At 29.5% G+C, this 122,563-nt stretch overlaps 7 protein-coding genes across 24 annotated transcripts; all 7 read right to left on the bottom strand.

Annotated features, from left to right (window-relative positions):
- Positions 1-10,782: 10,782 nt before the first annotated feature.
- On the bottom strand, positions 10,783-12,323 carry LOC127242486 (uncharacterized). The gene has a single exon (XM_051262048.1). It carries the CDS (start codon positions 12,146-12,148, stop codon positions 10,934-10,936), a length of 1,215 nt encoding a protein of 404 aa, XP_051118005.1. The 5' UTR covers positions 12,149-12,323; the 3' UTR covers positions 10,783-10,933.
- An 18,029-nt stretch (positions 12,324-30,352) lies between these two features.
- LOC127242187 (B3 domain-containing protein Os01g0234100-like) lies at positions 30,353-34,182 on the bottom strand. 2 transcript variants are annotated; one of them, XM_051261630.1, is made up of 8 exons: positions 33,869-34,182; positions 33,175-33,779; positions 32,989-33,081; positions 32,525-32,556; positions 32,286-32,442; positions 31,993-32,199; positions 31,413-31,500; positions 30,353-31,330 (listed from the first exon to the last, which is right to left on the bottom strand). In XM_051261630.1, exons 2-8 carry the CDS (start codon positions 33,400-33,402, stop codon positions 30,603-30,605), a joined length of 1,533 nt encoding a protein of 510 aa, XP_051117587.1. In that variant the 5' UTR covers positions 33,403-33,779; positions 33,869-34,182; the 3' UTR covers positions 30,353-30,602. The 2 variants fall into 2 exon arrangements, with proteins under 2 accessions (XP_051117587.1, XP_051117586.1); XM_051261629.1 differs by having other exon boundaries at positions 33,916-34,182.
- A 2,741-nt stretch (positions 34,183-36,923) lies between these two features.
- LOC127242188 (cyclin-dependent kinase inhibitor 2-like) lies at positions 36,924-39,581 on the bottom strand. 2 transcript variants are annotated; one of them, XM_051261632.1, is made up of 5 exons: positions 39,108-39,581; positions 38,947-39,017; positions 38,543-38,677; positions 38,344-38,464; positions 36,924-37,629 (listed from the first exon to the last, which is right to left on the bottom strand). In XM_051261632.1, exons 1-4 carry the CDS (start codon positions 39,354-39,356, stop codon positions 38,386-38,388), a joined length of 534 nt encoding a protein of 177 aa, XP_051117589.1. In that variant the 5' UTR covers positions 39,357-39,581; the 3' UTR covers positions 36,924-37,629; positions 38,344-38,385. The 2 variants fall into 2 exon arrangements, with proteins under 2 accessions (XP_051117589.1, XP_051117588.1); XM_051261631.1 differs by lacking the exon at positions 36,924-37,629 and having other exon boundaries at positions 38,181-38,464; positions 39,108-39,580.
- A 9,482-nt stretch (positions 39,582-49,063) lies between these two features.
- LOC127242124 (uncharacterized) lies at positions 49,064-59,801 on the bottom strand. 5 transcript variants are annotated; one of them, XM_051261522.1, is made up of 20 exons: positions 59,516-59,801; positions 58,844-58,903; positions 57,871-57,980; positions 56,947-57,105; positions 56,530-56,595; positions 56,355-56,444; positions 55,065-55,367; positions 54,871-54,968; positions 54,287-54,322; positions 53,583-53,703; positions 53,244-53,480; positions 52,602-52,697; positions 52,424-52,489; positions 52,230-52,268; positions 52,025-52,159; positions 51,302-51,663; positions 50,865-50,958; positions 50,294-50,473; positions 49,656-49,770; positions 49,064-49,552 (listed from the first exon to the last, which is right to left on the bottom strand). In XM_051261522.1, the coding sequence occupies exons 3-19, from the start codon at positions 57,967-57,969 to the stop codon at positions 49,672-49,674; spliced, it is 2,280 nt and encodes a 759-aa protein (XP_051117479.1). In that variant the 5' UTR covers positions 57,970-57,980; positions 58,844-58,903; positions 59,516-59,801; the 3' UTR covers positions 49,064-49,552; positions 49,656-49,671. The 5 variants fall into 5 exon arrangements, with proteins under 5 accessions (XP_051117479.1, XP_051117481.1, XP_051117482.1 ...); XM_051261524.1 differs by lacking the exon at positions 58,844-58,903 and having other exon boundaries at positions 55,065-55,144; positions 55,220-55,367; XM_051261525.1 differs by lacking the exon at positions 58,844-58,903 and having other exon boundaries at positions 55,065-55,144; positions 55,226-55,367.
- Positions 59,802-81,789: 21,988 nt separating this feature from the next.
- LOC127241939 (putative pentatricopeptide repeat-containing protein At2g02150) lies at positions 81,790-89,682 on the bottom strand. Of its 11 annotated transcripts, none has more exons than XM_051261227.1 (13): positions 89,538-89,682; positions 89,179-89,396; positions 88,794-88,934; positions 86,549-88,703; positions 85,943-86,339; positions 85,764-85,868; positions 85,180-85,250; positions 83,923-84,548; positions 83,688-83,822; positions 83,546-83,606; positions 83,186-83,261; positions 82,537-82,638; positions 81,790-82,128 (listed from the first exon to the last, which is right to left on the bottom strand). In XM_051261227.1, the coding sequence occupies exons 3-4, from the start codon at positions 88,888-88,890 to the stop codon at positions 86,665-86,667; spliced, it is 2,136 nt and encodes a 711-aa protein (XP_051117184.1). In that variant the 5' UTR covers positions 88,891-88,934; positions 89,179-89,396; positions 89,538-89,682; the 3' UTR covers positions 81,790-82,128; positions 82,537-82,638; positions 83,186-83,261; positions 83,546-83,606; positions 83,688-83,822; positions 83,923-84,548; positions 85,180-85,250; positions 85,764-85,868; positions 85,943-86,339; positions 86,549-86,664. The 11 variants fall into 11 exon arrangements, with proteins under 11 accessions (XP_051117184.1, XP_051117182.1, XP_051117185.1 ...); XM_051261225.1 differs by having other exon boundaries at positions 83,688-84,075; positions 84,411-84,548; XM_051261228.1 differs by having other exon boundaries at positions 84,411-84,548.
- A 2,043-nt stretch (positions 89,683-91,725) lies between these two features.
- LOC127241941 (CDPK-related kinase 5-like) lies at positions 91,726-95,974 on the bottom strand. 2 transcript variants are annotated; one of them, XM_051261237.1, is made up of 11 exons: positions 95,256-95,974; positions 94,727-94,857; positions 94,591-94,632; positions 94,400-94,508; positions 94,027-94,111; positions 93,661-93,957; positions 93,475-93,587; positions 92,686-92,793; positions 92,542-92,604; positions 92,282-92,449; positions 91,726-92,174 (listed from the first exon to the last, which is right to left on the bottom strand). In XM_051261237.1, the coding sequence occupies exons 1-11, from the start codon at positions 95,796-95,798 to the stop codon at positions 92,031-92,033; spliced, it is 1,803 nt and encodes a 600-aa protein (XP_051117194.1). In that variant the 5' UTR covers positions 95,799-95,974; the 3' UTR covers positions 91,726-92,030. The 2 variants fall into 2 exon arrangements, with proteins under 2 accessions (XP_051117194.1, XP_051117193.1); XM_051261236.1 differs by having other exon boundaries at positions 93,661-94,111.
- A 19,738-nt stretch (positions 95,975-115,712) lies between these two features.
- Positions 115,713-120,441, bottom strand: LOC127242133 (2-hydroxyacyl-CoA lyase). The gene is made up of 2 exons (XM_051261535.1): positions 118,821-120,441; positions 115,713-116,201 (listed from the first exon to the last, which is right to left on the bottom strand). Exons 1-2 carry the CDS (start codon positions 120,222-120,224, stop codon positions 115,887-115,889), a joined length of 1,719 nt encoding a protein of 572 aa, XP_051117492.1. The 5' UTR covers positions 120,225-120,441; the 3' UTR covers positions 115,713-115,886.
- Positions 120,442-122,563: the final 2,122 nt, after the last annotated feature.

Here is a 122,563-nt window from a genome sequence, read left to right as displayed (position 1 = left end):
TTAATACAATCACACTTAATTAGCAGCCAAATACTCCATAGCCCTGGCCCACTTCTTAGATCCGTGACCCGAGTCCACGCCTTGACCCGCACCACTTACCTTAACCCAATCCCTCGAACCGCTGTTCCAACCTGATTCTTGGATCCGCGTCTTTTGAGATGCTCATTTCTTCCATTGGATTTAAGTGTTACATTTAAGCCGTCCATCCTATTAAACCCTACCTATATATTGAGTGAGTGAACGTCGTCCATCCTATTAAATTCTACCTATATATTGAGTGAGTGAACGTCGTCCATCCTATTAAACTCTACATATATATTTAGTGAGAGGGCAGTCATTCAATATATTTATTTCCTCTCTCTAAAATTGTTTCCCTCTCTAGCCTCCTCTCTCCCTCTCTCACTCACGATCTCTTTTGCGGCGATTTTTTCCGGTGGTTCTACGGCAGTGCCTCTTCTGTTTGTGTGGAGTTTCTTGGCATAATACTCCCCCTATTTGTGTTGTTCGTAGCCGAAAGAAGCTTATCCAACGTGTTAAGCGTGTGGTTTTGTTCCTGTTGCCTTGTATATTTTCTGTGTAGGATATTTTTGGTCTGTGTGAGTGGGTCTTGGGCTGGTGTCATTGTGTTCGTCGTTGTTAAGTGTGTTTGTGTCGATTTTTGAGTTTTCGAATTGGTTTTGGAGCTGAACTTACAAAATCAAAACTAGTTAAATATTTTTGTTTGTTTACTCGATTTCGTTAATAAAATTTTAGATCATTTCATATATTTTTCATAACACTTACAATTATAAATAAATAGCGCATATATTTATTACATACAACATATTGTGTATAATAAAAATATGTGTTATTTATACATGTGATTACATGTGGTGATTTGGAAGGTTAACCATTCCCAAACAAAAATACAGTATATGAAATAAAAACATATGATAATAATATAATACTCTCTTCTCTCGGTTAATTTGTCTAGGTTAATTTGTCTCATTTAAATTAGGAACAGACTTTTAGGTATTGTGTAATTAATGAGTAATTAAAAAGTATATTAGTAAAAATAATTATGATTTAATAAAAATATTTTAAATTAAAATTTAAATGACTAAATAGTTTAATTAAATAAAAAAAATATAAATTAAGAAATTTAAAATGTAATTAAAATGTATAATTGTATTTTTTTTTTTTAAAAAAAAGACAAATTATGCTGAACGAATAAAAATAGAAATAATAGATAAATTAAATCGAACCTATGAAGATGGAATAAAACACATGAACTAATATTATATAATTGTTGATGTAATTTTTCAACAAAAATAAAGTAAAATTCAAAGATATAGAAAATATCCTTAAACTTGATTAATTAGTGCCTGAGATTAGGAATCTCTAAACACTGTATGGTACAGAAAATAAACTGGAAAATAAAAGACTGAAATTTAAAGTGGTGATCCCCAAATCTGACTTTGCTTTGTTGAAGTTGATTGAAGATCTCTTGCCAAATGATGATCCAAACCCTTAAATATTCCCTGGGAAACTGTACTGAAAACCGTCGCCCGAACGGTTACAACGTCTCCTTTCCAACCGTCTTCCAACCCTTCTCCTGCTGACACGTGTCCTCAGCGGACCAGAATTGTCGCTATATTTCACTCTTTGAGCCGACCACAGACCGTCCGCCCTTTTGGCCCGACTGCCAATCTACAACCGACTTGCAAACCATCTGACTTGTTTAGTTCAGCTACAAACCTCCCGACTAACAGACCATCCGACTTGTTGGTCCAGCCGCAGAGTCCCGACCTGAGGACCTCCCGACCTGTCCGACCTGAGGACTTTCCGACCTGAGGACCTCCCGACCTGCGGACTTCCCGTCCTGATGACTTTCCGTCTTGAGGACCTCCCGACCTGAGGACCTTCCGACCCGAGGTCTTTCCGTCCTGAGGACCTCCCGACCTGTATTTTCCTTAGAAACAAACTTATTTTCCTTGAGTTCCCCACGGTGTCCTTCAGCCAGTTCAATCAACTCTATTGCCAGGCCCATTTTTCTTTTACCTTGGGCTTTTTAACCTAATTCTAAATTTCATACGTAACAATAATAATAATAATAATAATAATACTCTATCCGTCTCATAACAAATGATCCATTTTTCCATTTTAGTCTGTCCCATAACAAAGTATCCATTTCATTTTTTTTTAGTAACTGTACTATCTACCTAACATTATAAATACCCTTACAACTTACAATATATTACACAAATGTCATTACCTTTATATCGCACGTACTAACAAAATTATTTTAGTCATTTCTACTTTATTTTTACTATATCCCAATATAATACTAATATTTCAAAAACTACGTGAAAAAAACGTAAATTGATAACTTCCTTTTGGAACGAATAGAATAATAATAATAATAGTCTACAAGTTAAGATATAATTGAAAACACATGTTTTAATAGCAACCGTGCATTTTGTATATTTTGAGGGTTGCTAATATAAATAATAATAATAATAATAATATAATAATAATATTATTATTTTATATATTTATATTTTTAAAGTGTAAATTAATTAGTTTAATTGAATCGATATAGATGCCATTTCAAAATTTAAATATTAAATAATTTATCTAAATTTTTTGAATTACAATAAAATTTCAAGTTTTGAGTTGAACATATAACTTTTTTAAAGTAACATAACTCATATAAAATTTATTTTAGTGGAATAAAATCACTGATGACATATAACATCAGTATTCTAAACATGAATCCGTCATTGATCGCTATCGTAATCAATTTCATGGACCACATCGATCCATTCCTCCAATCTCATTGCCCATATTTCATGCCATCTCTCGTCTCCTCCCGTTTTACATGAACGTTGTCGTCGCCATTGCCGGCATAATCAATTTTCCAACCGTCACGGCGGTCATATTATTAGTTCTAAATTGACTTATTCGATATATTTTATTTTAATTTTAGAAACAAATACTAGTAATATATACTTATGGATAGTAGTGATGATTTTTATAATTCAACACAATGCTGACATTATTAATGGACGCTACACAACAAGAATAACATATAATTTATTTAATTTTTAATAGACTAAGAATACATATGAATTGATATTAACTTTATGTAACACTTTATCCGTCCCAATCAAATCCAAATGAAATAAATATTTCTTTAAAAAATTATGGGTATTTTGATATTTAGGTATTATTATTTTTACTATAAATAAAAATAAATATTTTTTAATTAGACAAATAAAATAATAAAAATAATATATTGAGTTGGGACAGAGAAAAAATAAACAATGATTGAGTTAGAATGTAACCTCTTGTGTTATATACCCTTCGTCCTAAATAAAATGACTTTTTTATAATTTTCGATAGCCGAAAAAAATATTTCCTGTAATTTTTTCATTTCATCATGTTTAATCTATTCAAATCAAAGATTTTCATTTCATTTTATAGAAAAAAATAAATCACATAAACATCAAAATACAAATTTTTTTATTTTTCATATTATTTTTATTTTTATATCAATGATAAATGGACATTACACTATTTTAATACAATATATATTTATAAAATATTAACTTACCTTATAGAAACTTACTCTTAGTCGAAGTCGGTATTAATATTTACTATTTTATTAGTATAAGAAAGCAAAAGCATATTGGGATGAAGGATTATGAGTAATATATATAAGGATGTGTCTGTTTGGGAGTTTGAATTTTGAGTTGAAATTTAAATGATAAAAATTTTGAATTTGAATAATTATATAATGTGATATAAATAAATATTAATTTAATATTTTTAATATAAAATTAATTTTTAGTATAATATAAAAATAAAAATAAATATTTAATTTGATAAAGGGATAAAACTTTTTATGAATAATATAAATCTTACAAAATTTGCAAAGAGAAATGCACCCTAACTCAAAATAAGAAAACGAAAAGTGACAGGTGTGGAGGCGCCGCCAACGGTCAGGTCGGTCGGTCTAAGTTGAGTTGGTGGACAAATTGACCGTTGGCATTAATTCATTAGTTTTGTGCCCATCCATATTCATTATTATTATTATTATTACTCCCTTCGTCCCAAATACCATGTTCACGTTGCTGTTTTTATCCGTTCCACATACCATGTCACTTTCCTTTTTTTGGAAAATGATTACACACTTTAATCTCATTTTAAATTTTTTAATTTTATTTTTTTTAATTTTAATTAAACTAATTAGTTATCTTAATCTTAATTTATAATTATTTATATTATAAAATAATTATTTTTACTAATATATTTTTAATTATTTATTAATTACATCCCTCTTAAAATAATATGTCAACAGTGTAGCAGACACGGTATTTGAGACGAAGGGATTATTATTATTATTATTACTGAAAACCGTGGCCCTCAAGTGTGTGGCTGTGTAATGAATTAGACATAGTACTCCATTATTTTAAAAGAATTAACTCGAAATATTTATTTTGTACGTATATATTTTAATATTAGTATTATAATGATTTATAGTAAAAATGATAAAAATATCTTTATTAGATTGTATGGTATAAAAGTAATAATATTTGTATAATATATTAAAAATTGTAAGATTATTAATTATGTTAGGTAGATAATACAATTACTAAATTAAAAAATAATAGTACTATTATTTTGAAACGAACAAAAAACGAATTATATCATTTATATGGAACGGAGAGAGTATAATATTTAAATTATTATTATTAAAAAATTTCAATATGAGGAAACAAAACTTACAAAGAAGCCTTGATAATATTTCCTTCGTCTCAGTACAATAGTCTTATTTACTATTTTTGTCTGTTCTCAAACAATAGTCTTATTTTTATAAATAATCATATCATCGTAAAACTATCTCTACTTTTTTTATTTTTATTTATCACTATTTTTTATTATTATTAATATAATATTAATATTTATTAAATTTTTTATCCAATCCAATTAAAACTATATTTATGGAAGGGTGGGAGTACGTTGTAATCCAGACAGCAGGAAAGCACGTGTGTGTTTGTACGCATGGCCCCTACCTGCTTCTGCTTAACACCTAGATACCTACTTAATAATAATAATAATAATAATAATAATAATGTAGAAACAAATTTATTTTCGACTATAATGAATGTTACATATATAATCTGAAAGAATTCTTTTATTTTAATCAAAACCTAATTTCTATATCCATGATCGCATATAAACCAAAATCTTTAATTATGTTTTGAAAGAATTTTCGAATTTTGAATTGATAATAGTAAAAAATTAAATAAAAAATACAAATATTTAATGTAATTAAAATAAACTGTGTGTTTCTTTAGAGGGTTTGGGGAATTAGGTTTGAGTTTAATTTTTGTTAGAAATTTTGGGGGAAAATAATGAGATGGTCTTGTTAATCATAACAGTAAGGAGCCTATATATAGGCAATACAAAATAGACTCGACAGACTAACGTCTAAGTAATCTAATTTATGAATAAAATCAAATCTATATATAAATCTACTAAATCTAAAATTGAATATCTAAAATATCTCAACAATTTTTATTTGAATTTTTGGATGTGTTTGAATTTTGTTGTTTCTATTGTGTTTGGGTTTGGTTGAGGTTTTGAGAGTTTTGATGGGTATTGATTCGATGGATAATGAATAAAATAATATAAATATGTATTAAATTTAATTGATAAAATTTATATTGTATTACCTGATTATGAATTTATAATGTACCCAATATATATTTAAATTTTTATTTATTTGTATTATAAAAAAATTTATTATCTACGAAATAACATATATATTATATATTTTTTAATTAAATTATAATATAATTAAATATCAAATAATTATAATTATAGGTTCCTATGCACGGCCGTGCACAAGACTCCTGAACTTTTCGAATTTAAATAATAATAAAAAAAATTGTAACATGTCAGCAATTATCGGACAGAAAAAAATTGGGTGAATTCCGCGCCACTTTCCAAAACTACATAATCGACCTCCTGTGAAGAAACATACCCGTGATGTTTTTGTTAGTATATAGTATATCTTATTGCATATTTGTGATACATTGATATTGTCCATATTGTCCTTATTTATAGACACATATATATATATGTTGATTTTTTGAACAAAAATAAAAATAATATGGTATCAGAATAAAAATAAATTATTTTTTTCATTTGCGACCGCCGCCGCCATTGGCGTCGCCTCATCGAGACGAGCCGGAGCCCAAAATTTTCCAATCTTTGGTGGCATATCCGGCGTTATTTCGCCGGAAATCCGATTCGCCTATTTGCCACCGCATCTTCGTTTTTGTTGTTGTTTGGCCGCCGCCGGAGGTCACCGGCCCCACCATTCACTCGCCTCGTCGGGATAAACCGGCACCCTGAATTTCACGGCCGCCCTGGAGCATCAAGCCTCCTCCGGCTGCCATTTTCTGTGCCTGGCATTGTGTTTCTATTTTTGGTATCATCGTGTGGTCAAATTTTAATTTCGAACATATTTTAATATTGTGTTCTTTGTGTGTTATTTTGTTTTGGAATTTTGAATTGATTGCACGTTTTGGGGGTGAATTAATCTTTGTTATCTTTAGAGTTTTATTATGGAGCATACCGTTTTATCTGTTGTAGTTTCCGTCACATATGTCCCGCATTCTGCTATGGCTTCGCCAAGGTTCTTTCAGTCAATTTTAATGCTCATATATATGTAGATAATACCCGTTGGTATATTGATTTTGTCTGTTGTAATCATATGAATTTTAATTTTAAACTTATGTGTTCTCCTTCTCCTATTATTGATTTATCTCCTACACACACTGCTAATGACTCTCGTATGCATATAACCTGCACCGGTGATATTTCAAAATCACTTTTTTTTTTTTTTTTTTTTTTTTTTTATCTCTTGCTGACATTTATCGAATTCCTCAATTAATTGACCATCGCAACGCTAGAATGACTTTCGACATAAGACATCACCACAAATTCCAATAACGAGGTCAATGAGAGCTTTTCACAACCACACCGATCATCGAAGGCTTTCTACACCACATCACCGCAAATTCCAATCACAAGGTCAATGAAGGCTTCCCATAATCAAACCTGTTAACAAGGGCTTCTCATAACCACACCATCGAATATTCCAATCACGAGGTCAATGAGGGCTTCCCACAACTACAACCATCGAAAATTCCAATTACGAGGTCAACAAGGGCTTCTTACAACTACAATCAGTGCTCAATGTTGTCATCCAGTCGACTCCACCAACAAACTTTTTCGAACCAGGCTCTGATTCCAATTGTTAGAACTAGGTCAACTTAACACTAGTATGATATTGTTCTCTTTGAACTAAACTTGTACGGATTTGTTCTTGAATGTCTTTAAAAAAAATTTCATAATAGTGGAGTTCATGTTGTTAGATTTTTCTTCAAATCCTCCGCTCAAACCATGAATCATATAAGCTATGGGCCTCCCCTCCAGTGATATTTCGATCCGCCTATCTTGCATTGTCTTTAACAAAGGGACTGACAGTTTGACCACATTTTTCAGGTTCACCAACCGACTGCAGATTCCACTCACAAGGTTAACAAGGACTTTCCACAACTACAACAAATGTTTGTGCTGTCATCTAGTCAATTCCACCAACAAACTTCTTCAAACTATACTCTAATATCAGTTGTTAGGACTGAACCAACTCAACACTTGTATAATATTGTTCACTTTCAACCGAGCCCATACAAATTTATTTTTTAACTTCCTACAAAAGGCCTCGTACTAGTAAGATTTACGTAAATCTTATAATGTGTAGATATTTTTTCCTTTAAATCTTTCAATGTAGTACTTTGGGTTTTTACACTCTCATTATAGATAACATATAAAGATATAACGGACAATATATGTTGTATAAAATATTAACACGTAAATTTATATATAATGTAATATCCAACATATATTATTGTGACACCAGCATTAGTCAAATACAAATATTTATTCAATATTTACTTTTATTTTGTTAATTTTTTCAAGGCAACCGAAATTTCTAAGAAGTGTGTGTTGGTAATTTTTTTTTTTTTTTTGGATAATGTGGTAAACCCCCGGCCGAACCTAATACCTTACAAACCAGGCCTGACGGGAAAGTCACACTAGGCGAACCATGTGTGGCAAGTGACCTGAGGCGTCGGGGGTTTGAACCCATGACCTCACGGTCACACGTCCAACCCCCGGCCATCCCGTGTGTGTTGGTAATTTTAATTTTATCTAGTTTAGTTGTGTCGTAAGTACCAAGTAAAACCAACAAATATTCTTTTTTGGGAAAAAATTATTTTTAGTCCCAATATAATCAAAATTCAATCAATTTTGGTCATAATATAAAAATTTTATCATTTTTTGTCCCAATATAACCCAAACTCATCATTTTCTGTCCCAATATAAAATTTTTATCAATTTTAATCACAATATAACCAAAACTCATCATTTTTTGTCCTAATATAATTAAACTTTATCTTTTTTTGTCTCACCGTCAACAAACTGACGGAAAATGTTAACGTGAAAACAAATCAAACTTTATATTTATATTCGAAGAAATTGCACAATCTTGCAAGTCTACGTCAGCATTTTCCGTCGATTTGTTGACGGTAGGGCCAAAAAAGATAATGTTTGTTTATATTATGATAAAAAATGATGAGTTTTGGTTATATTAGGACTAAAATTGATAAAAGTTTTATATTGGAACAAAAAATGATGAGTTTTAGTTATATTGAGACCAAAATTGATAAGATTTTTATATTGAAATCAAAATTGATAAATTTTGGTTATATTTGAACCAAAAATAATTTTTTTTTTTTTTTTCTTACACGTAAAGACAAATCTAACTACACTAGCATTCACTCACTCACTCAATACTATCATCATCATCATCTTCATCTTCCCTAACCTCTCGGCCATGGTGGGGTTATGCTTATGCTTATGGTTATGGAGGTAGAGGCAGCTAGCCCCCACCACTAACCACTATGCAGCAACCCATTCATTACTATTACCATTACCCACCCACCCATCACCCAATCCATTTTTTCTAACAGTAATATTTTATCCGTTTGTTTTTTCTTTTATTATTATTATTATTTTTTATTTTATTTTATTATACTATTTTATCAAAAATATATATATCTATAAATTAAAAACTAATACTCCCTCCGTCTTAATTCAATAGTCTTGTTTATCATTTTTCCTTGTCTCAAAACAATAGTCTTATTTCAATAAATAATTATATCACCATCAAACTACTCCTATGTTTTTATTTTTATTACACAATTGTCACTACTTTTTACACTAATACACTCATAAGGATAAAAAAAAGTCTTTTATTCATACTTTTTACCAACTATCATCTCGTGTCCAACCTAAATAAGACTATACTTCTGGGACGGAGGGAGTAATATTTTAAGATTAAAATAATACAATAAAAAATACCCCCTCTGTCCTACTTCTCATATCCACCTTTCAATTTCTGTTCATTTTACTTATTTTGTCACTTTTTTTAAAAAAAGAATTATACTCTTTAATTTTATTTTTTAAAAATTTAATTTATATTTTTAAAATTTTAATTATACTAATCAATTATGTTAATCTTAATTTATAATTATTTTTATTATAGGATTATTATTTTCACTAATACATTATTAATAATATACTAATTATACCCATTCTAAATTTCCGTGTCTACAGTAAACCGGATAAAATATCCGAGACAGAGGGAGTATAAATTAATAATTATTTATTAAAATAAAATTATTAGAATTATAGATAAATAAAATTAATAAATAAATTTAACAGACAAAAGAATTGATATAAATATCCTGATGAAGGAAAAATAAATACTTAGCTTAGACATGGAATTTTAGGTATTATGTAATTAGTAAGTAATTAAGAAGTGTATTAGTGAAAATAATTATGATTTAATAAAAATAATTTTAGATTAAGATTAAAATTAAATTAAGATGACTAAATAATTTAATTAAAAAAATTACTCTCTATGTCCCGGAAGAGATGTTTTGTTGAGGGTTAAAAAAAATATTAAAGAATAATAGTATTTAATTGAAAGTGAATATAGAGTATAATTTAAAAGACTAAAATGCACTTGTTTTTTTTAAGATTTAAAAAAGTATGTTAAAATAATAATTAGGGATAATTTAAAAAAATAAAAATAATTTTATTATAAAATGGGGATTACTATTACTAAATAATAAAACCAAACAATTAATTCGGGATGAATGAAAATAGAAAAACAAGTCAACTGTTTTGGAATAGATGTAATATAAATTATGAATTTAATATGTGGTCAATTGTATAATTGTATTTTCAAAAAATAAAATGAGAAATTAGTGAGACGGACGAAAATAAAAATAATAGAGAAATGAAATGAAATGAAATTAAGAAAGTAATTATTCGACAATATCCCTATCCCGGCACGTGCGCAGCACCCTGCCTCCTTCCATTCCCTTTCCTTCCTGTCCATGGCTGCATCGGATTTAATTATTATTATTATTATTGTAAATTAGATGATATGATAGCAGTGTATGCGTGCGCTTTGCTTTCCATTTTTGGGGAAGCCAACACCAACACACCTCTAGTAATAATTAGTAATCTTCACCAATTATTTACAAAAATAAAATACGATGTACTCCATTTCTATAATACTAACTTTTTCTTCTTCTTCTTTATCGTCTCTGTGTATACAAAATGTGTAATAATAGAATACAGCTGTGTTTAATCTGTGCTCAGATATTGTGTTTGTTTGAAAAAAGAAAAAAGACAAAAGACAAAGCAACCAGACACACTACTGGCTTCGATTGACATTAAAAAGAAGAGAAAAGAGATAGAGAGAATCTTCATTGCCTTTTAGCAGCTGCAGGTTTAACAGCTATTACGAATTTGATGACGAAGCAGACGACGACCGGCTTACCGACTCAGCCAGTTTCCCGATTCTCTCCACCAGCTGAGGCGACAGCTGCTTCACCGGTTTCTTCTCGGTTTCCGGTCGGAAATCAAACCCTAACGCGTCGGATACCTCCTCGGAGCTCCACCCAGCTTTTCGTAGCGTATCCGAAAACCGATCCGCTTTCAGAAGCAACGCGTCGTGCACTGATTGGCTATCCAACATGACCATTTCACCCTCGAAGAATCCTGCGGCTGACACGTGTACGATCTCCGATACGTCGAATTCCGCCCACCCGCTCTCCCTCAGAACCGACCCGATTTGGGTAACGTACTCGTCGACCCATTTAGGCGGTTCGGATCTGGGTATGCCCGGCCGCCTGTCGGGCGAAGACGACGACGATTCCGACGAATTCGAGCTCCTCCGGCGGCGATCGAACGCCGCGTCGCTCCAGAACTCCACCCACCGCGGCGGCGTCCGCCGCCCGCCGTCTAAACTCCTCCTCGAAAAATCCGCCGACGACCCGACCGAATTCGCGCTGATGGACCGCTGGATCCTCGGGTCGGAGCCTCGGTGAAAAAGGGCAAACTGACGATCGAAAAAATCCGACAAATCGTAGCCGCAGCAGAAGATTCTGTTCTCGTCGACGTAGAAAATCGGGTTTCCGGCGAGACAAGGATTGCAAGGAATATAACAATGGTTGAAAACAGGGATTAGCAGCGGGGCCCGTTTAAGAGCATTCCGGGCTATTTTCAGGGCCTTCTCCGGGCTCTCGGGCCTCGGGCCCCACGGCTTAGACCAGAGATCGTTCCGGGCGATGTGGAAGGAAGTCGAAGCCGTGGGGAGATCAATCGCGGCGCGGAGCTGGAGCCGAGCCGAGCCAGCCGAGCGCCAGTCAGGGAAGCCGGCGCCGACGGGCAAACCCGCCGACAATACGGCTTTCAAATCCGGCGGAAAGGCGAAGCCGAACTCCGCCTCGGCTAACGCGAACTCCGATTCCGACAACCCCGGCAGGACTCCGACGCCGGAATTTTTGAGACTTGTAATAACCTTGTCGGCGAGGGAGTTGAAGGACAGGAGACTGGTCCGCGGCGGCGGCGGCGGCGTTAGGGGGAGAGACGAAGCCGCCCTGGCGGAGAGGCGGCGGAGGCCGGCCAGGTGGGCCGGGTTCAGACCGGACATTCTCCGGTCGACGTCGACCATTGTAGGAGTAATGATATTAAAGAAACCTCGGAGGAGTGAAAGAGAGGCGATCGAACAAAATATTTTTGGGAGAATAAGGTTTTGTTTTGTATTGAGCGTGTGGGAAAGGGAAAGGGAAAGGGAAAGTGGAGATGTGGCAGTGAAGGAAACGCAGAAATGAAATTTTTAGTGGAAAACAGAGTATGAATAGGGCAGCGATTTATAGGAGGCAGGAAAGCAAAGGATCGGATTGATTTGGGTCCCACTTTTTTTTAGATTCCAATCTATTTTCAGATTTTTTTTCTTACTTCCAAGAAATGGATGATCGTATCACTTTTAAGACAAATAGCTGGGCGTTAACTTTTATTTAAATTATAAATATATAATTATATATACAATAGTTTTATACATAAAATTAAAATTAAATGACAAAAATATCAAAATAATTTTATATATTTTTATCGAACAGTAAATTAAAAAATAATAGTATTTTATTATCTAGTGAAAATGTATAAAAATTCTTTAATATTTTTGTATATATAAAGTAATTATATATTTAAAATTTAAATAAAAATTAAATACATTTCAATATATTAGTATAATATTATTTTTTTTTTTAAAAAAAAAAAATGATACTTTTAAATGAAAAATAGATAAATGATAACAAATGTGCTAAATGATGGAGTATATTTTTTGCTTTAATAAAAAATATTATTATATTTTACACAATATTATAAATAATGCATTAAAAAGTAAATAAATTTTAAAATAATTTATTTTATTTTATTATTATTATTATTTTTTTATCATTCTATTGTGTACTATTACATATAAAATACTAATATACCAAATTACAAATGGAAAAAAACATATTAAACTATATAAGAGCATATCCGTGATTCTGTCTATGATTAGTAAATTTTTAAGTCATTCAATAAATAAAAGATAAAAGATCAACCGCTTTATATTATAATTCATACATATTTCTAATACTCCATTCATCCCATAACAAAGTATCTATTTTTTTCATTTTAGTCCGTCTCATAACAAAGTATCCATTTTCTTTTTTAATAATTGTACTAACTATTTAATATTACAAATACCCTTACAACTTACAATATATTACACAAATGTCATCACTTTTATATCACACATACTAATAAGATTATTTTAGTCATTTCTATTTTATTTCTACTATATCCCAATATAATACTAATATTTCTAAAACTATATGCAAAAAAGCAAATGAATATTTAATTACTGGAAGGAGAAAGTATAATATTTTTTTAAAAAATAAAATTATTTTATTAAGTTAAAGATTTTAAATATTATATTATATCGTTATTATTTTTTTAAAAAAATGATTAATTATTTAAGTAATGATAGTGCTGTCTTCATCCGCAACACCTCATCGGTTACCTTAAATATGGCAATATCTCAATCTTACATAATTAAATGAATGATTCGAAAATAATAAATGAAGCTAAAAACAAATGTGTGTGTGTTTTTTCTTTTTTTGGTTTTTATTTAATCTTACATTATTACGCATCATTATAATTTTTTATTTTTTATTTTTTATTTATTTTTATGACTTGGCAATCCGCAGTCGTTGTATCCTACAAAAATATTAAATATAAAATGTGAGGAACTCCTTTATATTTCAAAATATTATATATCAATTTAAATTTTACAATACTTTGAAAGATACTATAAAATAAAAATTACTTCATTGTTACTATAATGAAGATAATTATTAAATAGTAGTATAATATTTTAAAGAAATATAAATAATAATAAGTTTGTTCTTTTAATATTTTAAATCAAATCAATATTGTTCCTACACAATTTTTAATAAAAATATATTATTATTTTTACAATATATTATATTAAAATATTATTTAAATAAAAATTAAAATCAACATTTTATTTTAAATCAATTTCGGACCATAATATTTTGAGAGAAACAAAATTAATTAATTATATAATGTAAAACTAAGTGTATAATTGCTAGGAAACAAACCCGCCGGGTTTCGAGGAAAATATTTATACAAAAAAATCATAATTTACCTTAAAATGAATTATAATTTAAAATATTTATGATAAGAAATAATAATCTTATTGATATTCATATTAAGATAAAAAAATAATTTTACAATGTAATAACAGGTTTATTTATTCACTCTGGGATGGAACAATTTCTATAAATATTATTTTAAAAAATAAAGAGAGTATTTGACAAAGAGTTTTTTGAAAATTTTTTAACTTATCAAAGAACTTTTAGTTTATTGAATCGTTTTTAGCTGTTTAACCAGTCAAATAATTAATTTAGGTGTTTGGTAAATTAGTTTTCTGAAATAGCTTTTTGGACCCAAAAAGCTAATTTCTGAAAAACTAACTTACCCAGCGTTTTGAAATAGTTTTTTTAATTTAAATTTTTTTATTCCTCATATGTCCTTAAAAGTTTATTATGCATTTTACACAAATAAATATATTTTGATTATTTATTAATTATATTAGAATATTTTATTATATTATTATATTTACTTTTATAAATTTAAAATAATTAATTTATATATAAAAATTATTTTAATTATAAAATATATAAATTTATTGAAATCAACACAAAATAAAAAATATAAATATTAATAATTTATTTTTATATTAAAATTACATTATATAAATTTTATACGAAAACTAAATTAAATAGATTAAACTTAGTGGAAATTATAAATATAACGAACTAATCGATAATTAACATAATAAATATATATACACAAAAAATTTATTATTTTATATTTTACATCATTTTCAATAGAAAAAACTATTTATATTTTCAATAAAAATATATTATTTTTTAAATCTAACTATAGTAAAAATAAATATTATTTTATAATACTTTTACAATTATATTTTTATAGTAAAAATATAACATTATTTTATAATCTAACTATTTATATAATATTATTTTATAATACTTTTATAGTAAAAATATTATTATATTTTTCAATAAATATTATTTTTTCAATAACTAATAATAAAAAAAAACTGTCAAATATTCTAAACTCAAAAGAATAGAATTGAATATATTAAAAAAAATAATAAAATAGAAATATCCTCAATTGTCATTTTACGTATAAACAACTAATATCAAACAGTTATTTTACCAGACATTTTAATAAAAACAGCTAATCGAATCAGCTAGTTAAACCAGCTAATTGAATCAGTTAATTGCCAAACATGCCCAAAATACATCCAAATTAACATATATAATATATATAATGGAGTACTATATTTTATTCACTTACAAAATTTAATAATTCAAAACAAAACATTAATTTTTTTATACTATCAATATAATTTTTTATATTTAAAATGAAAAATATATCCATAAAACATACAAAGTGAACAAACCCGACATATACTATCATTTTAATCATATAAAAGATATTGTGCGTTCTATTTTAGGAATTGCACTATCTACCTAATATTACATATATCTTTTCAATATAAAATATATTACACAAATGACATTACTTTTTTTTTATATATATACATTTCACTAAAAAATATTTTTTTATATTATAATAACAAAAATTATACACATTAATACTAAAATATTTTTAATTTTTACATAAATTACAAATATATTATTATTTATACATAAAGTGCAAAAGACAAAAATGTTAAAATTATTTTATAAGTTTCTATTAGATAATAAAATATTACCCCTCCGTCCCAGAAAAATTGTCAAGGTTAGTGTAGACACGAAAATTTAGGTAAAATATAATTAGTAAGTAATTAAAAAGTGTATCAGTAAAAAAAATTATTCTATAATAAAATAATTATAAATTAAGAGTTAGATAATCAAATTGTTTAATTAAAATTAAATTTTTTTATAAATTGTGAAATTTAAAATATGATTAAAGTATATAATTATTGTTGAGCACAAAATAATGGATATGTTTTTAGGAAATGGGCCTGCCAAGATTAGGTCATTCGAAACGTCCAATGGGCTTTTTGAAAGTCCAAATATGATTGCAGTAACCGGGTCGGATGAGTTTTGAGTCTGATCAAACCTGGTCGGGTAAATTCCCAAGGTCGGACAGATGAGGAGATTGAACCTGGTCGGGACCAAATAGTTCGGACGTCAAAGTCGGACCTAGTCAGGTCAAAGTCCGAGGGTCGGATTTAAGAAAGTTGGACGGTTGATAAGATTGGACCTGGTCGGGACCAAATAGTTCGGATAGAGAAGTCGGACCTAGTCGGGACAAATTTCAAGGGTCGGACATAATAAAGTTAGGTATTAAAAGTAGTTATCCTATAGGTCGGGTAAAATGCAGTTTTTGGTAGTGGGGGGTAGTTTCGACTGGTGAGCGGTTTTTAAAGTCGGACGTGACATGACGGTTCTCATACGTGTCGATAGAAGAGAATTTTTTGGGGAGTTAACAGCGGTTATGGTAACCGACCGGATAGCGGTTCGAACCTTATCTTCAAGGGGTTATTTAAAGATTTTGTACGGTATAGAGAGGGCATCTTCAATCGACATCAAATTCAAGAAAATCGCTTTTGGGGATCACCACTTTATTTTCCAGTCTTTATTTTATTCTTATTTCATTCTACAGTGTTTAAAAGTTTCTAATTTCAGACATTCATCTATCAAATTCGGGAATATTTCTCTATTTTCGAATTTTACTTTTTATTGTTGAAAAAACGCATCAACAATTATATTTTAAAAAAACAAAAAATGACAAATTATATGGGACAGATGAAAATAGAAAAACTGGACACTTTATGTGGGATGAAGAGAGTATTTTTTTTAATTAAATATACATTCAAATTAATACTTTAGGGGCATATGGAGTATATACGATACTTCCTCTATCCCATAAGAATGATACTATTTTTTTTTATCCGTTCTAAAAAATATATCATTTTCTAATTTACTAATTATACTATCTATGTAACATAATTAATATTCTTACAACTTCTAATATATTATACAAATAACAATTACTATTATATTACACAATCTAATATGAGTATTTTTATCTCTTTTACTATAAACTAATATAATACTAATATTAAAAAAATCTACGTGCAAAAAATAAATAGTACTCCATCCGTCCCAATACAATAGTCTTGTTTACCATTTTTGTCCGTCCCAAAAAAATAGTCTTATTTCCATAAATAACTATATCACCATAAAACTACCCTTACTTTTTTATTTTTATTATACAATTATCACTAATATTTATAGTAATATACTCATAAAGACAAAAAAAAATTTTATCCATATTTTTTACCTATTATTAATATAATATTAATATTTTTTAAATTTCGTATTCAACCTAATTAAGGTTATATTTATGGAAATGAGGAATTATAAAATTTTAAAACAAGATTCTAATTAAACGGTACTTTTATGTATATTAGAAGAAACAGCTTAATTAGATAGAGGGGTGGCAGAAAAGGACAAAAATTAAATGAGAGCCAAATGCATGTATTGTCATTTATTTAATCCACATGCTGTGCAAACTGTGCACCTCTCTTTTCTAAAATAAAATAAAATATTTAATATTCAAACCCTAATCCACATGCAACTTAAGACTTCAATAAATGGGATCTGCAAAGATTTTCACATGCACACCTCTGTCAATATATTATTATTATTATTAAATTTGGCTACAACATTGGATTAAATAAAACTTTGTACGACTTTTGAAATATAGGTAACGGTTACTTGTTCAAATGGAGCATCGAGATACTTAATACACTGACAATTTTATTTTTTAATTAATTTTTATAAAATACCTAAATAACCGACATTATATCAGTTTGAATTGCAATTAGTTTGAATATTATGGGGGCATTCACATCTATCCGTGCCCACAAGTTTTGCTAAATAAATAATTTTTTCGATAAAAATACACTCCCTCCGTCCCAGATATCATGTCCACATTGCCGTTTCTGTCCATTTCACATACCACGTCACTTTCGTTTTTTTAAAAATGATTACACACTTTAATTTCATTTTAAAATTTTAAAATTTATTTTTTTTTTAATTTTAATTAAATTAATTAGTTATTTTAATTTTAATTTATAATTATTTATATTATAGGATAATTATTTTCACTAATACATTCTTAATTATCTATTAATTACACCCTCCTAAAATACCGTGTCTACAGTGTAGCAGACACGGTATCTGGGACGGAGGAAATATTATTTTTTATAAATTATTTTAAAAATAATATAAATAGATATTTTAATACTTTTACAAATTTCGATATTTAACAAAAGTACTAAAAAAAATTAAATATTAAAAGATCACAGTCTATCTCCTTTTCATTTTATTTGCTATTTTTTGCTTTATATATTATTTTGGTGGTGTAATAAAGGTATACTTTTTTAGCCATTTTTATTTACTTTTTTCTTTGAAATGATTGTATAAAATTTTATTTATAATGGTAAAAAAAGAAGAATTATTTATAAAAAAAAAAAATATTGAAAATTAATTTAGAACATGTCAATTTGAAATAATAACAAAATTTTTGAGATTAAATGAATACAATTTATAACAATAATAATAATAATAATTAGGTTGCTGGATATTGAGTTTTGCTATAAATTTATCCAGTCTATACAATTTCTAATTCTTACGTCATTTAAAAAAATTAATTAAAAAATTAATTTTAATCTCTATTTTGTACACAAAATATGCGGATACTTCCTTCATTTAATATGGTACGTACATATAGCCGTTTACTTTTGCTACGTAGAAGAATATTAATATTTTATATATAATATATCCTTCTATCGTCCCAATAGTCTGACTGTGTTGGACACGAGATTTAAGAAACATTGATATTATATTGATAGTTGGTAAAAAGTGAGGATAAATAACTCTTTTGCCCTTATGAGTATATTAGTGTAAAAAATAGTGACAATTGTGTAACAATAATAAAAAAAAATAGGAATAGTTTTATGGTGATATGGTTATTTATGGAAATGAATCTATTATTTTGAGACGAACAAAAATGAAAAACAAGACTATTAGAGAAAGTAATATTTTTATTAGAAACATTATTTATTATTTTTTAAAAAAATATTAAATTTATTTTTATTTTGTGTTTAAAGCTTTACTGTTCTTTAAACACTGCAAAACATATTAAAACAAATCATTTGTTCGTGTTTTGGATATTTTGAATTATTTATATTTATCTTTTACGCTTATTTTATTTAATATTAAAAATATTTTTATATTTATATATTTTTTATACAAATATCATTATATTGATATTATAAGATAATAATAAAAATATTTTTGTTATTTTTTTTAATTTATATTATATTTTAATATAATAATTAATATTTAAATATTAATACGAAAAAAAAATATAAATTTTATAAATGGACAAAAATATTATATTTTTATTGTAAATTATAGCCTATAATATTTTGTGGTATATAATGGTGAGATCATTTGGTCGGCAATCTAATGTCAACCACATATTTATTTATTTATTTATTTTGCATGTTAATTAATTATTTTTGTTGTAATTAATTTGACTAGTCTGCTTTAGCATCTTTAATTTAAGAAATTACCACACATTTATACATATATAATATATATATATATATATGTAATTTTTATAATATTTTGAATGAAAATTGAAATTGAATCTAGTATTATATATATATATATAAATTTTGAATAGTAAAAATATTTAAGAAAAAAAACAGGTATTGAATATGATATTTTTCATGTATACATAAATGAAATTGTTAAAAAATAGAATTAAAATTCTAAAAGAAAAATTGTATGTATATTTGGTGTTCCATTTAGATAGTAGGTGATGACATTTTTTATTTTGTTTTAAATCTGAGAATTAAATATAATAAATTTTAAAAAGAAAGAAAGAAAGAAATATTTGTTTGGAGGATTCTTAAGAATTTTCATTATTCTTTTCAAATTGTTATCTTAAAAATCATCAAATTAAATACTTAATTTTTATTTTATATATTACGTTAAAAATTAATTTTATATTCAAAATATCATACGAAATAACTATTATAATTAAAAAATTCATTATTCAAAATGTTTGGAATAATAAACAATAACTTTGGAGCTATTAAATTTTTAAAAAATATCATATAAAATACTAAATTTTTACTATTTTCAATTTTTCAAACCTCAAAAAAATTTCTTGTCTAAAATAAATAAGAGATACAATGAAGTAAAACAAACGAAAATGATAAAAATAATACTTTGAATTAAGACGTAGGGAGAAATATTCACCAAAATAATTTGAAAATATGTATAAACGTCTTTGTACAAATACTTGTATTTTATTTATTTATTTTTAAAATTTTTACTACTAAACATATAAATCAAATTTACCATTTCAAACAATAGTTCAAAACATGGATTCATACATACACTAAACTCCAAGGAGTCTCGGAGAACGACCCGTCAATTTCTTGTCAAGAAAATCGCGGGACAAGTGGGCCGAAGCCATTTTTGTTGTCGGGAGAGGCACAAACAACGCGGATGGGCGCCATGGCCATATTGTCTTCGTCAAAGGTATAGGCACGGTTGTAATAACACGGACTTATCGACGTATCGAGCTGTCACAACAAACAAAGACAGGGATCACTCATTTCCCATATGTAAATTTCGACATTTAATTGAGTTAGGTGTGTAGTGATCAATTGAAATATATAACTTTGGATTGAGGGAATCTCTTCCTACATAGCTATTTAATCATGCATCATGTGTGTCTCCTACTTAGCTTGTTAGTTCAAACATCTTTATCTATATATATATATATATATATATATAGATATAATATTTTCTTGATGTTATCCTAATTTTTTTCACAATTAATAATTTTTTACAATAGAAATTTGTGATTAGAGATTAGAAATAAGAGTGGAAAAAAAAGGGTCAAAATAATAAAATTTATCACTAGCTCTAATTTATTTAATCTGATTATTTTTAACTTTACAAAATTTTAGAAAAATTATTTCAATATTAGTTGTATTTATGGTGTTGATTGAAATTAATTAGCATTCTAATAATAATAACACAAAATACAATAAACTATACACAAAATGTACATCGACGACATAATATGTATGCTAACATAATATAAATACAACATGTAAATTCACAACGCACAATAATAATCGACACATTACATATTACAGTTAATGTCATTATATATAAAATGTATGTTACTATAACAATATACAAAAAAATAAACTAAATATGATTTATATTTTATAAATATATAATAAATTCATTTAAACACACACACACAAATTGATATTTCACCTACATACATATTATAAGTATCATTAACTTAAGCTTCCACATTAGCCAACCGTTAGGTTTATTAATTCACAACTTATATAGCAAGTCATCTAAATTGAGATTATTAAGAAAAATAAAAAATAAAAATGGAGCCCATGAAAAATATGGCTAAATCACTATTATAAAATTGTATGTATACTTTTAACGCAGAATTTAATAAATAATAATGTTTAATTGTGATGGAGAATTAAAAATAGTGTAAAGATAATTTTATTTTTATTTTTTGGTGTAAAAGTAATGATGTAATGGTAAAATAAAAATATTTAAAAAAAAAAAGTGACCATAGTTACTAAAGAAAATAAAATTATATGTTAATTCAGTGCAATAATCTCATTCTCGCTTGGATTTTCAACTCCCTGGCACCCAACTTTGCATCTACTGTATTCAACATGAAAGACAACAAACCAAATTTGAAAAGTTAGTCACAAACGCTTTTATGTTCTTGGTGACAATCGTATTTGCAAATTGCACGGTGAACCAACCATCTTCAAAATAGTTTTCTATTACAAGCCATGCCTTCTCTGTCACCTATGGGCAGATGCAGTGTTAGGCAAGGTGGGTCAATTGACCCACCATAAAAACTAAAATAAAATAATATTAATTATTATTAAAATTACGAATACACCTCTAAGTATTAGTTTTATTTTTATTTTATAAATCAACGACGGTTGCAGTATTCTATAAAACCCACCGAATGAATTATTGATATATATTTTTTTTCTAATTGATTTTTTTCTTTTAATAAAAAGAGATAACATCTGCTTGCAGAATTGTATCCTACAGAGGTTTCAGAAGCAAAATCGATGCTTTTCAAATTATTATTGAATTATTTTATTATTGATGTTTGAGATATTTTGAGATTTAAAAAATTTAAATAAACTTTATATAAAATTTGTTGGAAAAAAAAAAAATCTTCTACTAAACTTCTTCCTTAACAATTGCAATAGTAGAAAGATTATCTTGGACAACTATCATAAATTACAAATTACAGAATAGCATTAGAGATTAATTATTGAATGATAGTTGTTACTTTCTAAAAATAGATATGTTTATGGAAATTAATATAGACGACACTAAAGACGATACTAAAATATAAGATCTCGTCATGAATACTTATAGTTATTTATAGTTATTTTGATGTATCAGTGATTGTTAATTTGAATTTTCGTATTTTTTTTTTTAATGTAAGTTTTTGTTGATGTAATTACTTATTTTAATTTTAATTTAATTAAATTAATTTGTCGACCCACCAAATTCAAAATCCTAAATCCGCCGCTGCTTTCACCTATACCTCAAGTTGGATTGTAGACATTTGTGCTACAGATCATATAACCAAAAAAATCTTCTTTTCTATCATCTCCGATCAATCACTAGATTCTTTGTCACATTGCCTAATGACACACGACCATGTTGGTTATGTGTCTATCATCTCTACTATTACTCTATCTAATTTGTTGCATATCAGTAAGCTCACTGCTTTACAATAATTTCGTTTCTTGTTTTTTTTTTTTTTTTTCTAATGAATATTGGTTTGAGGCCTCACCATCGTAGATGACAATTGGAGTTTCTAAGCAAGTAAATGGCTTGTACCTCATCAATCAAGATTGCAATAAACCTTTTTCCATTAACCAATCATCTGCCCATTTTGTTTCATCCGTTATATGGTATTTTCGTCTTGGTCATGCCCTTTTAAAGATCTTAGTTTATCTGAAAGATAATAAAATTATACATAAACAACCAGCCATCTGTGATACTTGTCATCGAGCCAAACGATAACGGCTTAAGTTCTCTATTCATGTCAAGATTACTGTAATTCATTTTTATATAATCTATATTGACATTTGGGGACCATATCATCAAGAGTCTTTAGGGGGTCACAAATATTTTTTTACCATTGTCGAGAATTTTTCCGATTCATGTGACTTATTTTATGCATATAAAATGTAAAGTGCTGTTGATTATTAATTTTATTTATTTATTTTTTATCAATTTGTTATAACCCAGTTTGATTCTCATATCAAAATCATTCGTTCAGATTAAAGTGTTGAATTTAATCTTTGAAGAAACGGGCATAATTCACCAATATTCTTGTGTCTCAAATCCTCAGCAAAATGCAATTGTCGAATATAAACTTGGACATCTATTCACTGTAAGTTATTGGACCTGTAATTTTTATTTAAAATATTTTTAAAATTATACTCCCTTACTAGTTCTGGACGAAAGTATACATTTAAGTTTTGTAGTAGATTAATAATAATAATTTTTTATTAGTTAATGAAAATATATATATGATAATTTTGATATTTTTGCCTTTATATTTTATGTATATGCTAATGTTATAATTTATGTAAAAATTAAGTGTATTTTAATATTAATGTATAATTATTTTTACTATAATAAAAAATTAATACTTTTGAGTGAGACTTATAAAAATAGTATGGTACTTTCAGTTGGGATAAAATATATATATATATAAACGTAAATAGTTTGTTTGTTTTGTGAAATGATTTAGATAGATTTTTTTTTTTAATTTGCGATATATAATTGTGTATATAATATAAAAATAATTATGTATGTAATATATTATTTTTTTTGAAAAAAATATATATTGCTTTTTGACAAAACAAAGAAAGTAAAAAATTTGAGCTCTAAAATAAAAAGAATTTTCAATATTCCAAGATATTTTAAATAAAATAATCATAATAAAACAATTGGAACAAAAATATTAATCATCCAATTTTACGTCTCAAATATTTGAGTACAAATTTATAATAAAAATTTATTCACTTTATATTTTTTAGTGACAACATTTATATAGGCAAACTAAAGCAGCCATAATCCATGTGTAAAACATCATATCAATAAATTTGATTAATTTATATATGTGATTTATAGTGTGTTTCTTTCACTAAACTCTTAAAATTCTACTTTTTAAAATCTGTAATTTTTTTTAAAATATATTTTCTCTTTCATAAAAAAATATTTTATTAAATATTATTTTAATATTAAATCAAAATAGACACCCTTTAAACAAAAAGGGACACAATAGATGTTAACTATAAAATGTTATATGGGCTTCATGGGCCTTGTCATTGGGCCGATTTAAGTTTTAATGTTTCCAAAATGTTTCATCATTTTAACGCTGGCGTGTTACTATTTATTTAATAACTGACATTGTTATTTTCAAATAAGACGGCCGAATTTAGTTAACACATTATATAAAACACATAATACACTATATAAAGATATATAATACTTATTTAGTTTTAATTGAAAGTAGTTTTTTCACTATTTTCGTTTGTTCTACTAAAAAATATCTATTTTTTATTATAGTAAAAGTAATCACCGGCTAATAATTTTTATATAAATTATAAATATACCATTACCGATACAATTAATTTACACATACAGTATAAAGGGAAAAAATATCAAAACTATTTTACACTTTCAACTGACTAATAAAATATTATTATTTTACAATCCACTGCTAAATCTCAAATGATTTATATTAGTATAATCTCATATAGCACATGCTATGATTAACTTCAATACATAAAATATATTCACAGTAATAATTTACAAGTTCACATTGATAGCATATACTACATCTGTTCGGCTCTAAAGGTCTCATTTATTTTTTGCGTGTTGATTTTTGAATATTAATTATCATATGAAAACGTAATACAAATTAAGGGAAAAAATATAAAAATATTTCTATTAGTGTCTTCTAATACCATTATAATGACATTTGTGCAAAAAATTATACAAATATAAAGATATTTTTAATATTAAGTATAATAACACAAAAAACAAATAAAATTCTTAGAGTCGGACGAAGAGAATATTTTATTTGACGGTATTGTGTTACATAAAAATATTCACAGTTACATACTAACAATTTTCTCATTGTTGAGCATAAAAAAATGGTAATTAGGGTTTTCGAGAATGGGCCTACCAAATTAGGTTAAGAGTTTTATTCAAGTTTAATGGGCTTTCAAAAGTTCGAATATAGATGTTTTTAAGGAAGAAATTACCTTGGGAAAGAGCAGATTAGGTGAAGAAGCTCCATCGGGAGAAGGCAAGTCGGGTCCGATCAGGTCGGGTACGGAGTTCAAGAGTAACAAGGTCTGGTGCAAAGGTCGGGTACGATCAGGTCGGATACGGAGTTCAGGAGTAATAAGGTCTGGTGCAAAGGTCGGGTATGATCAGGACGGGTACGGAGTTCAGGAGTAACGAGGTCGGGTGTAGGAATGAGACGGAGGCGAGACGGTATGAGGTCGGACCTGGTCGGGCCAAGCTTAAAGGTCGGAGAAAAGATCAGACTTGGTCGGGCCAAGTTTAAAGGTCGGACAATGAGGTTGGACTTGGTCGGGCTAAGCTTAAAGGTCGGGCGTAATAAAGTCGGACACGGAGGTAAGACGGTATGAGGTCGGGACTGAAGGTCGGGTGCGATAAGGTCGGACAATGAGGTCGAACCTAGTTGGGCTAAGCTTAAAGGTCGGGCGCAATCAGGCCGAATTCAAAAGTCGAGTATGGTAAGGTCTGGTATGGAGATGAGGCAGGATAAGGTCGGGCGTAATGAGGCCGAGCAGTGAAGTAGCTAATGTGCAGGTCGGGTGAGAGAGCGGTTTCTGATAATGGAGGGAAGTTTCAACTGGGGAACGGTTTTTGAAGGTTTGACTTGGTGGGTCGGTTGACATACGTGTCAATAGAAGAGAACTTTTGGGGCGGTTGACAGCGGTTATTGTAACCGACTAGATATCGGTTCGAACTGTTTCTTTAAGGGATTTTAAATAAGGTTGTTCTTGACCTAAGAAACCATCTTCAATCGACATCAAATTCAAGATAATTGCTTTTGGGGATCACCACTTTATTTTTCAGTTTTGTATTTTATTTTCCTATTTTATTTATGTATCTACAGTGTTTAGAAATTTCTAATGTCATACACTAATTATATCAAATTCAAAGATATTTTTTATTTTTGAATTTTATTTTTTATTGTTGAAAAAATACATCAACACTCGTTAAATAAAAATACACTTGTACTTTACAAATGCGCGGAAAACATACTTGTACTTTACAAATGCGCCGAAAATGGCATGAGATCCTCCGCTCCTCCTTTCTCAACCGGTCCACACCTTTCACAACAAAATGATATATGTATATATATATATATATTTAAATATCACGTATGCATACATAATATATCATATGGGATCCATAATTAGGGGTGGGGACGGTTCGGTTATTTGTAAATATGTAGGTATTTGATAACCGAACCAAATTGAACAAATACCCGAAATCGCGAACCGTATTTGAACCGAAAATTTCGGTTAATCGAATTTTCGGTTAACCGAAAATATTTGTAGTATTTGCAAATAATTCGAACCGAATCAAAATTAAGAAAAAATATATAAAAAAAATTAAAATTCTAATTAAATAAAAAATATTTGCAAATATTTCAAATATCTGAACCGAAACTGAACCGTATATAATTATTAATATAAATTTTAAAATATAATAATATAAATACATAAATATATTCGGTTCGGTTAACCGAACGGAAAAAAATATGAAAAATCGAAACCGAACCGAACCGAACCAAACAAATATCAAATATGCAGTATTTGTATTCGAACCGAATTTGTTCGGTTAACCGAAAATTCGATTCGATTCAGTTCGGTTCAACGGTTCGACGATTCGGTTCGATTTTTTTGCCCACTCTTATCCATAACATATATACACATTATGTGTGCGGGGATAAATAGATAGAGTCTATTAATGAGATAGATGATCCGATTTGATAATATATTGGGTATATATATATACAATCGATCCCAATCTTACACTACAATTTATCGTATTCTTCTTTAAAATTAATTTACATTTTTTATTATTACCAACTTATCCAATAATTTTCTAAGATATCACCGAATCTCATTTCCCTACTTTACATGAGACAAAAATCAATGGAAGCGGTTATGATACTCATAAAAGCACCGAGGACTTGCACAGCCAGATTCGTAATCCAAAATGCCACGAAGGTGTAGATCTCGTTGGCTCTCGGGGTCCCGGGATCTCTCAATTACTTCACCAACACAAAGAAGCGGAATGAATTGATCACATTTTCTATAGATTTGTTAGGATGTTAAATACGAGTAAAGGTAATTAGTCAACAATTAAAAAATCTATTACTAAAAATAATTATAATTTAATAAATAGTTTACTTAAAATACCAAAGTTTATGAATTATAAATTTTAAAATTTGATTAAAATATATAATTATATTTAAAAAAATAAATAAATTTTGTGAGAGAGATGAAAATAAAAATAGTAAACAAATTAAATTGGATGAGAGAGTATTTCAGTTAACAATGTGTTATTTTGATGTTTTCTAGCAAATAAAAATGATATGAATATTATTTTTTATATAATGCAAATAAATAAAAATGTATTTATTTATTTATAATAAAATTAAAATTAATTTTATAAAAATGAGAAGTTTTAAATATACATAAAAAATATTTATTTATTAAAAAGAGATAAAAAAAAAAAAAAAAAAGTCTAAATGGCCTTTTGTGTAACAAGTTAAAATTTAATTTAATTTAATTTATATTTGTTAAGTATTTTTAAGATGAATAAATTTGCTAAAAATATAAAAAGATTGTCTTTTATGTAATGAACAAAAAGAAAATAGGTTATCTGTAACAAAATAGTAACTAGTATTTTATTAATTAATGTAAAAAAATTTGACAATAAAAATAGATCATCTGTAATAAAACATTAACTAGTATTTTATTAATTAATGTAAAATATTTGATATTTTTTATTGTTACCGTAAGATTGTAAAAAAATAATTATAATAATAAAAAAGATAATATTAATGTATAATTATTTTTATTAAATAAAAAAATTATATTTTCATTAACATATGTGTTCAAAGTATCTATTCTTCTTCAAAAGTAAGAAAACGTATCAAAGTGTGATCCCCGCCGATAAGAAGGAATCCGGCGACAGTGAATCGATGACGTCGGCAGAAAGAGATTCGCTCGAGCTTGGCGTTTAAATTAATCCATCCACACTGCACCGCCGATCAATTTCAGTCTAATCGAATTCGATCCATCAATGGCGATCAGAGAAAACAAGGCTCGCAGCGTCGCCGCCGCCGGAAAAGACCAGATAAGCTCCGACGACTTCAAGAGGTGGCTGATGAGCTTCGATTCCGACAAGGATGGGCGGATCAGCCATTCGGAGCTCCGGCAAGCCATTCGGAGCCGCGGCGTGTGGTTCACCGGCTGGAAGTCCGGCCGCGGGATGAAGGACGCCGACGCCGACGGCAGCGGTTACATCGACGAGGACGAGATCGAACACCTCATCGACTTCGCGGAGAAGACGCTGGGATTCAGGTTCCTTGAATGAATGAATTAATGAAAAATGCGCTTTTAGAAAAGCGTGCTTTTGTTAATAAAGTCGTGCTTTCGGACTGCGCTGATATTTAATATTCAAATATATATATTTAGGTATGTTAATTTAGATGGCGCTGGAAGGATTATTACTTGTGTTTGCAGCTGTAGCTAAGTATGGATTAAATAAAGGCTGTATTGTTTAGTGTTAAATTTTGTGAAATATTTATTTTAGTTACGGAACAATGAAAATTTTTAGAAAAATATAATATTATCGGGGTGAGTTACTTTTTAATTTTCTTAAAAAATACTTCATTCGTTCTAGGCGAATGAATGTAATTTTTTGGAATTTTATAGTAAATTAAAAATAATACTCTTTCTGTCCTATATTTATAAATTTATTTATTTATTTTATGAAATTTTAGAAATATTAATATTAAATTGGAATATAGTAGAAATAAATGTAAAAAAATTAAATTAACTTTATTAGTATTAATATTGTATGAAATAAATGTAATAATATTTGCGTAAGTATATTGTAATTGAAAATATATTTGTAATGTTAGGTAAATAGTATAATTACTGATTAAAAAAATTAATATTTTGTTATAGGATATATTAAAATAAAAAAATATATAAATTGTTAAGTAACGAAGGAAGGAAGTAATATTTTTGTTGAGTATAAAATTTAAAAATTAGAATTTTTGTCCAAAAGAAAGAATGGAGTGTGGACCTTGTAATGGGCTAGGCGGAATCTCGAAATGAATTTGAGTTGGGTTGTCCAGGCGGACCCAACAAGTCATTGGAGTTGGGTCGGTCTGTTCATCAGTTGAAGAGCCCATCTGAATGTGAGTATTGAGTCGGTCAGTTATTAAGAAACCGATTTGAACTATCAAGTTGGTCGTTTTTGGCTCTGTGTTGGTAGGAGATTGGCAAAGGGTAAGGGTAACTGACTGAGAGGTGGTTTCAGACGGTCATGTTGAAAAGGAATTTGCGGAGGATAATTGATAACGATTCAATGCACGATTTTGGTAATCAATTGAGATTACCAAAAAAACGGCAATTGTTTATTTTGGGGTATAAATTTTGAGTTTTTGATTTACATAAAAAAAAAAATATATATTTAAATTTAAATATTAATTTGATGTGATATATATAAAAATTAATAATATTTTTAATATAAAATTAATTTTTAATGTAATATAAAATATAAAAAATAAATATTTAATTTAATGTTTCGAAAGAAAAAAATTTATGAATAGTTTAAACTAAATAAAGTTAGCCAAACAAATATATATAATTTATATATTTAGACAAAATTGCTCCTAATTATTCTTTAAAAAAAATACTATACAAAAAAAAAAAAAAAACCCTTTTTAGAGATCTCCGTACAATATTTTCAAAAGTACAAAAAAATCTCCAGCAATATTTAGAGAATTCTGTATAATATTTTATAAAATACAAAAATCAATACAATTTCTCAATCATAAAAAAAATAAAAATAAAAAAATAAATAGTGCAACTTTTCGAACAACAAACCAGTGAATTATATATAATTTTGCCATATATATATATATATATAATATCTTTGAACTCGAGAAAATTGACCCCTAACCATAAATTTTACCAACACTTGAAATCCATATAACGTAAACACAGAAAAGCTGTAAAAAACAAAAAAGCTTCAAATTTTTACCTACCATGGAGCCTTAGCTTCTTCTCTAAACGAGAACTCGCAACAATCGGCATTCGTCCTCAGCTCCTCTTCCTCCTCGTAACATTTCACCCAAAGCTCCTTCAGCTCGACGAGTTTTGTCTCGAGACGTCGAATCTCGATTTCGGTTCGATCAAAACCCATCTGAGCATCCCGAAATCTCTTCGTCTCCGACGCCCCCTCCGACTCGAACGCCATCGTCGCCAGCCTCCGCAGCCGAGCCCGTAAAAATCCCACATTCAGACCCAAAAGCTCGAACGATTTGAGCGATTTCTCCCATGCGTCGAATTCCTTCTTCGAAGTGTTTATCTTACACCCTCGAATCGCGTCGGCAATGGTCACGGCTTCGACAATCATACCCGCAGCTAATTTACGGTAGAGACCTGGAAGGATCCGATCGTGAAGAATCGAGTTCTTGCTGCAACACAGATTGTAATATTTTCGGCGGATCGGTTCGGGTATTTCCGCGTCGATGCATGACCCGTTGACGATGATTTGGAATTCGTCAAAGCTTCGGACGTCTTTGAAACTGAAAGAATTTCGGGAGATTTTCGAGCCTTCTAACACCTCGGACGCTACCTCGTCGCTGTCGTTTCCGGATTGCTCCTCCGGAAATAATCGATCTTGGTTGTGTTTCTTCTTCTGCAGAACTGTTAAGGGAAGAGATTTAGGATGTCGATTTTTTCTGACCCGCGCATCCGTAGCTCTCCCTGCGGAATAGCAAAAGCCAATCGAGTTTACGAACCGAATTTTGGAGAAATGTTCGATGATGAAGTTAAGGACGAAGCTAACCTGCATCGGGCTTCGTTTGAGAATCCAAAATTAGTAGGCTAAGAGCACCGTCGACCTCAGTCAGATCATTCGCCCTTACGATTAATATCTACAACAGAACGAGAGCGCAAAAGTAATGCAAGGCATTTTTTCGAAAAAATTCAAACAAACACAAACATAACCCACTGCTAGGGGTGAGCATTCCGTCGGTTCGGTTCGAACCGATTGTTTTGAAATTTTTATAATGACGCTCGAATTCATTCGTTCAATTTATTTTTCATCGTCAATGCAGATTCCTCAATCCACAATTACATGTTTCAAGCAACTTACAAATGGATCAACTACTGAAATATAAATATTTAAAGATCAAAATTATAATATATATAAAATATAAAATCTATTTTATTTAAAATTTGGTTTTTTCGGTTTGAAAATTGAAAACCATAACCGAACCGAAATTCAAATTTATAAATTCGGTTTTAGATCAAACTGAACCAATTGACCGAACAGACTAAACCGATTTGTCCGAACCGAAATTTTTTTTGATTTTTTCGATTTGGACCAACTAATGCTCACCCCTACACGCTGCATCGAGCCGTACCTTAAATTTGCAAGGCCCGACTAGTTGGAAAACCAAAACATCTCCTTCGAGTAGTTTGTTCCCGGCAACAAACTTTCTCCATCCTGCGCTTAATCCCGTCTTATGCGCGATGTACTTAATGGAGAACTCTTCACCGTTTTCATTTTCGAGCGTCACTGTGCTGTCCCTGGTCGGCAAATACAGCTTGCAGAACGGGACGGGAAGACCCTGCAGACGAACGGCCGTTACATCAATGGCTAAGAACCGACGAACAGTTAAAAGATTATACATTCCTCTTGAATAGAGAGCATTACCATCCAGAAACAGCTTGCGACGTGTGATCTGACTAAGGGTTTCAGAAAGCTAGGATGTTCGTCGCCTAGATTCGCTTGAACTTCCTCGGCCCGAATCACAATGGGAGATTTCAACGGAACAGGATTGCCCGAATTGCCGAAAGCTCCATCTCCAAAACTGTATCGAACATTCAGTGGTAAATGTGTGCATACAAATGCTTATTACAACAAATTCGAGTAGGTTTTTGCACCGGACATACCTTGTCGATGTTCTTCCACTGGCATAGATCCCCTGTTCGACAAAAAATTTCACCTACGTTAAATACGGATAGATATCCTTTAACAGCAGCTTCGAATATCAATTACGAACAGTCTACGGCTCCGTTTTGATTTGAGTTTGATGACCATATCAAAGTAAAGCAGTTTTTTCGAAGATTTGCAGAAGAAACAACGAAACTATGAACCAGCATTGCAATGGCCATTTCCATTGATCGATTCATCTATGTTAATGCTCATTTCTAATTTCAAACAGATAATCTGCATTGGGACAACTTCGATCATGGAAACTTTCGAATCTAACTAATTAGAAATTATTGGACACAAAATGCAATGCAAGAACCGAACATGAAACCCTAACACAGAATATTCGGGAGAAGAACCACCTGAAAGAACAGCAATGCAGAACTGAAAATGGAAGAAACTGTTAAGTTAAGACAATCCTTACATGCTTATGTTTGGAAACAGAGGATTTCTTCTTCTTCCGAAAAATTGGGGAAATTTCATCGACGATTTCTTTGGGCTTCCTCTGCCTTTTGCCCTAAAACACACAACGAAAGCAGATCTGATGTAAATACAGCAAATCCATAAGCACAATCATGTAATCGACGGAATTGATTAGCAAAACTCGTACAGAAACAAGCGTCGGATCAAATGCAGAAATGGGGGAAGGATCCAACGGCGTAGAATTCTCCTTCACGAACTCATGATCCTCCGGCGAGACGCTGACCGGAGGCTGCTGCTGCTTCTGCTGTTCGTCTTCCTCCATTTGATTTCGATCCATCTCCAGTATTTCCTTCTTCATCTCAAGCTCCTCGCCTCCGCGATTCTCCGGATTCTGATGCACGATTTTCAACTTCATCTCTTCCAATCTTTCCCCAAACAAAAAATTAGATTCCTCTGGTTCCAGCACGCAAAATTCCCTGAACTCGCCGTAGAGCAAACGCAGAAACTAATTAAGTTGAAATTAGAGCCTAGAGAATCGGATTAAGCAGATTCGGCGTGAACAACAACAAAACTCATGGTCGTTTCGCATCGCAATTGCGGAAAACAGTGAAACTGTGAAAGGATCGAGGGAAGGAATGGATGTTCCCCAATGGCAAAGCGCGCGGGCCCAGCGCTTCGACCATCTTTATTGCTGCCGAGTTTAAATGGTTGGATCAGCCTACGCACCAACCAGCATTGGCCACCAGTCGCTAACCCGCGGAAAATCTTCAGAATTTCTTCAGTCGAAGATTACTGCACAAAAATAAAGCCCTAATTTCACCAACACTATTATAAGCAATTTCCATGGAAATATCACAGTAGCTGAAGGATCGATTCACTACAGGCATCATTAATAAACTCCATTTAGAAAGTATTCGCGATTCTTCACCTTCCTAGACAGGCTTTCTGCATTTTCCGATTTGGAGCGGTTTCTGTTGCCTGGCCTGGTGGATCTGATCAAGTCCAGGAGCTGAGGAAATCGATTGAGCTGATGAACAGACTCTATTCTTCTCTGCTTTGGGTCCGATTCGATTTCAGTTTATACGACATTCGAAGATTCAAAGCGTGGAGCTCTCACTGGCCGGGATGAGTGTGGGCGACAAAACAACGGCTCGTTATAGGAAGAACTCCATGGCCATGATCAGCGATCTGCTCCAGGCCTGGTTTGAACCCAACCTATTCTTTGTTGAAATAATATTTTGGCAAAAATACCAAAATGTATCTCACTATAAAAAAATTTATAGATTTCAATTTTATTATAAATAATTTTAATTAAATTTTGGTTCTAAAGTTAAAAAATCTAACAAAATTTTGTGTTTCTTATTATTTAAATCCAAATTTCAAACAAAATAGTTTAGTTTTTTTTATTAGATTTAAATAATGATAAAATAAAATAAAATTATAGATGAAATCACAAAGTACCGTGACAATGTAAAATAAAATACGGCCATGTTTTATTATACACGATTGTGCTTTATTGTACCCGATTGTGTTTTACTTTACCCAGTGTTTTTTTTTTTTTATATCTCTTGCCATATTGATTTAATTTTTTTTATATGAGACTAAAATTGATAATTTTTATTTTATTTTATTTTATTTTATTTTATGTTTGAACCAAAATTAATATATTTTGATGTATTGAGACTAATATTAAATTTTCCTAATATTTTATATGATAGAAATATTTTTTAAAAAACAAACATGGTTACATCTAACATATACATGATGCACATAGGATACCGAAAAAATTTCTTCTTTTACCATACCATTCGTATAGCATAAGAATGTACAATTGATATCATCTAGCATAATTTGATAGTCATATTAATATAAAAAAAATAAATAAAATAATAATCAAATATTGAATATAAATTCAAATTGCATATGAGAATGATATCTCTATTATATGATTCTAAAGATCCACCGTATCTATTTTGGGGTGCATTTGCTATATAAGGTTACGGTGGATAATACTATTTTATCCGACCTAATCACATATTTACTTTAATATATTAGAACTCTATATAATAAAGATCTGTTACAATTATACTAATTTATAAGATTATTAATATAATTTAACCCCCAGTATTATTCAATTCTATTTATTAAATTATCGAAATTACCATTCTCTTTAAACACTTATAAATATTTTATATAAATATAATAACAATCTTTTGTTTAATACATTTTGATTTTATTTGAAATTTAAATTATATATAATATTATTAAATTTTTAATCGATAATATAAAGTTATAAGAATACTATATATGTTACTAAAACTTAATTTATAATTTTGAAGACAAAATTAAATATATTCAATAAATAATAAAAATATATCGAATTATATATACACATATTATGTTATGACAATAATTCAATTAATTTTAATATTTTTATACATTATATTGCTATAATTAGAAAGAAAAATATATAAAATAAACTATATTATAATAATTTATACTAACATTATTAAGGATGTTTTGGGTAAGAAAAAATATCATACCATACAATCAAACAAAATAAACATATAAATTTATCTAATAAACGTTATATTAATTAGTATATTAATTATATATTCTATTGAAATAATTTAGTTATTATAATATAATTTTTTAAAGTAAACGCATCATTAAGCTATACATCATATATAGGAATATTTGCGGAAAAAATAACAATTGTCTCATCTAATATAGTCTGTCATTTAATTCTGATGAGTATAACAAGTATACATCATGCAAAAAGAAACACAACAAGTTTAGTCGTTAATATACCATTCACATATTATATATATATTTGTGATAAACACCGTACACCCTGTAAGAATATAAGATATGAATCTGACAACAATATTAATATAAATTGACTTACGCATAGAAATGGTAGTTTCATCTACCAAAAAACCAATGTGGATAGTTTTTTCATCAAATATCTAATATAAATCACTTGCATTCGACATCTCAATAATTTATTAACTTTAAAATTAGATCTACACACATAGGCATCGGATTAACAAAAAAGAAACCCCTAAATCATGTTCCCCTAATGAAATTCCTTAAGGAGTCGCCGCTAAGCTAAAATAGTTTGTTGTTATTGAAATCAGCAACCTTCCCGTGGACACACGAGACTTGTATGTACTTTGTTTTATTTGATTTGGTCTTCACCGGGAGCTTTGAAACTAGATTCTTTGTTTTGACCATTGACGGTGGCGGCAGCTGTGTGGTCGACGGCAGGATTGGAACGACTGCGGCGGGATGACTTAGAATCACAAATGAGGGTTTCCGGTCCGACGGGATTAGTGCTCGGGTTATTTTGGTGGACGATGGGAGCCGAACGGCGGCGGCGATGTGTAGTCGACAGCGGGAGAGGAAGACGGCGGCAACATGGCTGGAAGATTCGCGACAAGGATGATTTCTCACAGGGGTTAGGGGCTGGGTGAATTTTTGGGGAGTGGAGGATTAGTTTATCTAGTAAATATTTATGTATTGTTAATTATGGAAAAAAAATATTTAAGGAATATTCTAAAATTAATGCATAAAAAGATCAGTGCAAGATTATGATGTTGATGTCCAAAAGTAATTATGTTGATTGAAGTTAAATTTGATTCGCGAGTAAGTTTAAAATTTATAAAAATACAGAAATCAAACTTAATCAATATAATGAATATTTCACTCGTTGAAAATATTGCATTATATTGCAAATTTGTGAACATCAAAATAAGATAGTACATATTACATTTATTTTACCTTAGACATCATGTCAGTGATACTGTGACAACATATATGTACATCATTATATTTTTCGAATATTTTTTATTTGGAAAGAACTTAATTGCATATGCTTCTGACTTATGTAGGTTAATATTTCCAATTATAATGTAACTAGTTAATGTATTTACCTTTTTTTTTTTTTAATTAATTGACATTTAATTAATTCTTTTCAAAACTCCTCAAGTATCCTCAATAAATAACTATTGGGTCGAGGTAATTTTAATCAAAAGAATACAATGGGTTCATAATGGTTATGAATCGAAAGAATACAATGGGTTCATAATGGTTATGAATCTTACATAAGGTCAGAAAAATACCAGCTATCATATCAAAACCTTCTTTAATTTTATTCTAACTTCAACTTGTTTGGTTTTTTTATTTTTGATTTGAATTATTTTTTAAATAATATTTTAATTTAATACTTTTATTTTGTAAGACTAAATATTGTTTTTTTATTTATTCATATCATATCAAAATACAAGAGTGTTTATTTTTAATTTGAAATAAAAATATTCAACTATTTATCCTATATAATTTTTAATAAAAAATATACTCTCCATCCCTGTATAAAGGGCTAAATTTACTTTTTACTTGTTGAACCAAAACTCAAAGCACTACGTCTCGTAGGAATAAAATGATGGTGTAAAAATCCCGTAAGGGATGACCCAGTGGTGTAGGGGTTGGATTTGTGATCGTGAGGTTACGGGTTCAAACCTCCGACGCTTCAGGTCACCTGCCACACATGATTCGCCTAGCGTGACTTTTTTGTCGGATCTGGTTTGCAGGGTATTAGGTTCGGCCGGAGATTTACCCAGTGCGCACTTTCGGATAGCGACTGCGGATTCCAAGTCATCATGATCGTGTAAAAATGGACTCGTTACTATGAAGTCATAGGCTTAAACCCCAACCGTCTACAGCCCATCCACTACACATATGTGCGGTACTCAAATTTGAAATCAAAGTCGAACAAACTAACTTTAGGACACTTACAAACATATTTAATTGCAATCTATTTCTTATTCAGAATATTATACTCAATATTTAGTTCAATTTAAAAATAAATACTACTCCCTCCATATCGGCTATAATAAAAATAATTAATTAATCAAATTAAAATTAAAAAATTTTAAATAAAATTAAAGTGTAGTTATTTTCGAAAAATAAAAATGAGATAATAAGTAGATAGATTGAAATGAAAATATGAAATTAATAAATAGGACAGATGCACTACTACCTATAAGAGTAATTTAAAATATTTTAAAAATTAAAATAATTTCAAAACATATGAAAAAAATTAAACGAGGAGAGTAGATATGATAGGGTGAAGCTAGCTTTTCATTGAATTGCTACAATATATATATATATATATATGCAGGAAGCAGTAACTAAGCAAAATGGGAAGAGCAATTATATTACAGGGGCGACTCGATCACTGTACATCTTAGTTGTTAACACATACATGCAAGAAATCCAACCTAACTAAGAAGCAAAAAGAGTGCAGATTAATTAATTGGAATCATCTAGAATTGCATGTGGAAACAGAACTGACCTTTTACTGTTGAACCAATCATCTCCTTCCTTAAGCTTAATTTCATGGTTTTACTTGAATTTCAACCCAATCGTAGGCTCCTCCGTCCATGGGTTTGTCCTCAACTATATCATAGTTATACCTACATTCATTCATACATACATTCTGCATTAATTCAGATTATATATATATACACACACACAGAGAGAGAATTACGTACTTGTTAACGAATTGTTCCTGAAGGTTCTTCTCGGCTGCAGCGAAGAAATTTTCAAGCTCAGCTTCCGATGGCGTTTTCTGAAATCGTCGGCGGTTAGTAGATCCGATAGCTTTAGTTCTCGACGGCGTTGTTTCTCTTCAGAGAAAAAACACAAGAACGCGTCAAATTATGCTTTGTGTAAGAGTAAAAATTTCTCACAGTACAGCGCTCGTCGTGTTTTCCATAGGAGCGAAAAGAAAATGCGTCTGGTTTGAAAATTTTAGCAGAAAAAAACATCAGAAACAAAACGTGGAGCTGTTGAGGATGATTCCATGCTAGAGATTCAAGTTCGAGAGAAAGAGATTAGACTCTCGTTGGAGGAGAACAATCACAGATAATTCAACAGTGTTTATGATATATCGTACCTATCTCTGCAATTCATCAAATCGACTACGGACGATACGAACTCGAGATTCGACTCATCATCATCACTCTCCTGAAGACAAACATTAATAATTCAAATCTTCTCAGACACAACAAAAATCAAGTAGCGTGATCGCAATATAAAAATTCAAAATCATTATACCTCCAGATCTACGAAATTGGAGCTTCCTTCGATCAAGTCACTCCGTTCATCACTCGAGCAACAAGATGCCACAACCGAACCAACGCTCTCGCACGTTAAATTTCCAGAACTTTCCGGAGACTCACCAGGCTTCTGCGGCGTCGCCGCCGTGCCTAACCGCCGTGATTTGAATGATATAGCCAACGACGAATCTTCTATCTCAACTTTTCTCTTCCTCCCCGCCTCCCCCAACTTCTTCCACTTCCTCATGCTAAAACCTTCCGCGATCTCCTCCAACACCAAAAAACCTTCTCAGAGCTCGAATCAATTCCCCGATTCTTTATACTCCTGCGGTATTAGGTATGCGCGTACGAGGCGGAATGTGGCAGGATAATCTGCTTTTCTGCTGCACTTTTTCTGATTCAAAAGGTTTTTACACAGAGAGAGAAAATGAATGAATGAGTGGTGTGATGATAGCGGTGATGATGATAACGACGTTTATGGGCACAGAATTAATTCCGTTAAATCTGCGGTTCATTTCGCCATTTCCGTTTACTTAACAGTGACGGAACTCTAGAATCTTCTGTCACGCAGATCTACCAACGCAGTAGATTTCCTTCAGTGGCTTTCACGGAAATTTGTGCTGCCCAATCAAATTCCGACACGTGTAACTATTTGGTTGGTGGAAAATCGTATAATTTAAAAACAAATTTCATTTAATTAAATTTTTTCCTGCAATGCCTTTGAAATAAATTTAAATAGCAGTAACTATTTTACTACTTTAATTTTAAATTTTTGCATACATTTGTAATAAGTGAAACATTTTTGGACATATATGTGTAATAAATTTATTTAGTGTGAAAAATATTGATATCTAGAAAGGAACGACAAAGCAAAACTAAAGCCGACCTTTTCCTTTACTCGTGTATATATTTAGTTACATTTTTTTTTTCTGTATTTTTCCCGCTCTTTGCAATTTAACCTAAAAACGTACATTTCTTAAAAACACGCTTTTAAGGCAACTGGGGAGGCGCACCATGGATCAATTGTGTACTGACACGGTTTTTTTAAAAATATTAATAAAAAAATATAATATATACAAAAAATTCATCAATATAAATGTTATATGACAATTCACAATTCATACAAAATATTATTTTTTATATTATGACATAATTTTTTATACTTTATATATAGAAAAATAACTACCACAGACTAAAATGCTAAACAAACAACCTATTTAGATTGAACTCGGGAGTTCTTTAAATTAGTATTATTGTGATATTTTGTAATATCTATATATATATATGTATTTTTCAAAAAGAAAAAAATGTAAAAGAAAGTCTATCAAAATTATAGTATTATATATTCTCTCCTTATAAATAAAATGACATACTCCCTTCGTCCCAATACAATAGTCTTGTTTACCATTTTTGTCCGTCCCAAAACAATAGTCTCATTTTCATAAATAACCTTATCACCATAAAACTATCTCTACCTTTTCATTATTATTACACAATTGTCACTACTTTTTACACTAATATACTCACAAGGGTAAAAAAGTCATTTATCCTTATTTTTTTATCAATGCCCAACACAATAAGACTATACTTTTTGGGACGGAGATTTTTTATTTTTTAAATAGTAAACAAATTGATATTTGATATGTAATATATATATATATGATATAATATCAAAATTAATTATTATAAATAGATAGTATAAAAATTCCAAAAAATATATATAAACAAATATAGCCTAAACCTTTCAAAACTATAATGGTATCCACAAATAAAGCCAATTTACTATGCCGTTTTCTTCGGTTCTATATAAAACAACATCATTATTAATAGGTGAAAAGAAAAACAGAATAGAATAATAAATTTATAATTAAAAAAATAATTTAATATAATTATAAAAAATATTTTCTATATAAAAAAAAATAAATAAATAAAAACTGGGTGCAACTATCATGGAGATTCAAATTAAAGGAAAGAAACCAAAACAAGAATGAAATGGAAATCAATAAAGTGCAGACAGATTCCTTAATCCGTAGACCCAATTGGGCACAGAATCATAGACGATTTTTAATACAGTATATATATATATATATATTTCTGTGCATTTCCCAATTATTGCAAAATTATGACTATGTGGTAAGGAAATATAGATATATTCTACTCGGCAAAAGACATCGTTATATATATATCTTTCGTCTCTGAGGTCACATTTATGTTTTGCGTCATTATATTAACATTAAAAATATATTTATATTTGTATAATTTTTTGTACAATTTTTCTTCAAATAATATTATAAGATATTAATGAAAATATTTTTGCAATTTTTTTTAATTTATATTATGTTTTGATATAATAATTAATATGAAAATATCAACAAGCAAAAATATAATACTCTTTGTATATGCTTAATTGAATTTCTATCAATTCTTGCACAATATAATACTCTTTGTATTCCAAATAAAATATTCATATTTTTTTATTTTTATCTGTCTCAGCTAATTTTATTTTATTTTTTTTAAAAAATATAATTTTATACTTCAATCACATCTTAAATTTTATAATTTATATTTTTTTAATTCTAATTAAATGATTTAATTTTTTTTAACTTAATCTATAATTATTTTTATTATAATATAACTAATATATTTTTTAATTACTGATTAATTATATTTTACTTAAAAATCTCGTATTTACAATAATGCGGACATATTATATGAAAGAGAGAGTATAAAATACTCCCTCAATCTCGTGTAATATGAGTGTATTACTGTAGATACGAGAATTTAGATAAAGTATAATTAGTAAATAATTAAGAAATATATTAGTAAAAATAATTATTATTTAGTAAAAGTAATTATAGATTAAGATTAAAATAACTAAATAGTTTAATTAAAATTAAAAAAAAATTTAAAATCTTAAAATATGATTAATTTTTCAAAAAAGGAAAAGACAAATTATGTGGCACGGACGAAAATAAAAAATAGGGACAAATTATGTGGGACGGAGGGAGTAATTATATTTAAAACATTATTGTATAATTTATATTTCTTTTATTTAATAATATTTCAAGTTAAATAAATGAAAAAAAAAAAAAAAAAAAAAGGGTGCATGATAAAACATACATACAAGGAGGGTCAAAAGGGGCCCCAAAAGATGATCTTTTATTGTCTTTTCATGGCATTCATCGAAGTCATCAATTTTTTTCGATATTTGTGATATATATGGAAATGTATATATATATATATATATTTAAGAGTTGATAAAATAAATTCAATTCAATACAATCTAAAATATGGTTTTGATTGTTTTTAATTTTAAACATAAATCATTATTATTATTTAGTTTTTTAATTTTTAATAAAGCTATATTAGTTTATTTAATAAAATACTATTTTAAATTTAATTTTAGATTCAAATCAAAATCAAAGTATAATTAGTATTGATTCATAAATCCAAATTGTCCTATTTAATTAATTTAAAGCATCCACTTTTCTTTTTCATAAATCTGTATTTTTGGGTGCTTTTTCACCTCAATTTACATTAAAGATTTGGGATCCGAAGATAATTTAAATACAACTGTTATTATTTATTTATAACAACATATACTTCTCCGTCCTTTAACAATCTATCTATTTTTCCATTTTGGTTTGTTCCATAATAAAGTATTCATTTACAAATATCCTTCCAATTTACAATATATTACACAAATATCATTACTTTTATATCATACAATACTAATAGGGTTAATTTAGTCTTTTTACATTTATTTCTACTTTATCTCAATATAATACTAATATTTCTAAAACTCCGTACAAAAAACAAATAGATATATAAATATGAGCCGGAGAGAATATACTCAATCTGCAAGTATATTAATGAATGATATTACAATAGTTTATATTAGTTAGATAATATATAAAAGGGTTTGTTTGATTAGCGTTTTAGTTTAAGGTTTTTTTTTTTTTTTTTTTTTTTTTTTTTTTACGTGAAATATAAAAAATTATGTCAATAATATAAAAAGTAATAATTTATTTTGAAGATTGATTTTTTTTAAGTGAATAAAAATATATTATATTTATATATTGAAAATGGTATGTGTCGAACAAAAAAAGATTTGTTCTGCAAACAAACCTAAAACATCATTGAATTGTAAGAATTCACCTTTAATAAAGAATGTGCGTTGAAATGAGTATTTTGATAATTTTATATGAAATAATATTCTCTCCGTCCCATTGAAAGGTTGCTATTTTTCATTTTTATTCGTTCCAAAACAATGTTACTATTTCCTAATTTAGTAATTGCACTTAACATAATAAATACTCTTTCAACTTACAATATATTACACAAATGCCATTACTTTATATTACACTATACTAATAGGGGTATTTTTGTCTTTTTTACTACAATCCAATATAACACTAATATTCAAAAATCTACTTGCAAAAAGCAAACGCCACCCTTCCAACGGGACGGACGAGGGAGTAAGATATTTCATTAATATTATGGAGTCCATACTTATTAAATAATATATATTATTTATAAATTCTCTAAATAATAAAATGTATCTATTATTAGCTAATAAAAGTGATAATTTTTCCGTCTCATATCTATATTATCTCAAAAAAAAAAATGGTGGTAAATTGTGACAAAAGTCTTGAGTTAGGAAAATTGCAAAAAATATCTACCTCATTATCACTTTTGTCCTTTATTTATCTCTCTGGCAAAATATATCCCACATGTGTTGAAAAGTCGTTATTTCTATCATTTGACCGCGCGTGATTACGCGTAAGGGTGCGTGGTGTGAATTTCACGCGCGAGAAAAGGACATAAATAACGACTTTTGTAAACATGTGGTGTATATTTTTCCAGAGAGATAAATACAGGACAAAAGTGATACTAGAGTATAAGTGTGGGATATTTTTTGCAATTTACTCGTCTTGAGTTTAGTGAGGTTAAAATATATATTGTTGTATGAAATTTTAGTAAATAGAACTAAAAGTGTGAGTAAATTAGTAATTGAGTGCGAACTATATAAACTATAAATAGAAATTGACTATTTCGGTGAAACAACTTTAAATAGTAAGTAATACAATATAGATGGAATGAAAAGAATATACTTTTATTCTCACATTATTTAGAAATGACAAGTATTACATAAATTGATGTTAAGATATTTTAGATATTTAGATTTAATTTTATTTATAAATTAGATTATTTTGATTTAATTCTATCGAGCTTGTATTGATTGTCAACATGTATATTATGTCTATTTATAAGTGTCTATCTTTGTTATGAATAATAATTCAGTTTTCATAATTTATTTTCACAATTGATATACTTCCTACGTCCCATAACAAAGTATTCATTTTTTCATTTTAGTCCGTCCCGTAACAAAGTATGGGATTTTCTTTTTTAGTAATTGTACTATCTACCTAACATTACAAATACCCTTACAACTTACAATATATTACACACATGTCATTACATTTCTATCATACATACTAATAATAAGGTTATTTTAGCAATTTCTACTTTATTTCTATTATATCTCAATATAATACTAATATTTCTAAAACTACGTGAAAAACAAATAAATATTTACTTATGAGACGGAGGGAGTATATATTTATTAGTACGTAGATGAGTACAAAGTTGGTGTTTGGTTTGAGTTTTATTATCCACAACACAAACATTTACGTATATTTTTTTTTAATAAAAAATATATTATTATTTTTTAATAAATCATATTAAATCATTTTTACACAAATTCAAACCAAACAAACCCTACAAGTTCAACACATTAAAGATAATTAATGAAAGGACAACATAAGAGCCTTGTTTAATTGTTTTTGTTTTTGTTTTCTTCCTAACATTATTTCGCCATTTTTTTTTTAAAAAAAATATTACATTAATATTTATTATAAAAAAAAATTCATTCAAATCACATCAAGAATATATTTCAATTCATTTTTTTTTTAATTTTTTTTACTATTATCAAAATATCAAAACCTCTCAACAAGCATCTAAATAATCCCAAAAATAATTGTTGTTATTATTATTATTCAGTTTTTGGTTTATTTATTTATTTATTTAAAAATAAAATCATGATTGAATGTAATATCCTACATGTCCATTTAAAAAATATTTATTTTATTATTTTTATTTGTCTAAATACAAAGTAGTTATTTTATTTATTTATTTAGTTTTTAATTTTATAAATTTTTATATTAATATGGTTATATAAATTAAAACGTAATTAAAAAGTAAAATTATTTTACACACAAAAATTCCTATCAACTAGAGGTAAACATAATTTACAAATAACTTTTACATACAAAAAATACTATCAACCAGAGGTAAAACATATAGCTCCCCCGTCATTTAAATTTATGTATATAGCTCCCTCCGTCATTTAAATTTATGTTCACTTTCCTTTTTGGGTTGTCATCGAAAAATATTATCATTTCATGTTTAAGTAAAAAATTATTTCACTTTTGTACTATTTTTACTATAAAATAAAAAATTAACAATTATTATTCACTTTTATTAAAATTCGTACCCAGTTAAATAAACACACATTTACATGACGGAGGAGGTATTTACAATGGACATAATAAGTATTTTAAATACAAATTAAATATAATAAAATTTTAAAAGAGTTAAGATATTAAATAATAAAATAAATAAATAAATAAATAATAAAAACGAGTAACAATACCTTAGTCTTACTTTTGATGTGGACCATTGCCAAAAGACATGTCACTTCTATAATATGCCCTATCAATCTCCACTTCCAAATTGTGGTCCATACTTTTATATATATATATATATATATATTGATTTCAATTTTTTTTTATCATATAATTATTATATAATTCTTTATATATATATTAATGCCTTTTATAATATTATATTTAAACTAAAAATTAAGATCAAATTCGAAAAGAACATACATAAAAGAATAAAAATAAAAAATAGTAATAATAATTGTGTATGTGTTTATATATTATTTACTATATAACTTATAGTAATATATCTACATATTCAATTTTTATTTTAAATACTTTATGTAAATTCTAAATTGTATTAATGATATTATTTTAAAACTCATTCTCTATTAAAAAAAAAAAAAAAAAAGTCAAATTCAAAATATTCATACACTTTCAAGAGACAAATAAACATCATAACAATATAACTTAATATAATTATACTAGCATGACTATTCATGGATTTGTTCACTTTTTATTTTTTATTTTTTGATGATACAATCTTTCATAAATATTATAAAAAATACAAATATAATAAATATATATATTTTATCTACTTAATAAAAATTTAATAATTCAATACAAAATATATATATATTTTTTTTTATATTACCAACATAATTTTCTATGTTTAACATTTAAAAAATCACATTAATCTAATATCTATCTATTTGTTGATATTTTATTGGATAAACATAAGTCTCAGTTTATACAGATGTTTATGATTTTTTTAAAGAAAATAATTAATTGATAGAGATTTTTTAAAAAAATCAATTACTCTTGATGAATGTATATATATATATCGTATACAAAATTCCAAAAATAACACACAAAGATATATATATATATATATATACAACCTTTTAATATTTTATTAAAGTATAAATAAAATAATTTATATGTGGAGTATATTACATAATTCATCACTATACTGGTAAATATGATATATTTTATTCGTCTCAAAATTATTGTGTTATTTGGGTTTAACGATTTAAAGAATATTGATAATTGGTAAAAAATACGAGTAAAAAATATTTTTGCCATTGTGAGTGTATTAATGTAAAAAATAGTGACATTTTACAATGTGTAGACTCCGTGAATTTTTTAAATCCATAAAAATCTATAGAATTTTTAAAATACAATAAAATCTCCAATGAATACACCATCTTATAAAGTAATGTAGCCATTAATATATGGATGTTACTTAATATATACTTTATTTGTCCCTTAACAATTTATGTGTTTTCTATTTTGGTTTGTCTCATAAAAAAATATTTATTTTTTTTTATAGTAATTGTGCTGTCTACTTAACATTACAAATACTCTTTTAATTTAAAATATAATATACAAATGTCATTATTTTTATATCATACAATACTAATAAGGCTAGTTTAGTCATTTTTATCTTATTTCTATTATATTCTAATATAATACTAATATTCCTAAAACTCCGTTCAAAAAGTAATTAGATAGGTAGATATGAGACGGAAGGAGTATTATATAGTACTAATATATTATATTCCCCAAGTCCCATAACAAGGTATTTATTTACCTTTTACGTCATTGTACTTAATGTTAAAAATATCTTTATATTTGTATAATTTTTTATACAAATGTCAATATATTAGTATTATAAGACATTAATAGAAATATTTTTGTAATTTTTCCTTGATTTGTAATACGTTTTAATATAATAATTAATATTCAAAGATCAACACGCAAAAAGTAAATGGATACTTAGTTATGAGACGGAGATAGTATATGTATTTTATTATGTCCTTGTGTGTTTGTTTTGTATTTTGGTTTGAATTTTTTTCGAATGTAAGATATAAAGAGCTGTGTAGATAATATAAAAATAATGAATACGTGTGATATACACTTTTTTTTTTTTTTTTTTTTTGGAAAAATGAGTAAAAAATATCTTACTGAAGAATTTGAAAATTTTGTATTTTGACTCAATTTTGATAGTCATATTTCTAACCCTTTGATTTGATTGCTTTAACAGTATTAAAGTTACATCTGAAATGAATGAATGATGAATGTGGTTGTTATTATTTATTGGGTCAATTTGTTTGTTTGTTTGTTTGTTTTGTGTAAAATTGTCACTCCTTACACATATCCATCCATCTTACGTGTCGACCAAACAATTATCCATCCTTTGCTTGGAATAAAAATCGTGGACTCTCTCTTGGTTGGATATGATTTTTTTTTTTTTTTTTTAAAAAGGGATAAAAATAATAATATGTTATAGTAAAAAATATACAAAACTAAGTAATTTAGTATAAAAAAATAAAAATAAAAATATACACTTTTTTTTGATAAAACTCCTCTCCCCCCTCCAAAAAAAATTACAACAATTTGAACGACAAAAAGAGTAAAGAACAAGATTACTGCAATCACACAAGAATGGAAGACAAATTTGAAAATAAAATAAAAATGAAAAGAAAAAACGTACACCATCCGTCCCATTTTCACATCCATCTTTCTATTTCGGTCATGTCCTACTTATTTTGTCATTTTTTTAAAAAAAAATTATACACTTTAATCTTATTTTAATTAATTTTAATTATACTAATAAATTATGTTAATCTATAATTATTTTTATTATGTCGTAATTATTTTTACTAATATATTTTTAATTATTTATTAATTATACCTCTCTTAAATTGTCGTTTCTACGATAAAATGGACAAAATATAGAGACTAGATTCTCTTGTCTACGGTGAAAAGGACAAAATATTGTGACAGAGGAAACATTATAATAGCGTCCAATTAATCCCTGAGATGAGAACGACAGGACAGGACAGGACACAAAACGACAGCGTATTGAACTGGACAAGTCTTAGAAATAAGCCTCTATCAAATTAAAAATATCTGTTAGAGGAAGTAGATGCACACAATCCACAGCCACACCTGTAATAAATTTAATTTAAATGTGTTTTTACATCCTAGGTTTCACTTTTTGTACCCTTTCTTCGACGACCCTTCTCTTGTCTCCTACCAATTCAATTAAAGTCCACTTTACATCAAGAATGTCAGTTCAGGTGGTGGGGTGGGTGGGAAACCCTTCAAAAATACCCACTCAAATTCTACATAATAAATTACCACACCAAATCATCCCGATTTCAATTTCTAAAATGATTCCTGAATAATCAAAATAATAATAAAAAGAAAATATTGGAGATATAGATGATACTACAAAATTTTTAAAGTTCAAATAACAAACAACACAGGTCATAAATTAAATAACAGAAGTGAGTTAAAACATATTATTCCATAACATATATATAGATATATAGATATAGATATATAGAAAGCTATTCACCTTCAGAAACAGTATTGTAACATTTTGGCTAAATGTAAGTTCAGGGATCATCCAATCCATCCTTTGTGAAGAAAAAATATAAACGAAAATAAAATCCTCATGATGCAATCAATTTCTTCAAGCTTCAAAAGTTCAAGAAAACTCACAATAAGGGGCTTCAACTCCCGACTCGATGTCCGAAATTCCCAGCCGCCACGTTGCTCGACCTTTTTTGTTTCTTCCATGATGTTTTTTTATTCGAATCCAATGTATAGGGCAGATCACATGATTGCATCAAACGGCATGTGGGGATGCACAACTCAAGATTATTTACAAGCAACCTACACATGATCGACCAAGCACAGTACAACACTCCTGCCCGGGACAAAAGGAACAGCATGTGCTCAAAGACAGTTCTTTTAATAGTAATAGGAATTAAATCGAATAATTAAGCGTAAAAGAAAGAAAGCAGTTTCACCTTACAAAATATTCTATCATCTGTTCTGCACAATTCTGTAGTTAAGGATAAGATCTTCAGGTTTTTTCCATATGTAAGCCCGGACCGTGGCTAAGCTCATGTCGGGAGATAATACCTGGAGAACCACAAATGAATGTAAAAGAAATACAAACAGCTGTAAATAATTTTCAATTACCGACACATTTCAATGTAGAGGGTAAAAGTGTAAAAGGAAAACCAGCATGTCTCAAAAACAAGGAGTAGGGTAGGGTAGTCATGAGAACATCCAAGAAAATTGAGCATTTACAGCTAAGAAACAAAAATAATAATAATACCTCCATTCACCGCCAATCTACCCATTTGTATTTGAAGTCATTGTTTTTAACATTAAAAATATCTTTTATATTTGTATAATTTTTTTGTACAAAATATCGTAACATTAGTATTAAGACACTAATAGAAGTATTTTTGTTATTTTCCCTTGATTGGTATTACGTTTTGATATAATAATTAATATTTAAAGAACATGCAAAAATAAATACGTAGATTAACAGTGGACTGAGGTAGTATAATAATAAAGGAAATCATCTTGTCTTCTCTGTTCATCAAATGGAACATCTAATTAAAGACAAAAAAATCAATAAATAATGTGAACTTGCCTGGTTATTGCAAAGGATCTCGATATTAGGCTTGAGTTTTTGACCGGATTTCATCCCAGGGCGTAGTGAACCATCTCCAATAAGAGGATGTGAAAGCTGACCTCCAGGAGCAAAAGTATCAACACTCAAACTATCCAATGGCTTCTCAAGAACCATTTTCTCTATGATATAATTGATGACCTATAACAAGGAATTAGAACAATCATAAATTTGAGGGCTGCAGCAACAGTATCTTCTAGATAGAATAATGCTTATTCAGGAGATTCATTTCGAGGAGAGCAACAATTCTTTCTGCAACTGTTACGGACATTTAGGTCTGAAAGTTGATTTCCCTTTAGTACTTTAGGAAATATAGAGCGGGTACTGCTACTTCTTAGATGTGCAAGAACTTTTAAAAACATGTTTTCATAGATCGCAATCGCAACTTAGTAAAACAAAGTTGAAGATTGAGTATGGATTAAGCTCATCATGTGTTGCTTGTCCTTTTCAAATGATGCCCCGAATAACCAGCTCCACATGAGTGCTATTTCTTAAAAACAAGCATTAAGCTACCAGAAGAATAAATTCTTACTTTATGTATTCTCAGAATGCGAGGAGCACTGAGTTTTCCTTGTGTAATAATTTGCACAGTAGCACCATCACATGGATGCAAATAGAAGCTACATCTGCAGTAAATAATATTCAAATGAAATCACTCTCATAAAAATTAAATAACCAGAGGAGAAGGGATAGAATGTGAAACAAAGCAAACATGAAATTATTATGTATAAAAAGGCAAGACCAGTTGACAGATAACATATTTCGTGAAAGTTGTGCTCATTTTCACTTGGATTCAGCTATATTCGGAAAAATCAATACGAAGTTGATCAACAAAGTCCATTCAGCTTAATGAATTCCCCCACTATTTTTATGTTTTATTTTAACAAATTTAAAATTTGTTGGGGGAGTAGAATAATATGAAATTACTAAAGCAAAAACAACAAAAATAAAGGTTGCCATGGAATTTACTTGGTGTTTTCTCTTGGAGGCATGCGATTATTCAGCACACAATCAAGAACCCACCAAGGGAAGTCCTTCTCATCTTCAGAACCATCTAATTCAGTGGTTTTCTTTCGCCAAGGGCACCCATGAGAGCCCTCAGTAACAATGGAAGGAGGGCAAGAGACAGAAAAATTAAAGGGCGGGTATACCATCGAGTCATTTTCCACATAACCATCTCCTTCTACTCGAGACAGAGTCAAAGTCCGGGAAGATATTTCTTTTCCTGATGGAATTTCTCCATTATTTGATGTTTGAGATCCGCTTTTTTGCCTTCTTTTAACTAACCAATGTGCCAATAGTCCTTTCAGGGTTTCCCTTGCCAAATTAACCTACATCATTATGCAAATTATATTTCATTTGCAATGAAACAAACAAATAGACAATAAAAATGAAGGCTTAAGGGGGAAAAGAGATTCTTCCATTCAAATCAATTTACCAAGTTAAATCAAAATACAAAAGAAAACATGATCGTCGAACTAATACAGGCGCAACAGAACCAACACTTCACTCAACCAGAGCATATAGACTACAGAAACTTTGGTTTTCAATGTGAAAAAATAAGCAAAATATTATTTCTTGAATAAAAACTGGGTACACTCATGTAAGCATACATATATTCAATACTAGGCACCAGAAATTGAGCTTCAATGACTCACAAAGATCATCGGAGATAATTACAATAGTAAATACCTTGTCATCCTCAGGTTTCCCATGAATGTCAAGGTCCGCTGAGTACATCTCAGCAGAAAAGCATTGAGGTGTGTCTAAGTGGACTGACAAGCTCCCAAGCCTTGTATCAACCGAGAACCATGCAGGAATACTTACCTGGAGAGACAAAATAAGTTGTATGATGCAGATAAAAACATGACATGATAGCTGAGATAGTGATGTGTACCATCTCAAACAATTCTTCTTTCTTCTTCTCAAATGAAACCTGTAACCAAAAAGAACAAGGGTAACAGATGATGGAGATGACTAAAAGTTTTGTAGCAATGCAACAAATGGTTGTTATCATCAAACAACCCTGTCCTACCCACCAAAGAAGACACAACATATATGAATCAAATCAAATCAAAATGAATCACTAACCTCTCCATAGTTTGTAATAACCATGCCTTTTGTAATTTCCCATAGCTTCACTGTACCCGAAGTGTCCTTGAAAACATGTGATGGAACTCAATTTAATGCATAAAATTTACGAGGTAGGCATCAGATAAAGGAAAATATAAGATTCTCAAAGGAATACCAGAAAGTAATGCCGTTTTACCTTAGTCAACACATGTCTTCTATTATTTAAAATTTCATATTGCATTATAGCTGGAGCTCCATCAATGCTACAAGACGGTGCTTTATAGACAGGAACCTGCAGGAAATAACATTCATCTTTTACAATGAAAAACAAAAATTATCCCAGTAACTAATTGAACATATTATTATAATTTTGTAGTTAAATTTTAGTTATCTTCATACTCAGCACTTAATCCAAATATAATTTCATAAATTTCCTAAGAGAGTGGCATAAGCATCCATTAATGAAGATAGTGCAACTTCTAAGTTAAGATATTATAACAAAACGAAGGATAATGCATCATAAAAAGGAATACATTGCCCGCATGCAGATCTTTGGCCATTAGAACTTACTCAAAGAAAAACAATGTCAGAAAAAAAAAATAAAGCATTGCAGAATAATGTGAAAGTGATTGCCTGCTTTCTGCAATCAGATGGAACTAGGCACTGTTGTGCCAGATATTTAGTAAGATTAGAAAATAGAAGTTACATCAACCAACTATAGCTTAAATTAAATAAAAATAAACATTATGGGTGATCGAACAAAACTGTGTTTCAGATAAATTAAAGTTAAAAAAAACACGGTGCAAAAAAGCAATGAGAATTGGAATATTCAACTCACGGGCATAGAACCTTCTAGCGAAACCCTTGCCCTTGAAAATGACAAATTGCCAGCTAAAAACGAACCCCCTCTTTCAAATAATTTCATTGGATTATGTGCTTCTGCTGGCCATCTGTGTACCGTAGAATCTGTTGTGGCAACCCATACACCATCATCATGTAAAGCCAATTGCAGTATAGGCTGTTCTTCGGTACATACTAATACACTTTCTCTTGTTGCCAAATCTGTCAAATACAACTAAAAGCACAAAAACAAGAGTGAGCTTCCAGATGAAATAAAACAGCAAAATGGAGCGGCTGCATATATTTCATTTCAATTTTGATGTAGAGATGCACTCACAGAACGATCTCTTCCACCACTATAAACATGACTAAATGTAGGAGTGCTGGCAAGTGCCCAGACAGAGTCAGTGTGCACAGCATAGGAATGAATGCATCGCTGCTGAGCAAGATCCCACAACCTATAAGTTTTGTAAAAAAAAAGAAAACTGTTACCAATATGATAGTAACTATTTACCTTTCTTCTTTTAATGATAATGACATATCTGCTAGAAATATTATGACACTTGTGTACCACTAAAATATTTCACCAGGACAGCGCATACAGTGACCCTCAGCTCAAATCTTGCATGTTTATTTATTTAATAATATTATTATTATTATTAGTATTTACAAAAGCTAACCATAAATATATTACCAAACAATAAATTCAGATGTCTTAAAAACAAAAGGGGACCTGGTTTGGCAAATTCAGTCTGACTTAAGATTCTGCGGTTCATACTTTGCAAGATATTATTAAAATACTTCACCAATTAAATTTTACATTCAAAACATCACATCAAACAATTATTTCAATTCAAAATTTTACTATTCAAAATCAAAACCTAAAACCAAAATCCCACAAATAAACACACCCCAAGTTGACAATGACAATTAGCACAACAAGTATTGCAGATTATAAATACACAGTTAAAAATCATGTTGAGGCAACTCATGGCCCATAGCACATCCAGGGGCATAAAATTATAAGTAATAAGTGCATACCTTATCATAGAATCAGAGGACCCAGATAGACAATATCTGCAAAGCAGAAGAAGAAAACATTGTTTATTTACATCATGGAATACAGAAAAAAAAAAAAAAAAAAAAAGGATAAGGATATCAAAGAAAATTTCCCTAAAAGGATTTAGGAGGAAAAACATAACCCAAAGACAGAACATCACTAAAAAAAAAAGGTAAAGGCATCTCATATTAGTTTCCATGAGACACACAACTCACAAACTAATGGAATACATATAAATTGAGTGCAGAAATAATCACTGGGAGAAATTGGATGCATAAAGACAGTTCATCACATGAAAAATACCCAGTTCCATTTTCATACAAGTCAGGGAAATCATAAAATTAAGTTGACAATTGACAAATCAAAAATTCATCGTTCCAAGATTTTCTAGTTAAATATGCTGTATTGCAACCATTACCAGATTAAATAAGCATCCAAAAAATTGAACATATCATCTTGATACAATAAGCACTAACTTAACTTGAAAACTTCTCGATCAAATGACTACTTCATAAAGTTAATAGAGTCCAACAAAGATATGCTTAATAGAAACAGTCAAACAAACCTTCCGGTAGAATCCAAAAGTAGTGCTCTAATATTATCTGTGTGCCCTCTAAGCTTCATTGTTTTCGAGCCAGTTCTTGGATCCCAAACACGGACAACCTACCAATATTTATATTTATATATGTAACAACCAAGATGGGTTACAGAAAAAAGGAGGAAGAGGAAAGAGAAAAACGAGAGAGAACAAATACAAACTTTCTCAGTTCCACCAGAAACAAGGAGTGTTCCGCGATCATTTGTGGCTAGTGCATAAACCGACTCTTTATGGCCTTTAGCTGAAACAGGAACATAGCCTTGACCTTGAGTAGCATGTACAGAAATGTTATTGCTTGAGCTAATAGGCCGAAGACCTGTACTTGGCAAAGGTCCCAAGCCATTAGTACTAGTTGAGCAATCATCTGCATTTGTATCATTGGACTTGGAAACAGGAGTAAGGGCAGCTTCAAGATCCCATATGAAAACTTCACCGCCAAGTCCGCCAGAGGCAATGACATTGCTCTGCAGTGAGCCAATAGAGAAGATTTATAATGGGTGTACACAAACTTCAATGACAATTACATTTACATATCAACCATAAGCTAGTCTACAAATATGGAATTTTTTATAAATGATGATGTGCATGGCCGGATAAAGTGGGCAAAAGCAATTGAATGATATAATTAAATTATAACATATCATTAGTAATTATCAACAAAATAGAATAACTAAATAAAGATGTGTGCTAACTAGAAATTTAAGCCGCTGCAGTTCTACAATTTTGCATGAGCTTTACTACTACCCAGTTGTCTCAACATATATTAAACATCTAATGCAAATGTTAAAAACAAGATATTATAAAATAATGTATATGCAATATACTTCAATCAGCTCTTCAAGGGAATTAGTAAACAAGCAATTTCAAGAGAGAAAAAAGATAATAGTATACTAGAACATAAACGGAGAGAAAAGGATTATAAGAACTAAGAGATTGAAAATTGACAATAAGAAGAGGAAGGATAGAAGAAACAAGTAAATTTTTGGAGTGCTTAAAATACTATGTGCAAGACGGAAAGAAATATAGCACGCTCATTTTTCTTTACATGTAGAAAATTACAAGATAGTGTCATTTTATATGATGCAAGTTGACGGTGCTAAGCCTCTGCTTTAAGAGCCTTCGGCTAGTGAGAACCATTGTAAGCAATAGTAGCGCTACTTAATATAACTTTTAGGGTGTGTTTGTTTGGGGGATTGGATTGGATTTACACTATTCATCCAATTTTTTCCCCCAAAAAACATCAAATCAAACACCTATTTTTTATTTTTTATATTATACTAAAAATCAATTTTACATTCAAAACATCACATCAACACCTATTTATATCACATCATACAACTATTCAAATTCAAAATTTTTACTATTCAAATCCCAACTCAAAATCCAAACTCCCAAACAAACACACCCTTGGTAAACTAGAATACTACTAGGTACTAAGGAAGTAGTATTACATTTTTCTCCGCTGCAGCAAGGCAAGTTACATAATCTGCGTGTTGGCGAAATGTCTTGACACATGTTCCATCAGACAAGCAATTCCATACCTATTTACAACACCAATTACAAGAAAAGTTCAAATCATGAGCATAGTGGATTAAATGGCATCATATTAAGTGTAGTAACATGAACCTTAACACTTGAATCTGAGGAGCAAGAAACCAATCTGTTACCACCTGTAAGCACAACATCATTAACCTGCAAAGTAGCAAATTTCATCAAAAATGACAACAAGTGCATGAGATAGAAAGACTGACTAGAAAGTCACTACTACATAATAGAATAGACAGTTTCAAGCAAGCACAAAATCCAGATGCACCATATTCTTATAAGCAACCCTTTGCTGAAAAACACCTCAATTCTAGTACGCAATAATCTGAAAATTATATCAGTAATCCATTAGACAAGGTTGAACCAACTCCATTGTGCCATGCATCAACAATTTAAATCAAGTGGCACGTAAAATTGTAATGCATATATATCAACACACTATAACCACTGCAAGATACAAAAAATAGACTTCATGCAAAAAATGGGAGTAACATATACCCAATCAACATGGGACTCAAATGTAGCGGAGAAAGTGGCACGATCACCAGATGAAGTCCATCTCTTTAATGTGCCATCACGGCTACCAGTGAAGAGATAATCACATCCCTCTTGTCCAGATGACTTCAATACAGCCAAGCAGTTTACACCCGCACAGTGCTGCAAAATTAAATGATAGAAAATCCATGAAATTCATTCTATTCTGTAATATATGCATATCATGTAAGTTATTGAAAGAGGTTCATTTAGCATTGTAAACACTACAGCCCAAATTTACTGTTCTTTATTGCAATAATAAAGGCAATTTGTGTTGGCTGCCTTATGCAAAGTTAACGTCAGCCCTCTAGAAAGATTATATAAAAGAGAGCCACCTTTTCATCACAAACTTAATTGTGGGCATGACTGAAAACAGTAGTAGATGATTCAGAATCAATATAGAGAGGAGTGTGGTCAAATTTCATCAGATGCCCCTACTAGTCAAAACCCTCTCCTTACTGAAATTTAATGAATATCTGTAATAAGATTCACAAGCATTATTCAATTGTTTCCTTGGGGGCAAAGCATAACCAAGGAATGGTTAATAAGTGTGATCTCCAAGGCAGTGCAACATACACAAGTTTACAAGTTCATTATCTTTCACTAGATTTTAGAAATAATAAGTATTCAAACCATAACAGTATTTCATTGGATCCAATTCAGATTCATAAACTACTGCGGCTATCATCACAAAACAATAAGAAGGAAGTTTACTCACCAGTTGTGCCCAATATATCGTTAAAACAAGAAACACAAAATCAAGGAAGTTCACTTATGGGTGTGCCATGTGCATGATGATCAAACTCTAACAAATGAAATCAGCACACACCTTCTCCAACTCCTTATTAACGAACATGAATTACAGGGTATTAACATTTGAATTAGCACCTTTGAATTATCTGCATCATTTAATACATATGTCAGCCTCTTTTCCTTGCGAGTGCGAACTGAATTAGATGCATTTCCTGCACTTCCAACACGATGCATTGCAAGAATCCCTGCATATAGTAGAGCTAACTATAAACACAACAAAATCTGATCTCTTCCCTAAAAAATGTGCTCAATATTGATTTATTTGTTCAACTAAAGAGAACGACAACATCAAAGCAAGACTACAGCTAATATGTATTTATCTATACTGCAAGCTTTTGACTCAATGTTGATTGGCATAATACTTCTCTCGGACAATAAAAGCATAAACCCTGAATGCTATTGTTTTCTTTCTTTTCATCACTTCATCTTTATTACATCAGATGAATATGCAATGTCCTAGGATATTCATTGAAAGTAGATGACACAGCTGAAATGGATTCTCAGACATCAACTCGGCATGCAAAATTGCTGAAGATGTACAGTTTTCCACTGGAAATTCTTGATGTTAGAATAATTATGAGGACCAAATTTAAGGTCAATGGTCTAAACAATATGTCAAGCTTCTTGTTGAAGGAATGGTTACAATATTAACGAGGAAGGAAATCGGAAATGACACTTCTAATAATGCAACCATGAACAAATATATTCATCAATAACTGTTCCTGATGTTACTAACTGTTCACAGAAGGGCTAACAACAATTGCAAGATACGATTTCTTACATTAATTATATAAACAGTGCAATCTCTGAGCTCTGTTCTTTAAGTAACCTTTTCTGTTTCGTTATCATACAATTCCCATGCTCCCCAAGAAAAAGGCAATGTTCCCTCACAACATATCACATAAACCCCTATGCAAATAAAAAACACGAACACAAACCAAACGCAATCTAAAAGTCTACATATTAACATAATGTTGCTATTAAACAGAAGATATCTAACTAAGATAAATTGATTTATAATGAAAACTATCTCCTACTTAATGCTTACTTTGCCCTTGTCACTTCTACAACTTGCACTTACGCAACGCAGAAGGTCTTTTCTTTTTGCCTACCAATGCACAGCCAAAAAACTCCATACAATAGATCCATAACTAAATTATCAAAGTGCAAAATTCAATTAACACATATCAGTGCTATTAACAAGAGTTCCTTAGTTCCCAGAGAATATGCATCTTCTAAAATAAGAAAACCCCATAATTTTGAGATAAAATTTGTAATTTCCGGAGTGGGGATGAAACTGATCCAGAAATGGGAATGAATCAATACTGAAGATGTTAACAAACCATGCCATTTAAGAAAATTCGAGAGTGCTGATAAGGTTAATACAAAACGAAATATAAACAAAAACAGAGTAAATTACCCGAAGAGAGTCACTGAATCACAAACCAAACGCACTTGCACTAAAAAGTAAGCGAAACAAAAACCTCGAATCTGGAAACTAAATTGCAATACTTCCAAGTCAAACCAGTCAAAACTCATAACTGGATAGACATCATCCTCTTTCCGCACACAAATCACAGAATTTGCCCAAAAAAAAATCACTACCAACACAGCACACACGTACACAGAATGATCTTAATCGGAAGCGTAAGCTAGCACAGCACAAAGCTAAAGAAAGGTAAACTTAAAGAAAAATATAACTCAATAATAAAAGGATTGCCTTCTCCGATGGCGTCAACGATGCAATTCCCTACTAGTTGAGAAGTCCGCCGAGCCGATTTGACAGCAGCAAACCGGATTTATCGGAAACAGAGCTAGGGCAGGTGGAGCTGACAATAAGAAGTGCAGAGACTCCAATCGATAGCTTTGCAGCGGCGGAGCTTGCGGCCGGCGGCGGCGGAGGCTACGACAGCGAGGAGCGGAGAAAAGGGCGAAGGAAGAAGGTTCGTGTCGCTTCCCGAAGTGAAAGCCTATATTTTCGTGAAAGGGTAATAAGACCAAAACCAAACCCCATTCTACAGTCAAACCGATTTCATTGTTATTCAGGATTACTTAATTTTATTTTTACTATTGTAGTAGTCTTCGGAATTTCTTCTAATTATAATACTCCCTCCCTCCGTCCCATGAATTATGGGCCTATTACTGTAAATACGAGAATTTAGGTAAAGTATGATTAGTAAGTAATTAATAAGTATATTAGTAAAAATAATTATCTGTATAATAAAAATAATTGTAGATTCAGATTAAGATAACTAAATAGTTTAATTAAAATTAAAAAATTATAAAATTTAAAATTTAAAATAAGATTAAAGTGTATAATTATATTTCCAAAAAATGAATGGACAAATTATGTGGGACGGACGAAAATAAAAAATAAGGACAAAGTATGTAGGACGGAGGGAGTAGTATATTGTCTTAAATTAAATAAATGATTTTTCTATTGTGGATGTATTAGTATAAAAAATAATCAGTATTATATAATAATAACGAAAGAATATGAATATATAAGTATTTATGAAAATAAAATTATTATTTGAAAATGGTAAAACTTTGGATCATTATAATTATAATTATTGAATATGTGTGTTTCCTAGTGAATTGCATTAAAAATTATATTCTTTTTTATTCTGTCTAAACTCTAATTAATACTCCATTTGATTTGTTTGTAAAAAATAATACGGTATGAAATTAAATTTTGATAAATATTATAACTATACACCAACAAAATATTTTTATATAAAGTATTATTTTAATAGTTTTTCTCCATAGAAAACAATTATAACTAAATATTTCTTTACCTCAAATTTCTCAAATTTTACTATTTGAATTCTGTATCTGTTGAAAAAAAAAAATACACTTTTTTCTCTCATAAAATATCTCATCAAATATTATTTTAATACAAAACTCAAACCAAAATTTTACCAAACTTATCAAAAAAAACATATATACATATATATTTTATATTGTCTTTATTTAAATAGTATAATTTTATTTTTAGTTTATGTAGTATTCATTAATTACTCATTTATTTTTATTTTTATTTATCAAAGTATAATCACAATTTCACTATTTTTTAGATAATTTACAGGGGAGAAATTATTATATACAGAAAAATAATAAGTATGTTTTGTTTTTATTTTTAATAAAGAAAATACTCTTCTCAATCAATATATATTGATTTTATTAGAAAAATATTAAATTAAAATATTATTTAAATCAAATTCAATTTTAAATCAATACGGATCACTCCATCATCTTTATTCTCAACAGAAGCATCCCTAGTCAATTTCTTATGTAATCCAATGAGTGTTGGAATAACCTTAGCAACATCCATGTCAAATTTCTTCATAATATTGTGAAATGTATACTAACATGACATTCTATTTTTTATTGCATGTTCTTTTGCATTTATTCCCTTCTAAGTTTGATCTTTTTTTTAAAAAAAAAAAAAAACTTTAGAGGGCCAAATAATTTCCCCTCCATGTATTAAATTATACTATATTATTCATTGAAATTTGTTCTTATTCCTTTTATAATTTACAAAAGAGAATGCGAATAGATTTTGATAATGGAGGTAGTAAGCAATACATCGTATTCATCAGCAATGTGCTACATCAAGCCACCGTAAATACAGTATTTTGTTATATGGCCTCCTTGTGGACTACATTCTACTTCAGATTAGTTTGCTTCGAATTTGAAGTAAGTTTTTTCTTCCGCGATTCCTGATGGATTGTCCAACATTCTCCCTTTTATGAGAATGGTAGTTTTTCTAAATTGATTGGTTGATGATCAATTCCGTACTCATCTCCAGATGATTTTTCAAAAAAAAAAAAATTTTCTCAAATTTTTTATTTCTTTCTTTTTATATGTCTACAACTTGAAAATTTCAACTTGCAAACCTTCAAATTTTATGGTTGAAGTATCTATTTGTTGATGCAATTAGGCTAAATTGCAAAAACAAAAACTTAACACAAACAAACCTTTTTGTTTCAAATGGTGGTATGTCCGTACACATTCCCCACACATTTTCTTTAAAACATCATTTTTTTTTTGTTTTTATTTTTTTTTCAAAATTTCATAGTTAGCAATTGAACAATTATACATACATATATATATATAAAAGCAAACAAACAAAAATCTCTTTCATTTGAAATTTACTTCTAAACAAATAATAGAAATCGCAATTTCATTTTGTAAAAATTCAAAATGTATACGCAGCTTACCAAAAAAGAGAGTGGTAAATTAAAAGAGACTACAAATGTTTCTAATTCACCAATTCACAACAACAAATAACTTAAGATAAATAAAAAAATGGATCAAGACTTCACAAATTTACAATAATAATTAGAATCCTAGAAAAGATTACAAAGTCCACTTCCCACCCGTCTCAATTTACAAAAATCAGATTTCTCCAAACGCTCATTTCTAATCAACAACTTCAAATTAGAATTTGAAAATAAAATAATAATTTAAAAAAACAGAGAGTGCAAATCGATCAACAAGAATGTCAATTGTGGCATATCTGATTGCGGACGGCGAACTCGTGGTTGCCTTAGATCACTGTTAGGCATAAATTTTGTTGGTAGGACAGTGGATGATTTTGTAAAAGTACCACCGGTGACACTCCCGATGCGGCTCACATGCTCCATATCGAAGTACTATAATTAAAGATTGGAGGAAGGAGCGGAGCTCGGTGGTAAAGGGAGGAGGATGGTGACGGTCGGGTTGCGGTGGGGGAATGTTTGGGTTAGGTTAAGGCGTCAACATTGACAATTTGCGCAATTTGTAATGAATCCAGTAACCACCTATGGTTGAAGTGGTCTCATAAATTGTTGAAAACAACAAAATCAACAGAGATTGGAATTGAAAGAATAAGTCAGCACCAACAACAATGAAATCAAAGATCACATAGTGGTGACAGTATGAAATGAAATTAAAATCGAAGATGGTGTGAATAATCTGAAAATTGAAATGAATTATGAAGTAAAGTGATAGATTATATTCTGCATAAAATATAAAATGTGATACAAGAAAAAATCATAGAATCCATGAAACGAAGTGGTTTGTTTGTATCAATTTTTTTTTTAAAAAAAATATTGGCTTGATTAGTCCAAATTGTAATTATTGTATTTGCGATTTAATTTACTCGGGCCAAATTGAAAAATAAAATAAAAATATTTTTTTACAAGAATAATTTAATTTTAAAATTATATTTCCACATCGTTGAAAAAATATCATTTAACTTCCACCTCAACTTCAACTGCATCCACATCAACACCAAAAATATCATATGGGACGTGACATGCACGCAATTTTTTCCACCACTAAAGAAAAAAATTAAGGCCAATAATCAAAATATTAGCTTAAATTTAAATTCCGAAAATATATCTAACATTAACAATTTGTTGCATTTACAAATTTCTCTTTTGCAAATTAAACTAAAAATTAGCAAAACAAGTATATTTATCTACATAAATATAATAATACATTGATATAAAAATAAATTATTATATACAATTACTCTTAAAAATATATATATATATATAATAATTATAATGAAATTTCAAAATACGCCTAATAGATATAATTTATCTAATATATATATATATATAATAATGAATTTTCAAAACATAGTTAATAGATATAATTTATCTAAAAATATATAACCATTAGACAAGGGCATAACTACGACAGGACAATAAAGGTTCCATAACCCCTATTTTTGTTGGCTTGTCTTCAAAATTTTACTTTTTTTGAACAGTTTTTCTTAATCGTGTATTTAAGCCAATCTATGTATAATTATATATTATGTAAGTACATATAGAGACAGAAATTTAGAGAAGAAATGAAGATAGCAAAAAATTGTCAAATTAAAAACATGTATTTGATATGTGAGTCAATTAATGTATATTCTGTTTATTTGTTTTTTTTGAGTCAATAAATCTAGTTGAATAATTTTTAGTATTTTTAGTTTTTTCTAGTTTATGTTTGATTTATTTCTATTTTTAAAATTATTTAATTTAATTGTTTGCAAAATGGGAAAAAAAAATTTAAGAGAATATAAAATTCAAATTATGAAAAATGTATTTAATTAAGGACAAAAAAGAGACACATTGAATTATGTTCTACCATGAATTGAATGTATTGGATTCTGGTAATTTTGGGAATTTTGTTCGTGTGTGTATGTGTTTTTTTTTTTTCCACAATATATATTTTCAATAGAACATACAATAAAATATCATTTAAAAAAAAGTTAAATGTATATTTTTTGGGATCCCCAATAATATTGAAAATATTTAAATAAGAATGATCGAAAGAAAATAAAATACTTCAAAAGTTGATATATCAACATGTCTAAAGGATTTTATTTTATTTTATTTTCTAATGAAAATTATGAAAAATAATTTGTACAACAAGATAGACAATAACCTTTTTGACAAATTATAATATTGTATTTAGAAGTAATATTTAGATATTTGATTCAAAATTACTTTTCATTATTTTTAAAACATGATAACTCAAATAAATATAAATAATAATTAGATTGGTTCATCATTATATTTAATCTTGATTCTACCATTATCAATAGATATATGTATATAAATATATGCGTTGCTCGGTCTTATTATCATGATATAATATTTAATTACAATTTAACAATTGATATATAATTAATTTTGACCATTTTTCAAAAAAATAATTAACATCATATTTGATTTTAAACTTAGAATCAAACAACAAAATATAGTCCATATTTACTAAATATATAGGCATACATTCAAATGACCGATATAAATTTTAGCAAATTCGATACATACTAAAATATTACAACACACTATAAACAAATATTTTGCAAAAAAATATAAATTATGCTACGAATCATATAATAAATAGTCAAGAGATTATTTAAAAATAAAATAAAAGAATAATGAATAACATATTATTCAATTGTTACCATTGCAATAATGTCATGTTTTCTTGCAAACATCATATTTTGTTTTAACTTATTTAATTTTAAAATAACCACATATTTTATACTAAACTTAAAAACACATTACCGCAATATAATTTCTAGTTCTATTTTAGAAATTGATAAATATTTGTTTTTCAACATCTTTTAAAAAAATGATTTAACATTATAACTTGAATTAAAGTTAAAAAGTAAATAAATTAGATTTATAGTCATACATTCAAATGACTGGTAAAAGATTTGTACACATTTATTTGAAATACATTTTTTAACATATAATAGAAATCACAATTTTATTTTGTGAGAATTTAGAATATAGATTTTCAAACTATATCTAGTTTACCAAAAAAAAAAAAAAAAAAAAAAAAAGGGTAAATTAGAAGAAGAGATGAATGATTCCAATTCACCGGTTCATAACAGTAAACAACTAAAGATAAATAAATAAAAAATTGGATCGAGACATTACAAATTTGGAATAATAATTACAACTATGAAAAAAAATACTACAAAGTACAATTTCCACCGATTTCAAATTTTAAAAATCAAACTTTTTCGACGTTCATCCATAATCAACAACTCCGAATTAAAAGTAAAAAATTATAATAATAGTAATAATATTAATAAAATAAAGAGTGCAAATCATTAAACAAGCTGCCAATGGCGCATCTAATTGCGGACGGTGAATTCGTGATTGCCTTAGATCACTTTTAGGGTGTAGATTTTGCTGGTGGGCAGTAGAGGATTTTGTAGAAAGTAACGCATATGCCGCTCCCGATGCAGCTTACGCACTACAGATCGAAGTACTATTATTAAAGATAGGAAGAAGGGCGGAGCGCGGCGGGGGACGGGAGGGTCAGGTTGCGGTGGGGGAATAGTGGAATCAGGTCATGACGTTAACGTTAACGATTTGTACGATTTGCAACGGATCCGACGGTTGAAGTTGCCTCATAATGGTTGAAAACAATTAGATAGGGAAGTAAACACCAACAACAACAACAGTCAATAATGAATCGAATCGAATCTCACTCGGTGGTGACAACGTGAAATGAAATCAAAGTCGAAGATAGTGTAAATATGAAATCTGTAAATTGAAATAAATCATGGAGTAAAGATTGATTTATTATATTACACCTAAAATAGAAAATATGTTACAAGAAGAAACCAATGAATTCATGAAACAAAATAATTTGCTTGTATCAATTTTATTTTGTTTTTGCAATTTGGCTTGATGGGACCGAAATGTAATTATTGTATTTACAATTTGGTTCAATCAAAACAAATTGCATGAATAGAAATTATGTTTTTTTTTAAAAAAAAATAATAAGAATATGAATATATTAATTGCAAAAACACACATTTTAATGAAATCATATTTTGTTTCAACTTATTTAATGGCAAAATAATCACACATTTTATATTAAATTTAAAAGCACATTACAAGCTAGCCAATAAATTATTAAAAAATAATATAAAATAAATATATTATCTATTCATTACCATCAGTTGATGTGATATTTTCTTTACAAATACTATATAATGATTTAATATATATATATATTGCAAATACTACAATATTATAACTTACTTAACTGTAAAACTGCCACAATCCAAGTAAAAATCAATTTGAGAAAAATATAAACATCTTTCTAGGCACAAAATAATAAGCTAATTAGTAATCTTCATACAATATTCACTACAATTAAATATATAAATTTTCTAGTTTTCAATTATTGTAATATAATTTATAATTCTATTTAAGAAATATATATTTAATTTTAAACTTCTTACAAAAAAAAAATATTAACATTATAACTTGAATTCATATTAAAAAGTAAATAGCAAAACATAATGCACATTCACTAGATTTGTAGGCATATACATTCAAATAACCTATATAAGATTTGTACATTCTACATGAACTCAAATATCACAATAATTACCATATACCCAAAAATAGATATTTTGTAAAAAATCATAAAAATATGTTATGACCAAGCTAATGAATAATCATACGATAATAGAAAGAAAATAAAATATTAATAAACAAGATATTACCCAATTATTAACATAAGAAAAGTATCATATTTTCTTTCAAATATCACACTTGTGTTTTAACTTACTTAACTGCAAAATAATCCGTTCAATTAAAAATCACATTAAAAATGCAAGTTACTTTCAAGGCATATAAAATAATAAGCTAATGTGCAACCTTGATACAATATTGATATAATTAAATATGTATGTTCATCGTCCCGTAAAAAATGACTTGGTGGTATTGGGAGTGAATTTATGACCGACATGAATCATTTCAAGTTCTAAAATAATAAAATGAGTAAAAAATATTAATAGACCAATGGTTTATAATAATTGGTTAATTTACCACCATTTTTATAACAATTTTATTTATTTATTTGTAATATGTAAACTTTCTTGAATGAAAGTAAATAAGTAAAAAGAATCGGTGATAATACATGTTATATTAATAGCATTTTATAAGGTCTACATCCTTTTAATATTTCTAGGTTGAAAAAGTTAAAAATTAAACTTACGATAACATAAAACATATTGACACCAACTATATTATTTGATCTAAAGTAAAATTATGTAAGTGATTAATATTTATTTATCTTAAGAATATAGGATAATATAAATTAATTGATAATACACATCAGTGATAAACTCTTTTATATATCTTTAATCTTCAACCAATGCGTCCCTTCACGTGCAAGGGGGATAAATGCACCAAACAAAACTTGCACGTGGGCGACGACAAATAGGGGATGGTGGAACTCGAACTCGAGACCTACGACTCTGATATCATCTTAGAATTTGAAAAAATTGTGAAATTATTTTATCTCCAAAAATAAGTGGGGAAAATTGCAAAAAATATCTCACACGTATACCTTATTATCACTTTTGTCCTGTATTTATCTCTCTGGCAAAATATATCCCACATGTTTTCAAAAGTCGCTATTTCTATCCTTTGACCGCTCGTGGCCGCGCGTGATTGCGCGTAAGGAAAGTGATAATATGGTATAAGTGTGGGATATTTTTTGCAATTTACTCAAAATAAGTGTATGCAAAAATATATGTACAAATGGGTTCGGGTCTAAGCTAAGATAAATAATACCGAAGAGATCTATAACTAACACCCCCTCAAACTCAAGATGAGACAGTAGAGACAAACTTGAGTTTGTTCAAAAGCAATCAGAAATGGTTGGGCTAGGGAAAAAAGGCTTGGTGAAGATATATATTGTCTGATCTACGGAAGAGACTGGAACAAGATGGACAGCTCCATTGTCGATATGTTGTTGAATGAAGTGATAGTCAACCTCAATAAGCTTGATGCGCTCATGGAACGTATCATTATGGGTCATCTTCATAGCACTTTAACTATCGCAATGAAGAGCGGGAATATGTGCAAGAAGTACGAAGAGACTCAAGCTCAAATAATTGACCCGTCTAGCAGCCTATCCCGAGAAGCTGACTCGTTTGAGAATCCTGAATCTACACACCACAAGAAGATAATGCAAAGATAAGACCTTATTTTACTAATTGACCAACAAAAATAAGTGTTGATGCAATTTTTCAACAATAAAAAAGTAAAATCCAAAAATAGAGATTATCTTCGAATTTGATAAATTAAATGCCTGAGATTAGGAATCCCTAGGCACTGTATGATACATAGATAAACTAGGGAAATAAAAACTACAGACTGAAAAGTAAAGTGGTGATCCCCAAAAGCAATTCTCTTGAATTTGATGTCGATTGAAGATGGTTTCTTAGGTCATGAACAGACCTATTTAAAACCCATGTCAACTGCCACCACCAAGTCGTGCCTTCGTACCCGCTCATCGGTTGAAACTTCCTTCAACCGTCAGAAACTGCTTTTCGCCTGACTTGCACGCCTACTGCCCCGTCTCCTCGTGCTTGTCTTCCACTTGTTTGACCTCCGCATCAATCAGCTCTTCGTCCGACTCCATCTTGTCCGACCTATATGCCATCCGACCTAGATGCATATTATTTCCTTCATATGTCCTCTCCTTGCCTAACTTCATTTCGTCTGACCTATATAATGCCCGACCTTATCACGTCTGACCTCAGTGCCCGACCTTATCAAGTTCGACCTCTGATCCCGACCTGATCACGTCCGACCTTAGTGCCCGACCTTATCACGTCCGATCTCCGTGCCCGAACCTTATCTTGTCTGACCTCCGAGCTCGACCTGATCACGTCCGACCTTATCACAACCGATCTCCATGCCCGACCTTATCGCGTCCAACCTCCGATCCCGACCTGATCACGTCCGATCTCCGTGCCCGACCTAATTATGTCCGATCTCCGTGCTTGACCTTATCACGACCGATCTCCATGCCCGACCTTATCGCGTCCGACCTCCGAGCCCGACCTGATCACGTCCGATCTCCGTGCCCGACCTGATTATGTCCGATCTCCGTGCTTGACCTCATCACGACCGATCTCCATGCCCGCCTTATCGCGTCCGACCTCCGTGCCCGACCTTATCACGTCCGACCTCCGAGCCCGACCTGATCACGTCCGATCTCCGAGCCCGACCTGATCACGTCCGATCTTCGTGCCCGACCTGATCACGTCCGATCCTCGCGCCCGACCTGATCACGTCCGATCTCCGTTTTCTCCCGAGGAAGTCTTTTCCTTAACAGCGCTCGGATTTATATTTGGACTCCCTTTTGAGATCCTACCACTTTTAACAAGCCCATTAAACTCTACATTAACCCTTAACCTAATTTAATAGGTCCATTCTTGAAAACCCTACACATCTTTTTTTGTGTTCAACAATAAGATTTACGGCTAAGTCAGGAATGTAATATGTATAAGAAAGATATGGGAAAGAGGAGGGCGCAAGATTGGTATGGGTAATATGCATGGAAGTACTATTGACAATATGTATAGGTGGTAAATAAAAAACAAGTGACATACAAGACAAGTTATGAGAGTTTGAAGTCATGAGGTAACAACAACCAAAATCAAAATACCAAGTAGATGTACCTGGAGTAGCAGACAACACAATTGGAATGGATAATCTATTTGAGAATGACTTTTATATCTTGAAGAGTGTAAGACGAATATTGAAGCTTATTAGTAGCAGCAGCCATAACCAGTGGAGATGCAGTTGAAGAAGATCCACAAGGCTCCCGAGGTTCGGAAGCTGAACTATCTAAATTTTTTAGAGTAGAACTACCGGAATGTCGGAAGCAAAACTATTTGAACGTTGAAATATGATAGGACAAGTTGGAGCAATATGGCCACATAAATGACAGATTGGGCACTCAGTCTTCAGACATGTGGCAAAAGTGTAATTAGAAGTCTTGTAAACTCAACATCTAGTACAGGAAGATCGAGACTAGCTAGACACAACTAGAGCATAATCAAAACTCGGTGTCTTAACCAACTAGATTCAGGTCTCATCAAATATAATCTCCTGAATAGTAACATCAAGAGTAGGCAATAGATGTCAATGTATAAGTGATGCACGAACAACCTTATATTCAGGTCGAAGAGCCATCAAGATTTGAATAAGGTCAAGATGGTTCTGACTAATCTGTGTTTGTTGGAGACGATAGCTAATAGACTAAACCTGAGCAAGAAACTCATTAACAAACTAACCAGGTTATTGTCGGATGGAGTTCAACGTGATCCAAAGAATAATAATAAGCAAGACTTGTAGTCTGAAAACCTGCAGGAATAAAATCTCATATCTCATTTGCATTATCAAAATGAGTTAATTGTACCTGAATAGTAGGTACAAAGGTATTGCACAACCAATTAAGAATTTAATGATTCTTACTATCTCAATTTTCCAGTTTAACAATATAATCTGCATTCTCCCGAGAGGTGGAATCAACATTCACAAGAGTAGATGGAAGAACAAGTGGTCAGATATCGTCAGTGACAGTATCTCATAACTTCTTACAAATCAAAATTTTTTTCATAGAATGCATCCAAATATCATAATTATCCTCGGACAAGATAATAGTGATAAGAGAGTGAACATTCATACGCTCCATAGCAAAAGATATGTGAAGCACGAAAACAGGATTCAAACCAAGAAATCGGACCGAGTAATCCAACCCAGTAACAGAAGCAAAATAAAAATCTGATGACAAACCAACCATGCCACAACGTCGGAGATGGCCGGAAGCCGCGATTTACGTCGGCGGCATATGAGCGGCGGACGGAAGCTATACTTCGGTGGTCTGCCGGCGACGACAATGAAGTTCCAACGGTGCCGGGGTGTCGACCGGATCACGGTGGTTGATGGCGAACAATGGCGGCAGCTAGGGTTTCAAAACTCAAAATTTGAGTTCTGATATTATGTTAATTAATGTAAATGATCGACTCACCTAAAAATTTAAAATGATGATACATATTATTTATGTATTTATTTACAAATTAAGAGTAAACCAACACATATGATATATTATAAAAACCATATTTTTATAATTGCTAAATTGTTAAAATAAAATCTGCTATGACAATTAATCAGAGGTGTATATAAATATAATATTAATAAAACAATATTTATCAAAATGTGTGTGGACTAATAGAAATGAATGGTAAGCATAAGAACAAAAAAAAAAGCAGCATTTAAATCATTGGCGCAGACATTAATCACAAAAGGGTTCCAAACTTTAAGGAAGTAAGTTTGTCTAAGAATATATTCCATTAGAAATTTGGAAGTACGTTTGTCTCCTTTTTTAAATAAATAAATAAGAATATATTCCATTAGAAAAAAAAAATAATCAGTTTAAATAAAAGTTTCTATAGTTTTGAAATTATAATATTTTAAAAAATAATAATAATAAATTTAATATTTTTAAAGAATATATTTAATAATAAATAGTACTGTCAAAAGTTTTTAAAATATTTATGTAAACAGAATCTTTTCATTTCATTTCATTCAATTACATTCATTAAAATTGTCAAACAATTTAATGAAAATGGGGTTTGAGGTATCTTTGCTTTTTGGTAACAATCATTTCTTTCTATTGACTTATATTATATTATATATATTTACATCTAAAATACCACAGAAAAAAATCAGTCGCTATCTGTGGTTCCAAATTTTAAATTTTTTACATCCATACAAAATACCTCTAAACTATTGTTTTTAAATACGGATAATTGGTCTGCATTCCCTACGGGTAATATTTAATTATAATTCAGTCCCTATTATTTAATTATAATTCAGTCCCTATTATTTAATTATAATTCAGTCCCTATTTTAAAACAATTGGTCTGCACTCCCTCATTTATATATTTAATTTAATATTAGTCCCTATTTTAGATTTTCTCCGGTAAAAATTGAATGTACCTCTAGAATATCTTTAAATGCTTTCAAATTTATTTTATATACTTACAACACATTTTGTTTAAATTTGTCCACGTAGCTCCGAATCTCCGGTTTACCAGTTTTCGAACCTCTTGTTACGGTTTATATATTTGTCAAAGTGCAAACTGCTGGTTCAAACCGCCGGTTTACTGTTTCAACCGACGGTTCGGCCATTATTTTTTTTTTTTAATTTTAAACATGCACGCCAGCTGCGATTGTGGATTATAGAATGTTATGGGCGGGCGGCGACAGTGAAGAAGAAGCAGGAGGAAAGAAGAAAAAAAAATTGAAAAAGAAGAAAATACAAAAAAAAAAAAAAAAAAAAGAGAGAGAGAGAAGGAAAAACGAACCTTTGCAATTGTAGCTGTGGTGGAATGTGGAGAGTGGATGTTCAGAGCTAAAATTGTATATTATATACTTGTAATTAAAATTACTATATATAATTAAATTGTTATAAAAATAAAGATAATATTAATATTAATAAAAATAAATAATTATTAATTATATAATAATAATATACATTATTTTGTTTATTTATATTTTAGATTTTGTATTTCTTATCATACAATTATATTTAATTTAAACTATCTTATTATCTAATACACATCAATTTCTTAAAATTTAATTTTGTTTATTTTAATTTAAAATTTAATTTGATTTAATTACTTAATAAATTTATTATTTTAATTATTTTTATGTTGTAACAATCTTTGCGATTATTATTTATATGATTTTATATAATAAATAATAAACATATCTGAATGAAATTAAAATCGAAAATAATACTTTTGAATAAATTTTTAAATTTAGAAAAACTTAAAAAGGAAAAAAAAAATTAAAAATGAATGTACATAAATCGGCGGTTCAAACCGTAACCGTCAATTTTTTAAACCGCAATCGAAACCGTCATTCAGAAGGTTCGGTTTCAATTTGACATTTTGATAAACCGTAATCGACGGTTTGAACTGTTTTGGTGTACCTGATATAACCAGGTTGGAAGTACAACATAGATGCTCTAGAATACTCACCTGTTTAGCCAAGTCATACCCTATGCTTAGATGCACTTGACAAAAAATTGTTGTGCGTGCTACGGTGTGAATTAATATGTAATAGATCTAAAGATTTTCAATTTGTGATAGCAATCATGTACTCTAACAACCAATATAATTCAATTTAGTCACTTCTGACTTTATTAGACATCTACTAGTTGAGGTTGAACTATAATAGTACATATATCATACAACCTATCCAAGTAATTTTTTACTTGGTTAACCATTCATAATAAATATGTGTTGTTTACCTTTTCTGACAATTTGAGGTGTCACAGGAAAACTATGATAATGAACGCATCCTTAGTTACCGTCAACAAATGAATATTTTAAACAAAAAATTATTGTTCTCCAACCACATGTTAGTGGAGCATATATACTCTTTACTGAAGCATATGAAACTATTATTATAAGTAGTTAAGATCCGCCCTAGAGTATCTCGATATTTTATGTAGGTACATAAGAATATGATCTGGATACAAACACCTACATGCGAGGTATAAATAATGGTTTCTTAAGTATTATTTGTGTATTATCAGGTATCTTCAAGTGTAGTTAATTTCAGTCATTTTTATGGAGAGGACCAATTCGCATACTTGGTGAGAACACTTCCTCTCTCAGCCTTGGTGAACTAAATGTTGTTGTGTGTGTTACGGTGTGGATTACTACTCAATATGTCTTAAAAAATAATCAATTTGTGAGAGTAGTGATGCATGAGTAACAACCAACAAACTTAACAACGTCACTTCTTACTTGTTTGGCCATCTATAGTAAACATGTGTTATTTTCTTTACTTACATGTCAGGGAGTCGTGAGAACACAATAATGATGAATTTATCTCTGGTTACTAAGAGCAATTGAATATGTTGAACCAAACACGATCCATTTTTCCAACTATATATAACCAGAGCATATATCCTCTGGTTAGCGGAGCATATGACTTTATATTGTCTGGTTAGCGGAACATATGACTTTACATTGCAAGTACATAACAATTACACTATGGTATATCTTTAGTGCACATATGCAACAATATCCTCGAGGAACAAACACCGGTAATCAATGTATAATTGGTGGTTAATTAAATATTATATATATAGCTGTAGGTATTTTAAAATGTAGTTGATATCAATCAATTTCCCAACGAAGAAGACAATTAAAGTACTCCGTGAGACCACTATCTCTATCTGTGGGGTATATGCATGAATGTTAAACTGATATATGCATAAATGTTAAAATGGTATATGCATAACTGTTTAGAATGTGTATTTAAATAAGTTATTTTTTATATATTTACTTTTTAGGCGTATTATTATAATTAGAATTGTTGAATAAGAAAAAAAAAATTGACTATCTGTTCTTATTAGTTCTTTTAAAAAGTTAATTTACTTTTTTTAATAAAATTATATTTATATTTATTTTATTTTCACGTTTTAGAATAAAAAAATAAAAATATTAGTAAAGATTTAAAAAAAAAATTATACAAAATTGTGACCTGTATATTTAATATAAATCTTTGATAGGAAAAATTATTTAATTTTATTTTCTTATAAATTTTATTTTCTATAGTATAAGAATAAGAATTTGTTTGTTTTTTGAAAAAAATTCAACATATTTTTCTACAAAAATTAATATATTTACGCACACTCATGATGTTTATATATCTATATATTTTTTTATATTTCACATAAAAAAAAAAAAATCCTTCAAATCAAAACACAAAACAAATGAACTCTAACCTTTATATATAGTAAGTATTTAAAATATATAAAATACTATAAATAAATTTTATTACTAGTATTAATATTTAAAAAAAAAAATTGTATCTTACACGTAGGATTTTCAATATTTGATAGAATAATTATATATATATAGATAGATATTTATTGTGCTAATATTATATTGAATCATATGATAAAGTTTATATTATGTATAATATTTTTATAATATTTAGGTAATATTTTATACTTCCTCCGTCCCAAAATAGTTGTCTTGTTTTTTCATTTTCGTCCATCCAAAAACAATTGTCTTATTTCCTTTATTTAGTAACTGTGGTCTTCACTTTATAACAAAATTATTTCTATTTTTCCAAACTACCCATAATTATTACACTAACCTACTTTTAAAATCCTTCGAAAAGCAAGGACTTTTTGATCTTTTACATTATATTTTATACCTCACTTTCAATTAAATACTATTATTTCTTAATTCCCGTGTCAACACCCAATAAGACATCTCTTTTGGGACGGATGGAGTATTAAATAATATAAATTATTAATATCAATTTTTTTTATTTTATAGGTAGAATTAAAAAAGTAAGTAAACTAATATTGATAAAATGATATATATAATCATTGTTGTATTTAAAATCTATATATTTAATTTCATATTGCAATTTTTTTTAATATAAATTTGTAACTTCTATTGATTGAATGAATGTATATATACATATATATATATATACATATCATGATTTTATTTAAATTCTACGTAATAATTTTGGATTGTATTTCAATAAATTAGTCACATTGTAATTTTTACATTATGTATATTTTATTTTATAATTAGATTCCGATAATACAATAATATTAGTGCAAATTTAGAAATCTCAATGAATATGAATAAATTTGAGGGGAAATAAGAGCGATCGATTGCGTTAAAGAGGAAAAATTTCAATATATTGTGGTACATGAACGAGAATGACGAATATAGGATTTTCTTTGGCATATGAGAAGTATGTAGTTGTTTTTTTTTTTTTTTTTTGTTTCATCACATAATAAAACGTAATTATAATTTTTATTATTATTATTATTATTATTATTATTATTTTAAGTACACATACAAAAGTACACAAAACGTAAATAAAGGTAAATTAGTAGAACAATTTAGATAGAATGAGACGTAGTATAGGTAGAGCGGAATGTGCTATAAGTATATAAAAAAATGTTAAAAGTATTTAAATATATTTTAGGGGTACAACGTATTTAAACTATACTATTTAATAAAAAAATAAAACAATAGGAATTAAATTTAAATTAATACTAAAAAAAGGAAAGTACAGATCAACTTTTTAATAATAGAGACTGAATGTAAATTTTACACTAGTGACAGAAAGTGTAGACTAAGTCTCCCTTTTAAATATTCCCTTTTTTTGAGCAGTTAATTTGATTTTTACACTGCGTAGCAAATCAAATCTAATTTTAAAAACTCTTGCATTTCGGCCGTCGATTGGTATTTGGTCAAATTGCGGCTGTTCATCTCAACCGTCCAATTTTTTTTAAAAAGCAATAACTATGTACTCCCTCCCCTCCATCCCATTAAAAAAATGAACACTTTTCACCTGAAATGAGAAGAGTATTATTATTTTAGTGAAAATAGTTTTTTTTTTCAAAACGGAGAAAATATTTTAAATTAAATAAAAGTAATGACATTTGTATAATATATTGTAAGTTGAAAGAGTATTTATTATGTTAAGTAGGCAGTACAATTACTAAATTAGGAAATGGTAACCTTGTTTTGGGACGGACGAAAATGAAAAATAGTAACCTTTCAATGGGACGGAGAAAATATTTTAAATTAAATATTTTAACTTTTTGATTGTTTTAAAGGATTATTTTAATTTTCTTTATACTTTTTAATTTTTATAAAAAATACTTTGTATTAATTAACAAAACTGTATTTTCATCTGTCAAGATGGATTCCATCTATAAATAGCGGCCAAGGATCATGGGCTGATAAAAATATTTTAACATCGATGCTAAATGCCTTAAGAAAATTAATATTTAATTTGTATTATTAATTTATATTGTTAATATAATTATTATAATTAATTTTAAGCCGACAGCATAGGTGCTGAATATTTTTATTCGGCACCTGATCTGCATTATAAATAGCCGTTCACAATGCATTCCCAGGCTCATAATTCACACACATAGTGCACACAGACGTATACCCGTTCTCCCATTTATTACAGCTAATTATCACATTAATTACGGTCCGGTCCGGTCCGGTCCATTGTCAATGGCGGCTGTCGGTGTCTTCCAGAACCTTCTGCTAGTGGCGGCGGTGCTAATTATGGCGGCGGCCGCATTGATGGAAGGAAGGCCCATGAACGACATCGGATTCAAAACAGCTGCTGTAATAAATGATCGGAGACAGATGGCGGCGGCGGGAATGACAGGCGTCCAAGGAAACAGTCCCGGAGTAGGACATTTCTTCCCCAAGGGCAGCCGGATTCCGGATGTCCAGGACTTGAGCTCCCGGACTGCGGAAATGGAGGGGTTTAAGCTACCTGACGGACCTAGCCCCGGTGTCGGCCATTCTTACAGGGCCGACGCCATTCAACCCCGTGCTTAAATATTATATATATAATATTGTTGTTGATGTATTTTTTCAACAAACAAAAGTAAAATTCAAAATATAAAAAATATTAATTAACGTATGAGATTAGAAATTTCTAAATACTGTACGGTACATCACACGCTATTTGTTTACTCAATTCGATATTCAAATTTACGTCTGAGAGATTATAATCTAGGAGTCTTTAATTAAACCAAACATTTGGTTTATACTATCCAAGACACCAAAAAAATTTATCCGACCAATCCTCTAACCAAACTCCATATCGTTTTATAAACTCAAATGGACTGACTGTTACAACTCGGTAACGACTCCGGTAGACCAGCAGTCAAACTAAGAGTAAGATGACATACTAGTTGGTTATCTACTTCGATTTCGATTCCATGAACTCCTTTTTATTAGCTTCAAAACTCCATGAATGCACCTCTCAACGCTCATGAAGTGTTTGAACATCACCTGATTCAAACATTTACATCCAAAAATAATACACACTCTGCAGTCCAAGACAAATATGATTTGTATGCATATTTTAAATAGTGTATATGATACGAGACAATTAATATCGTACAAAACGAGAGAGACAAACCATTGACTTCTCATGCATGTCCTTTTCAAGAGACAAGTTTGTTTGTCTCATTTCAACTTGTATGAGATGCATTTTAATACAACAAAAGTAAGCAAATCGGTTAACTTCGGATTTTCCAAAATGGCGTCAGCCCGGAGTTGTTCATATACCAAAAATAGATTAAAAAAGAGGTTTGTCATTTCACATAATACAACATCCCTCATAATTACCGGAACTTGTATTTTCAAATATTTTTGTTACTATTTATTAATATTCGCTCTATCTAAGAGTAAATTTTTTATTTTTTTTCATTTAAAAACATTTTATTCTGTCTAATTCAAAATTTTCTGTTTTTTAATAAAGGTAACTATTAATTAAATAAATTTTTTTTCACACTACTTTTACTTTAATATTAAAGGTAAAATAACATTACACTCATTTATTATATTTAAATATCTATAATATATTAATTTATTTTAATTCACATGTAAAAATCAGATAAGAAATTTATTCTTAACAAGGGAGTGATAATTATTTTAACAAATAAATATTTATTTTATCTTGTTAAAAACCATATCGATATATTATTTAAATCAAATTTTAAATTCAAATAAAAACCACACAAACCCTTAGGCTCCATTTAAAATTCTCCCTTCATCCCGATAAATTATGTAAGTTTGTTTGGGCACGGAGAATCAAAATTAAAAAATAATAATATTTTAATATTAAAATAATATATATATAATAAAATTGAGATATTATAAAAAAAATTATTAAAATTAATAAAAATATGACATCGTAAGTAGAAGAAATAATGGCTATTTTATAATTATTCATTAAAGTGTGGATTATAAAATTTTGAATCGATAAAATTGTTTACTATAAATGAATCATATATAAATATAATGGAATACTAAAAAAATAATAATATGAATTTAGTGTGAGAAAGTAAAGTTTATGAAGTTTTAAAATTTAAAAAATATATATATATTAAAAATAATAAAAATATTAATATTTACTAGATGTTTTATTTATTTATTTTGAAAGCAAAAGTATTATTAGTTCCAATGAAATATGATTGCTTGGAAATTCTAAATAAATACACAACTCTCTCTACTTGTGCATACGTAGCCACGTAAATCTACCATAGCTCAATGAACATTCGATTGCGAAATTAAGGGTGTTTTTTGTTCGGATTTGGATTTTAAACATACTATTCATCCAATTTTTTTTCTTCAAAAAATAACAAATTAAACACCTATTTTTTATTTTTTATATTATACTAAAAATCAATTTTACATTCAAAATATCACGTCAATTTCTATTTATATCACATCATACAACAATTCAAATTCAAAATTTTTACTATTCAAATATTAACTCAAAATCCAAACCTCAAACAAACACGTATCTAGTTAAATTGGTTGTACAAATTATCAATTACTTGCTAATCACCTATGTGATATTTAATGAATATATTATATATGTTCACGGTGTGGTACGAATAATTGTATTGAAAATATAAAATATAATATTATTTTAATTGAATGAATTTTTTAATTTTTTTGTTAAATGTTTAAGTTTTATTTTAAATTATTTATTTGTGTGATATAAAAAATTATATAAAAATATAAAATATTATATTTTAGAATCACAATTCATAAAAATTGTTGCGCGAACAGACCCATTATTGTTGACAAATAATATCAAAATTTTCAAAAATTTATGTATAAACAAAGTTCTATTTTTTCTACAATATCACACCAAACACTTACAGTATATATTTTTTATCTAATGTTTTACTATTTCTAAAACTCTGTGTGTTTTCTTTGATTTTTTTATATTTTTTTTAAAATATTAATATATTAAATATATTTATTATTTTTATATTATCTACCTGTCTATGTCTATGTCTTCAAATTTGCTTTCAAATATTAAGAGATCAAAATTAATATCTTATAGTGTTTCTTTTGTCTTCAAACTTTAGGTTTTTAACTATTTGGATTCTGCATACTTCGAAAAAAAATATATTTTTTTCTTTCTTAAAATATCTCATTTTACATTATTTTAGTATCAATTTAAATCAAATTTTCCCCAAATCCATCAAAAGAAATATAAATATATAGATATATGTATTTAGTAATTAAATTAAAATACGGTGGCACAGGGAACTTATCTCAACAGTTTTGCAGAACCGTATATATTCTGATGCTCAGGCCGTTCTTAACCTTTATTAGGCCCGGGGCAAAATTAGAATATTGGACCCTTAAATATATTTCTTATATAATAATAATAATAATATATTTTAATATAAATGTATTAATAAAATATTTTTTATATATTAAAAGATCAAAATATAAATATAAAATTAATGTGACATATTTAGTATAACATAAAAAATTAAAAAAAATATTTGATTTAATATTTTTTAAAGAATATTTTTATAAACAATCAAAAGTCTTTAAAAGAAAATTTTCAAACAAAAATATCTATTAAGGGTTTGTTTCTTTTGATTGGTTTAGGGAAAAATTTGGTTTGAATTTGATATTAAAATAATGTTTGATGAAATGTTTGTGAGAGAGAAACGCATAGTTCTAATAGTAAAAATTAGAAAATTTAGATTAAATAAACAAACTCAATGTTTATATAATACACAAATTTTTAAAACTACTACTAAAAAATATAATAAAATATAAAAATTTAAACATATAAACATAAAAATAAAAATAATAAGAACACAAAAATATTACTATGTCATATCTTTTTAATTTTACATAATTCACAAAAAATATAAAATCATACCATTAAATAAACACACTAAAACATACAAATAAATAATCTAAAAATTAATATAAAAATAATTTATTTAAAAAATAATTATAAAATAAATTTTTATTTAAATTTTATTTTATACATGCTACAAAATATAATAATAATAATATATATATTAATATATAGGAGTATATATATATATATATATTATTGGAGCTCTTTATGGCCCGTCGAGAGAATGGCCCTGGGTGATGCTTATTTGATGAATCTAATTTTTTTGAATTTAAAAATTATTCATTTATAATATACATACATATGTATATATATGATTTTTATTTTTATTTTTTTTTTAAAAAAGGACAGAATCTTTGATTATGCTCTATGGTTTATATTAAGAAAGAAAGAATATGTATACTTTATAATTAAATTTACCTTTTATCAACAATTATAGAATTTTTTAAAAAAAAGAAAAAAATGCCATACTTTTTAAATTTGGTTTGACTTACGCTTTGTTCCTTCGTAATCACGTAAATTTTTTTTTTCCCAAAAATCTCACAAATCAAACTCACCCGTTTCTACCATATAATTATTATGATTTTTTTTATATAATTTATAAATATATATATATATAAAACATCACATCTAAATCACTATTCAAATCAAAATCAAAGGAAAAAAAAAAACAACAAACCTTGTATTAATTTGTATTTTGGTTTTATTACCTGTGAGATTTTAGTTTTGAATTTTGATTTTGAATAATAAAATTTTAAATTAAAATAATTATTTGATGTAATATAAATATATATTAATATAATATTTTGAATATAAAATTAAATTTTATTGTAATAAAATAAATAAAAATTAGATGTTTGATTTAATATTTTTAGAAAGGAAAACAAAATTGACATAGTATAAATAAGAAGCAAAACCTCACAAGTAAACCCACATTGTGATTTACAATGTCAGCTATTTGAAATGAAATTTTACAATGGTTCGAGATGATTTAGGTGATACCAAGAAGTATTGTGGAATTGATAGTCCAATGGCGAGTTCTTCTAAAAAACAATAGTGTTCTTGCTGTGTGGGAGCTCGAAATTTAGAGTATCCGGACAACCTGGAACGAGTTAATCTTCCGAGGAAAATCAGCTGCTTTAGATGGAATTCTTGAAAAAAATCAATCGCAAAGATGAACACAGCTTCGCAAAAGGATGCTGCACCTGCAATGGCTAATTCTACTCCGGGAGAGCTGCAAGAAATCGATCGTCAGTATATTTTCATTACCCCACCTGATCAAAACACATACGCCGATAGAAATCCTATCGAGAACAAATGATGGAATACCAGTGTAAAAAGCTTTCAAGAAACCTTCAAGAACTGTTGAGACATAGCTGAAACTAATAATGCACACTAATACAACATCATTGCATGAAAACCATATAAAAAAAACAGGTAGAGCATTGGATATTGCACAGTATTGGTTGTGAATCTTTTAAAATCATGGATATCTAACTAGCAGCCTACAAAAAACCCAACTTGACAACCATGTACTACTTGAAATAATAGCCATGAACTCAAACTCATTACCTATTGCATCATGAACAGATTCAAATTTTATAATTCATCACTAAAAAAGTAAAGAGAATATCTACCAAACCTTCAAGTCCCTTAACCATGTCTGCACCAAACTAACAAAGTCGGAGCAAATTTTTGATCTATCCTTGCTCAGAAGTGACTTCTCAGTAATCTCATCAGGGCTCTGGAGAATAATTTGACTTACTCAGATCATGTATATATATCAGAGAAAGGACAGGTTAGAGAAAATTGAATAGAACAACAATGCAATAGATAGACAATAAACTCTGCTCAATCAAAGCCAATCAGTTATGAAACTCATTCTTACCATTCCAATGTTCTGGAGAATAAGAAAGCAAATACTTTGCCAAAAAAATAAATAACCATACCAAAAAAAAGAGAATATTTTTCCTCCGATATTGCTACAAAGTAAAATAGGAAGGTGCATGGAAGTCGACATGCAAAGCTAATCTTCTCCATAATGGTATCCAAATACTACAAATATAAAGGCACATATAGAGAAATGTATATATTTCCAAATGATGATAACAGGAATGGAAGTACATAATCATAACCAATAGAAAGGGACCATATTCTGCTCATAATAAATGTCTCTAAAAATATAGCATCTTGCAAAATGCAGAACAAGGGAGAAAATAAAAAAATACACGGTAAAATGAAAAGCTAGCTTCTGGGAAACCAAACTTGGAATGCACAGTAAGTGTATATACCATAAATGAGCTGACAAACGCCTGAGAATGTGTTCCCCGGAGTGGTATTCCAAATAATTTTCCAGGAGCCATGTTGCTGTCAAAACCAAAAGCAAATATAAATGACCTTACTCTAGAATTTTCAGAATTAACAGGCAGCTAAATGCCAAGTAGAAAAGAAGAAATTGTTAACCAATATAGTTTCGATGTGGAAGAGGTATGTTTTGCAGTTTTTCTTTCAGTTAGTTATCATATACTATAGAGCTTATGTTACAGGTGTTATTCATCACAACGAATATTGATATAAGAAAATGGACTATCAAATATCAGAATCTATAAATTATGAGTAGAAACAGCATTTTGATTTCACCAAAAAATCACCTTGTGGCATCAAATCCGCCCTATTAGCAATATTTTGATGCTCCTATACCCCATCAGGGCCCTGCAGCAGAACAAGACAAACATTTATTTATACTCTAATAAAATGAGAAATCTACAGAGAATAAAACAAATAACTCAATACTTGTGCCCTCCGCAATCCAAATTCAAGAAGAAGCTTAGACTTCTCAGCAACGAAACGATGGCGTGCAGCATTTGTCGCTACTAAGGATGCATAATTTATGAGATTGACAAGAGAAATTTCGAGGAGTTGAACCACCTTAACAGAAAAACTGTCGTTAGTTACCAAGAATTACAAATATTATTAATAAGATAGACAATATGTATATATATATATATGTATTGGGGTTAAATAATACAGATCCAAAATGTGCCGTCCAAGAGGTACTTAGAGTTACTGGCCCCTCAATCCTCATCATAGGTATCTTGGGAAATACAACATATCCTTCAGAAATTGTATGTATCTCCATATCCTCACAATCCAATCCTCAAAGATAATCAAAAAAGCCATCCTAGAGCCAGACATTCATCAGCCAACATATCTGAACTTTCAGTACAGTTGTCATGTAAACACATGATAACTTTAATGCAAATTTCCTAATCAACATTTTTCCGGATACAAAAATAACATGCTTTCGATAAAATACAAAGAGGTCAAATTTAATGCAAGTAGAATTATGATAGGAAAAATGAGTTCCAATTTTAATTTTCGTTTTACACTAGTGTTCCATTCCGAATACCACACACATATCTCATGCTTGACCTCAACACAAATAATCGTATGTTTCTCTCAGAAACTTGCACTCATGGAGATGAACACAGTGGAAAGTAAGTATACAACCAATACCTCACATGAAGGCGGCAACGACGCTTTATAAAAGCAATTTCATCCTCTGTAAATCTAAAGTTAGCAATTAATTTAATCCACTCCTCCAAACCATGTACTCCCCTCCGAAAGGGATTTCTCCTGAAATACAAATCAAATCTGAAAAGAAAACATAACACTGCAAATAAGAAACTGATTTTCAATCCTCCATACTCTGTTTTCTAACAAAATTGCTTAGTAGTTGCCTTAACTAACAATCTACGATTACTAATCTGCAGAGATATTACAATCCTGCGCCATAAATGAGGCTAATTTAGATCAATACAACTCATTTCATCAAAAATTTTATGCAGTAATTCACGGTTACCAAACATAAGTATCAAGTTGAAACAAATACACAATGGCTAAATACATATTTAAATGCTAACTAAGTGCCGACAAGGGCCAAAAAAATTGTTTGGAAAAGCCAAGGCATATGAGACAAAAACTGCCAATTCACTTTGGTATGTTCTACCATTCTTTATAGTTTTCATTTATAAAATATTTAAGCATTATAATTTATATGGACATTCTAATATCTCATGTTCATTCATTCTTAATCCTAGAGTCAAAATCTAAAGATAGTAAATAATAGTAGAAACTGAGTTGCAATGTATATTCTATACTTCATATTATGCACATTCAAATAGAGAAAGGCTTCATGTTGATGCAAAATCCTTCACATCCTAGGCCTTCAATTATAATTTCACAATATAGATAAAAATACAAAGGATTTATAAATGTGCAATACCTTGGCAGTATATTCATCAATATCGTCCAGTTGCCTTTCTTGATTCCCTAGATCACATCCCCAGCATCATCCTGATTAGTTACCAGAAAAATAAAACAGTCATATAGTACATACATTATTAGGCATAGCAAATGGCTTTTATCAATAGATGGTGGATTTACTAAATTTATCTTGTTTTCGGGTCCTTGGAATAAATTGATGTATATTATCTATGAAATATTGGTTATCAGCACAACCATACCACTACACAAAACCAGAGTGTCATAAGTTGTTATGGTGATCAAATTGTTTCATCGAAGGCATGAAAAAGACTAATCCGACTTGGTGAATAGACACACAAATGGAGCTGGAAACATAGCAGAAATATAACGAAAGGTATAAAATTAATAAATAGATAGACAAATGAGTGTATTCATCTTCTTTGTTAAAAATTTGAAATATAAGAAAAAGGTCCAAACGAACTTTGATTCCCATAGGAAATGTTACTTAATCAGTAACATCATACACTGATAAAGTGCAACGATGGTTATTCGGGCAGTCCAAATTCAAAATACATTTAATGTCGAATGACCATATTGGCATACCTTTTTTGCGAGTTTTGCAAGTGCTGTCTGGGGAGTAACGTATCTCAAACAGAAAACAGAGAATTTACTGCAAGCCCCAGCCTGATCCACTGACACAGCAACATTCTGCACAAGAAACATTTTTATAACTCCTACATGCAGAATCACGAAAATAAATAAATAAATAAATAAATAGATACCTTGGACTCAGAGGATGAGGCAGAAGGAATAAAAATCGCTCCCGAGAAGCCTTAAAATTCTATTACATAGCCTCAATCTTACCAAAGTATTACAGAAGATTGATCCCCGCAGATTATCATTTATACAGACTCTCTATTTCTGCTCAATGGAAGACATGATTCTGCATAATGCCCTCCTAGCACCAATCACATTCTCGTAAGCCACCAAGGCAGCACAGCACCACCAAGATTCTTGGCAACCATAAAAGAAACTTGACTATTTCATCGTATTGCTCAGCACTTTTAGCCCAGTTGCAAAGTACAGCTTGTGTTGCTTCCAGGAAAAACTTTCTCAAATAGTTTCCATGGACATTTGCAAAAGTGGCTGACACCACCACCATATCTCCACAAAAGAAAGCTACACAAGACGAGATAATGACAATTTAACAAGAAAATACAAACTCAGCAGTTCTTCAAGCTACTTTCCATATGCAGGCAAGAAACAATACATCTTTTAACAATATACCATCAAACTATGATAGGTTGAACTCGGAATTAAGTCCATAACATTAAATGATATATGAAATGAATAGAAGCAAGTATAGTTCATGACAATTTAGTGCTTACCTCCATACACAGAGAGAGTGTGGTCATACTCCCATGCTTTATAGTCCGTTCAAGCCAACTCAGGTTTGTGAAGTCATCCAGAAGCTCCCAAACAATAAGCGCACGAACCTTTGCAATCACTCCACTTGATTATAGATTTTATTCAGCAACAGCTCGGTTTTCATAGGAGCACGGCATTTTTCCATCATTTCATTTAGTAGAAAATCAACTTCTTTCCTATTTCCGAGAGCATGATACTTACGTATCAGACAAGCATACACAATCTCATCTGGCTCAACACCTTTTTCGATCATCTCATCAAGCAAATCTCTTGCCTGCTGAAGTTCATCCCATCTTACAAGCCCAGAGATTAAAGTTGTGTACATAACAAGATCAAATTTCAAACCAGATTCTGTCATTTGCTTTGCCAATTCCAAGGCTTCCTGAATGCGCCCGATCTTCATATATCCACCAACCAAAGATGTATAAGAAATTTGGTCCGGAATCATGCCCTTTTCAGACATTTCTAGGAATAGTTTCTCAGCATCGTCAAGGCATTCATTTTTACAAAAACCATCAATCAGCGATGTATAAACAATGATGTTAGGCTGCAAATTAGCACTTTTCATATAATCAAAATAAGTTGTTGCCTCCTCAATATATCCCTCTCTGCACAAGCCACTAATAAGCATGCAATAAGTCACAATTGTCGGAACCATACCTTGTTCCTTCATTTCCTTAAGTAGGTTCTGAGCCTCTAAGCTTTTTCCTGCCTTGAAATACCAATCAATGAGTGTCGAATATATCACTGCACTAAGTTCTATATTATTCTGCTTCATTTCATCCAGCAACTCATTCACATCATCGAACTTTCCACTATTGCAAAGCCCCCAAATCATAGTTCCATAAACAAGTAAATCTGGTTGGATGTTATTCTCCTTCATTTTCTCCCGAATCCTAAGAGCATCATTCACCCTTTTAGCTTTAAGGTACCCATGTAATAAAGCTGTAAGTGTTTTCTCATTCGGAACAATCCCCTCTTTCTGCATAGCCTCAAATACTTCTTCTGCTTCCAGCATCTTCCCACCTTTGCATAGGCCGTCAATTAATGCTGTATAGGTGACGATATTCAACTTCAGAGCAGCTTCAAACATTTCTTTTACAAACTTCAGTCCATCATCAATATTTCCAAGCTTAAGGCTAGCATCAATCAAAGAAGTATAAGTATATTCATTAGGTGTCAAACCAACACGCCTCATGTCAACAAAAAACTTAATAGCATGCCCCAGCATTCCTTCTTTACAAAAAGCATCAACAAATGTACTATAAGTTACGACATCAGGTTTAATAGATTTTTCCTTCATCTCCCTAAGAAAATGGAATGCCATGGGTAAATTTTCGTATTTACAAAAGCAATTAGCCAATGTATTGTATGTAAAAATATCGGGAGAGCACCCTGCTATTCTCATCTCTTCATATATGCAAACCGCTTCATCCAACTCCCCTAGCTTCCCATGAACATCTATAAGTGAATTATAAGTAACAATATCTGGAAGGATACCCATTTCCTTCATCCTTTGAAACAAGCTTCTTGCATCTTTCGAGTCCCTTTCTTTACATGAAATACCAATCATTATGTTGTAAGTATAAACTGATGGTGCTATTCCAGCCTCAAACATATCACTGAAAAATCTCTTTGCCAATGCTCCATTTGAGGCATTTGAGAACTTATGCAAAAGAATATTACAAGAACGAGCTTTTGGTAGAACCTTGAAGTTTCTCATCCTCAAGAAACACTCCATAGCTTCCTCAAGCATTTCTAACTCAACTAGAACACTAAAATATGTGTCGAACACTCCGTAACCAGGTGTACATGTATTCCTTGTCAACCATAAGACATCAAATATGGAACAACAAGGATTTGGTACGGCAATTATTCTATTGCTTCTATGCAACGTAACCAATTGTTTTAGAACACTATGAGCATCAGCATACATTCTTGAACAGAATAAAATTTGAGCAAGGATACAATAGTTCTCCGCTGCAAGTCGAAACCCAGGCTGGGTTTCAGCCCACTTGAATAACCTCATTGCCAACACAGGATCTTGTTTCAAATCCATCAAAGCTCTGGATACCCACACAGGGGCTAACGCACTGGAAAGCCATGCGTTTGGAACTGGATTAAAATGGAAGTGGTGCAAATTACATAAAATAATGGTAACAACAATGATAACAAGAATAATGCCAAAAACAACAAAAGGATTACCATTCCATATGGCATCCCTGAGCTGCTCTTTATTAATGCCTTTGATGCATTGTCCCAAATATCCAAATATCGATTGTCTCACAACACCTTCGTACATCCTTTTATCTTTTCGTTTTATTGTTTACTGTATAGCTGCATACACTGCAAAACGAAACATTATTAAGCTATATATTTGTTTAACAAGTTAAAGTAGTTAAGAGCTGAAACACAGATACTCCCTCCAAACGAAACACAACTAATGAAAGAATCAACTTTCAACATCTGATTATCCACAACTAAGTCTAACAGCCATGCAATCAATTACCAAAATCACTCTAGATAACTGAGCTAAACAGAATACAATCACCTATGCATTCAACAAGAAGTGAACCGAGGATTGTTTTACCTTAAAAGGTTGTTCTTTAGAAGATTCGCTGCTTTGTTTCAGCTTTATGTGAAGATTTCTACGGACACCGGTACGGTATATACCGAAAATTCAATATGTGCAATTTTCGGTAGGCCGGTTATACCGAATTTGTTTAAAACGAATTCGAAAAACACATTCCACCCCGCTCAACCAAAGAACAATGAAATGACGGCGGGGGCGACCACAGGCGGAAGAAACTGAGAAAAAAATAAATAAATGCTAAGAAAGATGACAAATTTGTTAAAATAAACTCTATTTCCTTCAAAAAAAGAAGAGAAGAAGCAGAGAAAGAATCAGAAGTTAAAAGAAAAAAGAAGAATAAAATAAAACAAACTCACCGATGTTCCAGCGGGGGCGGCGGCGGACTTCGTCTCCGCCGGGAGAAAGGCGGCGGCGCAACGTAGAAGGAGAAGGAAGGGGGAAGAAAGAAGAAGGAGAACAGGCGAGCGAAGAAGTCGAAGAAGAGAAAAGGAAAGAAATTATGGGTTTAAAACAAATGACTAGAGTCAAACATTAGTTTAAAATGAATAATTTTTAGTAGCATTTTAAATTAAAAATAATATTATTCCTTTTATATAATTTTTAATAAAAAGTAGTACTATATTATTATTTTTTATTAAATATTATTTAAATAATATTTTTAACTTAATATTATATTTTATTTGATTTTAAATTATAATTAAACAAACTCAAGCTGAATCGAAGTACAAGAAGGCCATCTTTAGCTTGTTAACAGAGACATGTTCTAATGTACACAGCTGTGTTTCCTTCGCATTACTTCTGTTGAACCCATGTCATCAATTTAAGATAATTTTTGAATTATAGGATTATAATTGATTGAAATAATTTATATTGAGGTGAAAATTGATAAATTTTTTATATTTAGATTAAAATTTATTTTTTTTCTACTATAGATTTAAACTCTATGAATAATATCAAAATAGATAATTAAGATATTACTCTATCCGTTCACACAAATTAAACACAAATTAATTTTTTGTCCTTGTTTTTTTTTTTTTATAAAAATAATAATGTGATGTAAAATAAAGGTATTTGTAAAAAAAAAAAATGAAGTATTTAATAAAATATTTACTTTGTAACTGACGTCTCAAAATAGAAATATGTATATTTTATAATTGGACAAAAAATACCAAAAATATGTTCAGTAAAAAATGGTTGAACTATTAATTAAAATTATAAAAGTTTTTAGAACTATTTTACGTAAATAAAAAATAAAAAATCATGACATTTATTTCGTCATCGTCGGAAGTAGAAAAAAAAAAATAGAGTTTTTTATTTTTAAAATTTTGGATGTTTTCAGAATTTTTGCATTAAGAAATTTGAAAGTCATTATATATATATATATATATATTTGGTTTTCGATCATTTTGACAATATACCCATATAATTTGATCGATGCAGATTTGGATTTTAGTTTTGAAATTTGAATATAAAAATTTAAAATAAAATAGTGGTATAATATGTATAAATAGGTATTGATTTTATATTTTAAATGTAAAATTAATTTTAATATAATATAAAAAATACAATAGAGGTTTAACTTGATATTTTTATAGAAAAACAATTTAGAAAACAGTAGAAATTTGGAGAAATCCTCCAATAGAACAGGATTCTTATATTGGTTTCCAGTAAAGAAAGAAGATGTTGGTCCCTAAACTCCAGTCTCTTCAGTCCATCTGTTTTTCCGTGAATTTTTTTATGATGAAATAAAATTTAATTAAAATTATTTGTAATATGACTAAAATTGATAATTTATTATATTGGGATCAAATTTTAATTTTTCCCCCCTATATATATATAATCGAAACTTTATCATTCTCAAATTTTATTAGATTTGATATTTAAAATAATTTTAGTAAATTGTGTTTATTTGGGTTAACATGTTTTCTTTGGGTTGTAGAGATTTTATTGTATATTGATTTAATAGATTATAAATGCAATAATATAAATATATGAAATAAAAAATGAGATATATTCTGTAGTGAATTTTTATTTTCCTTCCTAATCATAGTGTTATCCTAGCGTAGCAAAAAAAATACTTTTGAGTGTGTTTACTAGTAGAGTTTACACCTGATTTTCCTATTTTGATTTTTTTTTCAAAAATATCAAATGAAACATTTCGTTTTTATTTATTTTATTACACTCAAATCTAATTTTACATTCAAAATATCACATCAAATATATATTTATATCATATCACATAACTATTTAAATTCAACATTTTATTATTAAAATCAAAACCCTCTGTCTTGCAACACGCTTTAAAATACTTTCTGTGGGTAAGTTTGAAAAACTCATTCCCAAAAGAAAGACGCTTTAAAATACTTTGAAAACACATATAAAGGCGACAATTCATAAAAAAAAGAAAAAAAACGAAAAAGAAAGTAAGTTGGATTTATCGAAAGCGCACTCAAAACATAACAGCCGCCAATTCCCACGTTTATACAAAAAAAAAAAAGAAAAAAAAAAGAGCGAAATATATATATTACACGTTATGCATACATATGAACAAATATATATATATATATAGATTGGATGCTGTAATAACATATGGGTGTGAATATCCTATGTAAATCCCTCGGACCAAAAACCAATCCGACAAGACATTCCTTTACACTGCACACCAGCTCAGTTGAACTCAACAATGCTCTCAAATCGTCTTAACCGAACCGAATCGAATCAAATCGAGTGCCTATAAACAAGGTACTCCATTGGGGAGGATCTCTTATATCGATGGTCTGCACAGCACAATGCTGAGAACAAGGGACGATGATGATGTAAGAGTACGATGTTTGCAATGTATCATCGCATCATTGAACTTTGGCGGCGAGGGATCGGGAGGAGACTCCGTGCAATAACTTGACAAATCCGAGGAAGCTTAGCTTTCCGTCCGTGTGTCTTATCCAGTCGTTGAGAACGGCGTGGACCGGGACAGACGGGCTGAGGCCGAGTTCCTGACAACAAAACGGGAAACGGGAAACGGGAATAAGTTTGAATTCATCGGTTCTTGTAACTTCTAGAAGGAAAATATATTTGTAGGTTAAAAACGGCGTCGATTTACCGAAGCTAATTCTTCAACCATGATCGTCCGGTTCCCATCCTTGTCGAAAAGCTCGTACGCGCATCGCGCGTGCTGTTCCCATCTGTCGAGAGCTTCCAATTGATAAACGCTCGTCGCAGCCGCACAGAATTCGTCGAAATCGATCCTTCTGTACTGCAGCGCGCTCAGCTGTATGCATCATTGGAATCGGACACAATATGTTAGGTCATTATCGTAATATGCTAAGGCGAAACGGAGTTAATCGAGAAGAAGAAGCACACCGTGGCAAGAAACTCGAAAACACGAGACTCGTTCATGGCATCCGTTGCGTTTTTCTTCAAGGCCTAAACCGGGTAATGACTGAATTCGGTAAGAGTTTTGGCTCTAACAAAAAGAACGTAAAAGTTGAGTATAAGACTACCGACCATTTTGATATTATCGAGGCTTAACATCCCGTTATTGTTTGGCTCCAACAGCGTGAATTGCTCCCGTAGGTAAAAAATGTCATCCTCTGTCAATGTTTTCGACAACGCCTACATCGAACAAATTACCATAACAAGATTAAAACAAACAAATCTATATATATATATATATGTGTGAAAATTTAACGGTACGGACTATAATTGTCAGCCGACAACATACAAAATATATACCGACAATATATAAAATATAAACCGACAACACAAGATATATATATTACATAATAAAAATACAGCACCTTACAATTGATCTCATTCCACAAGATATATTAACACAACATACATATAAATTAGAGCATACGACATATGCAATTATTTTATAGGTAAAATTGTTCATAATGCTCATGTGGTTTCGAAATTCAGTTTAAAATCTCCTTATACTTTAAAAATTGCCTATCACCTTTATATTTAAAAAACGTTGCATGAAACCCCACTACTATGAAACCTGTGATGAGAATATGATTTTCTATCTATAATTTTTGCATGGCAGAAGGGTTTCATGCAATATTTTTTAATGTATAAGGGGCACTATATAATTTTTAAAGTAAAGCGGAGATTTACACTGAATTTCGAAACCACGGAGGAGTTTCATGCAATATTTTTTAAAGTATAGGAGTTTCATGCAATTTTTAAAATAAATGAGATATTTACGCTGAGTTTCAAAACCACAAAAGAGTTATGGTCAATTTTGCCTATTATATATATATATATACATTATAAGTTAAAAATACACACCCGTAAAGCCGCTTTCCGAAGGGGAGACGACCGCAAATAAACTTTCATAAGTTTAAATACCAACACATCCAACGGGACTTTGACGTCAATGGTGTTCCGGATCCACGGATGACCTAATGCAAGCAAGAAAATCTTTAGGCAAGCAATGCTCGGCTACGAATTTCTATATCTAAACTTAACACTTACACATGGCTTGAGCAGCCGTCAATCGCTTCCGCGGATCCTTATTCAGAAGACGTTTGACGAAATCTTTTGCCTCGGAAGACAGAGTTGGCCAAGGTTGTTCCTCGTACGTCGGTTCCGCTTTTACTACAGCTCGAAAAATCCCGGATTCGGTTCGAGCCCAAAAGGGACGACTCCCGCACAACAATATGTATGCTATAACACCAATACTCCAAACGTCCGCCTCCGTATTATACGCCCTGTGTAGAACTTCCGGCGCTACATAATATGCGCTGCCGACAATGTCATTCAGCCGTTCATCTGCAAAGAACCCGACAATTATAATTATTGCAGCGGTCGCACGAAAGAATAAGACAATAAAGGACAGACCTGGTTTGACGAAATCAGACAGTCCAAAATCTATCGCCTTTAAAGTCGAGTTTTCGTTTTCTTCTTTGGTCGTAAACAAGAAATTCTGAACCACCAAACAAAAAAAGTTCGATCACGACAACAAAATAAATTATTACACTCAGTATTTTTCAATGGAACAATTATCATAAATATTATTAAAAAAGTACAAATAGACACACACATTAATAATATATATATCATCCACTCATAAAAAACCAACCATTCAACACAAAATATTATTTTTTATATTACCAACCCAATTTCTCATACAACACATCTAGAACAGACTGACTGTAATAACCAAAAAATATTTATTACCGAATACTACATTAATGAATAGAATGGCTTGTACCTCTGGTTTAAGATCCCGATGCACGACTCCTTGGAGATGGCAGAATGCGACGACATTCAGTATTTGCATCATCACTTTCTTCGCGTCGCATTCGGGAAACTTTCCGCCCCTGTAATGAATGCGCTTCAATTTAGGTAATAATTGATGAAAACAAACGAGGATTAGCTCGGAAGACGTGTATAGGATTTTACCTCGACAAGATTCTATCCAAAAGCTCGCCTCCTTCACACAACCTGCAAAAAGACAACAACCACAGCCTTAGCAAAGATCACTCCAAACATATTCGAAAATTATTACAAGCGACAACATTAAGCAATCGAAACCTACTCCATCACGACATAGACGTTGTCCTGATCTTCGTAGGCGTCGTAAAACTGTATTAGATTGTTATGTCCGGTCAAAGCTCTCAATATCTTCACCTCTTTTCGAACGTCCTCTATTGCGATGGCAGTGGTCATCTAGCAAGAACACCGGCAGCAACGAATGTAAGAAAAAGACAACAACAAAAGCCGATCCAAATCCAATTATTCAAATCATACTAATCATGAGCCAGCATTGCTCGGACAAGAAATTTTCCTTAAAAGTCGTTAATGGAATCTTCAATTGGACATCTACAAGTTTCTTCAATCTCCATTTGCATATGATCGAAGTCAACAGAATTGAATGTAATAATTCATACCATCTAATTGATCAAAATCTCCCTAACTTAAGCAGGATCGAAAATCGATTTAAAATCAAGATCTTCCCAACAAATAAACGTACGCCAATTGAAGATCAGGATCTCAGATGAAATTCCGACGACAGGAACCAACAAGTTCAGACAAGAATGAACTGTAAAGAGGGAGATTATCGATACCTTAGCTTTGGGAATGACCTTGACAGCGAGGTCCTGGCCCTTGAGCTCCCCCTTCTTGAACTTAGCCTTACAGGTATACCCAAAGTGTCCTCTCCCGACCTCCTCCCCCATTTCATACTTACTGTAGAAATTCTTGGAGAATCCGAAGCTCTTATCCAAGCCGGTCTCCACAACCTCCTTCCCCTCCGGAATCGCCGCCTCGTTCGGCTTCACGGAGCCGTGCCGCCGCCGCAGCACCGCCTTGATGTGCTTCGCCGGAGACGGCGGCGGAAATGGCCGCTTGAAGAACCTCCTCGGCGTTCCGCTCCCCGGCGCTGGAGATCTCGCCGGAGACTTCTTAGAGAAGAAGTAATGCGCCGGACTAGGGCTGTAGAACGGGAAGAATGGGGATTTTTTGTGATTTTCTTCGCTCCTACGATTATCCTCTAAATTAGCGACGGTTTTGGAATTTTCGTCGCCGTTCGTCGCCGGCGGTTCTCCCTCCGGCGAGGAATCGTAATTGAGCTGTGGAGAGGGTTTGGGCTTCGAAGTACAAACTCCCATTTCGAATTTTCCCCCAAAATTGGGAACTCAACTCGATCAACTCAAATTCTAGGGTTTCAAAAGTTTGAATTAAGAAGATGAATAGAGCTTTGAATTAATCTAAGCAGCGACTGAGAAAGAATCGTCGGGAGAGACGAAATCGAGAAAGGATCTGAGCAGGAAGAAAGAAGACGATATAAAAGTGAACCAACACAGACCAAACTTTATTCGTGAAAATAGACTTGCCCATCCGGTTTGAACCGACGGTTTTGAACCGGAGTTTACGGTACAAATCAATCGGTTCGAACTGAACCGTCATTCCGACGGGTTGTGTATTTCTCAAACCCGCCGATTTACGAGTTGACCGCCGGTTAGCTATTATTTATATACTTTTTTTAAAAAAAAAAAAAATTGACTGCGGCGGCAGTCGATGTCTAAAGTAGGTTAAAATTGTACTAATAAATAATTATTAATAAAATAATAATTAATTTTTTTTATATACTCCCTCCGTCCAATTTCTATTGTCTTAAAGTATATTTGCACGGTTTTTAAAGTAATTATTTTTTTTTTATAAATCGACAAATTTTGGTATAAATTAAAAATAATAATAAATAATAAATGAATGGTAAAAATGTAAAATTCGTGTTTAAAAAAAAGAAATATAACAATATACAAAGTTCCAAATAAGAAAATAAAAAATTAATTTGTGGACGGAGGGAGTATTTTTATTTAAATTTTATATATTTTTTATCGTATCATTATATAATGTAAATTATTTTATTATTTAATAGTATATTAATATTTTTATAATTTATTTTTATAGTGTAACAATCTAACCAATTATTATTTATATGATTTTTATCGTATAAATAAATAGTAAGTATATATCTAAATAAAATTAAAATCAAATTTTATTACCTCTTTTTATAAATTTTAAATTTAGAATAACTAAAAATTAAAAATAAAATTATTAAAAATGAATATACATAAATTGATCATTCAAACTATAATAGTCAATTTTTAAACTGAAGCCAATATGCAAAAAATTTAATTTTAATTTGATATTTTGACAAATAGTAATCATTGTTTTAAATTATTTGAACAAATCTACGGGAAAAAATCAACATAAATAAAAATAATGTATATATATATATATATATATAAACAGCAAGGAAATTAAATTGAAATTTCGTTTTAAATTGAAAATTGAAATAAAGAAAAAAAATATATGAATCCTGGTGGTCCAGGGTGTACAGATGAGTGCCACATGTCAGGGAAAGTTGATAAAAGATCTTTGTTGTTTACAAGCAACAGTTGTGTCAAGTAACCTAATAAAATTATTTAAAAAAAAAAATTGAAATTTTATTAGATTATAATTTTTAGATTAAAATAAATGAGTGTAATATGAGTGATATTTATATAAATAGATAAAAAATAATAATAAACATAATAAAATTTATATATTTTATTTACTGAATATAATATGAGCATATTATTTATAAACACTCAAATGATAAAATAGAGACAATTTTTTTTTTATAATGTTAGAATTCGCAGCTGTCACAGAAAATGCACATGGGTAATATAGAGATACTATTACACTAAAGAACAATTATATATTGTTAATTATTAGTATTATTTTCGTAAAATATTTCCTCAAATATTTTTTTTACTTAGGTGTAATTTATTTCAAATTTCCACTTCTAAAACGTACTCCCTTCGTCTCAAACACTGTGCAACATTTGTATTTGGCATGAGAATTTAAGTGGAGAGCATTAAGTACGATAATTTGAGATAATTTGGATACTTAGTGATGTGATTGGAGAGATAATTGATTATTTGTTTTTTTTATTTGAGTTATTTGATGGGATAAAGTGAAATGTATATTAATATATATAAATATTACTCCTTCCGTTCAAGAACTATAATTTGAGTTGTGTTTGACGGAATTTAAAAAATATTGATATTATATTGATAGTGAGTAAAAAGTATGGATAAAAAACTTTTTAACCCTTGTGAGTGTATTATTATAAAAAATAGTGGCAATTGTGTAATAATAATGAAAAAAAGTAAGGATAATTTTATAGTGATATGGTTATTCATGGAAATGAAACTATTGTTTTGGAACGGACAAAAATGATAAACATGATTATTGTATTGGAACGGACGGACGAAGTATTAATTATTTCTAAATTTAAAAACATTACAGTGAGTTTGAAATAAACAAAAATAATATTTTTTATTTTCAAATATTGAATGCAGAATGACTCTAAATGCTCAAAATCTGTGACGTATTTAATGTGGCCTATCAGTTTAAATTTTTAAAATTACTTATACAATCGAAGTAATTAATATGTAATATTCTCTCCGTTTATGGGTTGGATGATCTCATTCTCAAAAATTAGCTTAATAGATTAATTATAACTATTATAATATTATTTTATTACTTTTTTTTTAAAAAGTGACGTTGTTAGTATTTTTTTAAATAAAAATTGATATATATATATAATAAAAGAAATTTAAAATATATATTTAAATATTTTAAACTATATCTTAATAAAAAAAAAACTATATAATTGAATATTATTTTGTAAAAGAGTAAAATTTGATAATATAAATAAAAAAATATTTATTTATCTATAATTAATATAAATTAGTTTTATAGAAAAAAAACTTAAAATTTTAAATTTAGATCAAAATGTTTATTTATCAAAGATAAGTTATAAATATGTGAAATTTTATTAAATTGATTTATATTTATTAAATATGTTTTAAGGTTGTTAAATTTACCAAAGAGAGAAAGGGTAAATTTATATTGAGAAAAAAAAAAAAAAAAACAAAGGTGATCTGTGACGAGGCGATAAAGTATTAAACTATTCATAAAATTAATATATGAAAATTATTAAAAAAAATTGTTTGATTTTAATTTGAATTTAATATCTGATTTAAAATTTTTTTCAATAGTATAAAATTTTGTGACACAAAATAATATATTTTTATAATTATATACTGATTTAGTAATATAAATTTTTGTTTAAAATAAAAAATAAACAACTCTAAATATAACAGAAATTTTTAAGTAAATAAATTAAATTAAATGATTGGATTTGTATTTTAATTAATTTTAGATTTTTTGTGTAATTAAGTATAATTTGACCGCATTTCTTTTCTCAATTTCTATACTTGATATCCGTCAAGTATAGCACAAATTATTTAAAACATTTTGCAATATTCTCATTTTGAAGATATCCGTCAAAACCATATAAATTACGTTATTTATGATATTCATAAATTTCTTAATATTATATAAGAAATTAGAACGTATCTAGTTACCATTTCATATACATATAAAAATATATGGAATATATTTAAAATCTGACGAAATTTGAATCCATTAATTTTGAACTTTTTAACAATTTCTACTATTCAATTATTATTTATAGATAATAAATTTTACCTAATCAGCACCCAATCCAACTCCTTAAAATAACCTACAAACACAAATTTATTTTTGAGATTTTGCTCTTTTTTTTTTTTTTTTTTTTTTTACGTTGGAATTTACAGCTAAATTTAATAGCATATAAATTAGATCCGACAAGATAAGTTTGTGATAAATAAAATCTAAAGACGTAAAAATTTGAATCTTTAAGTTCATCGTCACATCACTAGACATCCGTTGCAAGAATGTAATAAGAATTTATATTGGAAGCCAATGATGTGACTTTCAAAGTCATTTTCCTTGTAATATTATTGTTTTTTTCTTTTTAAATTGTGCAATTTCCACTTATACATTGAATGAAATAATTTAAATGAAAGAAATAAATAATTAGAAAGTAGTTATATGATAGTGGGGTTATTCATATTTATGGGCTTCACATGGACGTATGTAATCTTGTTGTCCACCACTGAGTATATTTCTTCGTTCATCAAATACACATTCATTTGAATTATATATAAATTTTAATAAATATAATATAATATTTATTTATTGTGACATAAAGCATGAGATTTTTTGGAAGGTATATTAATGAATTAATGAAGTGAAAAAAATTGATAGATTGAATGTGTAAATAATTAAGATATTTTTGTAAATAAATATAAATTTCAAAGATATGCTATAAATAGAAAATTCATGTTTTATGTGAAAAAAATAAAAAGCAAATACAAATTTGGTGTATGGAAAAAATACTTGGTTTCAAATCAATTAATTCATTTTGTCTTTTTTATTCATTTAAAATTAAATTATTTGTTTTTTAGTAATGATATTTTTCACTTAATTTATTTTTTTAAAAAAACTTATATATTTTTACGTATTATTACAACAATATTATCAATTTATATATATAATAAAATATTATTATATATCTCGTAAAAATAAATACAGCGGTTTAGAGTGAAAAAAAAAAAAAAAACCCTTCAAAATATATATTGAGCACACGTGTCTAGGCTAAAATTATAAATTCTAAAAAATAGACACATCGGTCTCATTTTCTCTTTCGACATTCGCGTTTGAAACTACAGAGAGAAAAAATTGGAGGGCGAATCCAACGGTGAAAGGGGCCAAATGCACACAGGCAACTCTAATTCTGGAAAGATTTTTTTACCAATTTTCACCAAGTCTATTCTTTTTCCTCTCACATCGGTTTAAAAGCTTATTTTGTCTTCTAGATCGGGATATATATCGCTTGTTCTCCGGTTGCTTCTTCGTGAAGTTGAAGTCCAACGGAGAAGTCCAGTGAGGACATCGATAGGCTTCAAACATTTCTTCTAGGTATAAGGGTCAATTTTGTAGTTTTTCGAATATTTTTTACATTGTTTAAATTTCTTGTTAGGGAAAGTGATTTTTCATTCAAATTTTGAGACTGTCATTTTTGTATTTTTCTGGAGCTTATTGTTTTGGTGAAGTTCATTGTGGATGAACATTTCGCTAAGATTGTTTTTTGTTGCTACTGTATGCAACTTCGCATAGATCATTAGATCTACAATGAACTGGATTCTAGAAATTCCATTTAATTTTCTGTACAATCTATACTTTGTGAAAATTTTATGTATTGGTTGAAGCTTCAAAGAACAATGTCAATTGAGCCAACTAGTATTAATAACTTTTACGACAAAATGGTCTAGCTAGTTCGTGTGATAAATAGTTGTTTTATAATGAATTTTTCCCAAAAGTTAAAGAAGTTTCGCATGAAATAGGTATTCTGAACAACTTTAATTAGTTTTAAGGTTGTGCTATTTATAGTTCAATTAAATTTTAATCTTATTTCATATTTATTTATCTTTGTGAAATTACATCTACATTCTACACATGTCCAAACTGTAGCTTTTATACGAATTAAGAAAGAAAAAGACATGAACGGTACGACACCTTCAGTAGAATACGAGATGAATGGAAATCGTTATAATATGTCTTACTACTTGACAGACGAAATATATCTTAGGTATGCGATATTCATGCAGGCGGTAAGGAACCCCATAATCGCGAAGGGGTGAGCTTTCATGACATTGCAAGAAGCATGTAAGGATATTGAGCAGAATTTCGGTGTTTTGAAATAGAAATGTCATATTTTGCAAATGTCAGCTAGACTGGGGAAAACATCCAACTTACTCTACGTAATAACTACTAGTATTATATTGCATAACATGGTTGTTGAAGATGAATATGACCAAGATTTACCATTCGATACCTTCAACAATATCCTCGTCATTGAAGATGCATTTTCTTCTTTCACATTGCATGCCTTTGGTCCAAATTCCACTGTTTCTTTTGAACTCGTCGCTTGACTCACAATCAAGGTTTCATTCATCGCAAAAAAAATAAAAATAGTAGTTAGACATATATAACATAGAAAAAAAATTGTAAACATTTGTATGTATTTTTATAATGGTTTAGTAATTCTTCACTAGTTATTCTTTTATTGCATAACATCTTGCATCTTAAGATTTTTCAATGTCACCATGAACCTCTGGCCAATAATGTCCAGCTCTTTGGCCAAAAAAGTAGCTTCCCGAGCTATTTTTACTTTATGCTAACAGAGATACAAAAAAAAATGATCAATGGATTCATGCGGGTTTTCAGTGATTGAATTTAACAAAAATAACTGTATTGCCTCATTCTCAGCTAGTATCAACTAGCGATCATAGTGTTCATCTCTCTTTAGTTCTCTTTTGCTTTCAATAGCCTCCGATGCTGACCATCCTTCACGGCTCCCGGAGTCGGCCTTCATTAGACCAAATATAATACTTTTAGTTACCCAAATTTGAGACTCTTCAAGCTTTTAAATTTATATTGCCTCTGACTATTTGATTTATTACCGTCCTTGGCCTTTTTTAACACCAACTGGACATTCTAAATCAATCGCAGTCGGGCCACCTAAATTTGACAAAGCCGGACCTCTACCATCTGTATCTTGATCAATTTGTAATGTACTTCACTCAACAAAGGTTTTTGGGAGTGTTTATCAACATTACCACTTGCAGGGGTTTCCTTTATATGTGTCTTTTCAATCTCAGAACATTAATCAGATATTTTGACTTTCTTTTCAACAAAAAATTCCAATCATTTTGGTTAATCTGTAAGGATATGCCAATATGACTCGCACTTAAAGCTCATTTTGTATTTTTCAAGATACACTTCTTGACAATATTGTTCGTATCACAAGATTACTATTAATATAAAAATAAAAATAAAATCTTACTTATATTAAAAATTAAGAGCTATGATGAAAATAAATGAGTGACATACAAAATTTGATGTGCTCCAACCGCTACGATACTATGGTTGTGTTTGGACTTGTACACCAGACCATTTATGACATTGCGATTAGATCTTCATCCACCGATTCTCACATTCTTCAGAAGTCTTTTTATTTTTAAGTCTACTACCGTATGTTTTTTTTCCTTCATTAGTACAATGAAAGCTCACATATACGCTCCCATAACCATTGTTTCTTCTGTCCAACACCAACCCGTGCATCGGTTGTCACGTTGCATCATGCTCTAGTCAACTCTACATCCGCATCCATATTTCAATTTTTACTTGTGCATTGGTTGATCTCTACTGACCTATCAAGATTAGGAACATGCGAAAGACCTTGACTGTAAATCGGTGGACGGAGTAGGCTATATGGTGATGCAACGACTTATGATGATTGACTTTCGTGGTATGGAGGCTAAGATGAAATACCATATGACATAAAGTTCCACATGTTGAGTAGAATAAAGGATCACTAGTTTGAGGGTAGTACTGCTTAAGTGCAAAATTACGCTCAAAACTCGTATTAAAATAGTTTGAAACTACATGTAGTTGTTGGCTTAAGTTGAGGCTAATTTGCATGAACACAGTTGTATTTAAAGATATTTCAAAATATTTGTTTTTTTAATATGATAAATCATTTATATTACGTACCTCGTCATCTCCATGGCTACCATTACGTCATCCGTCATTGCTCAAACCTAAAGAAAGAATGAATTAGTGTAATTTCAAATTCTTTATAACCAACAATGTCATTCTTTAAAAAAATAACTAATATCGATTACAGTAACCATCAACGCTAGATTATCCAATTAATACAAATTGGGTTGCTGCTTGAAAATTGTTGCTAATATCTACCATGGAAAGGAAGAAAGTATTTTAGATAACAAAAAATGTATCTTGTATTTATAATTATTTTATAAATTACATTTATAGTAATAATTAAAGAAAATCTATATTTAAAATAAAAAAGCTGCAAGAGTTTTTAAACATCTCAAATTAAAATCAGACATTAAAATATTTTGAAGGGACAAGTTCAAGACTAAAAGTGATGGACAAAAAAATTATTTAAAAGAAAACATACACACCCAAGATTTGCAATTGGTGTGTGCTTTCAACTTTATTATTATATAATTTTTTTATATATCGTAAGAATTTGCCGTCGTTATTCACTGGCTGAGTGAGTTGGGTAAACCCTCAATCTCAACCGAATATAATAACCACCTAACTAATGTGTTTTAGTTTTTTGATAAAATGGTTATTGGGTTTATTTATTTTCACAAATATATTATGCATTATTTTAACAAAAAAATTAGTTTTTTTATACAATATTTAAAAATATTTTAATATCTTATAAAATAGTAGTTAATTTTAAAAAATTTATTATTTTCAAATTTTTTAAATATCCATAATTTCCTACACCTTTATTTAAATGAAATATTTGTATATAAATATTAAATAAAAAATATTGATGCTTCATATCAACCAGTATTCTCTCTTTTCATCCCAACAACTCACCATTATTTAGGATTAATTATTCTTTTTTGAGTTTTTTTTAGGTGTAAAATTCCTTACAAGATCGCATGTTGGATCATTCTCAGTCCATTATTTCACATTTATTTTATTAGACGATCTTTTTTCATATTTATCTACTATGTAATACTCCCTCCGTCCACAAACTAACGTCCTATTTTCCTATTTGGAATGTCCAACAATTATTGTCTTCTTTCTATTTTTATACACAAAATTTACTCTTTTACCCTTACTTTATTTACTCTTTCATTTTTTATATACAAGATTAAGGGCAAATTTATCATTTTATTACAAAAATCTTAATTGTCTAAAAATATGTTTAAATATCAAATAAGACATTAGAAAATGGACCGATGGAGTATTAATTTTCTTAAAAATGAACTATTTAATTCCTCAAAACATCAAATAATAATAATAAAACTCATAGCCCTATTTTCTAAGGTCAAATTTTGATCTCGCATTATTCATCAATTTATTTTTTTCCTTTTTGAAAAAAAAAAAATGTCAATTATTCTTTCAAAATATAAAACATGAAACATATATTTATGTCAAATTGAATACTAATTGAATTTAAATTTGTGTTCTTTTCCAAATTCAAATTCAAATTAAAAATAAAAAATAAAAAATTAAGGATGTTTCTATAGGATTTGTGGAAAAATATTTCTTAATTTATTTATTCTAAAATATCAATAATTTTTTTTGCGTTTTTTTTCCTATGATTAATTTTACATTACTAACACTTTAGTGGGTATATATAATGCACAAAATAATGGTGAAAATGGAATGTGATATATGTCAACGAAATGAAGGTGTAACTAAATTAATAAGCCGACATTTGACGTCAGAGGAAATATTAAATAAATAAATATACGACACGTGTCAATTGAATGAAGTCATGTGTACAAATTTGTCTCTTTTGTCTCCATTCAATAAAATATATATATATATATATATATATATAATAAATATGTAATACTCTGTTCATCGTGGATTAGGTGAACTTCTCGACATCGAACCTTCGTCACCATCACCCATATTTCTCTACTCTCTCTCTATATATATAAAAAAAATCTTAAAATTTATATTGAATTGATTTTGGTTATTATATATTCATTTACTTTTGTAGGGATAAGAATATATTTATTATAATAAAATAAATATACTGCATTAAAAAAAAAAAAAAACTAATAGTGTATTTATAATTTTAAATTGAAAAAAAAATATTTTTATTAAATTAAAATTTTAAAATATTAACTTGAAACAATACATATTAAAAGAAAATTAATTTATTTGCCTTTAAAAATTTTCAATTTTTTTTTAATAAAATTAATATATGATAATGATAAATAAATAAATATTATACTCCTTCTGTCCACCTGGAAAATATACACATTTCTATTTTGGGACGTCCAATGACAAAGTAAACATTTCATTAAATACCTCACTTTTTTTCACAAATATTCTTACTTTACATCACATCATTACTTTTATACCAAATAACAAGGGCAAAAATATCATTACACTACTTTTAACTACCCACTATAATTAAAATACTATTATTTCTTAAACACCGCGCCAAAAGTAAATGTATACTTTATCCGTGGACGAAGGAGTATATATTTTATTGAAATATAATGTTAAAAATATTTAAACATATATTTTAATTTTTTTTAATCATATATACTATTAAAATATACTTCTATTACACACAATTAACTAATACTACAAATGAACTTTAATTTCAAGTGTGACGTGCATGTTGTTATTTTTGTTTGACGGAAAAAAATTGCGAACAAAAAGTAAAATGACAAGACAATTTATTGATCGAAATTCTACTATGAGGATATCAATCACTGAAAAATTTACTAGCCAAATAATCCTCTGAGTTTATAGTAATTTTCCTTGCTAAAACTAAGTCAAATATTCACGATCACTCACCCAAAAACTCACAATAATTTGTGTATCAAATGACTATTTGGATTCGTCCCCGAAAAGACAACTCCTCAATGCCGCAATATCTGAATTTTAGTCTGAATCGTCTTTTTTTTATTTTTATTTTTACTTTCTCCGTCTCAATACAATAATCTTGTTTACTATTTTTGTCCGTCCTAAAACAATAGTCTCATTTTCATAAATAATCATATTACTATAAAACTACCTTTACTTTTTTCATTATTATTACACAATTGCCACTATTTTTTACACCAATACACTCACTAGGGCAAAAATATTTTTTACCCGTACTTTTTATCAACTACTAATATAATATCAATATTTCTTAAATTTTGTGTCTAACACAACCCAAATCATAGTTTTGGAACGGAGGAAGTATCAATAGTATCAATTATTATTGAAGTAGCACGTAAATAAAATCATTATAAACAAATAAGATAATATACATAGGACTATTGTTCCCATGCTGATAAGGTATTAATCAGTACAATGCTAATAATACATAAGAAAAAAAAAAAAAAAAAAACCTAACGACTCATAAAGTATAAATACAACATATAAATAGATATTATATAACAATTAAATTCAACAAATAAATAACGTATATAAAAAAATATATATATCTTTAAAATATACATTTAAGAATCAACACAATGCATATTATATTCATTCAGCGTATTTGCTATCAAATTATATTTTATGCGCTCTACGACATAATATAATACATAATATAATATATGTTTAGGGGCTCCTGTTTGCAAATATATAATTAATGGCTATAATTTTTTAAAAGTTCGAGTTTTTACATGAGACGGTCCTTCTGCATCCGATATGGTATCAGAGCCTAGGCTAAGTCTCGACTTTGAATTAATTATATTTTAATATAATATTAATACATCATCTTCTATGTCATGTTAATGTCATTTTGTGCGAATTATTGATTGTATTACGTCCATATTTATAGAATTTATTTATCTAAAAAATTTATAAAAAGCCTCACATTTGCAAGAAATTCATAACCCTCCCCCCCCCCCCTCACACACACATATATATGTATATATACTATTTTTAATTTGAAATATATTATTAATTGGTTGGCTAACTAATTATTTCCTACAAAAATTAAATTAATATTGTTGAATAAAAGTAAAACATTAATTGTTAATTTGACTAATTTAAGCTATATTTATTTTGCTTCTTTTTTATTTTTTTTTTCTTCTTCTTCTCGGTTCCCTTTTTCAATACAGTTTAGTTATTTTAGAATATAGTCATTTTTATTCAATATATAACTATTAATCCACATTAAAAAAAAAAAAAAAAAAAGATTAATAAAAACAAAATTCTACAAAACACAAGCAAGAACATCCTTTTTTAATCCTTGTGGTTTTAAATAAAATAATGTTTTGGAATTAGTTTATTTTGAGATCTTACATTTATTAATTTTATAATTTATTTTTTCTGTAACACATAATGTTCACTATTTAAAAAATAAAATAAAATAAAAATAAAAAAATAAGGAAAAAAATTATTTTTGGTCCCAATATAACCAAAATTCATCAATTTTGGTCATAATATACAAATCTTATCAATTTTAATCTCAATATAACCAAAACTCATCAATTTTTAGTTTCAATATAAAATTTTTATCAATTTTAGTCCTAATATAACCAAAACTCATCATTTTTTTGTCTCAATATAATCAAACTTTATCTTTTTTTTGTCTCAATATAATTAAAACTTATCTTTTTTTGTCCCACATCGTCAACAAATCGACGAAAAATGTTGACGTGAAAAGAAATCAAATCTTATATTTATATTTGAAGAAATTGCACAATTTTGCAATATTTTTCGTCCGTTTGTTGATGGTGGAACCAAAAAAGATAATACTTGATTATATTGAGACAAAAAATGATAAGTTTTGGTTATATTGTGACTAAAATTGATAAAAAAAAAATTATATTATGACAAAAAATGATGAGTTTTAATTATATTTGGACAAAAATTGATAAAATTTTTATATTTAGACCAAAATTGATGAATTTTAATTATATTGGAACTAAAATAATTTTTTTTTCCAAAAAATAATCAGAAGTAAACAGTTCTCACATTTATTTTTCTAAGTATTTATTAGGAATAGTAAAATGTTCACCATATTTTTCTTACATTTAATATTTAATTCTATTTGTATAGTTGGAAACGTTAGGTGTGATGTGTTTATATACGTTTTAAGAATAGTACGAGACTTTGAATTGATTGAAAAATAAAAGAATTAATATAAAATAAATATTTGATATAAATTAGATAAATATTAAATATGACCTTTTGAATAAAAATAAATTATTAATATAATGTTTAGAGTAATTATAAAAATTAAATTTAATATTTTTTCTAGAAAAACTTAAATAATGTAAAAATACTTTTAACATAGCTTAGTTATTTCGGCACTTTATATATTATTTCAATAAAATTCATATATGATTATAATCAATTTTGGGCTGGTCTAATTTTATTTTTTAATTTACTTTTTGAAAAAATCTAAAATAATTTCATAAAATTTTAAATATAAGAATTAAATACATTACCTAATTATATTTGTGTGTGTGTGTTTTTTTTTTTTCTTATATATTTATTTGTTAATGTAGATATAAAACTAATAATTTTAAATATATTTATTTTTTTAAAAAATAGGATCCTGCACGGTTTGACCTTAGTGGGCTTAGGCAAGGTCCAATTCATGGCGTGTCAGGCCGAGAACAGGCTAAAATTTTTTTACACTATTTTTTTTTTTTTTTTTTTTTTTATTCAAATACAATTTTTAGCACCGAGTTCGAATTGAATTTTCAAGATTTACCTATTTTTGCCGACTCTAGTGGTAATGTGACGAATTTGTAATAAATTTTGTAAACACGTTGAATTTGTTTGATTTTGATTTGAATTTGAAAGTAAACTGAATAATATTGATTTGTATTTTAAACATAAATCAAACACACTTCAGGGTGTATTTGTTTGGGAGTTTGGATTTTAAGTTGGGATTTGAATAGTAAAATTTTTGAATTTGAATAGTTGTATGATGTGATATAAATAGGTGTTGATGTGATGTTTTAAATGTAAAATTGATTTTTAGTATAATATAAAAAATAAAAAATAGGTATTTGATTTGATATTTTTGAAGGAAAAAAATAGGATAAATAGTGTATTTGGGGATCATTTCCAAAACAAACACACCTTTAATAATCCACTCTACATTAATGATGTAGCTTGGGCTAGCCAACTTTATTATTTTAAATCTCATATGCTACGTATTTTGAGAGAATTTTAGTATTACTTAAAGTAAAGTATTGTTTATTAATTTTTAAATAAAAAGTATTTGTTTTATAAGAAAATAATTAAAGTAGACTAAAATATTGCTAAGAAATTTATATATATATAATTTGTTTGTTTGGAAATTTAAATTATAAATTTAATTTTTTAGAATAATAAAATTTTAAAATTGAATAATTATATGATGTAATAATATATATAAAAAAATTTTAAAAAAAAATCTCAAACAAGTAGATAGAAGAAAATCTTTTAAGAGTATATTATTTTTAATTAAAAAATTATTACTATTTATCAGTTTCAAATACATAAATTAATATTTCTAACATGTAGTTTTTGTAGATTGTTATTTTATAAATTTTTTAAAATACGACAATTTGACGTATTGCGCGGTCAATCAAATATTTCACCTACTCCATGATCACAATTTAATGTAATATAGGGAAAGTGATCGTCTTAACAGGGATTGTGTGATTCACTCTTTCGTGTTCTAATATAGTAAATAAATGAGGAAATTTCTTTTATTATCTAATTAAAATAAAATAACAAAGCAATTAAATTAAGGGGAACTGATTATCAAGGGAATGTCTGGCGCCCAAGGGATGATGCAGTTATGACACTTGTGTTCTATCATTAATTCAATAAAATTAATTCTTATTAAAGTATAATAAATTAGTTATAGTTATCAAGAAGCTCTGACAACCAATTTTTCCTACAGTGTCTAGGTAATTAAGGTACGATCGTTAACTACCCCTAATTAAGCAAATAAACCTGGGTGCGCCTATAAGAATATTGCCTAACCGCATTGTAATATTCGAAACAATTACTACCTAGGAGGAGCAATTAGATTTGATTGTCTAACCCCGGGAAGGAACTATTCAACCCGGTTATCACCTATTCAAGTGTGAATACAATTACGGATATCCTACCTGAATTGACTTTAGATTATCAGACTAATTTAAATATTGGTACCAAAATATTCAATCAATCTAACAATCATAAACCCTATTATCAGAATTAGACAAATATTGATAATAAAAAAGAACTTTTATAAAGAAAATCAAGAATATCCAAAACAAAAGAACCAAAATATTGTCACCCCTAAAACCAGAAAAGTATCTACTCCATAATCAAATAACAAATAATAAAAGAAAATGACGAAGTCATAGTGGGAGGGAGAAATCTTCTCTGTCAATTTGCTCCGATCTATGAATCCGTCAGTCTCCTGCTGCGGTTCTGCCCTAGCCGTTTTCTCTTGTCAAATAGGCGTGTCTTTTTCTTCTTATTTGATTTTTGCCTAATTATTTTGTAGATGGGCTTTTGGGCCTTTAATTAATTTTATTTCATTTTTCTGCCAATTATGTCAAATTTAATATTTGTCCTCTGCACACAGCAAATAAACAATTCGCATATAAATTAGGTAGAATCCAATCAAAATCACCCAAATATCGCATATGATATGAATATAAAATGCATGCGATTTCTAATTATCACAACTCAACTAATAAAATAATTCAATAATAACTAGATCCTATTTTTATTTTTATTTTTATTTTTATTTTTATTTTTTTCCGAAAAATAGCCTCCATGTCATCAACCTCCGATTCCACCGCTATAATGTAATAATAATCTACGCGCTGTATGCTACCATTTGATTTCCGCACACGAAATATGTTCGTACAAAAACCTATATCACATCAATTATAGGCACATGATTTCAATTAGAGCTCGCAAAAACTAATTCGACACAGCAATCGGTACGAACCGACACAAGATAATTAAGTTTTGATCAAGAAATTAAGTTATGGGTTAACACGAAACCGATACGATAATAAACGAGTTGGGCTAAGGTTGATGCTCTCAACATGACAATCCGATTTTTATATATTAGTATAAATTTATTACATATGTAAAATAGTTTTAATTTAATAATTAGTCAGTATATTAATTTAATTATAAATAATCCAACTTAATTCAGTAAACACGTTATACTAAAACCGATAAAAACTAACATAATACGAGAACCCGATAAGAAATAGGAGTAATTGGATTTGGATCAAATATTTTGATCAAATTATATATGCGGATCAACACGAATTCAATACGATTAAAAATAGATCAATACGAATCCGATACGATATTAAACAAATCGTGTTAGAATTTAGTGATTTTACTCATTTAAAGTATTCAATCTAACACGAATTCGACATAAATCGACCATTTCGAGGTCTAATTTCAGCTCTTGAACTCTGGGGGACTGATCGTAAATTTATTATTACCGATCTGACGTCATTTTTTTCGATTTTCTTTGACACAGTAGGAATGGGTAAAGGAAAAAAAAATAGAAAATAAATAAAAGTAAATCTATAATCTATAATTAAAGATAATTTTAATATGATTATATAAAAAGTACTCTCTCATTTTTTAACATATTTTTTTTCTTTTGGTTTGTTCTACAATAAAATACTCAAATTACTCAAATTTATTGTTAATAATTGTCCTACCTATTTAATATTTTTTTTGTCCCTATCTGTCGTTTCTTTTTTTGAAATATAATTATACACTTTAATTACATATTAAAATTCATAATTTATATTTTTTTATATTTTAATTAAACTATAGTTATCTTAATCTTAATTTATAATTATTTATATTAAAACATAATTATTTTTCACTGATACACTTCTTAATTACTTACTAATTATACAATACCTAAAGCTAGGACAATTTAACAGGGATGAAATGAGTATTAAATTTATTCTTACAACTTACAATGTATTACAAAATATCATTATCTTTGTATCACAGTACTAATAAAATTATTTTATCATTTTTAAAATTTTTTTTATTATATATTAATATTAAAAAATTTAAATAAAAAACAAATACTTATTAAAAAAGACAGTAAATATATTTTTCACATTTTAAAAAATAAAAAATTGGAAGCAAGGGGCGCAGCAGCAGCAGCAATAATAATAATAATAATAATAATAATAATAATGATCGATTATACTTCCATATAATTTGTCCCTATTTTTTATTTTTGTCCGTCCCACATAACTTATTTTTTCTATTTTTGGAATATAATTATGTACTTTAATCGCATTTTAAATTTTAAATTTTATAATTTTCTTAATTTTAATTAAACTATTTACTTATCTTAATCTTAATCTATAATTATTTTTACTAAATAATAATTATTTTTACAAATATACTTCTTAATTACTTACTAATTATATTTTACCTAATTTTTCGTATCTACAGTAATACACCCATATTACATGGGACGGATGGAGTATAAACATGTATATATACAGGTATTATACGCTATTGACACCCGGTCCTTGTTTATAAGTCATCACAAGAAAATTATAAAATAATAATAAATGCATGAATTGTTAAATAAAATTATTATGGAAAATCTAAGCTGCCATTTGGAAAATTAATCACAAGAAGACATACATGACTTATCTACGAAGCTACAAAATATTTATTATTAGATATGAAAGTATTGATCTGATTTTTTAACGAATAATATCAAATATTTAAAAATAAAATTTAATTCGTCTGCGAAATAATAACTTGAAATTTATGTTTGTATTTTTTTTTTTTTTTTATTTGATAGATCAAATGATGTATATTAATACCAAAGTAAGAATATTATTTGAATTCATAATTTTACACTCACAAATTTACTCCATATCGTTAAATTACTCCCTCTGTCCAGTTAGAAAGTATACATATTTCTATTTTGGGACGTCCAATTACAAAGTAACCATTTCATAAATACTTCATTTTTTCCATAAATACCCCTATTTTACATCACATCATTACTTTTATATAAAAAAGTAAGGGCAAAAATGTCATTTTACTACTTTTACCTACCCACTATAATTAAAATACTATTATTATTTAATCTCCGCGCCAAAAGTTTGTATACTTTTAGCTTGGACGGAGGGAGTATTTTTTACAGAACATTCCAATCATCTCTTTTTTTTTTTGTTTTTTTTTTGATCGGAAATCGATCTTTAGTTTTATATTCCTCCGTCTCTTAACAATCTATCTATTTTTTTATTTTAGTCCGTCCCATAACAAAGTATTTATTTGTAATTGTACTGTCTTTCTAACATTACAAATACCCTTCCAATTTACAATATATTACACAAATGTTATTACATTTATATCATACAATATTAATAGGGTTCATTTAATCTATTTACCTTTATTTCTACTTTATCTCAATATAATACTAATATAAATATGAGACGGACAAAGTATAACGTAGAGAGAGTAGAAATTACTTATTGGTAAAATAAAAAATAATTTATTTTTTTTGCATTTTTAATTTTTGTGAGGGGGCATTCTATATGTTATATATATATATATATATTATGTGAGTATATATATTATGTTTACTAGTAATATTAATCGAAAAATATGTATATATTTTTTTATAATAATAATTATTATATCTTAATTACAATTTATTTATTGTGCATGTTATCATCAACATTTTGCATTTAATTTTCCTAATTGAATGATTATGAATAGTTGTGAATGTCTCACATTGCAATTCAAAGTCAAAAAAAACACATAAAAGCAAGAAAAAGGTCGAAAAAGATATTTGTGGAATCGACAAACAGACACATAAATATGAAATATTATTTGTATTTCACATCCTTTTCTATTATTTTTAATTAGATTGAAAATTCTAATATTTGAACAATTTTTATTTATATATATATATATTCATATTTCAAATGCAATATATCTAATATTTTATATAAAAAAATTTAAAATTTAAAACTATCAAAATTATACTACTGTGTAAAAAATTGTATCGAAAAATTAGCAATGAATTTGAAATGGAAAAAGTATGAAATATCATTACAAGGCGTCTTATCATGTTGGACCAGCACTCCCCGACCTCACTTAATAGTTGCTGGTCCAATTAAGCCACGTGCATTTTCACGCAATACGACGCCGTTTCAAACCGTCTGTTTCTTATTTATGTTTGGAGGGCTTGAATTCTAGATTTTAATTTTAAATAGTAAAGTTTTAAATTTAATTGGTCAGTTAGTGACATAAATACATATTTGTATGATATTTTAAATATAAATATAATTTTTACTGTATTATAAAAAATAAAATATAAATAATCATTTATTTAAAAAAAGATGATAAGATGCATAGAGTAAGATTTTGGAAACGTTTCAATTCAAAGTATTTCCTATATTTTAGAACTGTTAAACGAACCGAACCGTTCGTGGCTCGGTTCGGCTCGGTTAAAGCTCGTTCGCGAACGTTAACGAGCCAAGCCGAACAACATAAACAGGCTCGTTTGATTAACGAACGAGCCCAAGCTTTGTTCGCGAACGTTCGTTTAAATAATATATTTATTATAAATATTATATATACATATAAAATCATAATTTATAAATAAATAAAATATTAATTTAAAATATATAAATACAATAATTTTAAATTTTCTTTATAATTTATATATAAATTTAAAAAAATAAGACAAACGAGCTCGAACAAACTCGAACGAGTTTAAACAAGTCTAAACGAGTCGAACACGAACACGAGCTCAAACAACAAAAATTCTTAACGAACCGAGCTCGAAAGCTTAACGAACGAGCCCGAGCCTTATTCGCGAACGTTAACGAACACTTAAAATTTGGCTCGGCTCGGCTCGGCTCGGACCGTCAACAGTTCTACCTATTTTACTAAAGTAATAGTATATTAATATCAAAATATTTTTACTTTTAGTTAAATTGCATAAATACTAATACAATTATTTTTACGTGGGAACTAACAATCGTTACCGAAGTGCATAATCAAAATATTTTTACTTTTAGTTAAATTGCATAAATACTAATACAATTATTTTTACATGGGAACTAACAATCGTTACCGAAGTGCATACTGGATAAATCTCCGACTGAATCTAATACCCAACAAATCAAATTCAACAAAGAAGTCACACTAGGCGAATTATGTGTGAGTGTGGCAGGACCTGAGGCCAACCATATTAAATAACACTACACTCCTTTTCCTCCAACTTGGCAAAGGACAACTTAGAGGGGCCTAAAAAAAGCGCACAGTCGCTCTCTGAATCTCTCGTGAAAGTGATCAAACACGGCCGTGTCTAGTGAAACACGGCCGTATTTCCATTCACAACACTCTGGAGTATACACGACCAGATACTAGGTGTACGGTCGTGTTCATTTAGCTCATGAACTAGCCCATTTATAAAAAAACACAATCATATTTGTTGCAACTCGATTTTGCCCGCGGCGACAATCTCGAATGCGGCACAGACGAGCACACCAGCGGCATTAGTTCGCCTCTAGGCGGCCGGGATTGGAAATCGATTTTCAGATGTCGAAATTGATGTAACTCCCGGAGGAGGAAATTTTAATCCGTACAGTCCACAGGTAAAGCCAATATAATTACCAAAAACAATCAAACAAACAACAATAATCATGTAAAAAGCACAGAGCCAAAACAAACCTCAATTTGTAGATACAATTAATTTCTTTCACAGTTCAGTTCTTGTGCTGCATTCTCCCGCTTTCGGCGCCGGCAAAAGGATCGATCACAACATTTATGACAGTAGGTTTCCGAGCAGAAAACGCCTCGGCGAGAGCAGATTTCAGCTCGTCTGGAGTCGCTGCAAGATACCCTTTTCCTCCAAAAGCTTCCAGAAGGATGTGGTAAGCAGCGCCGGGAACAAAAGACGTTGGCGCAGGATCGTCCTTGTACGGCCCCGAGATTTCCTCCGGGTTTCTACGATCTCCGCCGTATACTCCGCCATTGTTGAACACTATTACGACCACGGGTAATTGGTAGCGCACCAGTGTCTACACAAAGCTCTGTTTCGGTTAATCATATACACAATACAAAGAAACAAATCGTATAGCTATGCGTAGCATTCCCAATATATATATGCCAAGACGACGTAAAATGTAGGTAACTTCTGAGAACTAAATTCCAAAACATGTAATAGATGAATCGAATTCAAATTCAAATTCATATATTTATTTATGGATCCGAACAGGCTAGCTCGACTAAGCTCCTATACAATTTTATTGATGTCTTAAGACTTCATCTAACTAAATGGATCGATTCTATTCCACTAGGACACATCCTTCCCTAAAATCAATTACTTCGTTCGTCCGTCTCTAAAGTTTACATTTACCTTTCACGTCGTTGTATTTGATATTAAAAAACCCTTATATTTGACATAGTAGAAATAAATATAAAAAGACTAAACTAACCTTATTAGTATTGTATGATATAAAGGTAATAGCATTTGCGTAATATATATTGTAAATTAAAAGGATATTTGTAATGTTAGAGTAGACAAGAAATTGTGTTATTTTTAATAAATACAAAATTTGTACAAATTATATTTGATTTGAATTTAAAGTGGGTCATATTCTCTAAATGAGTCATTTGATCCTCCTTCCAGGTCGATTTATTTTCCAACTTAATTTTCGATGGCTTCTTTGATCCGAAGAGGTTTGGTCTTCGGTTTGACTTTGCCGGCTTTTGGAGAGTTTTGGTCTCCGTGCAGGCGATTTGATCGTCGGGTTTGGATTTGATATCTTTTTTAGACGATTCAAGGCTTTGATCTTTGATTTGACTTTGCCGCCTTTTGGAGAGCTTTGGTCTCCGTGTTGGCGATATGATTGTTGGCTCTGGATTTGATGTCTTCTTTAGACGATTCGAGACTTTGATATTTGCTTTGGTTTTGCCGCTTTTAGAGGACTTTGGTCTCCGCGTAGGTGATTTGATCATCGGCTTTGGATTTGTTGTTTTCTTTAGACGATCCGAGGTTTTGATCTTTGCTTTAGCTTTGCCGCTTTTGGAGGGTTTTGATGTCTCCGCGTAGGCGATTTGATCATCGACTTTGGATTTGTTGTCTTCTTTAGACGATCCTAGGCTTTGATCTTTGCTTTGGCTTTACCGCTTTTGGAGGACTTTGGTCTCCATGTGGGCGATTTGATCATAGCTTTGGATTTGATGTCTTATCTGCAGCTTTGCTCTTTGAGGAGGTGGATTTGGTGCTCCATAACGTTTTTGGCAGCGTGTCCCTTTGACTTTTGGATTGAAGAGGACCGAGTTGTTGCTTTGGTGATAACGCGATGAACATCTCGAAACTTTGAGATGAACTTTGGATGCTCTTCCTTGCTTTGATGGACTCTTCAATGGCTTTTGGAGCTTTGATCCTTGAAGAGGTGGATTTGGTGTTCCATAACACTTTTGGCGGCGTATCCCTTTGACTTTTGGATCGAAGTTGATGCTTTGTTGAAGAACGTGATGAACATCTTAAAGCTTTGAGAGAAACTTTGGAGACCTTCCTTGGCTTTGACGAATTCTTCAACGACTTTGGGAGCTTTAATCCTTCCTCCGGCTTGAGCATACGACGAAGAACGTTAACTTCATCGATTCGTCGACCAATATTGGATCATTTGTCCAAATCAGTGACTTTCAACGATGAACGGTTCGAAGGACACAAAGAACATGAAGAACAATACACAGAGAGAGTCTAGAGACTTATCCCTTTGCTTGAATTTTCGATGTAACTTCGGTGTATCAAATGAACTGGCCATGGCTCCTATTTATAGAAGAGGGGTGTCCTCGACTTCCTTTTTTAATGGTGCCACATGGCGCATTTTGATTGGCTAATAGGAAGATTTTATAACCTTTCATTTTCCATCGGATGCTCTTTTCCATTCTTGACGGATTTGATTGTGCACCGTCAAAATCTTTATATCATTTAATATATATACTTCATTTATTGACAAGATTAATTATTTTGCTGTCAAATTTATTATGGCTCTATTTATGCACATAATATTTGTACGATATCTTCCATTTTAGGCAGATTTTTGCATTAATGGTTGATATTTATTGTACAAAATTAACATATATGCATAATTAAATACCATATATTTATTTTATTGGAATTTTATTTTCTTCCAAAATACATGATATTTAATTGATTTTAGACATATATTTTTAGTGTCTACTGTTAGGTAGATAGTAGAGTTACTAAGAAAGAAAATACATACTTGAAACGGACTAAAATAGAAAAATAGATAGTTTGTTAAGGAACGGAGGGAGTAGTATTATAAGACGATAGAAGTGTTTTTGTCATTTTTCTCTTAATTTGTACTACGTTTTGATATAATAATTAATATTAAAAAATCAAACATGCAAAAAGTAAATGTGGCTATTAGAGCCGGACGGACGGAGGGGGTATAAGTTATAACACTACCTCTTCTAATAGTTCTATCGCAATTCTCACCAATCGTCATCAACATTTCTAATAACTAAGTATATCATCACAAGCAACGACTCCAACAAACCACGGTATAAAAGCTAATTATCAAAATCACCAAGACTATTTTAAAAGAAGGCGATAATATATTACGATCCTTATATTTCATTTTGTAGCAAAGAAACTAATGTACCTCAACTTCCATGGCACTGAATCCAAACCCCGAGTCCCCTTCCACAGCCACCACCAATCGATCAGGCGATGCCACAGCAGCAGCAATACAGTATCCAAGGCCAACCCCCATTGTCCCCCAAGTTCCCGCATCCAACCTAGTCCGCGGCTCCATTTGCACAAGAACAGCTCGCCCGAGATCCATGGTATTAGCCCCTTCGGAAACCAGTATGGGAGCAGGACTACCCAACCCCAAAATTGCATCCCTTATAATCTTCATCGGCGTAAGAAAATTAAACGGCACCACTTCCTTCGCCAACTGCGCCTCCATATTTGCCAGATTTTCATTACTCTTCCCCCTTAGCGCCTCCACCCACGGATGTGTCTTCCCCAAGCAAAATGGATCATCTTTGATCTCCTTGTGCAGCATCCCCACGACTTCTTTAGCATCCCCGACTATCCCCAAACATGGCTTCCTCAATTCAATCTCCTCTTCGGATATGTCGACGAGGATGAACTTCACCTCTTTCGACCACTTTGGTGGCTCCCCAAAATGCAATAGCCAATTCAGCCTGGCTCCAACCACCAATGCTACATCACATTTCCCAATTGCTAGAGATCTTGCAGCTGTGGCTGCGAGTTCATGGCTGTCGGGAAGCAGCCCTTTCCCCATGGGAGTAGGCAGGAATGGAATTCCAGTGCTTTCGATTAATTTTGTGAGCTCATTTTCTGCTCTGGAATAAGCTGCTCCCTTTCCAAACACTATCAGAGGTCTCTGGGAAGTTTTCAGTAATTCTACAGCCTTTTGGATCGTGGTGGAATTGGAAACCCTAGGATTTTGAATCAATTGATTTTTCCGATAACTTAGGGCTTCGGCGATCAATTGCTCCGCCTCGGACTCATCGATGGTTTGATGGAGGACATCGGAGGGGAGGTCGAGATAGGTCCCTCCGGGACGGCCGGAAGCTGCCGAATCGATGACGCTGAAGACGGATTTGGGGATTTTGGTTATGTCCGTCGCTTTGGCGGAGAATTTGGCGAAGGGCTTAGCGGCGGCGATTTGATCGAGCTCCTGAAAGTCGCCGCGGCCGGTGAAACTCTGGTCGGAGGAACCGGAGATCATGACCATAGGCCAAGCGTTTGCGGCGGCGTTGGATAGGCCGGCGAGGCCGTGGACGCAGCCGGGGCCGGAGACGGTGAGGAGAACCCCTGGGCGGCGCGTGAGGTAGCCGTACGCCGAGGCGGCGTACCCGGCCGACTGCTCGTTGTGGAAGGCGATGAATCGGACGCCTAGCGCCACCGCCTTGTTAGCGAGTGACGTCACGGGGATTCCCACCACACCGAACATCCTATCTACGCCCGCGCGTGATAGGCACATTGCGACTAGCGCGTTGCCGTCGATTTTTGAGGGGTTTTCGATCGCCATTGATAGGGTTTTGGGATTAATCGATCGAGCAGAACGGCTGATCGCGGGGACAATCCGATGATCCTATCGAATTCCCGAAACACAGCAATTGCGATTGTGACTTATGAGAAGAAATTAAAACCGCGTGAACTGATCTGACGGTAAGAATTACTTGTACTTGTGGGAGATAATACCTGCAGTTAGTACGTGCAGTTCCTAACTTTCGGAGCGCCGAGGCGAAATAAAAGTTCGAGGTCTTAAATATATATATATATATCTATATAATATTTTTTTAACTATAATTTTATTATAGTTAAAAAAATATTATTTTAATTTAATTTTAAAAATTGTGTAAGATTCTTTTATATTTTAATAAAACGCTTTATAAAACTTAATTTACAAAAAAATATAAATAAAAAGTTATTTTTTCATTATTAAATCATGATCTTGTACCAATATATCAAATAATATTTATATATAAATAATTTTTATATAATATAAATAAATAATAAACCTTAATTTAGATTAGGCCTAAGCGAACGTCCTTTTTGTCCAGGGCCAAGGATGGCCTGAGTTAGTACCTGAAGAAGACGACGACGCCGCAACCCTTAGCGGAGTTGGCTTCTACTTTCATTGTTATATCAGTTTCAAACCATTTTTGTTGTAAGATATGGATACCGATGTCAAATCGGACGGGTTAGGGCAGTCTAAAAAATTTAGTTCGGGACGGGTTGTTAATTTTGAATTTTAGATCTGATCGGATTCGGAATCGGATAACGAATTTTACTATAAACCCGCTCTACCCCAGACTCGGATCTGAACCCGAATATTTTAATAATTATTATAATTTATTTATATTTTTATATAATATAAATTATATATTTATTTATTTAAAAAATTTTAAATATAAAATAAAATTTAATATTAAACCAAATTTACCTTCGTATTTTTTTTTCTACAATTTTCTTTATAATCAGGACTACTGGCCGTCATCACTACGGATTATCGTCAATATTTAATTGTTCTTATTTCTAAAACTATAATTTTTTGGTACTTCGAAGCATATTTTTTTTAGTATTAAATTATTTTAAAAAAATTATTTTATTCTTTCTTAAAGAAAAAAAAAGTGGGTTTGTCGGGTTCGGGGCAGGACGGGTCCTGGGACCGAATTGAAATAGGGCGGGACAGGTCTTGGGTCCTAATATTTTATAGCGGGATGGGTCCCGGGCCTGTAAAATCCGTCCCGAACCCGTCCCGTTGACATTCCTAGATATGGAGTAATAAAATGGAAGCGAGTTGGGTTTCACCTAACGACTCCGAAACCGATTTAGATGTGACTTTTTTTTTTACAATATTTTTTTTTAAAAAAAATATTTTTTAATATTGTGTTCTTTCGTGGGTTTTACCCGCAGATTTTTACTATTCAATTTTTTTTTCTAAAAATATTATATCAAACAATTTTTATTTTATTTTTATATTATATTACAAATTTATTTTACATTCGAAACATCATATCAACCTCTATTTATATCACATTAACCAACTATTCAAATTCAACATTTTACATTAAATATCCGAACTAAAAAACTAATTAGAGTTTGTTTAGATAGAAATTTATAGAGGTTTTTGAAAATTTAAAAGTTTTTAAAAAGTAAAAAATTAATATTTGATTTGAGCATGTTACAATTCTATTTAATAATATTTTGTTGTAATACATTAAATATCATCTAAAATATATTTAAATTTGATTGAAAGATTGCTAGATTAAGGGCTAATTGGTTTTGCTTTTTGTGTTTATATAACTACTATACAACATAATGAGAGGTAATAGATTCAAACCTTCGACGTTTCAGGGACTTTCCCGTCGGGCTTGGTTTGCAGGGTATTAGGTTCGATCGGAGGTTTACTCAGTGCATACTTTCGGGTAGCGGCTGCGAGTTTCCACGTCATAAAAAAAAAAAAAAAATCATATAAACAACTTAAATCAATTTTTTTAAAAAATTTGAAAATTTGATTGAATATTGTCGTTTTTAAATATTGAAACATGATGCAAATTTGTATACCCTAAAAGTATTTAAGATTTTCTAATATGAATTAGGAAAAAATTATGATGCGTTGGGATTGTTAGTAGTACGCAGGCTGTTATAAAATATTAAGTCAAATATCTTGGAAGATTAAGCCATCATATTGTTACATACAACTAATCTGATGACATTGTTTATTGTAATTGTAAAAAATTTGAATTTTCCGGAATACTATATTGCCATGGACTTAAAATTTCTGCAACAAATAATATTTTGAGAATTTCTTATTATAATGTAATGAAGAGATAGACAAATAGTACAAGAGTAGGAGGTTTG

Source organism: Andrographis paniculata, unplaced genomic scaffold, assembly GCF_009805555.1.
Source record: "Andrographis paniculata isolate CXL003 unplaced genomic scaffold, ASM980555v1 Contig86END, whole genome shotgun sequence".
Lineage (NCBI taxonomy): Eukaryota > Viridiplantae > Streptophyta > Magnoliopsida > Lamiales > Acanthaceae > Andrographis > Andrographis paniculata.
This window is presented reverse-complemented; position numbering and strand designations above follow the sequence as displayed.

Coding starts and splice junctions, on each gene's coding strand:
- LOC127241939 (XM_051261229.1), bottom strand. CDS start 88,890: ATGTACGAAGGTGTTGTGAGACAATCGATATTTGGATATTTGGGACAA. Junction 88,704..88,793: donor CAGGGATGCCATATGGAATG/GTAATCCTTTTG, acceptor ATTTTAATCCAG/TTCCAAACGCATGGCTTTCC.
- LOC127241941 (XM_051261236.1), bottom strand. CDS start 95,798: ATGGGAGTTTGTACTTCGAAGCCCAAACCCTCTCCACAGCTCAATTAC. Junction 94,633..94,726: donor AACGTCTATGTCGTGATGGA/GTAGGTTTCGAT, acceptor GTCTTTTTGCAG/GTTGTGTGAAGGAGGCGAGC. Junction 92,794..93,474: donor TTCGGAAAGCGGCTTTACGG/GTGTGTATTTTT, acceptor TGTTCGATGTAG/GCGTTGTCGAAAACATTGAC.
- LOC127242486 (XM_051262048.1), bottom strand. CDS start 12,148: ATGGTCGACGTCGACCGGAGAATGTCCGGTCTGAACCCGGCCCACCTG.
- LOC127242187 (XM_051261630.1), bottom strand. CDS start 33,402: ATGAAGTTGAAAATCGTGCATCAGAATCCGGAGAATCGCGGAGGCGAG. Junction 32,557..32,988: donor CTGTTTCCAAACATAAGCAT/GTAAGGATTGTC, acceptor TTTGTCGAACAG/GGGATCTATGCCAGTGGAAG. Junction 32,200..32,285: donor TCGCAAGCTGTTTCTGGATG/GTAATGCTCTCT, acceptor GTTCGTCTGCAG/GGTCTTCCCGTCCCGTTCTG.
- LOC127242124 (XM_051261522.1), bottom strand. CDS start 57,969: ATGCATCGTGTTGGAAGTGCAGGAAATGCATCTAATTCAGTTCGCACT. Junction 54,323..54,870: donor CTTTTGGATTCTACCGGAAG/GTTTGTTTGACT, acceptor TCTGCTTTGCAG/ATATTGTCTATCTGGGTCCT. Junction 52,698..53,243: donor CGCTAGAAGGTTCTATGCCC/GTGAGTTGAATA, acceptor TATTTCCTGCAG/GTTCCTGTCTATAAAGCACC.
- LOC127242188 (XM_051261632.1), bottom strand. CDS start 39,356: ATGAGGAAGTGGAAGAAGTTGGGGGAGGCGGGGAGGAAGAGAAAAGTT. Junction 39,018..39,107: donor CCAATTTCGTAGATCTGGAG/GTATAATGATTT, acceptor GTTTGTCTTCAG/GAGAGTGATGATGATGAGTC. Junction 38,678..38,946: donor TTGATGAATTGCAGAGATAG/GTACGATATATC, acceptor TTTTCTCTGAAG/AGAAACAACGCCGTCGAGAA.
- LOC127242133 (XM_051261535.1), bottom strand. CDS start 120,224: ATGGCGATCGAAAACCCCTCAAAAATCGACGGCAACGCGCTAGTCGCA. Junction 116,202..118,820: donor TCAGTGCCATGGAAGTTGAG/GTACATTAGTTT, acceptor AGCTTTGTGTAG/ACACTGGTGCGCTACCAATT.